At 38.4% G+C, this 144,179-nt stretch overlaps 10 protein-coding genes and 3 non-coding genes across 14 annotated transcripts; 6 read left to right on the forward strand and 7 right to left on the reverse strand.

Moving 5' to 3' along the window:
* Positions 1-9,964: 9,964 nt before the first annotated feature.
* On the reverse strand, positions 9,965-11,204 carry LOC125576088. Its single transcript, XM_048735437.1, has 2 exons — positions 10,805-11,204; positions 9,965-10,509 (listed from the first exon to the last, which is right to left on the reverse strand). The coding sequence occupies exons 1-2, from the start codon at positions 11,202-11,204 to the stop codon at positions 9,965-9,967; spliced, it is 945 nt and encodes a 314-aa protein (XP_048591394.1).
* Positions 11,205-17,804: 6,600 nt separating this feature from the next.
* LOC106449279 lies at positions 17,805-19,295 on the forward strand. Its single transcript, XM_013891057.3, has 3 exons — positions 17,805-18,043; positions 18,211-18,345; positions 18,986-19,295. Exons 1-2 carry the CDS (start codon positions 17,889-17,891, stop codon positions 18,341-18,343), a joined length of 288 nt encoding a protein of 95 aa, XP_013746511.1. The 5' UTR covers positions 17,805-17,888; the 3' UTR covers positions 18,344-18,345; positions 18,986-19,295.
* Positions 19,296-30,387: 11,092 nt separating this feature from the next.
* On the forward strand, positions 30,388-30,844 carry LOC106408576 (uncharacterized protein At4g04775-like). Its single transcript, XM_013849318.2, has 2 exons — positions 30,388-30,555; positions 30,626-30,844. Exons 1-2 carry the CDS (start codon positions 30,388-30,390, stop codon positions 30,842-30,844), a joined length of 387 nt encoding a protein of 128 aa, XP_013704772.2.
* Positions 30,845-31,343: 499 nt separating this feature from the next.
* On the reverse strand, positions 31,344-43,211 carry LOC106408574 (B3 domain-containing protein REM7-like). 2 transcript variants are annotated; one of them, XM_048736513.1, is made up of 4 exons: positions 32,348-43,211; positions 32,200-32,262; positions 31,757-32,119; positions 31,344-31,604 (listed from the first exon to the last, which is right to left on the reverse strand). In XM_048736513.1, exons 1-4 carry the CDS (start codon positions 32,480-32,482, stop codon positions 31,347-31,349), a joined length of 819 nt encoding a protein of 272 aa, XP_048592470.1. In that variant the 5' UTR covers positions 32,483-43,211; the 3' UTR covers positions 31,344-31,346. The 2 variants fall into 2 exon arrangements, 1 of the variants encoding a protein (XP_048592470.1); XR_007314784.1 differs by lacking the exon at positions 31,344-31,604 and having other exon boundaries at positions 32,049-32,119; positions 32,348-43,064.
* Positions 35,109-36,471, reverse strand: LOC125576089. Its single transcript, XM_048735438.1, has 2 exons — positions 35,599-36,471; positions 35,109-35,474 (listed from the first exon to the last, which is right to left on the reverse strand). Exons 1-2 carry the CDS (start codon positions 36,469-36,471, stop codon positions 35,109-35,111), a joined length of 1,239 nt encoding a protein of 412 aa, XP_048591395.1.
* Positions 43,212-43,419: 208 nt separating the features above from the next.
* Positions 43,420-44,573, reverse strand: LOC106360939 (multiple organellar RNA editing factor 6, mitochondrial). Its single transcript, XM_013800619.3, has 4 exons — positions 44,083-44,573; positions 43,919-44,016; positions 43,787-43,852; positions 43,420-43,689 (listed from the first exon to the last, which is right to left on the reverse strand). Exons 1-4 carry the CDS (start codon positions 44,436-44,438, stop codon positions 43,538-43,540), a joined length of 672 nt encoding a protein of 223 aa, XP_013656073.1. The 5' UTR covers positions 44,439-44,573; the 3' UTR covers positions 43,420-43,537.
* Positions 44,574-52,402: 7,829 nt separating this feature from the next.
* Positions 52,403-52,508, forward strand: LOC125576764. The gene has a single exon (XR_007315190.1). It is a non-coding gene; the product is annotated as a small nucleolar RNA R71 (small nucleolar RNA).
* A 16,615-nt stretch (positions 52,509-69,123) lies between these two features.
* Positions 69,124-69,230, forward strand: LOC125576741. Its single transcript, XR_007315167.1, has one exon. It is a non-coding gene; the product is annotated as a small nucleolar RNA R71 (small nucleolar RNA).
* A 5,582-nt stretch (positions 69,231-74,812) lies between these two features.
* LOC106360938 (classical arabinogalactan protein 9) lies at positions 74,813-77,517 on the reverse strand. The gene is made up of 2 exons (XM_013800618.3): positions 76,953-77,517; positions 74,813-75,036 (listed from the first exon to the last, which is right to left on the reverse strand). Exons 1-2 carry the CDS (start codon positions 77,400-77,402, stop codon positions 74,971-74,973), a joined length of 516 nt encoding a protein of 171 aa, XP_013656072.1. The 5' UTR covers positions 77,403-77,517; the 3' UTR covers positions 74,813-74,970.
* Positions 77,518-84,984: 7,467 nt separating this feature from the next.
* On the forward strand, positions 84,985-86,037 carry LOC106358872. The gene has a single exon (XM_013798667.1). The coding sequence runs from the start codon at positions 84,985-84,987 to the stop codon at positions 86,035-86,037; it is 1,053 nt and encodes a 350-aa protein (XP_013654121.1).
* Positions 86,038-87,054: 1,017 nt separating this feature from the next.
* LOC106358871 lies at positions 87,055-90,695 on the forward strand. Its single transcript, XM_013798666.1, has 5 exons — positions 87,055-87,621; positions 87,681-88,940; positions 89,002-89,389; positions 89,491-90,303; positions 90,394-90,695. Exons 1-5 carry the CDS (start codon positions 87,055-87,057, stop codon positions 90,693-90,695), a joined length of 3,330 nt encoding a protein of 1,109 aa, XP_013654120.1.
* Positions 90,696-101,306: 10,611 nt separating this feature from the next.
* LOC125576761 lies at positions 101,307-101,412 on the reverse strand. The gene has a single exon (XR_007315187.1). It is a non-coding gene; the product is annotated as a small nucleolar RNA R71 (small nucleolar RNA).
* Positions 101,413-124,988: 23,576 nt separating this feature from the next.
* Positions 124,989-133,700, reverse strand: LOC106359687 (UDP-N-acetylglucosamine transporter UGNT1-like). The gene is made up of 12 exons (XM_013799342.2): positions 132,356-133,700; positions 132,054-132,130; positions 131,780-131,941; positions 131,566-131,699; positions 130,908-131,038; positions 130,783-130,827; positions 130,591-130,688; positions 129,592-129,699; positions 129,363-129,419; positions 126,504-129,096; positions 125,450-125,585; positions 124,989-125,344 (listed from the first exon to the last, which is right to left on the reverse strand). Exons 1-10 carry the CDS (start codon positions 132,477-132,479, stop codon positions 129,022-129,024), a joined length of 1,011 nt encoding a protein of 336 aa, XP_013654796.1. The 5' UTR covers positions 132,480-133,700; the 3' UTR covers positions 124,989-125,344; positions 125,450-125,585; positions 126,504-129,021.
* Between the last annotated feature and the right edge of the window lie 10,479 nt (positions 133,701-144,179).

Below are 144,179 nucleotides of genomic sequence, written 5' to 3' on the forward strand. Positions count from 1 at the left end.
CTCATCTTCCACTCATTTAAAGGTAGATCTATAAATTTTAGATATGTATTTTTGTGTGTTCTATAAAGGTAGATTTATCATTCTTCAAAAAAGCGTAGATTTATCTCATCTTCGACTCATTTTTTCTGTTTTTAAGCCATTTGAACGTTTTTTGAATATGCAGGTTTTTTAAATTTGGATTTGATATGTAGGTTTTTCAGATCTGAATGACTTTTGGGATGACTTACATGTTAGTTGTCTAAAATATAATGCACTAGACGACTTTCAGGAAGTTTTCCAGATGACTTCCAGGAAGTCTTCCAGGAAGTCTTCCAGACGACTTCCATTTCAGTTGTCTGAAACTTCCTGGAAGTCATCTAAGTCGTCTGGAAGTCGTCTGGACTTCCTGGAAGTCTTCTGACGAAGTCTTCTTCCATATCAAGTGGAGTCCAAGCTTGTCTTTGTTGAGGAATGATCTATAATAGTTTTGTTTGTGGTCTGTTTTGTGATTTGCATATCTACTCTTTTAGTCGTGAATTTTTTGTAAAATCAGTAATAATGTTTCCCAAGATGTAATACATGTGCTAACAATGTGTTTGCACATTTACAAATCAGTGAAATAATAGACTTCAATAGCTTTTTTCTTATTTTTGGATCTCTCATATGCAATAATAAACTCCAGTGGCATTTTTCTCATCTTGATAAACAAGAATGTTGGTAGCTTCATATTGATACAACATTTTAAGAAGCATTTTAACCCTTCTTCCAACTCATAACAATAATCATCATTAGTGTCTATAACAATAATACTTAAGAGATGGAAACAAACAATAGTAACTAGTCAAAGCATATCATATTTTTTATAAGTTTGTGTTGAAAAACTTAGTCAAATTTAGTAAAACTAAAGGAGAAAACATATTTTGAAAATATTAGTTTTACATATCTTGAAGTTACTTTTCACTCTTAAAAATACAAGTTATTCAAAAACTAGTGTAGAAGACTTAAAAACTAGCATAGAAGACTTCCACGTAAGTCTTCTCGGATCAGTTATAAACTTTAATTAACGTGAATGTTGGTAACCTCATGAATATCACCAATTAAGTTATTAATTTTTTTTCAGTAGCCCACATATTCATTAATAAACATGAATTAACAAGAAAATGTTAAAAAGTCTTTATAGTTTTAGAGAAAATGCAAGTTTATTAAACATTAACGTAGACGTCATCCACGGAGGTCGTCTAGTAGACTTCCAGAGAAGTCGTCCATTTAGGTTGACGCGGACGACTTCAATCTAAGTCTTCCAGACGACTAAAATATAAGTCGTCTGGTCAACGCAGAGGTTATTTTTGCAATTGACTTTGAAATCTGTTATCTAAGACGATTGAAAAATAAGTCGTCTACTTTTGTTTGGTTAAAAAAAATCCAAAAAGCTAGACGACTTACATTTAAGTCGTCATAGTTTAGTTTTGCATTTGACTGGATTATTTTACAAGTTTGACTTTCATGGACGGCTTACATTTCAGTCATCTGGTCAAGAATTGAAATATCAATAATTTAAAAAAAACTCGATGACTTACAATTAAGTCGTCATAGGTTAGTTTTGCAATTGAAAAATAAAACTTCAATATTTAATTATATATAGACAACTCACAATTCAGTCATCCGCCCGACGAATTACATGTAAGTCCTCCAGGATTTACGAGGTTTGACCAGAATCTCGGAATAAAATCCTGGACCACTTAGATGTAAGTCGTCGGGCGGACGACTGAATTGTAAGTTGTCTGGACATAATTAAATATTGAAGTTTTTTTTTCAATTGCAAAACTAACCTACGACGACTTATATGTAAGTCGTCGGGTTTTAATAAAATATTGATATTTCAATTTTCCACCAGATAACTGAAATGTAAGTCGTCTAGGAAAGTCAAACTTTTGAAATAATCCAGTCAAATGCAAAACTAACCTATGACGACTTACATGTAAATCGTCTAGGTTCTTTGGAGATTTTTTTGTAACCAAACAAAAGCAGACGACTTATATTTCAGTCGTCTCAGAAAACAGATTTCAATGTCAATTGCAAAATTAACCTCTGCATTGACCAGACGACTTCCACGTAAGTCGTCTTCCACGTAAGTCGTCTACAGCCAGACGACTGTAAGTCGTCTGGACGAACAGATCTAGAAAAAACTCGATTTTATACCTTAAATTGGTGAGATAACTTCCTTAGCACACATAAAGCTTTCTCCAAGAACGCAAAATCTCAAACGAAAGTGACCCACCCAGAATCGTTAGCTTTTATGACTCTATGAATCATAAAAAATGTAGAATCAAAATCTTGAGTTTTTTAGCTTAATGTGGAGAGAAAGTGAGAGAGATGTTGTGTTTAGTTCATAAGAATGGAGAAAGAAGAAGGGTAAATCGATTTTGAGAGCATTAAGAGTTTCAAATTGGTTGTTCATGGTGGTTAGGGTCTTGATGACAATGGCAATCTTGTAATTGTTTGAAGATGATGAGGGTGAGAGAGTAAAAATGTCATTTTCGAAATATTGATGGCATTTTCGTGAATTATATGAACTTGTAGGATGAATAGAGCAAAACTAATTTCAAAAAAAAAAGTTAGTTTTGTGTTTGACTTTGAGTTGTAGGTCAATTTTACAAAAAAATCGAAAAAAATTAATGTCCTGAAAGTCACGTATTACTCAATTTATTCATCCAAAAGCGTTTAGATTTCCTAAAAGGCTAAAACACTCAGTCTTTTTTCATCATTTTGTTAATTAATCGATGAAATATTTTTAAAGCCTACAAAACCTGATTTTTTTACAGCTATTAAAATTTCTACAATATTAAAATTCTGAAGCCAAAAGTTATTATCAAGCACCAGGAGAGTTAGGTAAGAGATGAATGGTCCTAGAGATAAGTTATTCAATGCTATCAACCACGGACTCAAGTAGACCCTATATAGTTTCTTTTAAAAAAAAACCTAGATCATATATCACTTCTTTGTGGGTTTTGAAGAACTTCAATGCCGGTGAAGGTTTCAATAGATTAGAAAGTATTAAAATTCACGTACTTTCGTTCTTGGTGTGTACTACTAGTATCTGAAGAGCACAAATGTTGGGTCCCGAGCTGCGGGGGGCTTAGATTTACATCTCGGTTGTGTAGTTGGGTATTTTGGATCACCACATTTTGTCCAATTTATCTGTTGTAAACCAATACGATTCCCGTTTGGGTTGATTAATAAAGTAATACTAGATTTTGACCCGCGCAGGCGCGCGGGTGTATATTTTGAAAAATATGTTGATATTTGTTTTTCATGTAATTATTAGGATTTGGAAAAATGAATCCGAGGAACATAACCGATACCGATCCAAAGATATAGTACCAAACCCAAACATAAATTGATTAAATATTCTAATTATTCAAAATTTTGTTATTTAGAGAACCGAATATGATCCGAACCGAAGTATTTGGGTATCCGAATTTATCTAAAAATAGATTTATATACTTATATATATTAATTATTTTTAGATTTAACGTATATAAAACATCAAAAATGATACTTTTAAATTGGTTTAAATACTTGAAAATATATATAGATAGTCAAAAGTAAATATCTGAAATAGTTAAAGTATACTCAAATCACCAAAAATACTTAAAATAATTATTGATTTCGTATCCAAAATTTTAAATCAAGCCAATTGATATGTTAAGCTTAAGTATTATGACATATGTTATTCAAATTTATACGTAATATATTATTTTATTTATACATTTTGAGAAATTTAAAATATATAATGATTTAAGACTTTAAAAATAATTTAAATTAGTTATCCAAACCCAAACCAAACCCGCAAAGATCCAAATCGAACTCAAACCAAAATTTAGAAACATTCTAATAAGGCTGAAATCTTTGACCCCGAAAACTCAAAATACAAACCGATCAGAACTAAACCCGTATGGGTATCCAAAAGCCCATCCCTAGTCATTATTATATATCGTATTTTATCATCATATAATTAATCGTATTTTATATGTACCATCATATAAGTAATCATATAATTAATAGTATTTTATACATACCATCATATAAATAATTACATATATTATATTTTTAAAACTTAATATGAAATATGAAAACCATAATTTGAGTTGGTATTTCAAATTGGGCTTTGTATTATATTTTTCTTATATATATTGACAATATTTTTGTATAATGGTTATTGAAAAATAGTTTAGTAAAATCCATTTTTGAATATATGTATATTTTTGAATCAATTTTTGATATAAATCAAATTTGAATTATTATTTTGATTTGAAATATGTATATAAAGTTTAAATTTTGTTTTATGGTTAGTTTAGAAAAAAAAATTTTAGGGAATTAGATTGACCCATTTTGGTATATTTTAAAAGTGGCCTAGATAACTTTCAATTTTTTAAAAAAACATAAGCCCATTACTTTTTTTCTTAATACTACTATCCTTGTTTTCAAACAAAAATATTTTTTTTTAAAAGACTGCAATCCATGTTTCCAAACACTCCAAATTTTTAAAAGTCCTATTCAAGTCTCCAAACACTCCAATTTTGTACTTGAGTTTTAAAAAGATAGACTAGATTTTGACCCGCGCTTTCAAAGCGCGGGATCATTTTCGAAACATTCCAAATTTATTTGATATAAATTTGTATTTTAATTGTATCTACATTTAGATATTACAAATGGAACATTATATTCAATGTTTTGAAACCCGACCCGACCCGCAGTAAAATTGGAAATTTTGGTGGCTCATATGTAATCCGTTTTAGTTTTTTTTAAAAAACTGTTATTTAAAAATTCTATAAAACCCGTAACAACCGCTAAAACCCAAGATCTGGTTATCGGTTGAGCTGGTAGATGATCCAATATGTAATTCGGTTTGATTTATTTTTATATTTAGAGTACTGTAATATATATTCATGAATGTTCAGATGGATAGTGAATATATTATGAAAGTGATATTCTAATTTAAATACAATTTTAGTCCAACTAAAATTCCATCTTGTGAATGGACCAATATTTGAGAGGATGCATACTAAAAATGAAATAGATTTGAACATCAATAATGTGTATACGTCTATTACAAATTAATGATTTACGTTTGAAAAAGAAAATTGTTTATTTATTTAGTTAGTTTACTTTTGTTATTCACATGTTATTAGATACTTTTTGATGTTTTGTCTATGGCTTATTTTAAATTTAAAAGTTAATTTTATTATTCGCATTAGAAATGTAAATATTTATTATTTTATTTTGATATATATTTTTAGTATATTTAGTTCTTAATTTTTATAATTTATATATATATAATTATATTTTTAAATAATTAAAATATTAACCCTTACTCTTTGGCATCGATTCATGTTAATGTAATTTTTATGATATATTTTTGTTAATATATTTGTTCAATTAGTTTATATTTGATATATATGTTACATGTCTCTTTGAGTAACCCGTAAAAAATATATTCATAAAGCTATCAACAGTAACAGGTTTTATCGTATAATTACTATTAATATTTATTTTATCATATATATATATATATATATATATATATTTAATACTCTAACTATAAAAATTATGTTTTTATGTATTTGGTGAGGGTTTTGAACCATTTTTTTTTTTGCATTTGGATTAATATATAGTTGTATATATACAAATGAATATATATATATATATATAAGTATTTATTACATTAATAACTAAAATATAATTGATTAGTTATTTAAATTTCGAATTAATATAAATTAAATTCATTAGTTTAAAAATAACAGATTAGTTAGTTAGTTCCTTAATTTTAGGTATGATGTATATTTAATAATTAAATTAGATATGAATAGATGTCAAAAAAAAAACAATTAGATATGAATAGAAATAATAGGAAATACAATTAAATATAATGGTCCAACCTAGACTATTTATAGCGTTCCAAGAAAATCGATGAGATGGGTGGGCGCTCGCCGCTTGGGACTGTTCAGATCACGTTACCCATACGGAGTAATATGGTTGAGGGAGAAGTAGTTGCTTTTAAGGAAAATTATATAATCTTAATATTGTCGCAAATCAGTATAGAAGACACCTTGTTTTTGTTTGGTTGTTTGTTTTAGGTGATACGAGGTGTTTGCCGGCAAGTTTGCAGGTAATTATATTATATGAACAAATATATATATTATGTTTACATTGTTATATTTTTTGAACAATAATTAAGATTTTAATTTTTAATTTTAAATAGTTGGATAATCAAAATTTCAGTATATATTTTTAGAAGATCAGTGAGATTTAAAATAGTTCAACAACATTAACCTTAATCATTACAAATATTTCTCTTACAGAAAATCAATATTATAATTAATTCAGATACTTGGTTGCAGATTTACTTTATATTTTATTTTAACACATAAAAAAGACCGGGAATACTGAGGCTTTCAAGAAATAAAAAAGAGAATTTTTTGTGTAGGACCAATACAATGATCAGATGTTTTTATCATGAAGATATTTTGTAAATGTTTTTGTGTGGACTTTAGAAAACATAAAAAATTCTAATATTTTATTACCTATAATTCTTTTATATAAGAATATATAACCATTATTTTTTTTCAATAAAAAATTAAAGTATTTTATTTAGAGTATTTACACTCCCTATACAGACATTACACCATAATTAGTAAACTACCTAAATATACTGTTGGACACTGTTCTTTTTTTGTTAATACCGACTTGCCCATATATTCTTGGGTACAAAACCTAAACCTATTTAGTATTTACATTCATGTGTTCTTCTTCTGCCTTATGTCTTCTCTTTCCTAGAAATTATATTTTTTTTTGCTTACTTTCTTTTTTCATCATCTGGGTTCTTTTTCTCTTTCTTTAGTTAGATTTTGTTCTTTAAAATATGTTACACAAGATTAGTGGATTAATCATGTTGCTGGAAATTGGTCATGATTTAGAAATCAAGCTACTTTTCTTGTTATTTTAGGTCATGATTTGATAAACTGCAAGCTTAATCTAAGATTTGAGTTTTTCATGATTTTTGTTTTGTACATATGATGGATTTAAGCTTAATATAACTAAAATATATCCCTATTGTTTCAAAAAGAAAAAACCTAAAACCTATCCCTAAGAAAAAAAATAGAAACAAACTAGCTTATGTGGCTAAGCACGTAATTTTGCTTATCCTTGAGTTGCGTCACTGTGTTGTCCATCTATATATTGTTTTAGGCAATTGCCTAATTTCCACATTCTTTTAGTATTCTGAGCCAATAGACTATTTTATTTAATTATATATAAATAATTGATAAAGAAAAAGAAGTTGATAAAACATATATATATATATATATATATATATATATATATTATTTCTCCAATTCTACAATTAGTTACCATAAATTATTATTTGTAATATTACATGTGTTATTTGGTAATTTATATTAATTAGTTGTATAGTTACCTTTTATTTTTAGATCTGATTAAAATAAATAACTAATAAACACAACCAATCAAATTATAACATGTATTAGAAAAATGGTAGTCTAATTAATTTTCTCTCAAAATTTTGTCAAATCACAACTCACACTTTCTCACTCATTTTTTATTTAGCGTTTAACATAAAACTTAAATGGGTTAAACAAACATACATATTGTTGTTATATATGTAATTAAATCTAATTAAAAATAATTTTTAAATAACGAAATGTTGTTATTTTAGGCATATATACTTAATATTAATGTGAGCTCCAATATTATATCAAAATAAAATATTTTTATTTGTATAAAATTTGTTAAAATTTTATTATTGTACATTTTAAAAGTTTATTATACCGCAAAATATACATCTCATTATTTTTAAGTAATTTATCATACTTGCAATTTATATTATATTTTCTATCTTTGACTTTAATAATTGTAGAACATGTTATTTTTATTGATCTTTCTTACTCAATTTATCACAATGTTTTAAAAACATATAAAACTAATTAGTTCAGATTTATAGTAAGTTAGTAACACAAAAAAATACACGCATCTCGACAGACAAATAAAGTTAAATACATAAGAACATAAAAGAACCAAGAATGCAACAAACATATTTATTATTCATCCCTCATGTTTTTTATTTATGTCTCTTTTATATTTTTACTAAAGCATGCTAATTTTATTATAATCAAAGCTATATGAATTATTTTAATAGAGTATTAACTCTAGGAAAAGCATGTGAAAAATACTTTGATTAATTTAATTTTAACTGACTTACTATATAATAATTTTATATGAATTACCATATAATATAATTTAAGTGACTTACCATATAATAATTTTAATTCATCTGTTTATATTAATAGATGAATTAAATAATATTTATTGATTAATATAATTTTAAATGACTTACCATATAATTTTTATGTTTTAAAATATAAAAATATTTTAATCATTTCTAAAAGTGATAACTTATATATGATATCACATTGTTATTTGAAAATGATGAGAGTTTTTTATAATTATATATTTGACTGTTTTGCATTCATTTAAAACATTTTAGAATTTTAGAAAATTCATTTTTAGATCAAATAAAAATCTAAAAATGTGTCTTGTGTGAAAATAAATTTTATATCATTTGATCAATACAACCATCTTTATCTATTCTTTTTTGGATAAAACCATTTTTGTTTATTCAATAATTTTATTTCTTTTAATAGTCTTGTATCGCTTATCATTCTCTATTTTCTTGTTTTCCCCTTTTTATTGTTGTTAAAGTCAAAGTTCCTTCATTGTTTTTGTTATTATTAATTGAATCCACAATATACAAATAGTCATGAAAAAGTTTCTTTCTCTTAACCACCCAGATTTTTTTTGGTAAAATTAACCACGCAGATTTGGTCGAGTGATAAGCATTTTAGATTCGAAATCTATCCATCTGCATGGTCAGACAATATAGATCTCTAATTCCACGTAAAATAATCGATTTTGCTTGTTGCCGGTGAGCCAGCCTCCAAAATATTAGTAGGCTTTTCGAATTTGGATACCCCATGTTATAAAAAAAAACTCATTTGTTTTCAAACCGTTTCAATTTTTTTTTTATCCTTTTCACGCAATGAGTATTTTAATGTGTTAATAATTTAATTCACACCAGGAAAATAATTTAAGTTATTTTCTTCCAATAATGCTCATTTATGTTGATAAAGATATTAGGTATGGGTCAATAAAAATAAAGTATTACAGAAAATAGTACAAGGTTTATCCAGATAAATAGGGGCAACTCTCCTGAAAGCTCTCCAGAGAAAATGGTGTGCCCTCCTAGATGCATGCGACTCGGCACAGCTTTCAATAGCAATTACTGAATGAAATTAAATCTCACTCACCTGTTAGGTTAATGTTGATCGGTTTTTGTACTGCTTTGCTTTTTTGATGTCATTAGAAAGTTACTACAGTCTATCCTTTTGTTCAAAATTAAAACATACTATATCCCTAAAATATTTGTAATGCAAGGAGTATTAAATTGGAAACAGCAACAGCTACAACTGCAAGTCTCGTTTGCTGTGTGAACAAAATGTATTGTTTAGTTCGATTTGGTTGGCGAAGCAAGAAGTTTGGTTGTTTGGTGTAGAATAATTCTCACTGAATTATTTCAAGTAAAGTTTCGTTAGGTTCCGAGTTTGTTTGGGTTAAAAAATTATTACCGAATAGGAAAAAAAATCGGATTAATCTAAGAGCATCCACAATGGTGGATTAGATGTAGGAGTCCTTAGGATTAGTTTAATATTTTTTTTGAATAGTTAAGGACTCTGATCAAAATAGTGTGTCCAATGGTGTTCCCCAATTAGGAGTTCATAGGAATAAAAAATATTTTTTTTAAGTGAAATTAAAATTTTATTTATTGCATGAATAAAAATAAAAATACAATAATTAAACTTAAAGATACAATAATTATTAATACTCATCACCAAATTTATTTCAAATATGCTCAATTAAATCTTTTTTTCAATTGTTCATGTATACGCCTATCCCGAAGATCTTTCTGATTCTGATTGACAAACATGTTATTGAGATTTGTAGGCCTGTCGGTTTCGGTTTCCACCTGTGAACTTCTGGTGACGCTTCCTTCTTCCAATTCCGATATGTCGATACAAGTGTATCCATTGCGTTCATTTTCGACAATCATATTATGTATTATGATACATGCTCGCATAATCTTTCCTATCTTTTCTTTGTCCCATGTAAGAGCCGGGTTTTTGACAATCGCAAATCGAGCTTGCAATACTCCAAAAGCCCGCTCCACAACTTTTCGGGCTGCTTCTTGAGTTTTAGCAAATAACTCTGCTTTAGGATCTTGAGGAAGTGAGATAGATTGGATAAATGTTGACCATTTTGGATATATACCGTCTGTGAGGTAGTAAGCGAACTTATACTTGTGTCTGTTGACCATGTATTCTAACCTTGGTGCTCGACCTTCTATAATGTCCTCAAAAACAGGAGACCGATCAAGGACATTAATATCGTTTAACGTACCTGGAGGACCAAAAAAGCGTGCCATATCCAAAGATCTTGTGAAGCTACAGCCTCTAAAACAATTGTCGGTTTTCTTGATCCACGTGCGTACTGTCCTTTCCAAGTGGTTGGGCAATTTTCCACTCCCAACGCATACAGTCAATGCTCCCTACCATCCCAGGAAACCCGCGTTTCTCTCCAATATCGAGTAGTCGTTGAAGATCTTCTGGTGTGGGTCTTCGTAGATACTCATCTCAAAATAACTGTATTATTCCGTCAGTGAAATTATGTAAACATGAAAGTGCTGTGCTCTCACCAAGTCGGAGATATTCGTCCACCGCGTCAGCCGCAGAACCATAAGCAAGCATACGAATTGCTGCCGTATATTTTTGTAGTGGAGAAAGACCAGACCTCCCGGTAGCATCTCTTCTTTGTTGAAAGAATGGAACGTTCACTGAGAGGATATGGACAATATGCATGAATAATTCCTTGTTCATACGGAAACGGCGTCTGAATAAATGTGGTTCAAATGCGGGATTTTCGCTGAAGTAGTCATTCCATAGACGGTTGTGTCCTGCTTCACGGTTTCGTTCTATATAAGCACGTTTCCGTTGCTTATTGGTTTGGGCCTCGATGTTGTTGAAAGTATCTTCGCAGATTTCGTCGAAAATTTCGTCCAATATTTCTTCCAAATCATCGGATGAAGATGAAGACATCCTGCTTTAGAAAAATATGTATAAGTTTTTTTTTTTAATCTCAATACACATGTATAAGTTATTCTGTTTTTTTATGTATAATGTATAAGTTAATTTTTTAAACCCTAATACACATGCATAAATTATTATGTTTTTTTTTTATGTATAATGTATAAGTTTATTTTCTTTAATCTCGCAACACATGTATAAATATTGTATATTGTATAAGTTTATTTTCTTTAATCTCGCAACACATGTATAAATATTGTATAATGTATAAGTTGAATTGAGAATAAAAAGAGAAGAACTTGAGAAACACAACAACTTAAGATAGACAAAGTGATAGTTGTATAAGTTAATTTTGTTTATCTATATGCATACGACTTGTGATAGTTGAATTACCTAAACAGAAGAGGAGAACTTGAGAAACACAACAACTTGAGATAGACAAAGTGATAGTCGAGAAAGAGAAGAACCACGTTTGATGAAGAACACAAAGTGATAGTTGAGAATATTACAACCTCTCCGAGAAACAGAGGAGGAAACAAGAGGAAACAAGTTTGATGAAGGAGCTACAAACACTACAACTACTTATAGTACATAAGCTAAACCCGTGACAGTCTTCACATGCGGCAAAGACCAAAACCCGTGACTTGGTTAGTCAACAACTCCATAAGCATCCGTGACTTGGTTAGTACAACTACTGCTGCACCTGCAAGAAAGATGAAACAAAGACCCGTGACTTGGTTAGTACAACTCAACATCTCAATACAAACAAGATAGCTAACTACAAACAAGATAGCTAACTACACAACATCTCAATACAAACGACACCACTAACTACGCAACATCTCAATACATACGACACCACTAACTACGCAACATCTCAATACAAACGAGACCACTAACTACGCAAATATGCCAATACCTAAACTCATATCATCTCAGACATAAGTTTGAGTTTAAGAGATGTTTCCATCTCAGTGAGTGGCTCTTTTTTGGCCAGTAGACGTTCAAGCAGTTTCTGTTTAGAGACTGTTTTTTTTTACTTCCATGATGGCGTGTATCGCTGCCAATGACTCTTCTTTACCACTCTTTTTCTTCTTCATAGCAGCTTTAGCAGCCTTAACCCCTATAGGTCTACCCTGTGGTTCTCCCACTTCATCTTCTGTATCAACCTCCGAGACTTTGTGCTTTTCCTTCCCACCGTCCTTAGCCACATAGGTGGACGACCATTTCTGGTCATGCCTCAGCTCCCTCCAGGCATGTTTCATGCTAAACTTGACCGAGTAATGATTGTAGAAAAGGTCCAGTGCAGCTTTCATCACATCATCATCATTTTGACCACTTCTCTGCTCCCTCAAAGCCGCGTCGTAGCATCCTACGAACTTGCACACTTGCTCGTTAATCCTAGCCCACCTCTGCTTGCACTGACCAAGCTCTCTAGGTGTTGTTCCCACCAGGTGAGGGCTTTCATTGTAGTACTCGACGATCCTCTTCCAGAACGCACCGGCTTTCTGCTCATTGCTAACCACCGCATCCTTACTGGTGTTAAGCCAAGCACCAATAAGGATCTTGTCCTCTTTCGGAGACCACTTCCTCCTCTCTTTGACCGCGGATTCTACAACAGATTCTTCAGGACCTTGGCTACCGAAACAAAATGGTTCGGATGATTCAAGGTCAACAGAACTTTGACTGTTCAAAAGGTTAACATAACTACTTGTGTTCTCCATGGATAGAGAATGGTCTGTGTCGCTCTATTTGCAACACAGAGGGTTAAGTAAAGGAGCTTTAACTACCAAACATTCAAAGGCAATAAAATCAGAGTAGATAAGAAGGTAGAAAGCACACAAATAGCATTTAACACCTATCAAATCAGACTAACACCGTATTCTACATAGCTAAAACATTTAAAACTATCAAATCTAAGGGGTTAGGAAGGTAGAAAGCAACAACTAGCATTTAACACAAATTTAGCTATTTTTAATTTTAAATACGCTATAGAGTTACCAAACAACACAATCGGTTTCTAAGAAAAGAGAGTACGCACCTTTATACATACACTCTGAAGGTAAGAGACGGTCCTTGTAATCCTTTCAAGCTCTGCCTGAAAAAATAAGATATGAAAAAGTCAAAAGTTTTTAACTCTAACATAAGATTCAATGAAAAGCTCAAGAGAGAAACTAACCATGAAGATACATGACCGCCAAACCTATTAGAACTATACCATAGACCATTACATAAACTTCCAATGCGAAGCCATGTATAACCTCTACTTCCTTCTTAGATAACTCCCCAACGGTCCTCTCTAGCTTATCCAGCTTCGACGCATTGACATGACCTTCATCCTTAAGCTCTCTAAGTTGTCTCTGAAAGTCACTCATCTCTGATGTTGCGACAACAGGATCACCACCACCACCACCGCAAGGCGTCGGGATTCCATCATCAGCTACTCTCGGCTCCGGAGGTGAGTACTTAAACGGCTCTGCCGCATTGTAGCTACTCTCGCCTTCATCCGCATACATTGCAGCTTCTGCTTCAAGCAGGGAAGTTATGTCAAACTCGTCAGATGAAGAAGGCTGGCTGTACGAATAATCTTGTCCCATGCTTGGTTAACCTGAACAAACAAGAACAAAACGAGAACAAATGAGAACAAAACATCAACGAGAACAAACGATCGAGTTACCAAAGATTAAGAACAAACCACAAGCTCCCCAAATCGTTTCAGTCGATTGTAACTCGGTTCAATAAACCCTAACTACACACTAAAAGATCCCCAAATCAATTTGAAACCCAAAACTTTTGAAATCCTAACTTCATCCGAAAAATCCCCAAATCGATTGAAAACACAAATGTTTTGAAACCCTAACCGAGAACCCAACCCTAAATCGAGAGAAAAACAATATCGAACCTAATCTAAATCCCAAAAACTCGAAAAGAGGGCTTCGATTTACCTTCGTTCTGAAACCGATCGAATCGCCTTCGTTGAGAGCTCTATTTTTTCTTGTGCGTCTTCCGTCGAAAATGTTTTTTTTTTGACAAAACCAAACACAAAAACTCGAGCAACGAATCACACCACGCCACGTCTCTAAGGATCAACCACGATAAATCCTTATTTACGTATTGACCCTTATAGCTTATTTATCCTAAATAATATTATTCTACTCTAATTCCTCTAGGTTTCACCGCTAAGGACTTGCAACGTATTCCCGTTGCAGATGCTCTAAGCACGGAAGACTTCCGTCCAACACGATCTTTAAAATATTTTGAACTACGCTCTGTATTGTTATCACTTATTTATAACACTAGTTTGCATAAAACTTTCATTGTTATAACCTGAAATAACACAAAATTCAACATAAGACGCATCAGACCAATTTAAGATGTCTAAATGCAACTAAAATTTCAGTTGCATTGACTATTGATGTGCTCTCTCTCTCTCTAAGAATAGTTTTGTCCTACAAAATTTGTCACAAAATTGGAGCATGGTTCGCTTATAGCATTCATTAATTGGAGCATGGTTGATACTTGGTTTGGTGACTATGTAAAAACCAGAATCGAAATTGGTTTTAGGCTTTTAGCTTATTTTTTCAATTTTGGTTTGACTACTAGTCGAATCGATCAGCAACATTTTAAAATCTATATGATTACCCCGTTTGCTTTGACCAAACCAGTCAATCAACAAAATTTTCAATTTTTCTGAAATCAAATTATACCAAATTTGACCAAACTATCCCAAATTTGATCAAATATATTAAACCATTGAATCGGAAAAGCCAAACTAGTTGAATTGATTGAATTCATCCAAAGTATTCTAATTTATATTAATTTAATTGATTTTGACCAAATTTAAACAAAAAGAAAACTAAAAAGATGGTTCATTTTAGTAAAAGAATAAGAACAGTGGAACTAACCGAATTGAACCGGGCTGAATTAACCGAGGTTGCATTTATTTACTAGGGGAAGTCGAACTCCAGAGTTTATGAGAGTAAAATTATCGGTTGCAACTCCTAAGAAGTTTTAAAACAAAATATACTATTATAATAATTTAACTAGGATAAGACCCGCGCCTTGCGCGGGATTAAGTTATTATTTTTATTATATTTTGGAGAATGAAACAACAGTTTGGCTTCATTTGGATTACGGATGTTCAACTCGGATATCGGGTTGGTTTCGGCTCGGTTCGGTTTTTTTCGGTATTTGGTTAGTAAAATATAACTACTATTCTAAATCCATATTTACTTTGACTTTAGTCTTTCACATACTTTTGAAAGATTTCAACTGGACGACTAAATTGATCAGCCAATCTTGTTGCTTTAAATCATTAGTGTTTTTATATATATATATATATATATATTATTTAGTTTGAATATTTATTAAATAAAAATTCATATGCGTTATATTTTATGATCATTTGTAACTTATTATAACAAAAAAATAATCTATTGATCACAAAATTTTCAGAGTGGGAATATTCAAATTTCTAATAATATATAGACGTTTTGAAAAATTCAAATATAACATATAAGAAAAAATATAAATGTTTTTATTATATATTTAATGTGATTTTTTAATATCTTTCAATAATATAAAATTAAAAAAAAAAGAACTAAGATACCATAATTGTTATCAAATATTTATTATTCATAATAATTAATTTTCATATATACGTTAATCATATTAGGTAATTTCGTAGCTTCTAATTAAGGAAAGTGCAAAAAAATTTTTGGTAGATTATTTATCAATTCGATAGTTAGTTTAATAAAAAATATAATGTAACTCAAGATGGACCAACCTATTTTTCTAAGAATAGTATATCTTATATAGTCATTTATTAAATGAGAATTTATAATCATACAGTTCTATGATCATTCATATCATTTTATAACTGAATATTTAAATCATCGATAACAAAATTTTCAATGTGAAATCTTTAATAAGTTTATAATTTATAATTCATTGAAAGTTTTAATATTAAAATATTTATGTAATCTTATGGTATATAGTATAATCTATATATATATATATATAAATATATATGTTTTATTATTAAATGCTATTTTTTACTCATATGGTTTTAAAATAATGTGTATCTTCTTATAATATTAAATAAAAGTTCATATTAATACAATTTTATGATCATTTGTAACTTATTATGACAAAAAAATAATATATTGATCACAAAATTTTCAGAGTGGGGATCTTTAAATTTCTAATAATTTATAGACGTTTTGAAAAATTCAAAATATAACATATAAGAAAAATTATAAATATTTTTATTATATATTTAATGTGATTTTTAAATATATTTTAATAATATAAAATTAAAAAAAGAACTAAGATACAAAAATTGTTATCAAATATTTATTATTCATTATAATTAATTTTCACATATACGTTAATCATATTAGGTAATTTCGTAGCTTTTATTTAAGGAAAGTGCAAAACATTTTTTGGTACGTTATTTATCAATTCGATAGTTAGTTTAATAAAAAGTGTAATATAAGTTAAGATGGACCAACCTATTTTTCTAAGAATAGTATATTTTGTATAGTTATTTATTAAATAAGAATTTATAATCATACGGTTCTATGATCGCTCATATCGTTTTATAAAAAAATATTTAAATCATCGATAACAAAATTTTCAATCTGAAATCTTTAATAAGTTTATAATTTATAAATGTTCTTGAAAATTCATTGAAAGTTTTAATATTAAAATATTTATGTAATCTTATGGTATATAGTGTTTAATATATATATATATATTTATTTATTTATTTATTTTATTATTAAATGATATTTTTTACTCATATGGTTTTAAAATCATGTGTATCTTCTTATAATAAAAATGTTAAACCATTGATCATTAATTTTTAACATAATAATTTTAATAGTTTTAGTCATTTATTGTCGTTTTTAAAAATTCAAAATATAACATATACGAAAAAATCTAAATTTTATTTTTATAGCTAATTTGATTGTTTAATTTATTTTAATAATATAAAATTAAACAAAAAATGATGGAGGAGATATACATTGTTATCAAATCTTTATCATTAAACTCATTAATTGTCATATATATATTAGTCATTTATGGTAATTCCGTAGGTTTTATTTAAGGAAAGAAAATATCATATCATATCATTATATCATATAGTTTGACCAACTTATGTATCTAACAACATATAAAAATCGAATGTGGACCTACTTATTTTTCAATTGAATGTAATTGACTACCTAATTGAGTGCCACCTATGCATTGGGGTCTCTTTTAATTAATACAAAATTGAGGTTACATCTTTTCAAATGTTCCTCAATTAATATATAAGGGATTATGCTTTAATTCTGTAAAACCAATTGAAACCTTAATCAAGTAACATCTGTCATTTAGAGTTAAGAACCAGTTCTTAAAATCTTTATGTTTAAAATTTTTCTTCATTTTCTCTTCAATTTTAATTATTTTTCATTTTTCTTAAATGGTTAGAATTTCCTCTAGAGTTGGCCGATGGAGCTGTTATGAGTTTTTTTAGTCCCTCTCAAAAATAAAAATAAAAATAATACACATGACGATCTCTTTTGGGCTGTCTCTCTTATGTATGTCGGGCCTAGAACATGGGCTACCTATTATCATTGCGAATTCGAGTTTCCTGTAAACCCTAGCAAAACCTTGTGAACTCTCTCTATTCACATACGGTGAGCAAAAATGGCTTGGCGCAATGCAGGATCTACCGCTCGTTCTTTTGTATCCGCCGCCGCAAGAGCACCGTCACTCCGTTCTCCTACGGCGGCGCTTCCTCGCCTCCGTCCTTCCCCATCCTCCTTACCTGGCCGTCGCTCCTCCTTTTCATTGCCCTCTAGGTTTGACCTAGCTTCGTCAAATTAGCTCAATCACTTTGAAACTTTATAGTTTAGTACTTCTTGATATCTGATGTTCTACTGTGATTTGAGATCCGTTGTCACCTGAGATCTCAAACACTTGTTTTTTTTTTTTTTGGTAAAATGTTAAATATTATACCAATCTTCAGGAACATAGGAGCACTTGGTTGCACACAATCTTTCTTGCCGCTGTACAGTGTTGTGGCTGCTTCTCAACTTACCTCCCACCTTAATGTTAACTTGCGGGCTTTCTGCGAGCTGTCTAATGCCATTAAGCGCTAATAGTTGAGTGTTACTTTTCTTAGGATTTCGTCAGATAATATGAGAATTAAGCGGGAATTTTTCTTTGTTTGAACATGCTAAAACTACGGATCTTCTTGCGCATTTGATGTCCTTTCTTTTGGTGGTTCTGTCTGTTTGTGTGAATTTTCAATTAAAGAGTTGATTGGGATTGATAAAGAATTGAAATGGTGGGTGATGCAAGTGGATGAGAGCGAGTTCTTATTCATTTTCTTTCTTTTTTTTTTGAAAATACTCCGTTTTATTTTTAGGTGTTGTCACAATGGAAAAACTAAAGCGTATTTTTTGTACCAGATAACATCTTATTCACTATTTCACTTAAGCAGCCAGTGTTGTACTTCAGTCATTACTCAAGCTTAAGATAAGGGTTGTGAATAGACTGAATTGAGCTGTCTTTGACTTGACTTAAAGTTACATAGTTCTTGATTTTGATCCTGATAAAATTTGGGTTATACAACAATTTCGTGTGTTTAGTTTCATGGTGTTCTGAGTTGTGTTGTTATTTTTAAGCAAGTAGTCTTGTTTATCATACAAAAATGATGAAATCAGTGTCGAATATACTTCGTACATGATATGTGATGCGGGCAATGAAGAATTGATGCTTGGAATGTATACGTGTGACAGGTACTTGAAGAGGCTGAGAGTGTATAATGCATCAGTGCATGCATCAGTTACTTTGAAGTGTGTAAGAGATCCAAAGAAAAAATCTTAATCGTTATGTTACTTTCGTTTTAGAAATTTAACTTCCGTGGAATCTCGTTAATTATTAATAGCTGTAGAGCTTTTCGTTTGCTCGGCACAATGGGTTATATCCTCTGAGGGTTTTTTTTTTTTTTTTTGTATTGGAAAGATGCATAAAATACTTAGCATTATCAATAGAGAAAATTACTAGAATGTTACACATTTTATGATTTATTACTAGAATGTTGTACATCTTTGTTTTATTACTAGAATGTTTTCTCTTTCCTAGTAATTTACAATAAGGGGCTTTTGTTATGTTTTATTTTCTGAAACTAATTTTAAAGATCAAAGCCACATCAGTTATTAAAAATCCACATCACATTAGTTATTTTCTGAAACCAAACCGTCTCTATCACTATCACTATCATACATACGGTTTTGTCAAAAAAAGAAGAAGAAAAGAACACGAAGAACTGTGTTGTGTCGAAGAAGGAACCGCAAACCGAAATCCTCTCACCCTTCGAAACCCTCGTCGACATTGTTCTTTACTTCTTCGAACTCTCTCTAACTCTCTGTCGTTGAACTCTCTATAACTCTCTGTCGTTGAACTCTGTCTCGTCGGAGTTTTTAGAAACCGTCGTCTGTACGAAATCGCCTTCACCGCATTCTCATCAACGAGTTCATCTTTTCCGGTAAGATGTCGCGACGTTATATATTTTATTTTGGTTGAGTTTGTGGGTCAGTTATATATTGAGGCTGTGACATGTGATGTGCCATGGGGTAGCGCACCGGGCAAAACAGACATGCATGGTTTGATCATTGGAAGCAGTAATGATATATGTTCATTGTTTGACTCATATCTGCTAAACCACGAGGCTTCTACACATGAAATCACTTGGAGAATGTTCTCAACTCAATTACGGATCTCCTCAAAGAAGAATCAGATCAAACGGAGTTCATATGTGATAGTTATGCTATTTACAAATCAGGTGATCTTCAGTTCTCGCGAATTCAGACCACCCGAGAAGCTCGAAATGGCTAACCTTCTTTCTGATGAACCAACGGTCAATTCAATCATGCCAAAGGTGATTATTCATGTTATAAATGTCCAAAAAAGCATTGGGCTTGATGGTTTTCAAAAAGATTCAAAAACGAGCTTGTTTAGCCCAAATGGAGAAACCGATAAAATATTGGCTAAGAGAAAAGATGGATTTCGACCAGGCCTCAAAGGGACATGTCTTGGCCCATATCAGGAGTATATTCTTCACCTTTCAAAGTCCTGGTCGTGGCTATATGAAGAGGTAGTCCAAGTTTCAGTTAAAGACTTTATTTAGTCAAGTCTTTGTTTCTATTTCCAATGTCTTGTTTTTAGTACATTCTTCTTTGGATCTCTACAACTTGTAATCCTATAAATAAGGCCTTAGAGCCACGAAATAAAGCAGATTGTTTTCCCCTTTTGTTGAGTTAAAACTCTTTGTTCTTTGTTAGAACATTTCTTAGTTTCTTGGTGAGGTTATCTCCAAGTTTCGATCCTTCTTTTGTTGGACCGGTGCGTCACATCCGGCAACGATCGAAGTCTGGTAGTATCTTTGGGCTATTCCGCAACCCTTAGTGTCACCGTTCATACCATCAGTTCTCAATCCTCTCGGATCTGAGTTCATATCAACCTTACCGAAAGAGTGATCCTTATTTTGGTTCTATCAAGTGGTATCAGAGCCACTCTTCCGGTATTGTGTATTTCATTCATCTTTCTCATCTTCCATTTTCTTATAAACACTTCTTCTTCTACCTTTCTTAAATCCGGGCCCCTCATTACCATCCACCATATTAAAAAAAAAAGAAAAAAGAAAGATCTATATATATTAAAAAAAAAAAAAAGAAATCGAAATTTTCATTTGGGGATCGGTGGTGGAAGAGAAAGCCTGCTGGCTGAGGAGAAATCCAGCCTTTGAGGTGGTTAAAACGGATTTCAAAAATCAAAATCTCTTATCTTTCTATCTTGAGAAAATTCCTTTGTTTGCTTGGATTTGCCCATTGGGATTCTTTGATTTGTTCTCTTAGAACATTGAGTAAAAACTTGTGTGTGATCACCTAAATCTGAGAGAAACACTTGTGTGGGTGAGGATCAAACACTTGAGAGTGTGAGGTTTTTATCTACTAACTTTTGTGTTGAGATTTTTCAGGTTTATGATGTTTGGTTTGCAAAGGAAAAGTAACAAGGAGAAGCCTCAACGAAATTCTAACTCTCAAACTCCTTTTAAATATCCTTTGAATTATTTTGATGAGTTTGTTAGTGTGCAGGAACAGCCAGCTATAAGGAGAAAAACAACCAAAGATGTGGCTGATCCAAAAAGGCAACCCTTTCAAATTGATGTCCAACAAATTTGTGATAACCTTGTGAAGGGAGTGGACAAAGCCCTTAAGGACTTCAACAAGAGCCAAAAGAAGAGCACATCCACACGTGCCCCAGTAGCTGAGCCATCCTTGTTCATCAGTAAGAAAGCCCAAGGTGAATCTGAAAACCATTTTGAAGAACTTAAAGATTTTTCAGATTCTCTACCCATTTTTGATGAATCTGATGAAGAGCTAATTGAAAGCTTGATGTTTTGTGAAAAACATTATGATCTTCCTTCTCTTGAAACTGAGTTTAATCTTGATAATGAACAAGCTATTGTAGAACTAACTGTTTTGCAACCGGAGCTTCCGAGTAGTCTTGTTTTGTCTCCACAGGTTTTTGAGGAAGAGCCACTGGATTTTCCACATCAGTGCCCATGTCTTGACACTAGGATATGTTTGGATGATGAACTAGGTCCTATCTTTGATGAGGAGGACGAACTTGGTCCAGTCTTTGATGAAGAAGCAACAAGCATCATATCCACCTTTATGGAGAGCCATCTTTGCTTTGATTCCGGCACAACTACTGCTCCTTCATCTCCTGCCCCTTTGCTTCATGATCTTCAAGAGCACTGTGAGGAACCTTCTTCTCTTAATTCTCTGCCTGACATGTTTGTGAAAGTCAGTACTGAGGATGTAATTCGTTTTGGTCTTGACAAGATGAAAGATTTTTGTGTTTCAAAATCTGTTTTTTATAACATGATTAATTCCTTAAAAATCTTTGAACCTGATAAATGTCTTGATCAATCACGTTTTCAAAATGTCAATGGCATTATTTCTGGAATTATTTTGAGCTCTGATCAGTTCTTGGAACATAACAAAGGTTTTCATCTTCTTGGAAGGCCATTTGATCTTGATTTGCAACAAACTGATTTTTGTGCTGAAAAATCTCTTGATTCGTTAGTTTGCAAAAGAAATAGCTTTGATCTGAGTTCTTCTAGACATGTACTGATCACTGATGAATTGTTTGCATCCTCTTATGCCTTGGACGAAATTTTGATTCAGAAGTTGCTGGAACAGAAATCACTTGAAACTGAAAATGATTTTCGTGATCTTGAATTTTGTGGTTCTGTTTTGCGGCCTGATCTCTTGAGTTTTGAAACTGATAATACTTGGCATTTTCTGAGATCATTTCGTGATAATGGTGTTGTCTTGAGTTCTGATGATATTTTGGTTTACAACACATTCTTTGAGAAATGCCTTGAACTTTTGATAAATGATTCTCAAACTGAACTTAAGCTTGTGTGTTCAGATGTTGGGAAGGATATGCCCATTTTGAAAATGAATACTGTTGTTGCATATCTTGATAAAAAATTTGTCTGTAATATTTACTTTGATGAGCACCTTGAAAGGCTGAAAAATGTGCAATTTGTTCTTGGAAAAGATATCTTGATTTGTGATTTGAACAAATATTTATCTTGCACGTTTGATCCTGGTCTTTTAGTGTTTGTTTTGAGTATCCAGGAAAGACAGGTTCAGCCTCTGAATGAAAGCATTGGCCGAGCCCAACAACCTCAGATTTGGAGAAGCTTTGTTGTTCAAACCGGCTACCTTGGTGCCAGCGACAGAGGTTCAGTCCAAGAAGGATATCTCAACAGTACTAAGGTCTTTTGTCTTGAATCCAATTTTACAAGAACGCCAACTCATCAAGGATTCACTGAGGCTTGGAATGGCATGAAAAGCTTCACGGATGAAGAAGTTATGAATTTTCCAAACCGGAGGTTCTTCAGTCCAACTATCCGCGAGTACCAGATTTCTAAAAGAGATTCATGCCCCAGAAAGAATCGACCTGAGCCAAAACCGATCCTCAATGAACCAAAGGTGTTTCCTCAGTCAACCTCCTGGCCAAACCAAAAGCACTGTAAGGATCATGGGTTGATTATCTCTGCTCATCATGAAAATGTTTTAAAACCGAGAATTTCTAAACGAAATCACATCTTTACTTGGTTGAAAAACGTTTTGTTTAAACCTTTCCATGAATTGTGTTCATTGAGCTGTGCTTTGAAAGAGATTTGGTTTAGGAAAAGGCATGAACCAAAATTTCTTAGGCCAAAGAATCAATTTGATTTCATTCATGATAAGAATTTTTCAGATTTGGCATTGACTCTTTGTTTTCCTGACCGTTTCTCAGCTTGACCTAATTTTAAAATTGATAAACCAATTTTTGGCGATCAGCTTACTTGTTTGAGTCTTGCCCACGTTCTTGATGATTATCCTAAGGGCTTGGATCCTGATCTTGATGTCCTAAAGATAGAGAAACCCTTTGATTATTTCTTTCGCAGATTTGATGTGGTTTCTCTAGTTGTTTTGAATGAACAGGATAAGCATGATCAGTTTCCAAGGAGAGCAAGCGCTGGAGAATGCCTAAGGACTTATGTTCTTCGAACATGGAACTGGAAATACTTGAGGGAAGCAAGTTCAAAACTCCAAGGAAGTTTTTGTCCAAAATTTTCCTTCTCTGAATTTTACATGATTTTAAAATTCTTTTTGTCTGATTCATTTTCTTTTGATTCAGGTAAAATTGATTTGAGGTCAAATCCTTTTGAAGAGGGAGGGAATGATGTGCCATGGGGTAGCGCACCGGGCAAAACAGACATGCATGGTTTGATCATTGGAAGCAGTAATGATATATGTTCATTGTTTGACTCATATCTGCTAAACCACGAGGCTTCTACACATGAAATCACTTGGAGAATGTTCTCAACTCAATTACGGATCTCCTCAAAGAAGAATCAGATCAAACGGAGTTCATATGTGATAGTTATGCTATTTACAAATCAGGTGATCTTCAGTTCTCGCGAATTCAGACCACCCGAGAAGCTCGAAATGGCTAACCTTCTTTCTGATGAACCAACGGTCAATTCAATCATGCCAAAGGTGATTATTCATGTTCTAAATGTCCAAAAAAGCATTGGGCTTGATGGTTTTCAAAAAGATTCAAAAACGAGCTTGTTTAGCCCAAATGGAGAAACCGATAAAATATTGGCTAAGAGAAAAGATGGATTTCGACCAGGCCTCAAAGGGACATGTCTTGGCCCATATCAGGAGTATATTCTTCACCTTTCAAAGTCCTGGTCGTGGCTATATGAAGAGGTAGTCCAAGTTTCAGTTAAAGACTTTATTTAGTCAAGTCTTTGTTTCTATTTCCAATGTCTTGTTTTTAGTACATTCTTCTTTGGATCTCTACAACTTGTAATCCTATAAATAAGGCCTTAGAGCCACGAAATAAAGCAGATTGTTTTCCCCTTTTGTTGAGTTAAAACTCTTTGTTCTTTGTTAGAACATTTCTTAGTTTCTTGGTGAGGTTATCTCCAAGTTTCGATCCTTCTTTTGTTGGACCGGTGCGTCACATCCAGCAACGATCGAAGTCTGGTAGTATCTTTGGGCTATTCCGCAACCCTTAGTGTCACCGTTCATACCATCAGTTCTCAATCCTCTCGGATCTGAGTTCATATCAACCTTACCGAAAGAGTGATCCTTATTTTGGTTCTATCAACATGGGTGTGTCGAGGTTTTTGTTGCGACTGAGTTAAGGTTATGTTGACTGTGCTATGGATTTGTCGAGGATTTTGTTGTGTGTGAGTTAGGGTTATGTTGCGGCTGAGATATGTGATTGTCTAGACTTTTGTTGTGTCTGAATTAGGGCTTTTTGTTGTGGCTGAGTTATGGTTATGTTATAACTGAGTAATTATTATGTTATGGCTGAGTTATGGTTATGTTATAACTGAGTAATTATTATGTTATGGCTGAGTTATATATATGACCTAATATATTTTAATATTATGATATGGCTGTGTTATTTTTATGTTGTGGCTGATTTATTGTTGTGTTATATGATCAGATGGATGTTAGTCAAGTCGAACCACGTGATTACCCTCCAAGACTTTACCCTTCTAACCTAGAAGGTAAAGATATCAATCATAATTTCCGTGCATGATATTTCCCCCACATTAAAGAAACAATAGGACTCGATGTGTGGGAAGAACTGGTGAACTCTCCCATTGGAGTAGTTGCTAGGCTACTTTCACGCGAAAGCATTTGGTCTGGTAGGACCATACACTATCTGCTATGTAGACAGCTGCGAGTGCATAAAAAGGAGATATGGTCTGTTGTGGTTGATGATGTTATCAGGTTTAGTTTACTCGAGTTTGGTGAGATCACTGGGTTAAACACAGGTCCATTGCCAACAGAAAGTTTTGAACCTGATCAATACAAAGAGTTTTGGGAGGAGTTGAAGGTGCCGCTTGGGATGGGACCCAAGTATGATGAGCTGAAGGCAGCATTAGAGTTCTGTCCTGGTTGGAGTTTTGAAAAGCGTAAGTGGTTGGGGATGTTATTTCTTCAAGCCATGGGACTGTACTGTTTGCATCACAATTCAAGGATACCCTTTCAAAGTGCAATAAGGGTATTCGACGATGAAGCCATGAGGTCGTATCCATGGGGTCGGACTGCATACGAAGTTCTTGTTGACTCTCTGAAAACACTGTCTCCAGATGGAAAGTCATACACAGTAAGCAGCATGAAGGACGTTTTATTGGTTTGAGCGTATGAGTCCATCGTCTGTTTCGGTGAGAAGTTTGGGAGAGTGGTCAACAATGAAGACGTTCCTCTTTTGCGATGGGGTGGAAGACGTACACGTTCAAGTTTTGATACTGTCTTGTCTGACGAAATCAAAGATCATGGCGAGGTAATGTTTAACTGGTACTTATACGACTGAGTTAACATCTACTTAATGGTTGAGTTTATTTTATATTGTTGCCGAATTAGTCTATTTGATGGCTGAGTTTATTTTATATTGTGACCGAATTAATTTATTTGATGGCTTGGTTTTGTGTTATTTGATGGCTGAGTTTATTTTATATTGTGACTGAATTAATTTATTTGATGGCTTGGTTTTGTGTTATTTGATGGCTGAGTTTATGATAAACTGCTGTTGCAGGTCCGTTTGAGGAGAATGGTTATGAAGGAGTCAATTGAAGAGATGTTTCCTGTATGGTCGGATGAACCTGACGATCCACAACTCGTTAGGTTGGTAGAAGACATACACGCAGGTAGATACGTGAAAGGTTTCTGGGAAGTACAGAGGGATGAGCAGGGGAAGGGGAATGAGAAGAAGAAGAAGAAGAAAACGAAGGGAGTTTCATCAGAAGCTGAGCCATCAACAAAGAAATAGAAGAAAGAAGCTGCTGAAACGAGAAAGGGTTCTAGCGAGGAGGAAGCTGTATTGGACAAAGCGACTCTGACGAATCTTGTGAGTGCTCTGCAGAATATTTCAGCAAAATTTGACGCTTACGATTTTGACCAGAACCGGCCAGTGATGGACGAGAAGACCCTAGATAATGTGGTGAAAGCTGTAGTGCAGCAGAGTCTGAAAGTTTTGGGGGAAAGGAAAATTCCCGACAACGATGCTAAACTCTCCTCCGCCGGCGTAGAAAAATCTTTATCGGTGACATCATCACCTCGTAGGAGGTCGCCACCGGAAAAGTCGGACAAAAGTCCAGTGGTAGAACCGCAGGCCCAGGAGGAGAAGTCTGTAAAAACTCCAGTGACAGAACCGCAGCAGCAGAAAAAGCCTGTCAAAAGTCCAGAGCCGCCGCAGCAGAAAGAGAAGGCTGTCAAAAGTCCGGTGCCGCCGCAGCGGAAGGAGAAGGCTGTCAAAAGTCCGGTGCCGGCGCAGCAAAAACAGCAGAAGTCAGTCAAAAGTCCAGCGTTAGCTGAGACCCCTGCAAAGAAGAATTCGGAGCTTGAGAAGGATACAGTGGTGAGAAGGATTTTGGGTGATGATTTTAATGAAATTGATTTCATCAGTGTTTCTCCTGCAAAGATTACTAAGGATGCTAAGGATGGTAAGGATGCCAACGTTCCAGCCTATGGACGCGGCTTACGGGGCAAGGCCAAGCGTACTGTTACTGTAAAGGATGAGGCTATCGAGGATAAGAAAAAAGCACAGCGGGCAGAGGCTGCGTTGAAGAGGAAGGAGAAGCAAGAGGCTAAGAAAAAAGAGAACGAGGAGAAGAAACAGAAGAGAAAAGCGGCTGAGTTACAAAAGAAACAAGAGGCTGGGTTACAGAAGAAAAAGAAGGAAGACGAGGCTGAGTTACCGAAAAAAAGAAGGAAAAAGAGGCTGAGTTACCGAAGAAGAAGAAAGAAGAAGAGGCTGAGTTACAGCGGTCTGAGGAATGTGTTGTGACCAACGACGAAGTTCTTGCGGAAGATAACGCATTGGCGGCGGAGTCTGATGTCGAGCCAGCTGAATTGATTAGATCTTCCGTGATAAAGGAACTTCGGGAGAAATCAGTTAAGTTATCTCCACAACGGTTTTCATTGACGAACCTTGATTCAACACCAGATTTTCCGTACATTGGAGACAATGGACAGACGACTTGCATGAGGAAGAACATTACGCCTTCATCAGTAATATACGACCCTTGCGCACCTGTTGATCCGGCGCGACTGGAAAAACTGAAGCAACACATTAAGGCGTTTCACGTGGATCTGATCAAGGAGAAGATAGATTGCTACGATCCAATCTATGGAGAGTCAACACCCGAAAGTGAGCAAAAAATGCTAAATGCTTTTAGACCTCTACTGGAGATGCTTCCCTGGATGTTGAATGAGCTTATTCCTGCCGATCTCCGAAAGCATTCTAGGAAGAGGTTCGCATTCAGACGGAGGAGCAAAAGATACTTTCCACAAAACAACATGTCAGGTGATTGTGGGGTTTATTCGTTGAAGTTTGTGGAATGTCTAGCGCTTGGTGTAACTTTTGATGGCATAAACGATAGTAATATTCAAGGGTTACGGGTGAAGATGGCAGCATATATCCTCGAGGAAGGAGGAAATGTTGGAATGAACAATTTGTTTTCATAATGAAACTGTGTTTGTTTGTGAACCTGTGTTTGTTGTTATGTTAACTATTTGACTTTGGATAACTGCTGTAATAACTCAGTCGTATCGATTAGTAATACTCAGCCAGTACTCATTGATAACTCAGTCATACCTCAAACATACCCTAGAATCAAAATAATTAATAATTTTTCATTTGAATGTTATATATAAAGTCCAATTATCAAAATAATTAATAATAACTCAATGTGTGAGCATGATCTTTGTTGACTATACGAGTTTGGAATCGATTATAATCTTGAGGTATATGTTGTCTCTTACGAGTACCTAAAACTCTAGGCAGTGATATGAGGTGTGAGCATGATTCAAAACACGTAAACTGTTATTGTGTTATTTATTATGAATTTGTGATATTTATCATATCTTGTGGTTCGTACATCATAAATCATAACCCTAAACAATCTTATTCGGAACCCAAACCCTAAATAACTAAACCCTATACCCTAAACGGCAAACAACAAATCAGCCGTAAAGGTCTTAATAACTCAGCCTGTTAGTGTAAGTTAATATTTACATATGGCGCGAAAATTTTAGATATTTTATCTCGCGACCTTTAATGTTCTATACTTGCCCTATAGATAGCCCCCTTCTCTTGCACCTTCTCGCCTTATCTCACTAGAAAACCTAAACAATATCTCTATATCGCCTTACAAAGTTATGATTGTTCCTGGTTATTCAGAAAGGTTAGAGAACAGAGTCAATGAGATACTAAACTCTGAAAATCGTGAAAACCTTCCCGTTCTATACCCTGGTCCGGGTGTCTTGCTTGACAGCGTAATCTGGTTTAAATTTCTAAGCGATCTCTCCGTGGCCATCCCGTCGATTTTAGCAGAAGGATGGGTTCATGATTGGCCGACATGGCGCGCCATTCCCGATCATTTTAAGGAACGCTGGTTTCTTCAACTCGCTGTAACGACAACATCTTTGAATTGTTTTTGATATTAGACATAATAACAGCACTTACATTTGGAAATTGGTTTTTTGTTGTAGCGCAAACGCACGTGGGCACGAAGATATAATTTTCAAGTTTGGACAAATTTTAATCTGGTGGCCAGAACGGTGTTTCGTTGTCAGATGCGCCTCTTGAAGAGGAGGTGGGCACATGGGGGTGAGAAGCCTGCGTGGATGCTAACTAGAGTTTGGCGTGATCTTGTCCACATGTTTGAAGAATTTGGTCCTGATAATTTTGGTTTTAGAAATTGATTTGTTGTTTTTGTTTGTATTCAGCCGTCAAGTTCTTGTAAAGTTGTTTAACTCAGCCGTTAAGTTTCTATAAAGTTGTTTAACTCAGCCATTAAGTTTCTATTAAGTTGTTTAACTCAGCCGTTTAGTTTCTATAAAGTTGTTTAACTCAGCCGTTAAGGTTTTATAAAGTTGTTTAACTCAGCCGGAATTGTTTGCGTCAAACGTCAGTGTTTCAGTTAAGTAACTCAGCCGTAATACGAATTAAGATACTAATAACTCAGCCTTATATTGTAAAAATACAAAGCCATAGTTAACGCTATTTTCAGCCTTACATTATCGAGACTACTATTATTAGAGATATGAATTAAGATACTAATAACTCAGCCTTACATTATCGAGACTACTATTATTAGAGACCTTTATTCTCTTATTATTATGTGCATGAGAAATTTCGTTTGCATTGAGAATATCGAGACTCATTATTATACGGCTGGCACGCATGTATCGGATTATTTACATAATCGAGGTATTGTTATTTTTAATGTAACTCAGTCAATACGTCTACGTTAACTCAGCCAAAATATAGACGCTAACACAGCCGTAATACGAATTCAACTTAAGTGTTTGATAAAATAATAAAGAACCTTTCGTATTTCTTGATTTGATTGAGTATTCGTCATAATTAAAGTGCATCACGTGTGTGGAAAAATACGGCTCAAACCTAATATCGATGCATTTAATAGTTTATTAATTTAAATTATTCCTCTTTATTTGAATTTTTTAAAAAAAATGATTTTATATTACTACCACTATTGTTTTAACTTTGTCTTTCACACCAATTTCTCTTTCATTCAAAGAAAATGTCTTCTTCATCATCTGTGTCTGGTAACACTTACTTTCACCGCCGGCATGTGGAAAGAGGAACGCCGAAACAGTGTTGGTGTGGTAAACCCGCTGAATTATGTACATCTGCATCACGGGCTAATCCAGGAAGACTGTACTATTGCTGTCGCAAAGGATATATTAAGGTTTGATTTTTAATTTTATTCATTATACTGTCAATGTGATACTAAGAGCTGGGCATGTTGGTGAAATCAGAGACATTTATTCAAATGGGCGGACGAGTGCTTGGTGGAAGAGGTAGAAGATATGAAATCGGTGATGAGTGACATGACCAAAGGCATATCAGATCTGAGAGTAGACGTTGGTCGGTTGGAGAAAGAACTCGGTAAAGCGGAAAAGATGAAGTGTTTGATGTTTCCAGTGGTGGTTTGTGGGTTTGGTATGGCCATATTTTGGCACTATTTCTTTGCGTAGTCATGTGTTGTAATCATAATTTAGACGCAATGTTTTTAGTAACTCAGCTATTACGTTCAATGCAACTCAGCCAGTACGTTAATTAATTCATAATCAAACAATAACCCAGCCATAATACGAGTATTCGTCAGTCATAACGTTTTAATAACTCAGTTATAACGTTCACTGCAATTCAGCCGTTACGTTAATTAAGTCACTATCAAACAATAACCCAGCCATAATATGAGTATTCGTCAGTCATAATGTTTTAATAACTCAGTTATAACGTTCACTGCATCTCAGCCGTTACGTTAATTAAGTCATAATCAAACAATAACCCAGCCATTATATGAGTATTCGTCAGTCATAATAAGATAGTAACTCAGCTATAACGTTCAGTGGAAGTCAGTCATAATCAAACAATAACATAAACAATAACTCAACCATAATATGAATATTAGTCAGCCATAAAAAGAGACATACATAAATTTCTGGTTCGACATACATAAGTTTAGGTTCAAAATCACTCTTCCCTTTCCGGACATACACACATTAGTGGAGTAGTTTTCCCATCTCCAACCACATTGAACACAAATAAGTCTCCTATGGCGCATCTGTTAGCACGACAGAACTTTCTCCAGCCTCTTCTGATGTAATACATGCCGTCTGCTTCGCTAAATCGCAAACTCACAGTCCATGAATTTCCCTCTTTGTTGACAAGTATTATCTCTTGGCATTGTTTGTTCAAAGCAGTACAAGTCGTAGCTCCCTCAGGAAGATACTGCAAACACAGAACGTAAAGACACAGAACAGATCAAACCATATGTTAATAACTAACTAAATACTGCAAACACAGAACGTAAAGACACTGAACAGATCAAACCATATGTTAATAACTAACTAAATATGGTCTATAACTGAAAATCGACTCACAAGTTTGTCTTCTTTTAGATTCGAAGCAGTGACCTCAGCCTGAAAACAATAGTCAAATGAGAAAGAAGGAGCATCATCCGCATCGGCTTCTTCCTTGATGATGTGAGGATGTGTATACTGAATCTCACAACAGCTAGGACCAAATGGTGTGACATGAAACACCATATCTCCTTCGTGTTTGAAGATGACAATGTCACCGATTTGAAGGTCATGTGCTGTGGTGAAATCTTTCCAACCTCCGGTGAGTCTCCTGCCTTCTTGTATCACTTCCCAAGTTTGATCTGTAGCGTCCGATCTTAGTTTCCATGTTTTCCGGTTTGTCTTCCCTTCTATGTGCTGTGAGAAGAAGCCAAGTGGTATTGTCTGCAGGTCAGAAAAGCCAAAGTTAAGCAAACTCTAAAATAGGAACATATACACATGAGAAATAGAGAGTGTGTGTCTACCACGCCACTGTGGAAATCGGGAAGCAGAGGCTTCAAGAAATGAGGTTTGTGCGAATTAGGCATCTGCAAACAAGAAAAGAATGGGAAGAAAACATCATCGAACCTAAGCTGAATCCACAAATCTGCAAAAGAGAGGCTTCGGTTTTACCTTCGTATCGAGACGCTTCGAAATCGCCTGTCGTCGAGAGCTTTTCTTTTTTTTCGCGTTGGGACGAAAATGATTTCTTTTTTTTTTCCTTGTGTAAAGTAAATAATGCCGGAAAATATAACTCAGCCGTAACATTGTTAATAATTAATAATGCCGAAGAATAAAACTCAGCCGTAACATTGTTAATAATTAATAATACCGAAAACTAAACCTCAGTCGTAAAATTGTTAATATTTAATGATGTCGAAAAATAAAAGTTGGCCAAAAGAGTCATACATAATTTAACTCAGTGTCGAGTTATGTCCTGACACGCATGTCCGAGTAATTTACGATATCGAGGTCATTATATGTTTATTTTATTTAGACACGCGTGATCTTTATATTTAATATGATTTCCCTATTATATTTCCAATATTTACAAGTAAAGATAAAGGAAAACCAGAGTCGACTTCTAAAACCTAAAGTAAGTCTCTTTCGTCCAAAATCGATTTTGAATTATTTTTTGTATTTTGGCCTTGTTCGATTTTGCATTATTTTTTGTGTGCTATGATGTATAAATTAGATGGATCTACAGCGTGGAATTCCAAGGACGTGCGACTGTGGAGCTGCTACCATTGTGTTAACGTCAGGTACAATAAAAAATTCGGGTAGAAGATTTTATCGATGTGGAGCAAATTCGGGTCAAAACCATGTTTTCAAATGGCTTGATGAAGCACATGATGAAGAGTTTGTAGTTGTGGCAAACAAACTCGCGACGATAGAGCAGAATTTGGCCGCTATAAAAGCAGAATTAGATGATATGAAGAAAGACATAACTGAGATCATAAAAATTATTGAATGTCTTAGGATGAAGTCTTAAATGTATTAGTTGCTACTACTACTTCTTTGTTTACTCAGATTCTGTACTCATAAGTCAGTCTATGTTTATGTAACTCGGATTTAACTCAGCCGTTGTTAATTTCTTCCGAAACAACAACTCAGTCTTAACGTTTAGGTGAACAATCAAAAAACAGTCATAAGATGAATAAATGAGAATAACTCAGCCGTAAGATGAAAATAACTCAGCCGTAAGATGAAAATAAGTCAGCCATAAGATGAAAATAACTCAGCCATAAGATGAAAATAAGTCAGCCATAAGATGAAAATAACTCAGCCATAAGAAAATAAGTCAACCATAAAAACAGAATATATAACTTTTTGTTCGACATACATAATGGCATAGCAAAAAACATAAAAAAGATAAGATTCTGATGCAGAGACATCTTCACCACTTACTTGTGTCCCTAAACAGGCTTATCGGTTCAAAATCACGAAAGAACAAGGAAATCTCTTTGATCCAGAAACAGCGCTCACACATGTTGTCGTCCTTAGTCACATCAATGTGCCATAGGCAGAGACATTGTCGGTCCACAACATTTGCACATTGGCAAAGGTAGAAGGACGGAACATAAGTAGAAGTGAACATGGCCTTAATTTGACGGAACTCGTCAGTATGCCACAAACCCCATCCCCATTTCGCATCTCGAACAAGTTTCCCGACCCTGTCAACAGTTGCTCTTGGAATTCTCCGAAAATACTGCGCATCACCGTAAAAGATTGCTTGAGTCATAGCGTGTGTATACACTGCACGCTCATATCCTGCATCTGCTGCACGCTTGAGGAGAGAAAGGCCATAATCTTGCTCATCGTATGAGTAGAAAAACTGTACACCCTTTACATAAATTGTGCTTGGATTGTTCTCAGCGTAGCAAGTTTTCAACAACTGAGATGGCATAATGAGACCCCAGGGAAAGGATAACACATCGAAATAATGGTATACCCTACGCATCTCTGCTAACGCCTTCATCGACCTGGACGATGCTCTGAGGCGGTAGAGATCTTGGAAGGAGTTACGGGCCACACGTTCAACCACCATTGCCTGAAGATCTTCAGGCAATTCAAGCAGAGGGAAATATTCCATTTTCTCTGAGAGGACAGTTGTGTAAAAGATAGAGAGTTGAAGATGTGTAATTGTTTGAGAAGTACCTTATTTATCTGCAGTTAACGGTTGTAGTTTCGTATCGCGGCGTTTCTTATTTCTTATTTTGAGCGGGAATTTAATCCATAACTCAGCCGTGTATTACAATAACTCAGCCTTAGTTGACTTCGCGACGTTTCGTGTTTCTAGCGGGGAAGTTTTTTTCAACTGCGTTTGAATAAAAGAGCTGACATTAGAAATCACGACAATTATTAGGCGTGTGAGTAACATTATCTCAGCCAATGAAGATTAATTTCTCTTAATTTAATTCGCTACTTTCGTATTCCACTTTATAATCAATAATTACGTAGGGGCTATTACGTAACGTAGGGCAATTAAGTACGGACATTTCGTTTTTCGATGTCTGTGTCTCTCTTGAGTAATGGGAAGCGGGCAAATCAATGAAAATAAAAACCCAACCACAATACAAAATTTGAAAAACATTAACGCAGCCGTCATAGAACATTAAAACAAAAAAACCCAGCCGTATTACAACACAAAACCCAGCCGTATTACAATTAATAATCCAGCCGTTGTGCAAATCAATGAAAATAAAACCCAGCCGTATTACAACACAAAACCCAGCCGTATTACAACACAAAACCCAGCCGTATTACAAAACAACATGAAAAGCAATTGCTTATATCGGACAAGTTCTCGCATTATGTCCACTTTGACTGCAACGAGAACATATGTGCTCTTTCCTAGGACGTTTGTTTGCAAGTGCAACTTCTAAAGCAGATTTCATCCTATTTTTTTAGGTCTTCCCGGTTGTTGACGAATAAACGGTGGAAAGCACTGTACGTTAGCCACGTTATCTGGAACAGGTAGCGCTGAGTCAACCGGCATGACCGATTCAGCGTATGCGCTAGCTAAATAAGTGCTTTTATAGTAAGGACTGCACAGTGATATACGAGAAACATTTCTTTCCTCTGCAGCTGCGATTGCGTGTACACATGGTATTTTCTCGACATCGAAACGCCGACATGTGCACTTTCGCTCAACCAAATTAACAACATTCAAAGACTCGCCAGCAGCGCCATATTTAACTTCAGTGTGATGGTCATCAATCCTTTGAACCGTCCAATCCCGGGAGGCACTTACACGTCCCTATTAACAAAACCCAATATTCGTGAAACGGCTTACTTATTATTTATAAAGCTGGCTTATGCAATATAACGACTGACTTATTAGATTTAAAGACTGACTTATTTTACTGTTACGACTGACTTACTTGTAATAGTTTCTCCACACCGCGCGTGAGTGTGGTTGACTGCGATCTGGCATCCACTCTTCGTTCAGCAAACCATCTGGTCATCATAACCCGTATCGATTCCAATATTCGAACAATGTTAAGACCTCTAGCATGCGATAATGCTCTGTTCATTGATTCCGCTATGTTCGTAGTCATCAAATTGTACCTCTCGCCCGGGAAATAAACACGTGTCCACAGTCTGACATCAGCTCTTTCGAGGTAGCCGTGGAGATCAGGATTAAGTGCTTCAATCTCCTCGAAAATCATATCAAAGTCAGACATTCTAAAACATCTCGCCGCTTTCTTCACCAGCCGAAATACATCTTTTCCTTTGTACCGTCCCAATATGTTTTTATACAAATGATAGGTGCATATTCCACGAGCAGCTAACGGATACACATTTGTAATTGCTTTCCCTATCGAGTTATGCCTATCTGATATTATCGCAAGACCCTCCTGGTCAGGAATCAACACTTTTAGTTGCGTAAAAAACCAATTCCACGAATCATCATTTTCAGTGTCAACCACTGCGAAGGCTATTGGAAAAATCTGAAAGTTACCATCCTGAGCTAGTGCTGTGAGTAGCGTCCCTTTATATTTACCATTAAGAAACGTACCGTCGACGACAACAACTTTGCGCATGAAAGGAAACCCATTAACGCTCGCACCAAACGCAAGAAACACATACATGAATCTTCCAAGCTCATCGATTTGAAGACGCGTAACTGTATTCGGATTTGCCCTTCTTATCATGTATAAGTAAGAAGGCAAGAGTTCAAAACCACACTCAGGTGTGCCCTCATCGATTTCCCTTGCACATTTAAGCGTCCGGTGTGATTTCCAATATTCCATCTGCTCACATGAAAAAACAATTTACATAACTCAGCCACATCATATCATTAAGACGGTCACAACGTAAACATAACTCAACCATAGTTTTGTAACTCAGCCATTTCTAACATAAAATAACCCAGCCTATACTCTACCATAACTCAGCCGTTGTAACATAATTACCTTTACACCAAACTGCTTAGTGATAGCTATTCCGACACTCTCAGGGCGAACGGCCGGACCAACGTCGCCGAGAAAGTTCTTGTACAACTCTCCTAAAATATCCGGTGTTGCATTTCGAGATCGATTAGAACGCTCAGTTACAGAACATGCATGATCCGAGTCGTAAATACGAATATAAAACTGCGGGGACAATCCTTCGGTAGATGCACGAACTCTCCATGTACATCCATCAACCCAACACTTAACAACGTATGTTGTCAGGTTTGATATTTCTACATCAAAATCAAATTGATGCCTCACTGTAAAAAGTTTCAGTCGTCTCTTCAAATGCTTTTTAGTCAAGTATCGTTGTCCTACCGCAAGGTCTAACGACGACATCTCCAACTTCAAAACCTCCAGATTCCCTTTAGATTCGCTCATCAAGAAGTTCTGATATCTCTTCTTGGAAGGTAGCGTTGGTGAATCTTCGTCTTCTTCGATAGGAGACTCACCGTATGTGCTGAAGTTATCATCTTCAGATGACGCACCGTCCGAGTCATCGAACATATCAAATCGACTTTCAAATTCATCATCTTCTTCGTTTTCTTTGCCTATTTCATCTTCTCCGGCTACGTCGTGTATTTCAACGTTACTAAAGCAGTCATTCTCAATTTCATCTTGTTCATCCTCCAAACTGCAACCATCGTAACTCCCATTCTCTATAGACTCAACTTCTAAAGCTTCTTCTTCTAAAGCTTCTTCTTCTGAAGCGTCTTCTTCTGAAGCTTCTTCTTCTGAAGCTTCTTCTTCTGAAGCTTCTACGTCTGAGCTGTCATCCTTTTTCTCTGTAATCTCCACACAGAGACGTAGTTGTTCGCTTTTCTTTAAGCTTAGAAAACATTGCAATTGTCGAGTGTTGGACACGTAAACTGGTGGAGTGTTGTGCGCCATTGTTTTCAATGTTTTATTCGAAAACATGTAGCTAAGCAGAATATGAACCTTCAAATCATTCAAACCGTAATCGTCGATGACAGACTTTGTGAAATCTTCAAGTTTAGTTTTCTCACCTAAATGAAGAACTCTACACCCTCTACTGTCGACGTTGAATACATATCGTTTTTTCATAATCCATTTACCGGAAACAATAATAACGGGATCCATTACCATATGAGAAAGATGAAGAGGATAGATAACTGAGATGATGAAGAAGAAAAGAAAGGCTGTGTAATCATTCAAAAATAAGATGAAGAAGACAACTGAAAGGTCTCGTAACTCAGTTGTAAATTGGGCGACCGTTAGTGATGACATGTCAAATCCGAGTTGATGACATGGCAGATGACATGGAACATCGATTAATCAGCCGACAAACAAATCAGTAACTCAGCCAAAATAAGTCAGCCATCATGTTTACACTTTGTCAGCCGATACATGGAAACATTCTAGTAATTAATCTTTTGACGGTAAGTCAGCCGCAATAAGGATGAACAACCATATGTCAGCCGTATCGTTACGTAAATCAGCCATCAAACGAGAACATTCTAGTAATTAATCTTTCGCTCATACGTCAGCCGCAAAGCAGCTGAGTTTACTGTTTATCCATGCTTTAACGGCTGACTAATACAAACCCAGTCGTAACAGCATCCCATAACTCAGCCGTGGCTTCAATAACCCAGCCCATCCATGTTCCTTTACTCAGCTGAAAAAAAGTTTCTCAGCCGTTTCTTAACCACGACTCAGCCAAATTTTCCAGAAATCAAACCGCCGATGTATAAGTCAGCCGTCATTTGTATCATTAAGTCAGCCGTGATCACATAACTCAGCCGGATTTCTGTAAATCAGTTGTATCGGCAAGCTGACTTATAGTTCTAAGTCAGCCACTTTCACTTAAGTCAGTCGTATGTATTAAGTCAGCCGTAACGTAAAGATAAATCGGCCGTAACTACGTATCTATCGCTTAACAGCTGACTTAATGAAAATACGGACGCGAATTCCTCCGTGGCGCCGGTTTTTTGCCTACGTGGCAGCGAAAAGTAATGGCATTCTCGTAAATACGTTTTTTCTCATAACGTAAAAAAAGGGTACGCTTGGTATCGAAAATATTCTAGTAATAAAAAAAAGATCTGTATATTTTTGTTATAGTGGTTATTTTCCAACAATTGTATCGGAATTATAAGAAATTAATTTACTTGTTTTTAACGCTTGTATTAATTCAGTAAAAATATAAAACTTAATATATGTATATTATAAATATAAATATATATATTATTAAAGAAAACTAATTATATATTGTAGTTTTTATATATAAATCATTTACTGATTTACCAATTACTTTATTAAATACATTTATGAAAGCATATTGATACTTTTTTGTCATTGTCTCTACCAATCAATACATCCTCATGTGTATCAATAACACATGATGGAGAAGGCTGACACCCACGAGTGACAAAGGTCTAACAGAGGGGATAACTTCTAGAAGGAAGATGGGTGTTTTAGAAGGCGATTGAGATTAAGTACAAGGAATAATCACTATCTATTCCTGAAAGACAGATATGTATTCCTAACGGCTTGATGAGGAGAGGGTGCTGATGTGTCCTTCACGTCTGAGTGTTTATATTATCTTTTGCTTTCATAATGTGAGGATGTAGAGTGAATGATCAACAAATTGTATGGGAGTGAGAGGGATCCATTGAAACTCTCTCATAACTATCTAATTTACTTTATCATTTGATATTAATACAAGTAATTCTCTTAAAAGTGAGCATTTTACATTTTACACGTAACAAACATGTAATCAGAGCCTCATACGATCAATTTCATGGCACCTTAGGAAAAAAAATCTGATATGGTGGCGACGGTGGAAGAGTTGCAGAAGAAGGTGAGTAAGATCGCACCATTGAGCATGGTCTAGAGGAGATAAAAGCTAAAAATGGGGAAGCTGAGTGTTCTCTTGGAACAGCTTATGACTGATGATGATGAGGCAAATGTTGGGGGTGGATTTACATCCTCCCTCAAGGCCCATTAGACAATAAACTAGACTCATTTTACTATGAAGTCCTAGCTTCTTCTTTGTATAAATAGAGATACAACTCTCTTTATCAAGGATATCTTCTTCCCCATTTTAGACCTAGAACACTTCTTACAAAGGGTTTATGGATTCTTAGACTTATTTACACTTGTAATCATACATGTAAAACAATCTTTGATCTATAAATTCTTTTAGATGTTCATTTCTTATTTGATTCTTTGAGATTTCTCCTAAAACCTCAAGAATCTAATCTTTTATCTTTAGATTCTTTTATTGTATTGATTCAACAAACACTACCAGCAAAAACACCATTTTTGGATCAAACAATTGGCGCTAGAAGGAGGGGGTTCAAGGAAAAATATCTTGAAATCTATCAAACTTGAGAGAAAAAGAAAAAAAAAAAAAATCTACAACGTCGTCTTGTTTCTTAGAAGTGACGAGTTTGACCAATCTGAAAGTTTCGAACTTTGGAGGATCTTTGGTAACATCAACAGCCGAGCTTTATGAGAAAGCTTCTCAGACCACTCGCTGGATGTTTGGTGAAAGCTGGAGATGGAGATCTCAGACCGCTTCTCCCTCGTGCTCTCCTTGTCGGCGTCGAAGTCAGATGCGTGGAGACGGCGAAGCGAGGAGATGATCAGTTCATCGTCACTGCTTTTGGACCGTGGTCGTCGAGATCTTCTAGACTTCTGTGACAGCGTCCACACCATAAGAAACAAGACGAACGGACAGAGGATCGGGAACATGAACCTTCGTTGTTGCTTCATAGCTTCTTGCCAACACACGGGTTTGGTTCTACGGAGCAAGAGATATGGGTCAAGGTTCGGAGCTTTCTTCAACCAACGAAAAAGCTTTGCTTTTGATGTACACACCAAAGAGCCAAAGACCCTGACAGAGCTTGTCGTCTCGATCCTCATAGACGGCGCCGGTGAAGCTCGCCGTCTCAATCCACCGGTGAAGCTTCCGTCTCAATCCGCCGGTGAAGCTTTCGTCTCGATCCGCCGGTGAAGCTCGCCGTCTCGTACTTCCACTCTTCAAGATCGTAACAAACCTGTAAATTGATCTTAAGAAACTCACGGCCACGATGAAAGGAGATGAGTCTCATAAAGCTTACTACTTTGATTGAAGTATCTGCTAAAGACAACAGATTTTGTAATTACCTCAACACAAGCTTGCCATCTTTACGACAATTGTTCTGTTCCTCCTCTCCTTTTGACATTAAGCTGGGGGACTTGATCAGCGAGAATGGCGACAAGATTCGAGGAGAACAAGAAGAAGCGCGGTCACTTTAGTGCTGGACACGGTCGCATCGGGAAGCATCGATCTCAGCAACTCCCTCTCGGATGGTTCATGCCGGCGCGGAAACCTCTACGGAAGACAAGCTTGGCTTCGCTAGGATCCTGGTAGAGAGTGTTCATGTCTCTTGAACTCTCCGTTCCTGTCTCTCTCTCTCTATGCTGCCAGATCGCGGTTTTAGAGATTTGGCTCCGTTCATTACCGGTTCTCTGTTTCCTTTGCTCTGCTAGAGCTGCTAGTGAGAGCACTAGGTCTAGTTATTACAGCCTTCACATGGTTCAGGAAAGCTAGAGCTGAGATGGGAGAGTAACATCACTTTCTGGAAAAGCTTGGGACTTTATCTTGGCAAAACTCAAGTCTCTAGCTCGCCGTCTCGTGCTCGCCATCTCGTGCTCGTACCATAACTCCACCATCTTATCCAAGAAGGAAACAGCTTCAGCATCTCCCAAAGAAGAAAACAGAGGAACTTTGGATAGACCACGACAAGTTCGGTCTCTCTTTATGCTCATCTCATGATCATCAACACCATCAACGCGCATCCCCGAGCTTGACGTTGTCAAGATCACGTCTTAGCCTCTTCGTTGGATTCAGATCACGTTATCTTGGCATTGATTGGAGCTCCAGACTTGTTCTCAACAAAGTTCAATACTTTATCTCAGCAACAAAGGCTGTCTCGTTACAAGCTTCTCGTCTCATCCTTTCACTTATTACAATGAAGCTCAAGGCTTGTTCCCCGCAAAGATCAAAACGATCCATTGAGGCAGAGCTCACCACCAGAAGGCTGCTTGCGAGATGTTGGATCATGCAGAGATGAGGACGTGACATTGGCTTGTCGACTAGAAGGCTCAATCTTTCACACTCCATCTGTGGAAAGAGCTCATCATGAGATCATCCTTCTTCAGCGACTAGCAGCAACTACTTGTCCTCAAAGATAAGTATTCTATAATCTTGATTACTTTATTGGTTGCAACCTGTGCATGCTGTTTAGTTATAAATAAATTACTAACATCGTATGCAAGAGCTGAGCAATTATCTGATCATCATCATTGCTTGCTTATCAATTACACAAAACTTTGATTATCTCTTTTGAATAAACTTGATCGGATGATAATCATCATATTTTTCTTTGTGTGCCAGGATCAATTGCAAGGCAGACATATGACGAGCTCAGACTCCGGTACAAGCTCTAGCTGACGTGATCAAGGTCCGCACAACTCCTGCTGACTTCATCGTCGCCAATCACGAGCTCACCACTGCCCTCGCAACTCCACAGCGCGTTCATCAACGTTATCATAGCCTGACAAGCATACACGCCAATAACTTGCTCGGCACACACGATCTCAACACGAGACTTCGGGTCGGCAATAGTTCGGTAAACATGTATTTTAGGCACGAGTTTAAATTGAACTTGCTGTTTATTAGGCACGAGTTTGTGGTCGACTCGCTTATTGTTAGACACGAGTTTACAGAAACTCATCTTTGGCTAGGCATGAGTTTACAGAAGCTCTCCTTCTACACGAGCTCTCAGTAAACTCGCCTCTGTCTTAGCATGAGTCAAGTAAACTCGTCTTTCGCTAAGCACGAGTTTAAAGCAAACTCGCTTATTACTAAGCACAAGTTCGAAATAAACTCGCCTAAACCGTCATAGGCATGAATATGTCTAGTTCATTGTCTAATAAACCCTATTCATAAAGTTCGCAGAGAACGACTTCGTCTCTCTCAACGAACTTTGGGGGGCTTATTGTTGGGGGTGGATTTACATCCTCCATCAAGGCCCATTAGACAATAAACTAGACCCATTTTACTATGAAGTCCTAGCTTCTTCTTTGTATAAATAGAGATACAACTCTCTTTATCAAGGATATCTTCTTCCCCATTTTAGACCTAGAACACTTCTTACAAAGGGTTTATGGATTCTTAGACTTATTTACACTTGTAATCATACATGTAAAACAATCTTTGATCTATAAATTCTTTTAGATGTTCATTTCTTATTTGATTCTTTGAGATTTCTCCTAAAACCTCAAGAATCTAATCTTTTATCTTTAGATTCTTTTATTGTATTGATTCAACAAACACTACCAGCAAAAACACCATTTTTGGATCAAACAGCAAAGAAACGAGAAAAGGAACACATCTCTGCCCGTGTGCTATCCAGTCAAACGGGTACTCCTAAGGCATGTACATACGTCAGGAAAAGGTCTGGAGAGTTAAACGACACGAATGATAGTAGAAAATTGGGTACTCTTTTCTTTATGGTGTCTGTTTGTTTTCTGCTTCAGTGTTTCAAGCCATCCCTTTAATTATGTTGTTTCTGTCTTTGGATGAATTTGAGATCCATTTTAAATAAAAGGAAATTTGTTCCAATTATTTTTTGACTGGACAAAACTGATTATAGTCACATGGGTTTAAACTTTAAAGTACGTCATATACGGCTGGGAAAGCTTTTTAGATATATGCTAGCAACTAAGATTAAACGCGCCTTAAAAAAAAGCAACAACATCCATAATACCACCATCATCATCATGATTATTATTCGCACAGGAGGCAACTAGATACGAGGAGTTCAAGGGGAAAGATGTTTAGCATAGACTTTGAAAATTAGAGTGAACGCATGTTTTCTCTTCGTCGGACATATCTAGTTTTGTCATGGTACTTTGGTTTATCCGAGCTTCTGTGAGTGGTTAGCTCCATCATCCTCCTATGTCTCTCTGGTGGACGCGGAACCACTTCCCCGTTCACAAACAACTCAGCTGCAACATTTCACCAAAAACACATTAACCAATGAGTTGACGAGGTAATTAATAAGTTATGATTGTTTTTTCTATGCGATCAATGACGCACTAGTACCTCCGTAATCTTTGTACTCTGGATCAACATAAGAGTCCGGAAGAACGAAGAGAACACCAGGAATTCCTGAAACTCACAAGAATCAATCACAATCAATACATCATCTTGTGTGTTCAAGCAGAGAGAGATTACCTTCGAGTTTGTTTGATGTCTCCTCATCGATCTCACAGCCAAAACCGAAATACCTCTCGCAAGAGACATTGTAGATCTTCCTCTTGGCTTCTTCCTCACTGATAAACAATAGTTTACAATGACTACGAGCTTGTAGAAGAAGAAGAAGAGAAAACGAATCTTACCTGCCGACAATTTTGGCTAGGGTTTGAACATAGCAATCGATCATTTGCTGTGGACTAGCGTTTTCGCCGCCGGGTTTGTCCATCACGATAAGCCAATGCTCGTAGTCGCAACCGGGGAATAGCGGCGCCATTTCGGTAGGTTGTCGGTCGCTGAAGTTGGATCCACCACCGGATCTATCCATCCGGGTTCGGATCGTAGTTAGGCGGGTCGAAGTGGGGATGAATCCGAAAAGCTTTGGTGAGGATCGACGGGAGATGAGGTGAGAAGGGAGAGGAGAGGGAGAGGCGGCCCGGGAGGTGGGAAAGATACGAGTGGCGACTCGGGAGACGGTGGAGCGTGATAGCGATTTCGCCATTGAGACTTGACTGGTCCGCTTACCGGCAATGACGAAACTAGGGTTTAAGGATCCGAGTTTCCCTTTTTATTTTGGACTTGTAAGTTTGTCATTAATGGGCCTTGCCTACAGCCATTTTCCACACGTACTCATGGAGCAGAGCACCTGGACAAAAAACAATGATACAACATAAAGATGGGTTCCAATTGTTGGACTGATGCAGTAATGTATGTAATTTACTAAATGAGTTTATGATATATTGAATAAGATTGAATGAGATTACATGAGAATTGTATGAATTAATTTTTTCTACCAAATTAGGAGTAAGTAAATAAACTGAATCCGAAAACCCAAACCGAACCTATCTAATAAAAATGAATTCAAACTAAGTCAAATCCGACATAAAATACTGAATGAGACTTGTTTTACAGTATTCCGTATTATGAGTTTTATCTGAACCAAACCTTAATCTGAATGGATATCTGACAACCCTGAAATATTAAAAATTCAAAAAATTTATTCATACCCGAACTCAATCCCAAATAAATCCCTAAAATACTCTACAATTTCAGTGAGTACTTAAAATAAGTATTTATTACATGAATAATTAAATCAAAAACACAATTTAATATATTTTGGTATTTTGTGCTTTGCCTTTGATACCACTCAAATTACCCTAATGAGTGTTACTCTCATCAAAAGAGGTTCAGATATAGTACTTAGGGATCAAATCCACAAGGAGTTAGGGAACAATTAAATCTAGTGTTTATTAATTCTAAAGGTTGTAAATATTCAAATGAAATAGCAATAGTAACAAGCGAGTAAATAATAAATGTAACTTGGTTGGAAATGATATTAGATGCAGGGCCACTATTCAGGTGTTGGAGATTATAATACCTATATATGCCTAACTGTTGCATGCACGATATATTAGAGCTCAATCGCTTAACTCAGTGATCAGCTGTCACATGTTTCACTGGTTAACAGACTAGATCTCGTGTCTCAACGGTTAGTATGTCGACGATGAGAGAGTGTCGATCGATGGTCTATTAAGACGTTGACCAATACACCTTTGCCAACGTCGATCGATAGTCAGTTGAGGACATCGATCGACGGGTTCTAGCCAGGCCTATGCGCGAGTATGATATGCCCTATTAAGATACTAAATTGGCGGTTAGCCCTCTTTAGCAGTCCTAATATGATAGATAGATGTCAGGATGGGATAATAAGGGTGATTGAGTATGCAATCCTATGATCAAGTTTTAGTTAGCAAGGCTAAAACAAGCAATGAATACAAATCTATCATGAATATCACAACAAGGCAGATCTATAGTTTGGGGCTAATCCCACAAACCTATATGAACCCTGGATCTAATAATTGAACTACTCAAACATAGCAAATCAATTCATAACAATAAAGGAATAGAAACTCATAGTATAGATGAAAAGAAATGAAAACAAGGAGTTCCAATCACAAGGGATCTTCTCTCCCAAATGAAACTTGTAACAAAACTAGGTCTAGAAAAGCTCACTGCCGTCAAAACACTTAGGCAATATATATTCTACTAGGTTAAAAACTCGTCAGGGCATTTTGGTAATTTGGCTTGGCCTTGGGTTTTATGTCTGCTGAGTCCAAAATGTCGCGTGTCTGGTGTCTCGACATCGATCGATGGTACTTGTGTACATCGATCGATATAAATCTTCATTTGTCGAGGCATCTCCTGGTATCGATCGTCAGCACTGATGCACATCGATCGATTATTCTTCCTCTCGTCGACCTCTACGTGGTCAGCTCGGGTGAAATGTCCTTTAAGCTCCAAAATGCTCCAAAGTCATAGATTTACTCCGAAATGCACCTGAACCTGAAAACATACCTACAAGAGTAGAAAACATAGATATATATATAGAGTAAAATACCTATATACCATGGATAAAAATGGGTCAAATCCAAGGTATATCAACTCCCCCAGACTTACCCTTTTGCTTGTCCTCAAGCAAAACATACAGGCAGTCTCTCTGAAAGAGGTTTGAAAATATTGGGGACTTAAGATTTTAAAGCCTAGAAATCTTTCCTCAACAATTTTGCAACCACATTTAAAAAGTCCTAATCACAAAAGCACACTATGCAATATCCTAGCTTAGCAACCATTTCTAACATAACACAACTCATCAATTCACGTCTGACATACCCTCTACTGATTTCATTTCTTAGCATAAATATAAAGTGAATGCTTTACCTTGGGAATATCGATCACATGATGCAAGGATTTCAGACAGGTATCTGGAGCTGCAGGTAAAAGTTAGTTCCTAGTTTCTCTCTCTCTAATTTTCTCTCTTGAGTCAAAGTCTGCTTCCATTACAGGATCAGTGACCAAGATTGGATAGGCTTACATGAATCAAAACTTAATGGTGGTTGCCACCAAGTTCTGTTCACTTCTTCTTGACCTATATCCAAGAGTTCTTTGCGAAAGCGAGCTTTGAAGATTGCCGCCTCCAAGTCCCGTTTCAAACTCTTTTATTGGAGTCTTTTTGAATCAAGCCTTAATGGGTTTAGCCACCAAGTCCTGTTCAGACTCATCCTAATTAAACAATAGATCTTATTTTTTTAATTTTTTATTTTATTATTATTATTATTTTTTTTATAACTTACTAACTAATCTAGGGTCGAAATTTAGAGAGAGAAAATGTGATAAATAATCTGAACCAGGCGTTACCTTCCAGACATGTCTGAAGAATCCGATCCCATGTATACCAAGCCCCAAGACAAGCGGTTATGTTAGGTTTAGTGTTCGAAATGAGCTTTGGTTACTTCATACGGTTCAAGACAAGTGTGTAGTTGATAGGTTGATCAGCTTTACCATCTTTAGTGCTATCTGCAATCAGTAAATCTAAAATGGTGCTAAAGATTGGTTAGATATTCAAGTTTAAATCAATATAAGATTGTAGTCCTTATTTTCAATAGCTAAGCATAATTTATTAAAATTCCTTTTTATATAAGAATAAAATAAAATATATCAGTAAATCTCCCCCCAGACTTAAATTACACTGTCCCATTGTAACTCAGCCGGAGTTATGATGAATAGTTATGATGTACGAAATGTAACAAGTAAGGAAGATACATCTGACCGGATTAGATATCGATCGATGTGTAAGTACTACATCGATCGTCATGTGGTTGTCTATGTCGAACGATTTCGACATCTCGTCGTCGGTCGATATTCAGGTCCTCCTACTTGGGTCTCCTAAATCTGAAAGAAATAAAACGAAAGTAATTAAATGCTAGCTAATAAAACCAAAATAAAATACCTAATAGTGGGTTGCCTCCCACTCAGCGCTTGGTTATAGTCATTTAGCTTGACTGTGGTAATGATTGGCTATTGGGTGGAGAAACAGCTGCTTGTTGGAAAGCAAGCATCCACGTCATCTCTGCACATTCTGGACCAGGATGCAATGAAACTTCTTGTGGCCTCATCATTTCTTGTCCATTTGTCATCCATCTTCTCAAGTACATTGGAGATGTTCTGTAGCCTTTCTTGAACGTTGTCAATGCTGACCTGGTGCCATCCTATGTTGTCATAGGCGTATGCTGAAAAATCTGTCAGTTCCTTTTGCATTGACTCTATCGTCTTGTGTATCAGTTGCTCGCTGATTGGTGTAGACTCAGCGTCGATCGATTCGATTATGTGTTCGTTGGTCGATCTCGGCGAGTGGCCATCGATCGATTTCGCTTGTGTCCTGTCGATCGATGCTGATATCTGGTGTTGGGCTGCGAGTTGCCTCTGAATGGCTTTGACTTCTTTTTGTAGCCATTCTGCGTGGCTGTCTAGTCCACTGATTTTGTTGTCTAATGGAAAATAGATATCATCGCAGCGTTTGTCAAGTCGTTCCTCCATGGTGTCTAGAGCAGTGTAGATCTTGGATGTGATCTTTTCAACCTCTGCTGCTGTGTAAGGAAGTAACTCCACAGGTTTCTTGCCATCGATCCAAGGCCCTCGTAGCCTGTCGATCGATGCTGATTTTGCCTGCAAAATTTTTTGATTAGTAATGTTCTCAATATCCTTTTGGGCATGAAGTAATTGACTAGACAATTTGTTTAAATATATAATGACTGGTGATATAAAGCGGTCATGCATGTCCTCGTAAGTTCTCAGCCTCTCATTCATGGCTGAGACTTTAGCGTCGAGCGATGTGAAAGTACACATGTCGATCGATGTGGCTGGTTGTTGGTCCTTCTGGCGAATGGTGTCCAGATCTTGCTGTAGTAGCTCGATTTTAGTGCTTAGCCAGTCCACGTTGTTGTTGAGAGGGCAGTAAACGTCGTTTATCCTCGTGTCGATGTAAGAGACTTCCCATTCATTCCTGTGTTGTGTTGAACATTGCGGTTCTGCAGGGATCTGGGCTGTAGAAAGACTGACGTCGATCGATGTTGCATGTGTTGCGTCGATCGATGCTGAGGTCATAGATTCCTTCTCAAGTTGCTGACGTAGAGTCAATTTCTGTCCTCATTTCTGCCATACTTCTGAAAAGCTCATTGTAGCCTCTATCCAAAGGCTGATGTGTATCTTCTACCAATGTTTTGAGCTCCTCTCCCAGTTTCTCCTGAGCTCCACAAATGCCAAACACCATCTCATCGATTTCATCTTTGGTGTAGAGTTCTGGTGCCAGTCTTGTGAGTGTGAAGGAAGTGGCATGTTCTGGAAGACAGATGTGGCTCTCTTCAAAAAGAGATGCTCTTTCCAATAATTTCCTGATGTCGTCCTTTGTGACAGGTATCATCTCACCAGCTACGCCTCGTGCGTGTCCACACTCATCTCTGTAGACTCCATACTCATCCCTTTGTTCCCAAGTGAACTTTTTGGCTCCGTACATGTCAAAAGCGCGGTTCCCAAATTCATACCGTCTGTCGATCGACGTCGGGTCATCTCTATCGATTGACGTTGGTGTTACCCTGTCGATCTATGTCTCTGTTGTTCTGTCGATCGATGCTTGCCTTTTTGGTTGGCATGATAGATCTGGATTGATTTCTGTTGTGGCGACTCCTACGTGGTTGTTAGAATCTGTTTGAATGACGTCTGGAGTGCCACGTTGCTGTGAGAATAGGTTGTCAGGTCCATTGGCTACTTGAAGGATGTCTGCTATGTCTTCTCTGGACACTTGTAAGATCCTTCCATCCATTGCACGTGCGTTGCCATATGGGTCCCTGAAAATACAAAATTCATCAGGTGTTAGAAAATCGTAATCAATGTTTGCATAATCATTCAATTTAGAAATAGAAAGATTAGGGTTTAGAGTAGTATCGATCGATGTAGATACAATTGCATCGATCGATGGCAGAGTAATTTCTGCAGAACTTGTGTTCTTAAGATGATTGCTCTTCATGGATTTTTCTGTTGATGTATATGGAAGAGTGTTCATCTTTTTTTGCTTGTGTGTTTGCTCTGATGTGTGTAGGTGGTTTCGAGGGTGCAAAACGATTTATATAGGTATCTATAAACCTAGTTGGGGAGGGAATATTCTCCTGCTCCTGAATTTTCGCTGCGGCGCGAATATCGATCGATGTTCCTGTGTGAGTGTCGATCGATTTGAGCGGTTGTTTTGTTGGACGAGGGTGGGTATTGACCGATGTGGAGTGCACATCGTCGAACGATGTTGGAAACGTGTTGGTGAACTTATGTGTTTCATGTCTTTCATCCTGCAAAGACATTTCTATTGCACGTTCTTACTAATAATCCTCATCGTATTCCTCTGTATGTTCCTCATTAAGTGAAGTAATTACAGTGTCAACTGCAAAACTTTCATGAAAACCACTGTCTATCCAACTGCCTATGGAATAATCATCATGTCCTCTCTTGCTTGGAGGTTGGAAGGCAAAATGTTGGTAACAATGATTAGGTGGAGCGAAATGATCAACTGGGTGCATTACGTCGAGTGACGTGTTGTTGTGGTCATTGGTCACCGTTGACTCATTGGAATCGATCGATGGAAAGGTTGGGGTGTCGATCGATTCCGAGTACTCTGTTTCGTACTCCGATTCATACTCTGCTCCACAATGGCATGCGCCAATGAAGCCAAGTTCTTTCCCATAATCCACAGAATTAATGACCTTTCTCTTAGGTCGGATGGGGTCGTAGTGGATGTTTGGGTCTATGAGCGTTAGACACAATTTGTTTTTGTTCATGTCACATACAGCTCCTACTGTAGCTAGGAAAGATCTTCCAAGCAGAAGTGAAGAGTTCCAGTTAAGCTCGATGTCTAGGACATGAAAATCTACAGGGACAAGGGCATTACCAATCTGTACCTCCAGATCTCTTATGATTCCTCCTGATCGTTTCTCTGAAAGATCCACGAAGGTGAAGGATTCCGTTGAAGGTTCGATGGTCAAACCAAGCTGGTCTGCCATGATCCTAGGGAGGATACTAACTGATGCTCCTGTGTCACACATTGAATGGGGAAATTCAACACCCTTGACTACGCATGGTATTGCAAACTTCCCAGGATCACTCTTCTTCGTCAATGTGATCCTGTGTTTCATCTTCTCTCTGACTTGATGAAACATTCTCCTAATGTCCTCCTCAGTTACCTTTGTTTCTCTGAAGAACATCCACAGCCGGTGTGTGAAGTAAGCTTCATCAAAAAGTTTTCCGATTGGAATTCTGAGGATTCTTTTAGTGAAACCATCCATCTCCTTATCGTTAGCTTCCCTCTTAAGGTTTTTAGGAATCTTCTCCTTTCTTTTCCTTAACCTTCTCCCTTCAGCTTCTTGTTCTTCTTGAACTGATTCTGGTGAACTATTTAAAGGGTTGGGTTTTGGTTTGGGTGGGTTAGCTAATGGTTTAGGTGGTGGTCTGAGTGCGTTGATGTAATCATTATCGATTGAGGGTAACCGCACTTGGTATGTCAGAGGTGCCCGTCGATCGATGGGAGGTGTGTTGTGACGATCGACGTCGGACTCACTCTGTCGATCGATGGTTGGCTCAACCGATCGATCGATTCTATCATAGAAAGGGGAGGGTGGGTGAGGATGCTTAGCTGTGAATTCTTCATGAGTTAGAATTCGAACCGCATTGCATTCAGTCGATTTGGTAGACGACGTCGATCGATGACTGGAGTAATCCGTCCATCGATCTTCATCATGGTATGTCGATCGATGCGAGTTCATCGACATCGGTCGACACCATTGGGATCCGCCGAGACTCATGGAGCTTTCGATTTCGAAGTCTCCTTCCTCAAGCTTTTCATTTCTCACCACTTGCCAGAAATCATCATCGATGATGGCATTTACGTGGTGTTTCCCTTTGTCGGCTCCTGCCTCTCTAGCGAAAGCTTCTTGCCTCTTTATAGTCTCGTCCGTCTGAATTACTTGGGTTTCAAGTTCTCACCTGAGTCCCTAAGGTCTCGATTTTGGTGTTCAGATTGTTGTAGGCAGAGTCTATTTTACCGTTGAAATCCACGGTGATTTGTTGTTGTCCAACAGTACTCGATCAAGCATTTCTTCGATCTTGCATTCTTGAGTTTGAGGTGGTGGATTTTGGTAGTAAGAGTTCGAGTAGCTCTTGCTTTTGTTGAAGGGTTTTTGAAATTGTGAACTTTAGTTACTTCTTTGACCATTTCCAAGGAAGTTTCTGTTTCCGCTCTGGTTTCCGAATTTCTGGAATCCGGTACCTCCGATGTAGTTCACATTTTCTTCTCCTTTCGTATCTGCTACTTCTCCTTCAGCTGAACAGACTTGCTTCCTAAGAAGCTCGTGCACCACATCTAACTTAGCACTTACTTCGTCCATCTGTTCCTTCCCGATAGAGGCTACAGACTTTTTCCGTTCAGAGTCAGTGTTTTTGGTGCTGCTGCTGTTAGCAAGGTTTTCGATAAGTCTCACAGTTTCCAACGGATTCCGAGTAGTGAAGTTTCCTTCACTCGCCGTATCAAAAGCCATTTGATACTGTAAGGCGAGACCTCGGAAGAAAGTGCTTAGCAGCTGCACTTCGTTAAATCCGTGGTGTGGACAGTCTCGCTGGAAGAACCTAAATCTAATCCACGCATCTTTGAAGGACTCTCCAGCCTTCTGCGAGAATGTGGAAATTTTGTTCCGAAGTTCTTCAACGCGCGCCTCATCGAAGAAGTTTCGTAAGAAAGCATTCTTGATGTCGGTCCAGGATGTTAAAGATCCTCGAACCGTTCCAGATGGTTCATAGGATGCTTGTGCGGTAACCCAGAGTAGGGTATCTGCGACACGAGAGTGTAGTATTGAGGCTTCAGCTCGAAATTCTGCTTCTGGATCTCCAGAAGTCGAATAGCTGATCTGTTGGAATAGTAGTCATCTGGGCGATTGTAGTCGGCCAGTGGTTTCGATCGCGCGTCCTCATCTACAGGTTGAGCAGCTCCTGTAGCATCAGCATCAGGGATTACAGTCCCCTGAGCATCTATTTTCTGACCTGTTGCATTACGCAGATGACCGGCCTGGTCATACAGTTTTCCGTTCTCGTCCTGTGTTTACCATTTTTGACGACACGGTATCGATCGACATACGCGGTGTAGTATCGATCGTTGTCGAACGATTAGGATCGATCGACGATGATGGTCTGGTGTCGGTCGACGGTTGGTTGTGCGTATCGATCGACAACGAAGTGGTTGCGTCGAGCGATGTGGAACGTTGACCTCTACAAATTGTGCGTTCCAAATGAGCAGGATCGTCTGAGAACAGCCAGTCTTTCTCCTTGTTGCTTCTGGTACCGCTGGACATGCACCTGAAAAGACAAGAAAAGATTATTAGAAAGGGGGTAGAGAAAAGAATAAGAATCAATAAAACAAAATCTAATGGCGATCAAAGCTCCCCAGCAACGGCACCAAATTTGATACCACTCAAATTACCCTAAGGAGTGTTACTCTCATCAAAATAGGTTCAGATGTAGTACTTAGGGATCGAATCCACAAGGAGCTAGGGAACAATTAAATCTAGTGTTTATTAATTCTAAAGGTTGTAAATGTTCAAATGAAATAACAATAGTAACAAGCGAGTAAATAATAAATGTAACTTGGTTGGAAATGATATTAGATGCAGGGCCACTATTCAGGTGTTGGAGATTATAATACCTATAGATGCCTAACTGTTGCATGCATGATATATTAGAGCTCAATCGCTTAACTCAGTGATCAGCTGTCGCATGTTTCACTGGTTAACAGACTAGATCTCGTGTCTCAACGGTTAGTATGTTGACGACGAGAGAGTGTCGATCGATGGTCTATTAAGACGTCGACCGATACACTTTTGCCAACGTCGATCGATAGTCAGTTGAGGACATCGATCGACGGGTTCTAGCCAGGCCTATGCGCGAGTATGATATGCCCTATTAAGATACTAAATTGGCGGTTAGCCCTCTCTAGCAGTCCTAATATGATAGATAGATGTCAGGATGGGATAACAAGGGTGCTTGAGTATGCAATCCTATGATCAAGTTCTAGTTAGCAAGGCTAAAATAAGCAATGAATACAAATCTATCATGAATATCAGAACAAGGCAGATCTATAGTTTGGGGCTAATTCCACAAACCTATCTGAACCCTGGATCTAATAATTGAACTACTCAGACACAGCAAAGCAATTCATAACAATAAAGGAATATAAACTCATAGTATAGATGAAAAGAAATGAAAACAAGGAGTTCCAATCACAAGTAATCTTCTCTCCCAAATGAAACTTGTAACAAAACTAGATCTAGAAAAGCTCTCTGCCGTCAAAACACTTAGGCAGTATATATTCTACTAGGTTAAAAACTCGTCAGGGCATTTTGGTAATTTGGTTTGGCCTTGGGTTTTAAGTCTGCTGAGTCCAAAATGTCGCGTGTCTGGTGTCTCGACATCGATCGATGGTACTTGTGTACATCGATCGATATAAATCTTCATCTGTCGAGGCATCTCCAGGTATCGATCGTCAGCACTGATGCACATCGATCGATTATTCTTCCTCTCGTCGACCTCTACGTGGTCAGCTCGGGTGAAATGTCCTTTAAGCTCCAAAATGCTCCAAAGTCATAGCTTTACTCCGAAATGCACATGAACCTGAAAACATACCTAGAAGAGTAGAAAACATAGATATATATATATAGTAAAATACTTATATACCATGGACAAAAATGAGTCAAATCCAAGGTATATCAGCCTTCTTCTCTATATTGAATTTATTGGGTTTGATGTGTATCGTTTTGGATTTATTGGATATGATGTGTTGCACATAGTTTTTAAGTTTTCTTCTATAATTTCATTGTCTTTACTCGTCTATTTGTCTTGTCAAAAACTTACTCTAAGGGGGCGACTGGTTTTCCCGCTACCACCCGCAAACGAATCACTCAAATCGCTCTAAACCGCTTCAAACCGATCTGAATCTCATAAATTCAAAAGCTGTCTCCAGCTAGCGTTTGCGGTTGTGGGAAGGTAATTTTTTTTCTTTTTTTTAAAACAATATATATACAAAAGTAAAAATATTTAATAAAAATTTTAAAATTGAAATTATGAAAATATTAAAATATATCTATTATATTTTAATTAATATTATAAAATTTTATAATAAAAAAAATTTCAATAAATTTTAAAAAATTAAAATTATAACTTTCTAAATATAAATTTTATATTTATTATAACTTTATGATTTTTGATATTTTTATAATTATATTAAATGTAAATATTGTTAATTTATTATTTGACTGTTTCCGCATTTGGTAGTTAACCAGTCATAAGTCACCCGCAAACACACTAATTTTTAACCACAGTACCAGTCGTACAAATCTCTTAAAACCGCTAGAAACCGCAACAGCCCGCATCTAAAAACTCCCGGAACCGCAACTGCAACCGCAACCACTGCGTTTGAACCAGTCAGGCCCTAAAACCAAAATAATTGTGACATGAACATTTATCATTTTTAAGTTTTGATTTTTCGTCTTTGTTTCACTCGATCTTTATCTGATTTTTCGGTTTAACAAAGTATGAAATTGTATTTTGGAACTATTCGACAATTCGACACCTTCCCATGGATCTGTTGGTACATTTGGAAAGCAAAGAATGACAAACTCTTTAATGAGAAAGTCGTATCCCCGATGGACACCCTCCAACATGCGTCCCTCGAGGCAGAATGTTGGAGGAAGGCTAACTAACAGGAGCAAGAAGATGAGGATCAAGATGACCCTCCTACGATAGAGTTTGAGATAGTGTTCCCTAGGATATCCCAAATCCCTATATGTCAAGTCAATGCATCATGGATCGTTAATGGCAGTGTTAGTGGCTTAGGGTGGAGTCTTAAGGATCAGATGGGTTCTACGGGTATGCGGTAGGAGCCTCTCAGATTTGCATGCCGAGATAGAAGGTTTACTCTGGACAACCTCATGTATGAGAGACATGGGGACTACTTCGATATGTTTCGAGACGGACTGCTCCGATCTAGTGGACATGACTACAAATCCGATGGATTGGCCAACTTTCGCCACAGAGATCAAGATTCTCCAGAGGCTACATGAAGATTTTGAGGATGTGAGTCTTATTCATATTCCTCGAAATATGAATGGTCGAGCGGATGCGTTGGCAAAAGAGACTAGAACCAGAGGCTACATTTTTTCCCATATAGATCAGATACGAACAGACGGAGGTGCTCCCTGGAGAATCGAATCGTCTGACCACTACTTGATCTAACTAAAAATGGGTAGTTGATAAAAAAGAAAGAAAGAAAAATGTATTTTGGAACCGAAAACCTAATTAAGATATGAACCCCAGAACTATATTGGGTTCAACAGTTTTTGGAAATGTTACTAGACCCGAACCAAAACCGACTAATTCCAAAAACTGACGTCTAAGTCTAACGTCAGTTTCTTTGTTGCTGATCACAACAAACGAACTCTAACGTCCTAAACAGGCTTAGCCATCGCCATAAAGATAGGCTCTCGTACATAAGGCAAGGATAACATAGCGCGCTATACAAGAAATCCAAAATTTTGGTCAGCACGTCCAAAAGGCCTTTGGAAATAGCTCGATTCTTACCAAGAAAAGTCATACAAGCCGATAACACTTCGGGGACTTCAAAACGGTACTAATCAGGATGAAATCGCAAACTGCCAAAACGAAAGCCGATAAGTCATCGTAAAGCCTTAAGCCGAAAATAAACCTAGGTCTTGCTTTAAACCCAACATCCCTGGTTTCTTACATCTCAAAGGAATAGTATCAAAACACCGATACGAGATCCCAAAACTTGTTTCTTCATTTTTATCGGTACATTTATGAGTCTCCATAAAAAAATTCGAGTGTTTACATCTTGCGCAACGGCTGGTATGATGATCGTCTGAGCGACATGAATGAGATGACAACTCAAACCCTGTCCTTCTAACTCCTAAAAACGGTAGTTCTCTCGATTTATAAAACCGTAATCATATAGATTCGAGCAAAATATTTTTAAAACACCCTAAAACGGGCAGGGATTCGAAGCCACCAATGGCCAGTCCCGCAAACACAAATACGGCCGCCCTTGGCCAAAGAAAATAGCCTCCAAGGCTAGTCTCGAGGCCGACAAAAGTCCAATATAAAATACCATCGATATCAACACGCTCGATAATCACTGCACGATAGATAACTAAACCGTAAAGGTCTCATTGGAAAACAAGGTCAAAAGAACTTTAACTCCAAGACGAACTACGAAAAACTTGATCCCTTTTAAAAAGGGTACGTAGGCAACCTTCAAAAGGCGCAGCTCCAATCTTACCGCGTTCCACTCTTTTTAGAGTGAACATACCACTTTCAACGGACCTTTTCAACCATTAATTCCGCCCAACTTACCTAACCTGTCTTACCGCTTGCAAAACATCATAAAAGTTCTAACGAGCTGTGGGGCTAACTATTGGGGTCAAAATTGGTCACGACGAAATCAACGCCTGAAAGTCCCTGGAAAATATTTCTCGGAACAAAAAATATCGTATAATTTTAAAAGAAGTTATACGACAAGTTATCGAATTAGAAGATCCAATCTCTTCGACAAACAACTCTTGGGAAACAAACGACAAAATGGGAAAAGGGCTTACACACACTTTCCAACTGTCCGAATCAACCAAAGGAAATCACTTCAAGCCGGGACAGCCACGACCCGCTCGCCATATGGCGAGCTGGGCCAACAAAGACCCACTCGCCACATGGCTATCTGGTATGTCTAAGACCTGCTCACCATATGGCGAGCTGGTCCGTCCAGGGCCCGCTCATCATATGGCGAGATTGTCCGTCCAGGGCCCCGCTCGTCATATGGCGAGCTGGGCCAACCAAGACCCGCTCGCCATATGGCGAGCCGATATTTATAATCCCGCTCATCATATGGCGAGCCGTGACTGCACCTTATCAATTTCATGCACTATCATCTCGTCTTTGTCGCTTGCTCCTTCGAGCCTCGGCTACATTGTCTCTTGTTTCATCTCGATTGGAGTTACCGTTGAAACTTTACGATAAAACCCGTAAAGGCTTGTTTTCTCAATTAACGATAACGGTTAACTTAACACCATAGTTGTCTTGACTATACGATTGGTTTTCGCTATTTCGTAAAACCAACATCGTACGGAAGGTGATTTCTATGAAAGAAATTGTAAAAACGTTTTAGTCGAAAACGACCCTAAGGGTCTAAAACGCGGTAGAAGCCCACTTACGATTTTTATGAGAATCGGCCCAAAGTCACCATGACGGTTTATCGAATATTTGTGAAAGAAGATAAACGACAAACAACTCTTGGGAAACAAACGACAAAACGGGAAAAGGGCTTACACACACTTTCCAACCGTCCGAATCAACCAAAGGAAATCACTTCAAGCCGGGACAGCCACGACCCGCTCGCCATATGGCGAGCTGGGCCAACAAAGACCCACTCGCCACATGGCTATCTGGTATGTCTAAGACCTGCTCACCATATGGCAAGCTGGTCCGTCCAGGGCCCGCTCATCATATGGCGAGATGGTCCGTCCAGGGCCCCGCTCGTCATATGGCGAGCTGGGCCAACCAAGACCCGCTCGCCATATGGCGAGCCGATATTTATAATCCCACTCATCATATGGCAAACCGTGACTGCACCTTATCAATTTCATGCACTCTCATCTCGTCTTTGTTGCTTCCTCCTTCGAGCCTCGGCTACATTGTCTCTTGTTTCATCTCGATTGGAGTTACCGTTGAAACTTTACGATAAAACCCGTAAAGGCTTGTTTTCTCAATTAACGATAACGGTTAACTTAACACCATAGTTGTCTTGACTATACGATTGGTTTTCGCTATTTCGTAAAACCACAATCGTACGGAAGGCGATTTCTATGAAAGAAATTGTAAAAATGTTTTAGTCGAAAACGGCCCTAAGGGTCTAAAACGCGGTAGAAGCCCACTTACGATTTTTATGAGAATCGGCCCAAAGTCACCATGACGGTTTATCGAATATTTGTGAAAGAAGATAAATTTCAATTTTGAGGATAAATGTCAAGTTCGAATATATATGTCAAGTTTCAAAGATATAATCATGAAGATCGAGAAAAATGGAACATTTCTGCGAGAAGATAAACTCGACTCGGGGGGGGGGGAAAGGAAAGCCAAAACTGACCTAGGAGGAGCAAATAAGGGATGCCAAGGTGAGAGGCGCAAAATAGAATTCTTTTGAGACTCTAGAACTCTCTGCACTTAGAAACCTTAGGTTTTATTCTCGACAAGTTCGGTTTCTATGACTTGCAGTCATACTAGATGAACTCGCCCTGGCAGTTCAATCTCTTGTTCAAATCTTTTTAATTGAACTACGTTCGACTTGATCCTTGAAAGGGGTATGTAGGCAGCCTTTCACAAGGTCCAGTCCCAAATCTTAACAAAAACTTTTCGTATTTTTCATCAATTGCTAAGCGAGTTGCGGCCACTTAGGTTTTTCTCGGCATAGGTGGTAGTGCTAGCAAACCTAGTCTCGTTTTACTGCTTGTGTTATACGATTTCCTTTGTAAATTCATTCCTAGCCAAATCTCCTTTACGCAAATTCAAAATAAAGATCTATTGTTCGTTTTGTCATCGTTCCATTTTTCCGAATTTATTTGGTCACTTGTCGTTGGCTCTCGCAGATATTCTGGACCTCAAGGAAGGTAGGGTTTTCTTTGCTTTCCTCCATCCATTAAAATCTACGGTGTGAATTTCGGTTCCCACAGTCGTAGTACAAAGTGTCTTTGAAAAAGGAGCCAATCAAGAAGGATAAAAAATTTCCCTGTAAGATATGAACTTCTGCCCCCGTTTGCATCCCGAGGAGTCGGTACGGGTGAGGGTGGGTTTATGTTACCAAGGCGAGCTTTTGTACAGCTTGTTCTGAGATCACATTCGCTGAACATCCAGAGTCGACCACAAGACGAAAGACTTTGCTTTTCATTGTGCAAGTGGAGCTGAATAGTGACGTTTGTTGTACAGCTTCACTTGTCTTCGGAGCTAGACAGTTGCGTTGAAGCATAAGGACTCTGCCGGTGTCACATTCACCTGTTCTTCGTCGCCATCATCAAATTTTCTGTTTTATGTGTCATATATCGGGTCTCCAACCATATCTTTATCACTAGCTAGTAGCCCGCATCGACCATAGGTTAGCGAGGCTGCCAGTTGATGTCCACTTTCTTCACATGTAAAACATCATAAGGTGTTAGGGCGATGATAGACCATGGATTTGACCCACTTTCACCCATGGTTTATCGGTGTTTTTACTACTAATTACTCCCTCTGTTCCTTAATATTACATATTCTAGGAAAAAAATTTGTTTTAAAAAGATCTATGTTTTACATTTTCAAGACATGTTTTATTAACTAATTACAAATTTCAAAAAACTTAATTGTTCTTACTGAATTTTTATTGGCTTAAAATTATGGAACAAAGATAGACACAAAAAATTATGCAAATTTAATGTGTTTTATTAAAATGTGTGAAAAAGGTAGAATGTGCAACATTAAGAAACAGAGGGAGTATTATATTATAGAGTCTATTTATTATATTTATAGGATCAGGAGTGATTGGGAGATATGATGATTTTGGAGCATTTTGGAGATATTTGGAGCAAGCACCCGAGATGACCATCGAGCTCGACCATCGGTCGATATTGAGGAACAAATAGCGATCGATGTTAACATCAGAACATCGATCGACAGCGAAGCGCGCAGAAAGCCCGTTTGATCACAGCCGACTTGAAGCCCAAGTCTTCACCAATTTACAAGATTACCCCTGACGAGTTTTAACCTAATTATATAAGCTTTGCCACCATGTTAGAGGCAAAGTGTGTTTTCTTGTGTTTCTTGTTTTACTATTATCAGCAAAAAGTTTTTAGGATTTTGATAGATTGGAGAGAAGATCCAAAGTTATATTTGTGATTGGAACTCCATTGATATCTTTTACTATTCTAATGAAGTTTTCTTAACTAATTGCTGTTATGAATTGCTTTGCCATGTGTGAGTAGTTTCATTGTTAGATTATAGGGTTTATGAGGGATTAGCCCCAACTATAGATTGTTAAGTTGTGATAATATTCATTAGGATTGTCATTAATGTCTGATTCTAGATTAGCTACCTAGAACTTGGCCTAGGATTGTTAAATAAAAGCGATAGCTTCATTCTCATCCTTAAACCATTCTAATTGAGCTAAGATTCTTGATAGAGTAAGGCGAGAGTTGATCTAGTGAGCTTAGTGGGCATCATTCAATCCGCGCATAAAACTTAATTATAAGCGCGTAGATCGATATCCATACTGGATAATCAATCGACGGAGTGAAAGGTGTATCGATCGATATCCCTATATGATAATCGATCGACACTTGCTATTGATCGAACATTCTTGTTTGGGTCATTAGATATAGTTAATAGACAAGTCCAGAAACGCGAGAGCTGATTAACTTGTTGTTTAGTAGTTGATCTCTACATTATAATGCATGCAACTCATTATGCATCTGTAGGATTATAATTCCAAGTTTCCTGAATAAAAACCCTAACTCTAGCTATTTACTTATAAGCACCAAAACCTCAACCAATCAATCGAGCAATTACTTGCTCAATAAAAACTGCAAATTTACATTTTAATCATTAAACCATCCAACTTAACAAATCCCATTAGATTTATTAGGTTCCCTATCTCCTTGTGGGTTCGATCCCTAAGTATTGTAATTGAACCTCTTATTTGATAGAGTAAATTAATTTAAGTGATATCAGGCGAGATAGTCGTGGTTCTATTGTGGTTGCGACGGTTTATGTTGGTTGAGGGTGTGTATTGCGTGCGTAGTGTCGCGTCCAGTCGTATCCTCCGTGGTGGTCATTGAGTTGCATTGTCTGGAGTTGTTGGTCCATTGATTTGTGCAGAATCGAGTTTGTTGTTCAACGAATGCACGAGCTTTAGCCACCGAACAAGGATCAATTTGGCGAAGCATGGTTTGAAGCTGAGGATGAAGACCGGCGAGGAACCTCTCCACGAGTTTATCTTTAAAATCATGAATATCCACCCAAGTAAGCATCTGATAGATTTCATTCTCGTAGTCTTCAACAGAGTGAGAACCTTACGAATGCTATGAAACTTCTGGAACAAAAGAAGCTCGAAATTATTATACATAAAAAAAATTTCAGCATATGTTTCTTAAGCTTGTCCCATGAGGAGATCTTTTCTTTTCCTCGTCAATTGCAGGAACGATTGAGTTGATTCCACCAAGAGGCGGCATGACCGCATAATCGAGTAGTAACAGGAGAAACTTGTATGTTGTCAAAGACGTCTTTGAATTCAAGAAATTCATCAACTATTACGAGCCGATCTAGGAGGTCCTCAGGTTGTGCTCCACCATGAAACTCGGGAATGTCGAGTTTGATGCCTGAAGCCCATCGAGCGTCATCCCTATTTCTGTTCTAATGACCACAATATTGTTGCTGGTGCCGGTTGTTGACGTCGTCGCCAAACGGATTATCAGCATCGGATTCGTGATCTTGTTCTTCAAAATCAGCATCGATCGACAGGCTACGAGGGCCTTGGATCGATGACAAGAAACCTGTGGAGTTACTTCCTTACACAGCAGCAGAAGTTGACAAGATCACTTCCAAGATCTACACTTCTCTAGACACCATGGAGGAACGACTTGACAAACACTGCGATGACATCTACTTTCCATTCGATAACAAAATCAGTGGACTAGACAACCACGCATAATGGCTACAGAAAGAAGTCAAAGCCATTCAGAGGCAACTCGCAGCTCAACATCAGATATCAGCATCGATCGACAGGACACTAGCGAAATCGATCGATGGCAACTCGCCGAGATCGACCAACGAACACATAATAGCATCGATCGACGCCGAGTCTACACCAATCGGCGAGCAGCTGATACATAAGACAGTAGAGTCAATGCAAAAGGAACTGACAGATCTTTCAGCATACGCCTATGACAACATAGGTTGGCACCAGGTCAGCATTGACAATGTTCAAGAAAGGCTACAAAACATCTCCAATGTACTTGAGAAGATGGATGACAAATGGACAAGAATTAATGAGGCCACAAGAAGTTTCATTCCATCTTGGTCCAGAATGTGTAGAGATGACGTGGATGCTTGCTTTCCAACAAGCAGCTGTTTCTCCACACAATAGCCAATCACCACCACAGTCAAGCTAAGGGTCTGACTGGTTCAAACCCAGCGGTTGCGGTTGCGGGAGTTTGTAAATGCGGGCGGTTGCGGTTTCTAGCGGTTTTAAGAGATTTGTACGAGTGGTACTGCGGTTAAAAAATGGTGCGTTTGCGGGTGACTTATGACTGGTTAACTACCAAAAGCGGTAACAGTCAAATAATAAATTAACAATATTTACATTTAATATAATTATAAAAATATCAAAAATCATAAAATTATAATAAATATAAAATTTATATTTAGAAAGTTATAATTTTAATTTTTGAAAATTTATTGAAATTGTTTTTATCATAAAATTTTATAATATTAATTAAAATATAATAAATATATTTAAATATTTTCATAATTTCAATTTTAAATTTTTTATTAAATATTTTTACTTTTGTATATATATTGATTTTAAAAAAGAAAAAAAATTTACCCTCCTGCAACCGCCTGCAACCGCCCGCAACCGCAAACGCTAGCTGAAGCCAGCTTTTGAATTTATGAGATTCAGAGCGATTTGAAGCGGTTTAGAACGATTTGAGTGATTGTTGCAAACCATCGACAACCGCTACCAACCGCAAAAGCTGCGTTTGCGGGTGGTAGCGGGAAAACCAGTCGCCCCCTAAATGACTATAACCAAGCGCTGAGTGGGAGGCAACCCACTATTAGGTATTTTATTTAGGTTGTATTAGCTACCATTTATTTACTTTCGTTTTATTTCTTTCAGATTTAGGAGACCCAAGTAGGAGGACCTGAATATCGGCCGACGACGAGACGTAGACATCGTTCGACATAGACAACCACACGACGATCGATGTAGCACTTACACATCGATCGATATCTAATCCGGCCAGATGTATCTTTCTTACTTGTTACATTTCGTACATCATAAACTATTCATCATAAGTCCGGCTAAGTTACACTGGAACAGTGTAATTTAGGTCTGGGGGAAATTTACTGATATAATTTATTTTATTCTTATGTAAAAAGGAATTTTAATAAATTATGCTTAGCTATTGAAAATATGGACTATAATCTTATATTGATTTAAACATGAACATCTAACCAATCTTTAGCACCATTTTAGATTTACTAATTGCAGATAGCACTAAAAATGCTAAAGCGGATCAACCTATCAACTACACACTTGCCTTGAACCGTATGAAGTAACCAAAGCTGATTTCCAACACTAAACCTGACATAACCGCTTGTCTTGGGGGTTGGTATACATGGGATCGAATTCTTCAGACAGGTCTGGAAGGTAACGCCTGGTTTAGATTATTTATCACATTCCCTCTCTCTAAATTTCGACCCTAGATTAGTTAGTGAGTATTAAAATATATATATATATATATATATATATATAAGATCTATTGTTTAAATATGATGAGTAATATTACGTGTATACGCAGACCAAATAACCTAATGTGCACACTACCACAATCGAATGGTATGTCGATGTAACACTTTAGGATCGAATCCACAGAGACCAACTATTACACTTTATCTTTATGGGATCAATATCAAGCTAAAACAATATGGAGGTTTTAAAGTTGATTTCGTAACAAGCAAGTAAGAAGATTAATTAAAGATTTCAGATGATTAAAATGCTAGCCTAGGGTGGTTTGGTCGGGTGTTAAGCAAGTGTGAGCCAAACAATTATTCAAGTTTAATTAAGAGCAAGTCTAGAACTCGGATCACTCAAGTAGAACAGCCCACTGTCGTGGAACTGCCCCCTATGCTGATCGATCTTGATACCTAAACTCTCGTTTGGATCAAGATGCGACAGCAAGCAATAGAGATCAAGTCCGATAGGTTCACCAAACACCCTAATATCTACTTTCGCTGATTAGGGATGCTAGGCTCATTCATAACAGATCTAGAAACCTATTACACGGTTAATGAACAGGTTAGACCTAGGATCTAACATTAAGCGGCCAGATTAATGCAAGCATTAAGAACAGTTATGAATGAAGACAATCAATGGTTTCACTTATCTATGTTTAACTCACGGATCTAACACCCGAACACCCTAGACTAAGCAAGTTGACTACTCAGCCATGAACAGAGAAAACACAGAGATCAATTCTGAATAAGACTTCATGTAAATAAAAGAGATAGAAAGAGGGTTCAGGATAATCTTCTCTATGGTGAGAGAGATGGAGCCTTCTCCCTTTACAATCCAAAAGCACAAAAGTCTCCAATGGTTTTCTTCTGTCTAGAATTAGCCTCGTATGATAAAGAGAAACAGAAAATATGATATATCAAAGCCACAGGCGGCTGGGAGAGAAAATAGGGATAATTAGGGCAAATCCCGTGATGATTGTAGTTTCCTTAAAAATCTCTGCCGCTGGAACACTCACTCGGAACAGTCACTCGGGTTGCTCTGCTATCCGGAACAGTCATCAAGACTGTTCTGCGTGAAAACTACCAAATTGCATTGTTTTCTGTCTCTTTTGTTCCAGCTGGTCCATCTCCCATCCAATGCAACTCCAGACCTGTAATGACTCCAAAAGGACTAGAAAGACTCGATAAAGACTTGAAAACCAATTTAAAAGCATATATACAAGATGTATAAAACACCATATATCAATTCCCCCAGACTTAGATCCTTGTTTGTCCTCCAACAATGTCAAGTATCAAGAACAGGGAGAAAGGTTTGAAAGTGTGGGAACTCTCCTATTCTCAGCAACCATACTTTAACCACGAATCTCTGAACCATACAAGCAGTAAAACTAGGACAACACACCCTTACCGGAACCCCACTGACTGCTGTTCAAAAATCGGCTCCATACTCTTCATCTCAAACCTGAAAAAGCAACACTATCGAGACAGAACTCCCTACATTCATTTAAGAGTAGCGTGAGCTTCTCATCACATACATCATTCAGGGTAGACGGTCTAGGTGTGGAACCGTCTATTTAATGGTGGAGTTAAGAGTGTTTAGGGGCTACCATTTCATTGAAGAGGATGCAGGATATCACACAAAATGGCAAGAGAGGATAGATCCATTGATGTCCATAGCCTCTACTCGTTTTTGCTCTATTTGGTGCGACTGTTCTGATGACGGAACATGCAACTTATTGTTCTGCTTTCCACTTTCCTCTACACACTCTTCAATACTTGGTACCAACTTCTTGCTCGACCTTTCCAGTGGCTCCATGTTTCTTTTCTTTCTTCCCTTTCTCCATCACATAAATCTCGTTTTTTTTTTTTTTTTGAAGACTGATATTGTAATGTGACGAAGAAGGAGGTAATACATGATCGTTCTGAGTGCCACTGGTGGTTCTGATTTCGCGTTCATTCTGGTTCTCCACCCCTGCTCTTGCGCAGTTCATTGGTTATGGAGCGGTTGCTCCCTTAATCTGCTTGTTCTCCTTTCTGACATAATTTCTGCAGCAGTAACGAGTAGGAGGCTGCGTTGATCCTTTCCTCTCCGACCTTTTTGCACATATCTGCACATATGACACTGAAAAACAAATGCATGAAGGTGGAATAAAGGCTAAGGTGCAGGGTGGGAACTAGCTAAAGATGAGCTAGCCACTCAGGATCAGCAAGATGGATAAAAAAGATAAGAAGTCCTGAGTGTGTTCTCGTTTCCCTGATCTAATGCCCATAACAAGAAGAATTTCAGTCAAGATTAGGTTCAAGTAAGGTGGAGTTAAGTCTACCCAGTGTAACCTGATCGGCTGAGAACTTCTGGAGAATCAAGTGAGATATGTCAGGGTGTTCCAGGTCCACATGTGTGTCTTTCGCCAATGCTAAGGTCACTGAATAAGATAACTAAAGCACGAGGTGGTTAGTGATCAACACAGAATAAGGTCCTAATTCCCACAAAGTTTTGACTGACTCAATAAAAACTTACTCAAATTGACCCAAAAGAAAAACAAAAGAAAGAAACGAGTTAGTAAACGACGAAAACCCTCCCCCAGACTTACTTCACAACGTCCCTGGTGTGAAAATAAATCACACAGAAGCAGAAAACAAGAATAATTTTTTTTTTTTTTTTGGGTCGAGATACTTACCTGGCGCGGAGCAGCCTGACAGAGCAAGACGCGGTTGCTCCGGTAAAGGATGCTCTGGAATTAGAGCAGCCAGCTGCTTGCTCCAGTCAAGGGTCTCGGATTTTCTGATTTATAACCTGAGACTCAACCAATTAAAAACAAAAATAAGTAAAAAGAAAATTCTAATGTTAATGACACTTACCAGTGGGTTGCCTCCCACCAAGCGCTTGGTTTAAGTCTCTAGCTTGACTTGGTGACTGGGATCAGTCGGGTTGAGCAGGAGGGCTTGTTCCAAAACAAGCTCCACAATCAGACATGTTCAGCTCCAGAACTCTGCTCAATAACCCTTTCACAGCAACTTTTCCTTTCTCCTTCAGCTCATGTGTGATAATAGCTCTGACTTTAGAGAAAGATTTAGAGGTACCCTTGCACTTTATCTCATACTCAATGGAGTTCCCATCACACTTGAGAGGTATCAAAGTCATTGTAGGATCTCCCTTGACCCTTTTCTTCTGGACTTTCTGTTTCACCCTTGAATTCCCTCTGATTTCAGTAGGATCAGTGCTAGAATCTTCATCAGAGAACAGCCTGCTCTCACCCTTATCACCATGCTCCTTCTCTGGAACAACCTTCAGCTTTTCTACATCAAACACTGAGATGCGAGAGGCGTGTGATGAGGAAGATCTGGTGGGTACAGCCTTGTAGAAAACTTTCTTGTTGATGTTGGAGAAGCAGACTCTCTTGTTGGGCATATCGATGGTTGCTCCAACAGTAGCCATGAATGTCCTTCCAAATATCAAAGGCATCTCATGATCCTTGTTCATCTCAACAACTTGGAACTCAGCAGGAACAATGCATTCCCCTACTTGAACATGAAGGCTGCGGATGGTTCCATATGGGACTGCTCTGGAAGAGTTTGCAAAGGTCAGGGTCAGCTGAGAACGCTCAACATCAGCAATACCCAAATCGTCTACAATAGCCTTTGAGACTAGATTCACACAAGAACCAGAGTCACAAAGAGCGTCCTTGAAGGTTGTTCCTGCGATAGAACATGGGAAAACAAACTTTCCAGGATCATCAACCTTAGGCAATACCTTCAGTGCTGGTGTAGACAGTGCTTTGGTATAGAGGACCTTGATCTCCTCTTGAGTCTCTCTACAGTTTTTAAAGACTTGGAGCAATGGACGAATCTGCAGAGCATCTTCAAATGCAAGTTCTTTAGGAAGCCTTCTCACCATCTTGTTAAAACCTATCAGCTGCTCTTCACTAATGGGATCCATCAGATGTTTAGGTGGAATTGGATAGGGAACCTTGGGAACATAGACTCGAGATGGTGGAGTCTCAGCAAGTTCGCTAGGAGCAGTCACTCCAGAGCTAGCAGACTGCTCTGCTCTCTCTTCTGCGCCTGGAGCAGTCTCAGCGAACGGCTGCTCTATTGCATTACAGTGCTCAGTCCTAGGATTTTTATCAGTTCTTCCAGGGAGCGTCTCTTGTTGCCTCTTGACACTCTCAGCTGTTTGAGCAAGCTGAACATCGATCTTTTTTATGTGGATCGCAAGATTGTCATACTTGTTATTCAGCTCAGTGAACATGTTGCCCATCCTGGTGTCTATTTCCGTGGTTACCTGATTCAACGCCTTGGCCTGAACCTGCTGACCCTGCAACAATTATTGCATCATCATACCCAGACCCTTCAGCTCATCTGGTTGACTGTTCCCGTTAGCTGGAACAGCTTGCTGATTGCTCTGCGGTTGTCGCTTGTTCTGGTTCTGAATATGCCCGGCCGTAGCTTGCTCCATGTTGAAGACGTGCCCTTGGTTGTTTTTCAGTAGCTGATCAACCTTGGTAGTCAGCTCATCTATTTTCTGGGTGTCAGAACTGTTCCCTTTCTTGGAGCAATCACTCTCCTCTTTCTTATTAGCTGAGCTAGCAGCCATGTTCTCAATCAGCTTAAACGCTCCATCAGTGGTTTGAGTCATAAAGTCTCCATTGCTCACAGATTTTAGAGCACCTTGGTATTTCCAGTCCACTCCATCATAGAAAATGTCCAGGATATAATCATCATCAAATCCATGGTGAGGACATTCTCTGCGATAGTCATTGAAGCGCTCCCATGCGTCGCAGAAAAGCTCATCAGTGAGCTGTCTGAAGGAGGTGATCTTGTTCCTCAATGCAGATGTTCTCGCCTTAGAGTAGAAATGGCTGAGAAACGCTGATCGGACCTGTTCCCATGAAGTGAGAGAGCCGGTAGGGAGAGAGTTCAACCACCGTGCAGCTTTTCCATCAAGAGAGAATGGAAATAACATGCACGTGATGTAGTCTGGTGGAACACCATTCACGCGAGTGAAACTGCAGACTTTTTCGAAGCTCTCAATATGCTCCATTGGAATTTCTGTAGAGAGACCAGAGAACACCTTTCTCTGTACTAGACCGATCAAAGCAGGCTTGATCTCGAAGTCCTGCCTGGTGCAAGGTGGAGGAACAATGGCAGAGCGCGTAGTAGGGATGTTACGCGGAAGGTTTCTCTGCCCGATTGGAACAGTCTGCGCCTGTTGTTCCTGCTGCGCGAGAGCAGCCTGTTCAGCAGCATCCTGCTGAGCTTGGATGGTCTGCTGCATTTGTTGCATCTGCTGCTGCATGAGTGCCATAGCCGCAGCGAGATCATCCTGATTGGCGTGATCACCCATAGTGGTGTCGGTTTGCCTTGGCTGTTGACGATTTGTTCTTTCTAACCTTGCTAGCTCCTGGTTGGTAAATGTAACTAACTCTCCTTGTGCGTTTCTCCGAGTATGTCTACTGGTCATGCACCTGGAACATTAGCTGCAACAAAAAGGATAAGGCAAGTTAGAGGTCTTAGACTAAATAAATAACCGAAAAATAAAGGTAAAAAGATGGTCCCCGGCAACGGCGCCAATTTGATATTACGTGTATACACACACCAAATAACCTAATGTGCACACTACCACAATCGAATGGTATGTCGATGTAGCACTTTAGGATCGAATCCACAGAGACCAACTATTACACTTTATTTTTATGGGATCAATATCAAGCTAAAACAATATGGGGGTTTTAAAGTTGATTTCGTAACAAGCAAGTAAAAAGATTAATTAAAGATTTCAGATGATTAAAATGCTAGCCTAGGGTGGTTTGGTCGGGTGTTAAGCAAGTGTGAGCCAAACAATTATTCAAGTTTAATTAAGAGCAAGTCTAGAACTCGGATCACTCAAGTAGAACAGCCCACTGTCGTGGAACTGCCCCCTATGCTGATCGATCTTGATACCTAAACTCTCGTTTGGATCAAGATGCGACAGCAAGCAATAGAGATCAAGTCCGATAGATTCACCAAACACCCTAATATCTACTTTCGCTGATTAGGGATGCTAGACTCATTCATAACAGATCTAGCAACCTATTACACGGTTAATGAACAGGTTAAACCTAGGATCTAACATTAAGCGGCCAGATTAATGCAAGCATTAAGAACAGTTATGAATGAAGACAATCAATGGTTTCACTTATCTATGTTTAACTCACGGATCTAACACCCGAACACCCTAGACTAAGCAAGTTGACTACTCAGCCATGAACAGAGAAAACACAGAGATCAATTCTGAATAAGACTTCATGTAAATAAAAGAGATAGAAAGAGGGTTCAGGATAATCTTCTCTATGGTGAGAGAGATGGAGCCTTCTCCCTTTACAATCCAAAAGCACAAAAGTCTCCAATGGTTTTCTTCTGTCTAGAATTAGCCTCGTATGATAAAGAGAAACAGAAAATATGATATATCAAAGCCACAGGCGGCTGGGAGAGAAAATAGGGATAATTAGGGCAAATCCCGTAATGATTGTAGTTTCCTTAAAAATCTCTGCCGCTGGAACACTCACTCGGAACAGTCACTCGGGTTGCTCTGCTATCCGGAACAGTCATCAAGACTGTTCTGCGTGAAAACTACCAAATTGCATTGTTTTCTGCCTCTTTTGTTCCAGCTGGTCCATCTCCCATCCAATGCAACTCCAGACCTGTAATGACTCCAAAAGGACTAGAAAGACTCGATAAAGACTTGAAAACCAATTTAAAAGCATATATACAAGATGTATAAAACACCATATATCAATGAGTCTGAACATGAGTTGGTGGCTAAAACCATTAAGGCTTGATTCATAAAGACTCAAATGAAAGAGTTCGAAACGGGACTTGGAGGCGGCAATCTTCAAGGCTCGCTTTCGCAAAGAACTCTTGGATATAGGTCAAAAAGAAGTGAACAGAACTTGGTGGCAACCACCATTAAGTTTTGATTCATGGAAGCCTGTCCAATCTTGGTCACTGATCCTGCAATGGAAGCAGACTTTGACTCAAGAGAGAAAATTAGAGAGAGAGAAACTAAGAACTAACTTTTACCAGCAGCTCCAGATACCTGTCTGAAATCCTTGCATCATGTGATCGATACTCCCAAGGTAAAGCATTCACTTTATATTTATGCTAAGAAATGAAATCAGTATAGGGAATGTCATACGTGAATTGATGAGTTGTGTTATGTTAGAAATGGTTGCTAAGCTAGGATATTGCATAGTGTGCTTTTGTGATTAGGACTTTTTAAATGTGGTTGCAAAATTGTTGAGGAAAGATTTCTATGTTTTAAAATCTTAAATCCCCAAATATTTTCAAACCTCTTTCAGAGAGACTGCCTGTATGTTTTGCTTGAGGACAAACAAAAAGGTAAGTTTGGGGGAGTTGATATACCTTGGATTTGACCCATTTTTATCCATGGTATATAGGTGTTTTACTATATATATCTATGTTTTCTACTCTTCTAGGTATGTTTTCAGGTTCAGGTGCATTTCGGAGTAAAGCTATGACTTTGGAGCATTTTAGAGCTTAAAGGACATTTCACCCGAGCTGACCACTTAGAGGTCGACAAGAGGAAGAACAATCGATCGATGCGCATCAGTGCTTACGATCGATATCAGGAAATGCCTCGACAGATGAAGATTAATTTCGATCGATGTACACAAGTACCGTCGATCGATGTCGAGACACCAGACGCGATATTTTGGATTCAGCAGACTTAAAAACCAAGGCCAAGCCAAATTACCAAAATGCCCTGACGAGTTTTTAACCTAGTAGAATATATACTGCCTAAGTGTTTTGACGGCAGAGGAACAGAGCTTTTTCTAGACCTAGTTTTGTTACAAGTTTCATTTGGGAGAGAAGATCACTTGTGATTGAAACTCCTTGTTTCTATTTCTTTTCATCTATACTATGAGTTTCTATTCTTTTATTGTGATGAATTGCTTTGCTATGTCTGAGTAGTTCAACTGTTAGATCCAGGGTTCAGATAGGTTTGTGGGATTAGCCCCAAACTATAGATCTGCCTTGTTGTGATATTCATGATAGATTTGTATTCATTGCTTGTTTTAGCCTTGCTAACTAGAACTTGATCATAGGATTGCATACTCAAGCACTATCCCATCCTGACATCTATCTATCATATTAGGATTGCTAGAGAGGGCTAACCGCCAATTTAGCAGCTTAGTAGGGCATTTCATACTCGCGCATAGGTCTGGCTAGAACCCGTCGATCGATGTCCTCAACTGAAAATCGATCGACGTTGGCAAAGGTGTATCGGTCAACGTCTTACTAGACCATCGATCGACACTCTCTCGTTGTATGCATACTAACCGTTGAGACACGAGATCTAGTCTGTTAACCAGTGGTACATGCGACAGCTGATCACTGAGTTTAGCGAACGAGCTCTAATATATCATGCATGCAACAGTTAGGCATCTATAGGTATTATAATCTCCAACACCTGAATAGTGGCCCTGCATCTAATATCAATTCCAACCAAGTTACATTTATTATTACTCGCTTGTTACTATTGTTATTTCATTTAGACATTTACAACATTTAGAATTAATAAACACTAGATTTAATTGTTCCCTAGCTCCTTGTGGATTCGATCCCTAAGTACTACATCTGAACCTCTTTTGATGAGAATAAAACTCCTTCGGGTAATTTGAGTGGTATCAATTCATCTCAGTCATTTTGCAAGAAGCTCATGACCGTAAAATGGGAGGTCACTCTGGTGTGTTGAAAACAGTAAAGAGGGTGCAGTGTTCTTTCTTCTGGAAGGGAATGTACAAACAGATTCAACAATATATCGCTTTGTGTGCTGTTTGCCAAACACACAAACACTCGACACTATCACCAGCCGGTCTTCTTCAGCCATTACCAATACCAGAGTTAATTTGGGAAGATATCAACATGGATTTCATTGAGGGATTACCTACATCAAACGGGTTCAATCTGATATTGGTGGTAATTGATCGTCTCAGTAAGTTTGCTCACTTTGTGGCTCTCAAACATCCGTTCTCTGCCTTAGACGTGGCCAAGAAGTTCATTGCGGAGGTAGTAAAGTTACATGGATTTCCAAGACCGTGATCGTATCTTCTTGAGCTTTCTAGTCTGAGGTGTTTCGCTTAGCGGGAACAACATTGAAATACAACACGGCTTTCCATCCACAAACTGATGGTCAGTCAGAGGTCTTAAACCGTTGTTTAGAGACTTACCTGCGTTGTTTTGCGTCGTCTCATCCAAGAACTTGGCACTCTTACATGGTGTGGGCAGAACTCTGGTATAATACTACATACCACAAGTCTATACAAACTACTCCGTTCAGGGTTGTGTATGGTCGGGACCCTCCTCCTCTGTTATGCTTTGAATCTGGTTCCACAACGAATTTCGAACTTGACAAAGCTTTAATAGAACGAGATGAGGCGTTGGATGATTTGAAACAAAATCTGTTGAGGGCGCAAGAGATTATGAAGAACCAAGCTGATAAGACTCGAAGAGATGTGGAGTTTTCAGTCGGAGATATGGTTTATCTGAAGCTACAGCCTTATCGACAAAAGACTGGTGCTCGTCGTTTTTTGTCAAAAGCTTGCTGCAAATTCTATGGCCATTATAAGGTTATTGCTTGAGTTGGCCAGACGGCACATAAGCTTCAATTACCGAATGATGCACGCATTCACCTTGTCTTTCATGTCTCTCTGTTGAAGCTCGCGTTGGGACAGCATGTGTAATGTAGTGATCTTCCTCCAGGCTGTTTGACTGTGGCTGATGATGTGATTGAACCAGAGGAAGTACTTGATAAACGTTACAACAGTAAAGGCGAATTGGAGTTATTGCTTAAGTAGCAAGGCAAGTCTTCATTGGCAAATTCGTGGCTGGGTTATCAAGAGTTCATTACTTGTTTTCCTGATTACCAGCTTGAGGGCTAGCTGGATTTCGTTGGGGAAAGTATTGATAGGTTCAAGAAGGTATATTACAGGAAGAAGGGAGGGAAAGAAGCGAGAATGGTGGTTGAGTAAACCGTTGAGGCTTCATTCAAATAAAGGAGTTATGAAACTTCTGTCTCAGGGAGAGGCTTTGCAGTTACACAACTGAAGGCAACTCTAGAGAGTATAAATAGAGTGGTAGCTTATTGTGTGATCTTTATGCTTTGATGATGAATGTATCTTTACTTCATAGTCGCCATGAGACTGGTGATTTGTAGTTAGTTCGTTATGAGAGCTTGAGTACTTATCACAATCAAAGTTGTATCTCTTTCATTGATTCAATAAAAAGCTACAAGTATTATTCAGTTACATAGATCTAAAGTCTATCATGTTTATGTGTTTTAGAAATGGGAAAATAGAAACAGAAAAAGAGTTCTAGTACACTAACAATCAAATAGAATAAGAAGGGAAGCCATAAAAGAATTCAGTCCATCTCAACTCTCAATAATATCCTCTTCGAAAGATAATAATCCTAAAAGAATTCCGTCTCAAAAGTAATAAACTAATAACAATGGAACAAACAAACGTCGACATAAAAATTAATGCAATGAACACCGTGTGGAAGAGTCTCGCTTAAATCACAAACCAAACGAGAACAGATCCAAGTACCAAGCTTGAAACCATCTTGCTTGCTCCATTCTGCAAGGACATAAGAGTTATGGATCAGCAATTCATTTGTACTGAATAGAGAGGCATCTTTGTATTATGTATACAACGTTATTATAATTTCATCATAATTTAATTGAAAATGAGACTTTTCAGTGAATTTATTAATCCAAGTTACCTCTAGAAAGATTCTCAAATTTAGGGGTCCTAACATAAAGTGTCTTCCAGATTGTGGAGAATTCGATCACTCACGCTTTTGAACTATTTAAATGACTAGAAACTCTTTGTTTTATGACTAAAATGAACTAGATCTTACTTTTTTGTCAATAATCAAATCTTTTTTTTTGAGCAACTAAATCTTCTTTTTAAATCAAATATTATTGGTCCGGACTTATAGACACATGAAAGTTGTTTATTGCCCACGTTCATAGTGTCAAAATCACGTGACTCCTGCACCCTGACTCGCTACACCTCGAGTTCGAAGATCTCGAGATAGATGTAGCAGCTGCAGCTGTCAAATGGTCCGTTCAGACCTAAAATTTGCTCGACCAATTAGAGCATTTCAGTTTTGGGTGATACTGGGTGGTCTATATTGGAATGGTCCAAACAATTGTTCAACACTAACAGATACCAAGTTTAAATGGGCATGCTCATGGACACCCAATAGTATTTATAATTGTTTTTCAATTATTATTTGATACATTTTACTCTCTAAAATTTTAAAATTATGTTTTATCTCCAAAATGACAAAATACTTTTTTTTTTCATGTCAAAACTATATATAGAACTATCTTTTCCGCCAAATCCTATAAATTATATTTTCCCGACAAATTATGCTTTCCCACAAAAATCAAAAAAAAAATTCTGCCAAAATCGAAAATTTACGTTTTCCACCAAATCCAAAAATTATATTTTCTTCCCCAAACAAAAAATGTGTTTCCCGCCAAAATCATGATATTACATTTTCCGCAAAACCAAAATTATGTTTCTTGCCAAAACTGAGAAATCATGTTTTCCTGCCAAAATCGTAAATTATATTTTTACACCAAAGCGGAAAAATTGTGTTCTTCCACCAAAACCGGAAATTTACATTTTCCCGCCAAAATTGAAATTTACATTTTCCACCAAAATTGAAAATTATGTTTTCCCGCCAAAATCGTAAAATTGTGTGTTTTTCGCCAAAACCGTGAAATTACATTTTTTCTTTAAAACCGGAAAGTTATTTTTTTCCCGCCAAAACCAGTAATTTACGTTTTCCCGCAAAAATTGTGAAATTGCGGTTTCCTTCCAAAATCGTGAAATTGTGTGTTTTCTGCCAAACCGTGAAATAACGTTTTCTAGCTAAAACTTTAGAATTCCATGAAAATTGTGATATTATGTTTTCCTGCCAACATTATAAATTATAAATTTTCTTGTTAAAACTATAAAATTATGTTTTTCTGCCAAAATTTTGAAATTATGTTTTCCATCAAAATCGTTAAATCTTGATTTTCCAATAGAACCATTTTTGTTAAAATTGTAAAGATATATTTTTTTTTTTGTTAAACTCCATGGACATCCATTGTCTATTTGGTTTTATCCAGTTGGACCATATACCAATTGATCTTTGTCCAATTAGACATTTATTAATTGGACGCATCCATGGTCGCCCAAAATGAATTGGACTGGGTTCATGGACACACCCTGTTGACACCTCAAGCAGCAGCAATGGTCCGAAAATAGGCAAATACATAACAGCGCGCTAGCATTTCCTTGCTAAATTGCGCTACTACTGCTTAATTTAGTGTAGACTAGAGTTCCTATGCTAAATTGCGCTGATCTTTAGTTAAGACCAGATTAAATCTAGTCAGAAATTATCCAATGGTACTTAGTGAACGAGTTTAAAAGTTAAAACATCTCAGATCTGAGACGCATTGTAGAAGATCTACTCGAAAGAAGGTTTTACGGACCTGGTCATTTGAGTCGGTGGAGGGTCCTGGAGAGAGGGAAGTGGTGCTTGGTCCGGGAGCATCAGTAGCTGGGGAAGGTGGGCTAGACAACGGAGATGAAGAAGGAGCGTCTGGCTTCGTAGTTGGAGCTGCAGCCGGAACCTGAGCGGGAGGAGATGCAAGAGGAGCTGGAGGAGGAGTAGCAACGGGAGGAGGAGAAGCGACGGGAGGAGGAGTTGCTGGAGGTGGAGAAGCGACTGGGGGAGGTGTAGAGACTGGAGGAGGAGTAGCCGGAGGAGGAGAAGTTGTTACGGGTGGAGGAGCTGAGACAGGAGGAGGAGTGGCTGCTGGTGGCGGAGTTGTTGTAGTCGGTGGTGCTGGTGTGGTGGTTGGTGGTGAAGACGGAGCTTGACCTCTAACGCTGGCGATGAGGACGATACAGATCGCAACAACAGCAAATTGTCGAGCCATTTTTTTCTGAGTGATGGTTCAGTGTAGGGAAATGTAAGCGGAGGAAAGTGAAGGATTTATTTAAATAGAGGAAAGTGGAATCATATAAAACGCAGATACATAGCGTCGTATTAAAGCTGTTTTATTGTAGTACTATAATACAACCCACGGTGCCATGTGAGAGTTGGCGGTGCTAGATCTGTTGACACGTTAGCTCGAATGTTATCGAATTATGTTAATGGGATGTCTATGAGTTGTATTTATTGGCATAAAGCTTCCAAGTTACTCTAATTTCCAAGCATGTATACCCAACTTTATCATAGCTGCTTAACTAAGTAATAACAAAAATAATCTGGATCTCACCGAATACACAATTATGGAAACCACCGAACACATTATGGAAAATGTCAATAGATTGGCAAAAAAGGGTGGCAAAGTTGGCAATCGAAAAACCAAAACAGATATGAATGGTGACCAAAGAATGGAGAGGAACAATGTATTCCTTAACATTTCTAATTTTTTTTATCATTGATAAGGAATAGTTTTTCCTTTTCATTTTATATATTAAAATAGAAGTCATGACTTCTTTTATGTGTGATTTTTTTTTAATTTGGACCATCACTTAGAAATTTTATTAAATGTATTTTATTAAGACTAATAATACATAGAATTTTTAAAATACTATAAACATAATATCTTTTGATATCTTTTCATTTTAAATATAAATATATTTATTTTAAAATTCTAATAAATCTGTTTTCAAAGATTGTTACAAGATCTTCATTTTAAAAATTATATTTAAATATTTTCACTAAATTTGAAATTAGTTTAAAATATTATTATACATTAATAAATTCTGAAAATGTTTATAAACTGAAAAATAAAATAAATCTGGAATATTTTATATATTATATAATCATAGTCAATCATATTAAAAGAAAATTATTATACTGAGCTAAATATAATAAAATTGTATTAAATTTATAAATTTTATTTTTGTAAGTATAAAATATTTATGTTCAAAAATAAAATCTAATATGTTGGTAAGATGGGTAAACATTAGCAAATTATATAATACATTATACATGTATAAAAATTAACATGTATTTCTTTACAGCGTATAATATAAAATCTTTGTAACTACTTTAATCATAATATATTTTCATTTTAAATATAATATATATTTATATATTATATTTTTAAATTATAATAAATCTGTGTGAAAATATTTTAACAATAATTTAATGCATTTTAAATTATTATTTATAAAATGAAAAATAAACAAATTATATCCTATTTTATCTACTTTATAGTCATGAACTCATGATCATGTTAAAATACAATTATTATACTTAAATAAATATGATAAAAGTATATTCAATTGATAAATTTATAAATTTAATTTTTATAAATATAAATTATTTATTTTAAAAATATAATATGATGATAGAACGGCTTAAAATTAGCAAACCATATAATACATGTCTAAAAATTAACATATCTTAGACTTTTGTATATACAATAATATATTATCTAAAATGAATAAGCATAAAAAGTATTACTAAAAAGAAATCCAGCTTTGAAACACTGGTCAAAATTTGGCATAAATTAAATACTAAATAATTTTCAAATATGTTTTCTCATGAATATATTAATTTCTTAATAACTAAATGCAAATACAATAAGATAAATATATAATAAGAAATGAAAATACATACAGTTTTAAACAATTGATTAATTATAACATGTAAATTATAAAATTATTGTATTTGAAATAGTTATATAAACATTTAAGTATATATGATTAACATTAAAAATATATACCACTAATGTTTAAAAACAATAATTTATGTATAAAAAATTGAAAACAAACACCCGCGCAGTTGCGCGGATCAAAATCTAGTCTATCTTATTAAAGTAGAAGTACCTAAATGTTTTGTTTGGCAATTTTGATAGTAGTAAAAAAAAATGCTGTTTGGAAACATGAATATCTTAATAAGATAGATTTATTATTTCATGCTTAAATCTTTTAGTTTACAATAAATGGACTTTTAATTTTCTTATATCTTTGACCCGTTTTTGTGTTGGTCCACCAATAATAATCAAATAATGCTCTTTGACATACATACAAAACGTTTTATTCCGTATCAAACCAAATCATAGAAACCAAAACTGAAATATTTTTTAACAGTAATATTTTTTAACAGTACCATTCTATGGACCTCTCTGTAACATAATACAGTGAAACATACATAGTTTAAATATATAAACAAAAGTAGTCGAACTAGAACCGTTAACTTTTCGTTTTTTAAAGTTTGTATATATTGTAAAATATGTAGTCGCGCAGTCGCGCGAATCAAAATCTAGTTCCTTTTATTGTAGAGAAATATAGAACAAACTTATTCCTCACTAAATATGATAAGAAATCATTGTTCCTCGTCGTTTTTATAATTTTATTCATTTCCGTTTATTTTCTATCTGTTTCCAATGTTCTCGTGGTGGTTACCAGTTAGACCCACAATGTTTTGGTATAACGTGGAGTGTATAAAATCTTTTTTTTTTATTGATAAAGAACCAATTCTAGTGAGTCATTTTTTTTTTGCAACTTATTTACATTCATTCATGATTCGTGGCGGTTCCACATTGCTTCTCAGCTATCATATTTAAAAATTCTTTCTTGACTAGAATATTTATGGTATATGCGAGTGCATTCAACCTTCTATTGTCTTTATTCATATATTATAAATCAAGTCATTGTCTCATATATTATACATCAATATCGTTCACTTTTATTTAAAATAAATATATAACAAATACCATTTTTTCATCTAATCGCTTAGATGTATAAGTGGAATATAACATATGCGAATAAAAACAAAGCTTTCGAAAAAATAATGCAAAAAAGGCACTTATATAATTTGGAGATTTACATACTTTGTGAAACAGAGAAAAACATGATAACACCTATATAAACTAGTTCACCTACATTACTCTAAAAATTGCTATTGTTTGGTTCCTATAGAACACTTGAATCGGCCTACATTACACCTCTTCTTCCATTGTCGATTTGCACAAGAGGTTTGGCAACAAGTCCCTTGGAAATCGACCTTTGATTTTTCTCAAAGCTTCTCTTTCATCGAAGAGCTCTCTCTTTCTTGCCGAAGAAAACTCCTTCCACCTACAGGGGTCACAATCAACATATTCTCATAGGTCATGTGGTTCTTATAGATTAGTCATAGTCAAACTTAAATTTGAGAATAGGACCTTGACGCCCTCTGATACGGCAAGCAAAGCCCTCCACGCGGCATGTGAATGGGAACAAGCACAACCACCGCAAAGAAGAATCTCTGAAACCTGACCCTATCGCCTGTCTTAAACCTCCCTAATGATACGATTACTTGCAATACGGACCTTCGAAACCTGACCCTATCAACAAGTAGCTGTCTTTCCACCAACTAGCCACATACCTCCATAGTCAAGCTAAATGACTATAACAAAGCATTGAGTGGGAGGCAACTCACTATTAGGTAATTTTAATTGGTTTTCTTAGTTACTAGTATTTACTTTCGTTTTCATTCTTTCAGATTTATTGCAAGACATATCAACCGTGGACGAGACGTCGACATCGATCGACCTACAATCACATACGACGATCGATGCATGCCGATGCACATCGATCGATTCCCACTGCGGTCAGGTTTATGTTCGTAACTTGTTACATTTGTACTTATGATTTATTTCTACCATAACTCCGACTATGTTACACTGGGACATGTAATTTAAGTCTGGGGGGAGGTTTACTGATATAATTTATTCTGATTCTTATAAAAGGATTTTAATAAAATTATGCTTAGCTATGTGAAAGAGACTATGACCTTATTTATACTTGAATGTCTAACCACTCTTTAGCACAATTCTAGATTTACTGATTGCAGATAGTACTAAAGATCCTAAAGTGGATCAACCTGTCAACTATACACACTTGCCTTGATTGTTTGAAGGAACCAAAGCTGACCTCCAACACTAAACTTGACATAATCGCTAGTCTTGGGGCTTGGTATACATGGGATCGGATTCTTCAGACAAGTCTGGAAGGTAACGCCTTATGTAGATTTATTTATCATAATTTTCTCTCTCTATTTCGACCATAGAGTAGTTAGTTAGTTATATGAAACAAAAATCAAAATTTATTGTGTGGGAACCGAAATTCGCACTGTCAATTTCCGTTTAAATAAGGAAACTAGGAAAACCCTAATTTCCCAGAGGACCCGGATATTTGCTAATTACCACACGTCAAGCAATCAGAACACGAGAATAACAACGATAAAGTATAAGAAATCGAAAAAGAGAGCAAAGAAGATCTTATTCTGAATTTGCGTATGAGCGTTTACAACAAGGTATAAGCCTGGGCTCGAGAGCTGTCGGCGAGATTCCTAGTTCTAGCAACCCTAAGACGGCTAAAACTAATTGAGTCGCAGCTCGAAATAACAAAAACGGAAAAATGCCTAAATTGCTCTAAGTGCTAAGTTTGCTCTGAAAAGTTTTTTTTTCTTTTGCTCCTCGCCTAGGAGTCCTTATATACTAGCTCCAAGGTCGGTTTACGCTTTTACTCTTCTGCCCTTAAGCCGTCATAGCATAAAAATGGAGATATTCTATTTTCCCGATCTTCACAATTATCTTCGAAACTTCCGTATTTATCCGCGGAAACTTGACATTTATCCTTCCTTGTGGACCAAGCGTAAACCGTGCTGTAGTTTTACGGGCTTTTGGTAAGAAATCGTAGGATGGGCCCCGAGTCGTGTTTTAGGTCCCTTTGGGCCGTCTTCCGACTCGACACGTTTACTACGAGTTCTTCCGATAAAGAACAAACTTTCCGCGGTTTTTAATTCGCAAAGTTTGATCGATGATTTAGAATAGCAGAAACATAGACTGAGCTTGCTACGGTCTTCGGGAGATAGCATTTGATGGTTTGACGAGAATGCATGGACTGGTGTTGTATCGATGTTTGGAAGAGCCCGGTCGCTACGCAACGACCGAACTTTGGCTCAAGCCCGGTCGCTACGTAGCGACCGAGCTTTGGCTCGAGCTCGGTCGCTACGTAGCGACCGAGCTTTGGCTCGAGCTCGATCGCTACGTAGCGACCGAGCGGGATGAGCGCTCGGTCGCTATGTAGCGACCGAGCTTGGCCGAGCTTGGTCGCTACGTAGCGACCGAGCTTTCCACCAACTAGCCACATACCTCGATAGTCAAGCTAAATGACTATAACAAAGCGTTGAGTGGGAGGCAACCCACTATTAGGTAATTTTAATTGGTTTTCTTAGTTACTAGTACTTACTTTCGTTTTCATTCTTTCAGATTTATTGCAAGACCCAATTAGGATGATTACCAACATATCGACCGTGGACGAGACGTCGACATCGATCGACCTACAATCACATACGACGATCGATGCATGCCGATGCACATCGATCGATTCCCACTGCGGTCAGGTTTATGTTGTAACTTGTTACATTTGTACTTATGATTTATTTCCACCATAACTCCGACTATGTTACACTAGGACATGTAATTTAATTCTGGGGGGAGGTTTACTGATATAATTTATTCTGATTCTTATAAAAGGATTTTAATAAAATTATGCTTAGCTATGTGAAAGGGACTATGACCTTATTTATACTTGAATGTCTAACCACTCTTTAGCACCATTCTAGATTTACTGATTGCAGATAGTACTAAAGATGCTAAAGTGGATCAACCTGTCAACTATACACACTTGCCTTGTTGTTTGAAGGAACCAAAGCTGACCTCCAACACTAAACTTGACATAATCGCTAGTCTTGGGGCTTGGTATACATGAGATCGGATTCTTCAGACAAGTCTGGAAGGTAACGCCTTATGTAGATTTATTTATCACAATTTTCTCTCTCTATTTCGACCATAGAGTAGTTAGTTAGTTATATGAAACAAAAATCAAAATTTATTGCTTTATTAGGACTTAGGATCTAGTTAGGAGGAATCTGAACAGGACTTGGTGGCTAAAACCATTAAGGCTTGCTTCATAAATATTCCAATAAAAGAATTCGAACGGACTTGGAGGCGGCAATCTTCAAGGCTCGCTTCACAAAGAATTCTTGGATATATGTCAAAAAGAAGTGAACATGACTTGGTGGCAACCACCATTAAGTCTTGATTCATGGAAGCCTGTCCATTCTTGGTCACTGATCCTGCAATGAAAATTTTGACTCAAGAGAGAAATTAGAGAGAGAGAAATTAGGAACTACTTTTACCTGCAGTTCCAGATACTTGTCTGAAAATCCTAGCATCTTGTGATCGATACTCCCAAGGTAAAGCATACACTTTTATATTTATGCAAAGAAATGAGGTTAGTAGAGGGGAATGTAAAAAAGATTTGCTGAGTTGTAGACTAGTTGAATTTGGTTGCTAAGTTAGGATATTGCATAATGTGTGTTTGTGATTAGGACATTTTAGATGTGGTTTGCGAAATTGTAGAGGTGATGATTTCTATGTTTTAAATCTGTAAGTCCTTGCTGTTTTCAAACCTCTTTCAGAGAGACGCCTGTTTGTTTTGCTTGAGGACAAGCAAAAGGGTAAGTTTAGGGGAGTTGATATACCATGGATTTAACCCATTTTCACCCATGGTATATAAGTGTTTTACTATCTATATACTATATATTATATCCTATTAGGTATGTTTTCAGGTTCAGAAGTATCTTGGAGTAAAGTGATGATTATGGAGCATTTAGGAGCTTAAAAGAGATTTCATCCGAGCTGACCATCAGAGGTCGATACGAAGAAGAAGAAATCGATCGATGTACATTCTGTACCATCGATTGATGTCGAGATGCGGAGTGCGCGACTTGGTTCCAGCTGACTTTAAACCCAAGACTTCACCAAACTAAAAGATTACCCCTGACGAGTTTTTAACCTAATAGTTATATACTTGCCTAAGTGTTAGGAGGCAAGAGAGACACAAAGTTTTTACCAGAGTTTTAAAGCTTTAGCCACCATTGTATTCTTAGGAGATGTTGGGTATGGGCCAAGCCCTCCCAAAAGGCCCGCAAGACAATTACCCAGATATATGATTACAACAAAGAGGATCGGCTCGTCGACTTGTAAGCTGGCGATCAGCTAGGCTCCAGACTACTTTTAGTCGACGAGATGATTGACTGAACAACATCGGCTCACCGACCTGACACAACGGCCCGATAAGTCGGCCCAATTACTCGAGGAGGCCCATCGAGACAAGACACATTAGGTTAACAAGTGCTCACCTATAAAAGGAGGAGACAAGGCAACAAGGAGGGGATCCGCAAATTACTACACTCACTTTCGGCTAGAATTAGGGTTTTACATCTTACATCTCGCCGACTTGTACGGTCCGACGAACTTGTCTTCGCCGGACTTTTTCCTCTGTTCTCTCCCCTTTTGTAACTCGGTTTCGACTCACTGATCTAATAAAACACGTCTTTGTCTTGACCCACTGACGAGAACTCGTCTCTTCTCTTTACTAGTTTATTGACAGTCTCAGTTTAAACAGTTGGCGCCCACCGTGGGGCAGACAGAGTAGCGTCAGCAAAAGATCATGACTCGACCCGACTCGCCGTCCGACGACGAGTCGCCTGTGACCGAAGGCGCTCCAACAGCAGCGGCCTTCGCAGAAACCATACTCGAGAGGATGGCGCAGCAAGACGCCGCCCAAAAGGCGACGACCGAGCAACTTGCCGCCATCGCTGCCATTCTAGCTCCGTTGGCCGGAGGCTCGGGAGATCCGGCTACAACGGTCCGAAAGCAACTGTTCGACACTTACCGAACAGCCAGTGCCGGAAACCCCGCAAGTACGAGTGCCGTACAGGTCCAAACTCCTGGCGGCGTCGACCTCGTTACCGTCCGGGAACTCGCTGAGCTTAAGCAATCAGTCCTGGACTTGAAAGACCGGATGCTCGAAGGACCTACGTCAGCGCCGCTGATCGAACGTGTCCTCGCCGAAACCCTAAAAACCCCATTTTCCCGGAAGATCACCGACGTACGTTACCGGCCGACCGAGAAAATTCACCTTCCGACTTACGCCGGAAAGGCGGACCCAACCGACCACATCACTGCTTTCAACATCACGATGGGTCGAACCAACTTCTCTGAGGAAGAAAGAGACGCTGGCTACTGTCGTCTCTTCGTGGAAAGTCTTCAAGGACCAGCTCTCGGATGGTTCACTGGATTGGAGCGCGACTCCATCAACGATTTCCACGATCTGACGACTGCTTTCCTCAAACACTACATCATGTTTACAAGACAAGGAGCAACTCTGTCCGATTTATGGAATCTGTCTCAAGGATCGAGCCAAAGCCTCCGCGACTTCATGGAAAAATTCAAAGCAGTCGCTTCGAAAGTCCAAGTCCCCGACAGCGTTGCCGTCGACGCACTGATGAATACTCTCTACTTCAAGTCCTTGTTTCGCGAGGACCTGTACAGAAATCCAACCACGTCGCTCCAGGACGCAATCGCCAGGTCGAACAACTTCATCCGAATGGAAGAAGATACAGCAGCGATACTTAAGAAACTAAACACGGCAACCAAACCGGCAACTGTCCCCAAAGCTCCCGAGGCACGCCAGGACCCGTCAGCACGCCTCAGGCAGTAAACCTAACCAGCCAAAAAGTTTCGTTTACGTGGTCGAAGACAAAAACGCGTCCCAACAGCCCACTGTCGTTGTACGCGAAAAAGGTTGGAATGTTTGGGAAAACGACGAAAAGCCGCAAACCTCTTCGACACCTCCGGTGTCGAGTCCTGGACCTGCAGAGCCAAACATGTGGTGTAGCTTCCACAAGTCTAAGGCGCACGATACGAAAAACTGCAGGCATTTGTTAGACGCTCTCTTCTCGTCGTACGAAAAAGGAACGTCGAACGTCGAACTCCCCAAGCCTAGGCCAAACGGCGCCAAGAGCTGGAGCAAAAACAAAGAAAAGAAAACTCACAAGAGTCAGGATAAGTCTAGAACTCGGCCGAGGCATACTGAGGATGACAAGCCAGAAGAGCACGGCGAAGATGACAGCGATGCACAAGTCGACGAGGAGCAACCACGTAATCGTCGACGTGTACAAGTTATCCTCGCGCGACCCAGTTCGTCCTCAGATGAAGAAGAGGATAAACAAGTCCACGACTCACGCGAGTATTCAAGCAATCGAACTAACGAGAGCATAGGATCTGAAGGGTCAAACGACTTAAGGAACAAGCTCAGGCGAAAGTCGCAGACATCTGATCGTACATGCGACTCACACAGAGATCTCCGCGCAACCATCGAAAAATCCAAGGCTAGGAAAATCGAGGACTCGAGTGTTCGACCCCGTCTCAGACCACGAGTCATCGATCTTCGTGAAAAGCTCAACTCAAAGTTGGAAGACCTCAGGATCAAGCTCAACTCAAAGTCGGAAGACCTTAGGATCAAGCTCAACCGACCAAACATTCAGACTTACGAAGAAGAATCGAGGAGGTGAGGCCCAAGAATAAGGATGGACGCATATCTGTTGTCGAGGACTCACACGTTGTCGAGGACTCGCCCAACGTCAAAAATTCGCCCGTCGTCGAAGACTCGCCTAGCGACTTGAGGACTCGACTGAGAAATAAACGAGTCGTCGAGTCTAACTTCCTAAACGTAATTATGGGTGGCTTACCTCCGTGCGGCGACCCTGTCCTGTCAGTAAAGGACCATCGACGACAGGCAGTAACCTCGAAGAAATGGCCATCGAAACCTGAGAATGATTCCTCAATCACTTTCTCACCAAACGATGCCATCGGCGTCCATTTACCTCACAACGACCCACTGCTAGTCGAGGTAGGAATAGCGAAGTGTGACGTCGCTAAAGTGTTGATCGATACAGGCAGTTCAGTCGACTTAATCTTTCGAGATACGCTCGATAAGATGGGAGTCGACCTGCGCGACATGAAACCATCATCTCGCTCCCTCACAGGATTCAACGGTGCTTCTGAGACAATGATTGGTACGATCAAACTCCCCGTCTACGCTTACGGAGTTATACGCACAGTTAAATTCTCAGTCATCCGAACGAAAGCTACTTACAACGCGATCCTCGGAACCCCCTGGTTACATTCTGTTAAGGCAGTATCCTCGACATATCATCAATGCGTGAAATTTCCTGGACCAAACGGAGAAGTGCAGACGCTTCGCGGAGATCAACAAGCCGCTCGAGAACTACTCATCGCAACGGTAAGATGCAACAATCAACTCCTCGCATCAACGCGATAGCGAAGCAAATTCAACCGCAGAAAGATGAGATTTTAGAAGTCACCATCGACGACTCTGATAAGAGCAAAGTAGTCCGAGTCGGAGCGTTCCTCAACGATGAGATGCAACGCGCAATCATCGATTTCCTCAAGGAGAACGTCTCAACGTTTGCTTGGGAAACATCGGATATGAAAGGAATAAACCCCGCCATCACGTCCCACGAGTTGAATGTCGATCCAACCATCAAACCCATTCGCCCAAAGAGACGAAAGCTCGGTCACGACCGAAGCAAAGCTGTCAACGAAGAAGTGGAGCGACTCCTCGCAGCTGGCTCAATCACCGAGGTGAGATACCCCGAGTGGCTAGCTAACCCGGTCGTCGTAAAGAAGAAGAACGGAAAGTGGCGCATTTGCGTCGATTTTACCGATTTGAACAGAGCTTGCCCAAAAGACAGTTATCCGCTTCCGCATATCGACAGACTCGTCGAGTCGACTGCCGGGAATGAACTCCTGACTTTCATGGACGCATTTTCTGGTTATAATCAGATCATGATGCATCCAGACGATCAAGAGAAGACAGCGTTCATCACCGATAGAGGGACGTACTGTTACAAAGTAATGCCGTTCGGTCTCAAAAACGCGGGTGCAACTTATCAAAGACTCGTCAATCGAATGTTCGCCGACAAATTAGGGAACACGATGGAAGTCTACATCGACGACATGCTGGTAAAATCACTCCGCGCAACGGACCATCTGGATCATCTTAAAGAATGCTTCAAGACTTTGAACGAATACGGTATGAAACTCAACCCAGCCAAGTGTACCTTCGGCGTCACTTCAGGAGAGTTTTTAGGGTACATCGTCACCAGGCGAGGAATTGAGGCAAATCCTAGGCAGATCTCTGCCATACTTGATCTTCCCAGCCCAAAAACCAGCAGAGAAGTCCAGCGACTCACAGGAAGGATCGCGGCCCTGAATCGTTTCATTTCCAGATCTACGGACAAATGCCTTCCTTTCTACGAGTTGTTGCGAGGAAACAAACGCTTCATCTGGGACGAGAAATGCGAAGAGGCGTTCAAACAACTCAAGGAGTATCTTACAACTCCTCCCGTATTGTCCAAGCCCGAAACTGGCGACACACTCTCACTCTATATCGCCGTATCCTCAACCGCGGTCAACAGCCTCCTCATCCGAGAGGATCGAGGAGAACAGAAGCCTATCTTCTACACGAGCAAGCGCATGACTGATCCAGAGACTCGATATCCCACCCTTGAGAAGATGGCTCTTGTCGTTGTAACATCGGCAAGAAAACTGCGTCCCTACTTTCAGTCGCACACAATCGAAGTGTTGACAAATCAATCAGTCGCAGAATACAAATCAATCCGGACGGTTATCGAAGTGGGCTATCGAACTCAGCGAGCACGACATTGTCTTCAAGAATCGAACAGCTGCAAAATATCAAGTCCTCGCAGACTTTCTCATTGAACTCGCACCAGAGCTCGAGCAAGATCTAATCCTCCCGAGTCAAAATTGGATACTCCACGTCGACGGGTCGTCGACAAACAAAGGATCAGGAGCAGGAGTACAGCTGCAATCCCCGACAGGAGAACTGATCAGACAGTCGTTCAGCTTCGGCTTCGCCGCTTCAAACAACGAAGCAGAGTATGAGTCGTTGATCGCAGGACTCCGACTCGCCAAGGCAGTCAAGGCAAAACGCCTCAGCGCATACTGCGATTCGCAACTCGTAACTAGTCAGTTTAGTGGTGACTACGACGCCCGCAACGAACGGATGGACGCATACCTTAATTTCCCAGAGGAGAGAACGTATGCGCTGATGCTCTCGCTGCCTTAGGAAGCAGGTTGCGCGATCAGGTGAAACGTACCATCCCTATCCACAAGATCGACAAGCCAAGCATCGATCTGACTCCCATCGAGACCGCCATCGTAGCACCGATAACCGAAGCCGTACCCACGAACCAAGTCCTCGAAGAGGTGTCAAACGACACCAATGATTGGAGAACAGAATTTATCGACTATTTGGTCGATGGAAAGCTACCTCCCGAGAAATGGATTGCAAGGCGACTCAAGACGCGGAGTGCTCATTATGTCGTCCTCGACGGAGAGCTCCACCGATGGACCGCAACCAAGGTACTTCTGAAGTGCATCAATGGCGAGGAGACGCATTTAGTCATGGCTGAAACGCACGAAGGCGCTGCAGGAAATCATTCTGGAGGTCGAGCACTTGCTTTAAAAGTAAAGAGTCTCGGTTTCTACTGGCCAACGATGAACGCAGACTGCGAAGCTTACGCCCAGCGATGTGACCAGTGCCAGCGACACGCCTCGACGATCCACTCCCCGATACAGTTGCTGCGAACAATGACAGCTCCTTACCCTTTCATGCGATGGGGAATGGACATAATCGGCCCGATGCCGAGCTCTCGACAGAAACGCTTCGTCCTAGTCTTGACAGATTACTTCACGAAGTGGATTGAGGCAGAAGCTTTCGCGAGCATTACAGAGAAGGAAGTCCAACGATTTGTGTGGAAGAACATCATCTGTCGCCATGGCCTACCTTACGAGATAGTGACTGACAACGGCTCTCAATTCATATCAAATAAATTTCGAGAGTTCTGCGAGAGATGGAGAATCCGATTCAACACGTCAAGTCCGTGATACCCCCAGAGCAACGGCCAAGCCGAGGCGACCAACAAAATCATAATTGACGGTTTGAAAAAACGCCTCAATCTCAAAAAAGGATGTTGGGCAGACGAGCTCGACGGTGTCCTCTGGTCACATAGAACGACTCCTCGAGGAGCAACGAAATCAACTCCTTTCTCGATGGCACACGGAGTCGAAGCCATGGCTCCCGCCGAAGTCAACGTAACCAGTCTTCGAAGGTCGAGGATGCCACCAAACGTCGAGCTCAACAGCAGTATGCTCTTCGATGCCTTGGACGCTATAGAAGAACGCCGCGACCAAGCACTACTCCGCATCCAGAACTATCAGCATCAGATCGAAGGTTACTACAACAAGAAGGTCAAGTCTCGACCTCTCTAACTGGGCGACATAGTACTACGCAAAGTGTTCGAAAACACCAAGGAGCTAAACGCAGGCAAGCTCGGAACTAATTGGGAAGGGCCGTACAAAATTTCTCAAGTCATTAAACCAGGAGTCTACCGACTCGAGACGTCGATCGGCGAACCCGTTCCCAGAGCATGGAACTCAATGCACCTCCGACGATACTACTCTTAGGCACAAGCCAGAAGATCGAACACTCAAGGAGTCCTGTCTCAACAAACGAGTGAATGACACCCTTGTCACTTTCACTCAAAAAAAATAAAAAATAAAAAAAAACAAAACAAAACAAGTGAATGCGCATCCACTGCCACTTTCACTAACCAAAACGAACTACGAATGGCTTGATCCTCTCCTAGAGGTACGTAGGCAGCCCTTTACCGGGTCCAGCTATAACAAAAACAATCTCCCAACAAGTAGGAGCGCGAATTGTTTAAAGCGATGCTTACGCACGAGCACGACCTTGTCTCTCGGACAAACGTACTAGCACTCGCACCCACTAACGGGCATGTCCTGATCAGACACGTGCTCGAGGGATTCTTCGGTCGTATCGCGGTCCCGACCCGTGCGATCGAGACGACAACTTTCAGTCATCTTATAATCCTCTAAAGCCGGGATTTGCCAACCTAATATTTCTTTTTTGGATTACTTAAAGATCGATTAGAAAACCGTTGTTGCTCGAAAATATAAACGATTGTCTTCGAAACTCGAAAACTTGTGTTGATTATCGAGGACTCGAACTGACGGCATGATGTGTAAAAATTTGATAAAACCAAGTCATCGACTTTCCGGTTTAATTCAAGGCATCGACCAGATTGCCAAACCAAATCGTTTAAATCCAACATTTAAAATAGATTTCAGTGACTCGTCGAAGGCTAACTCGCATCCTCGAGTCCACGAAACTATATCTCTATGACTAAGGCAAATTCTGTTTCAGAAATAACTTCTAAGGAGAGCAAACTTACTGAAAGTCTGAAACAACAGATAGCCGCAAAAGCAAATAAATCCAGATATTACATCAACAAAAGCCTCCAAGGGCCAAAAACCAAAAGTCTAAAAGAAACAACAACAACATATTAAGCTAGTCTTCGGCACGGTTGGAGCCCCCCTCGACGACCTGAGCAGTCACATCCGCTGGAAGAACTGGCAGATCATCAGTTCTGTCGACTGCTCCCTCTTCATTTTGCGGGTTACCAACTAAACCGGGTTCAGTCTCCTCCAGGTGTTCGCCACCCTCTTCTTCAGTCGAAGAGTCTGAGAGTTCGAGAAGATTAACGGGCTCTGTCCTCGTCTCGGCACCAGTCCCAAGAGCCGGGACCAACGGATCTTCATTCACAACGAGGTCGGTGGAGAGCGCAGTCGGATCCAAAGCAGATGCAACGGTTGTATCCTCGAGCCTTGCAACCTCACCAACGGACCTACCTTCTTGAAAGGACGGCTCCCCGAGCTCTCTTCCAGATGGTTCTACAGATTCTTCATTCACATGATCTCCTTGAGAACTACTAGGAGTTTGAAGGAAAGCAGCGGTCCCAGCATCAATCAAGCCCGCGTTCGATCCATATGGGTCGATCGCCGCCCATACATTCTCGTTTAGGAAAGGGGATCGAAGATGAAGTGGAGAAAGACAAAGAAGCTCCTCGGGGATCCCTCCGACGGCTAGGAGTTCAGCCGCAGCCTCATGCTCCTTCTCTTGTTCAGCGAACAAGTCAATCATCTCTTGCGGAATGTCGGTCCCGCTCTCCTTGAGCGCTTCGAGGCATTTCTTTGTCCCGAAAGCTTGGCTCTGCAAGGATCTGACCACTTCGTACTCACTACGACGCTTCTCGAGATCTCGAATTTGGGAGAAACGCTTGTTGCTCTTAGCAATCATGGCCGTTTGTACACGGAACCGCTCTTGAGTAACCTCATAACCTCGAGTGTCCCTCAACCTGTTGACCTCTTTCAAGTGTCTCAGAGCGGTGGACACCATCTTCTCTTCCATGGCTGCCTTCTCTCTTAACCAAGCCTTCTTCTCTTCTTCGAGTCCTCGTACCTTTGTACCTGCAGCTTCAAATTTGTCCTTCAACTCCCCGAGTTTCTCCAGGAAATGAGCCTTCTGAGCCTTCTTCCTCTCAATCAATTGAGCTCGTTCCTCTGCGACCTTATTAATTGTCGCCTTAAACTCCTTCGCCTTGCGGTCATGAGCTACATCCTTCGCTCGAGCGAGCTTGTCGGCTTGCTTTAACTTGGACGTGACCTCCTTGAGGGCTGAGTCGTACAACTCGACGATGTAGTTCATGCTCCCGTCGCTCTGCATGAACGAAAGAGAAGATCAGAACCAGGAACATAAAAGAGAGAAAACGAGGAGAATAATTCTTACCAGAATTTTAGTCCTCGCTGCGTCGACATACGCATCCTTGAAGATAAGATCCTTGACAGCGGGCAGGTCCTTGCGACCACCCTTAATTTGTCGAACAAGCTCAGCGCAATCGGTCGGGACGAAGGAAAGAGGAGTTTCACCGACGTACTTGAATTCCACGCGGTCATGAAATTTGACCCGACGATCCTCAGAGGCCGAACCGCCCTCGACAAGAGTCTGAGGTGCAGATGGAGGAATCTTCGCAGCAGAAGCAGACGTGACCGGAGTAGACGATTCGTGACTGCGGCCAGTCTTCTTCCTCTTCAGAGAGACGGACGGGGAGTTATCCGAATCAACGACTCCCCGAGCTGCAGCATCAGGAGAAGAACCTTTTTCGATAACGACCTCACGATTCTCGGTGCCTTCAGCAGGCTCCGACTGTTCCTCAACAGATCTCTTCTTCTTCCTCTCATTTTTCTTCTTCTTCTTCGGAGGACCATCAGATTCGGTCCTCGCTTGAGAAGCAGCCGATGCAGAGGAGCCAGGAGCAGACCTCTTCTTTTTGCCACCAGTCACTGATGGTTCGGCAGTCTCTCGTTCAGATATCAACGCGAGATCCTCCCTCGAAGAGTCGACGTTGGCCGGGCCTGTAGACGGTCCCGGGGAAACCACGAGAGGAATTGGAGTGAGAGGAACTGCTCCACGAGGAGTCTTTTCGCGAGGAGTCTCTTCGCGAGGAGTCGTCTCACTAGGAGTTGTCTCGCTAGGAGTCGCAGAAGATGCCTTTTTCGCCCCGCTCAGCTTTTTCTTGATTAGCGCACTCAAGTCTGGAAGTTCTTTCATTTCCCTCGCTGCGTTGATGATCTTTTGCTCAGCGCTACTGAATATCGAAAACCGCCGCTTGTTACCGGTAATCAAAGGTAACAGATCAGACCTCCAATCCTCTGAAAAAGATCAACAAGTCGGAATTAGCACGAATTGGAAGAAATATGTGATCACAAGAGGAAACTTACTCCTCGAGATTCTGTCAAGCACTCGTCGAATCCTCTCGATGGTGATATCCTTCCAGCTTACTTGGACGCGCGAAACTACTGCACGAGCATCAGAGACGAAATCTTCCGGATAAGAGGCCATGTCTGGGTGATCAACTGCGAACAAACAAAAACTCATCAGAAAACAAGAAAAAAGACAGTCGATGAGCTGACAACAGCGTTCTACCAAGTTCACGATTCCACAAAAAACGAAAGGAATCGTCGGGCGGCTCCTCGAAAGCAAAACCATCAGACTTGATGTAAAAGTAGAAATGCTGCCAGTGCGCCGTCCTACTCGGATGGTCGACGATCACGTTGTAGTTGGGCCTCATCTGGATCGAGAATAAACCACCGCCCATAGACTTCGTATAGGTCAACTCCTCGAGTGTCCGAACACTCATCGAAACGTCGATCTCCGCCGCAGTCACCATCAACGCCACTGAGGTACGGAACGCGCCGTTAAAAAATTGACTTATTGATGCGTCACGACGTCTCACATAAGACGTAACGAGTCGACCGAGTCTCCCACTGAGGTACGGAACGCGCCGTTAAAAAATTGACTTATTGACTTATTGGTCTCGTCCTGAAAGAACGACTCATTGACGCATTGAAATCCCATGGGAGGGGACCACGGCCTCTGAGATTTAGTTGGGATCAAAAAGGTCACCCCGGTTCCCCCACATTCTCTCAATAAAGCTTTCACGCTGCTAGGAGTCGACCGAGTCTCCTCGATATTCTCCCAGGATTGTCCCTCTACGACAGAGGGACGCATCTGCTCCGCCGCCAAAGCTGGAAGGTCCTCGAAGATTCCCCCCGGATGGTAACAACACGGAACGAAATCGGGGAGGGAAGTCTCTCCGACATCAGCTCCACCCTGACCGTCTCTCGAAACTAATGTTACGTTTTCTCTCTCCTCGTGGAGCTGTCGCGCCGAATCAGCAACGAGGACTCGCTGGGGCGTGTCCATATTCTCCGTGTCCATCATGGCTTCACGATGAATCGTCTCAAAATCGGGCGAGGAATTCGACTCGACGACACGTGCAGGACTCGATTCGGTCGCATTCACCGCGGCCTTCCCTTTCTGGGCCCTAGAAAGTTTACCTCTACCGCCCGACGACATTCTCAGATCTAAGACTACAAAGTTAGAGAGAGAAGCGGAGAGTTAGAGAGAGAAAGTACCTGAGCCGGATGAAGAGTGGAGAAAATGAGAAGGAATAGGGGTATTTATAGAGAGAGGAGCGCATCACACCCCGAGGCGTCATTATTAGACCTAGATGGGCCTAGAGTCGGCCAATTAAGGCGCGTGGAGCTCACCAAACGTCGCGACTTTTCAGCTTCTCGAGGAGAACCAAAATCGGTTCAAATCAAAACCGGAACTAACCACCGGTTTAAATAAAAAAAAATCATCATCATCGTCATCGTCATCAAAATCAAATCAGTCGGATCCTCGAGCGCGAGCATACGAAGTCCACTGCACAGTCAAGGAGTCGAGTGGACAGTCGAGGAGTCGATTGAAATCACAGATTTGGGATAATTGTCTCACAAACCCTACTATCAAATTCGCTGAGTCGGCTACGCTACTCATCAGCGAACTGGGGGGACTTACTGTTGGGTATGGGCCAAGCCCTCCCAAAAGGCCCGCAAGACAATTACCCAGATATATGATTACAACAAAGAGGATCGGCTCGTCGACTTGTAAGCTGGCGATCAGCTCGGCTCCAGACTACTTTTAGTCGACGAGATGATTGACTGAACAACATCGGCTCGCCGACCTGACACAACGGCCCGATAAGTCGGCCCAATTACTCGAGGACGCCCATCGAGACAAGACACATTAGGTTAACAAGTGCTCACCTATAAAAGGAGGAGACAAGGCAACAAGGAGGGGATCCGCAAATTACTACACTCACTTTCGGCTAGAATTAGGGTTTTACATCTTACATCTCGCCGACTTGTACGGTCCGACGAACTTGTCTTCGCCGGACTTTTTCCTCTGTTCTCTCCCCTTTTGTAACTCGGTTTCGACTCACTGATCTAATAAAACACGTCTTTGTCTTGACCCACCGACGAGAACTCGTCTCTTCTCTTTACTAGTTTATTGACAGTCTCAGTTTAAACAGGAGAGAAAATCATAGAGAGATTTATGATTGGAACTCCATTGATTCATCTGTTCTATTCTATGCAGTTTTTATCTATATTTTGTGTTATGAATTGCTTAGCTATGTCTAAGTAGTTTACTTGTTAGATTCAAGGTTCCAATAGGTTAGAGGGATTAGCCCCAACGATAGATTTGCTAAGTTTTGGTATTCATTGATAGATTGTTCTTATTGCTTGTTTTAGCCTTGCTAACTAGAACATGAACCTAGGAATTTGCATGAGTCAAGCATCCTTGACCATCATGTCCTGAATCTAGTCTATCACACTAGGACTGCTAGAAAAAGGCTAACCGCTGATCTAGGAACCCAGTGAGAATTATCAACCTGCGCCTAGAGCTTAGCTAGAAGCATCGATCGATATTGTCTTTTGACAATCGATCGACATTGCGAAAGGTGTATCGATCGATATCCCTATAGGATCATCGATCGACACTTTCTTGTGATCAAAAGACTAACCGTTGAGATCCAAGATCTAGTTAGTTAACCAGTGAAAAATTGCCATTGTTGATCACTGTGATTAAGGAGTTGAGCTCTAATATATCATGCATGCAACTGTTAGGCATCTATAGGATTATAATCTCCAACGTCTGAATAGAAACCATGCGTCTAATACCTTTCCAATAACTTACACCCCCAATCATCTTGTTAGTCGAGCAATAGACTTGCTCAATTAGGATTGCTATTGACTTTTAAACCCATAAAACAACAAACACTTAGAATTAATAATCTTACTAGATTTAATATTTTCCCTAGCTCCTTGTGGATTTGATCCCTAAGTACTACAATTGAACGTCTTATTTGAGAGAGTAATTCACTCCTTAGGGTAATTTGAGTGGTACCAGCAGCCACGAAGGGAAGCACCTGGAACGCCAAGCACAGCCTAGAGGCAGCCAAGCCAAAACGTCTGCTCCTAGGAACAGACGAGATAAGCTTCACAGCCAAGGAGCAGGAGAAAGTCCTCACTCCGCATCACGACGCCCTGGTTATCTCGCTCACTGTAGCGAACTGCCTGGTAAAAAGGTTACTGGTAGATAATGGAAGCTCAGGCAACATCATCTTCCATGCTGCATATATGGATCTGGGGCTAGAGTAAGGCGCTCTAACTCGGAGGATAACCCCCCTTATAGAGTTCAGCGGGGAAGTCAAACAAACCGCTTGGGAGGTAACCATCCCCGTATATGCCGAAGGAGTCAGCATGTCAACCAATTTCCTCGTGGTTGATTGCGATTCATCCAACAACATGATCTTAGGATGGCCCTGGATCCACGGAATGGGGGCCCTCCCCTCGACTCTTCACCAAATGGTGAAATTTCCTACACCCTGGGGCATAAAGGTGATCAGAGGGGATCATGAATATTCTAGTTCCTGCTATCAGACCACTATGAAGGAAAAGACCAAGGTCCTAAAGCAATTACAGAGTAAACCTACGGCTCGTCACACCGAGGAACTAGAGGTAGAGGAAATGGATGAGGTGTCATTAACCGAAGGAGATCAGACCCGACATCTCAAGATCGGCTCCAAGCTAACCGAAGGACTGAGAAGAAGACTGGTAGACTTCCTCAGGTCTAACTCCGACTTCTTCGCTTGGTCCCACGCAGATATGCCTGGGATCGATCCGGAAATCATGATGCACAAGCTGAAGGTGGACCCCCTACATCAACCTGTCAGACAAAAGAGACGGAAGTTTGCCCCCGAGAGAGACGCGATCATCAACGACGATGTCAAGAGCCTCCTCGGCGCGGGGTTCATTCGCGAGGTGCAGTATCCAGAGTGGCTAGCCAACGTCGTCGTGGTCAAGAAAAAGAACGGGAAGTGGAAAGTCTGCATCGATTTCATTGACCTCAACAAGTCCTGTCCAAAGTACCCCTTCCCGTTACCTCATATCGATATGCTGGTGGACGCCACCGCGGGGCACCAGCTGATGAGCTTTATTGACGCGTTCTCCGGCTACAATCAGATACTTATGCAACCGGAAGACGAGGAGAAAACATCCTTCATGACGTCCAGAGGGATCTACTGCTACAAGGTCATGCCATTCGGCTTAAAAAACGCAAGCTCGACCTATCAAAGAATGGTCAACATGATGTTCGCGGACCAAATCGGGAGAACCATGGAGGTCTACATCGACGACATGCTGGTCAAATCCCTGCAAGCAGAAGATCACATATCTCACCTGCAACATCAATCGACAGAGTCTACTCATCATAAGTCGATACCCACCCTCATCTAGCAAAACGATCTTGTGCATCGATCGATACGAAACCTGTAACATCGATCGATATTACAGCCGCCGCCTTCGAAAAGGAAAAGGGAATATTCCAATTCCAAGTAGGTTTACCAATACTAAGGAGTTTTGCACCCCAGATTACTTCTCACAACACAGAAGCAGAAAAGATAAATGCTCCTACAAATCGATCAGAAGAAACATCCAGAAAGAACATTCAATCCAGAAACCCTAATTCTCTATTTACTAAAAAGAATATGAGCATTGATTATGATTTTATAACTCCTGATGAATTTGGTATTTTCAAGGACTCAAATGACCATGCAAGAGCTATGGATGGAAGGATTCTACAAGTATCCAGAGAGGACATAACAGATATTCTTCAAGTGGCAAATGGACCAGACAACCTGTTTATGCAGCAACGCTGCATTCCAAACAACAATCTAGCTGTTCCAGACGAATATCCAAGGGCCAACACAACAGAAATTGGTTCACACCAATCCTGCAGACCTGTTGGCTAAGCATCGATCGACAAGGTTGCTTCTACATCGTTCGACAGGGTAACACCAACGTCGCTCGATACGGCACCTTCACCATCGATCGACAGACGTTACGAATTTGGACATCGCGCTTATGATATACCTTGGATTTGACCCATTTTTATCCATGGTATATTAGTATTTTACTATATATATATATATATATATATATATCTATGTTTTCTACTCTTCTAGGTATGTTTTCAGGTTCAGGTGCATTTTGGAGTAAAGCTATGACTTTGGAGCATTTTGGAGCTTAAAAGACATTTCACCCGAGCTGACCACTTAGAGGTCGACGAGAGGAAGAATAATCGATCGATGCGCATTAGTGCTGACGATCGATATCAGGAAATGCCTCGACAGATGAAGATTAATATCGATCGATGTACACAAGTACCATCGATCGATGTCGAAACACCAGACGCGACATTTTGGATTCAGCAGACTTATAAACCAAAGCCAAGCCAAATTACCAAAATGCCCTGACGAGTTCTTAACCTAGTAGAATAAATACTGCAAGTGTCTTAACGGCAGAGAGATCCTTTTCTTTCTAGACCTAATTTTGTTACAAGTTTCATTTGGAGAGAAGAGCACTTGTGATTGGAACTCCTTGTTTCATTTTTTTATCATCTATTCTATGAGTTTCTATTTATCTATTGATATGAATTGCTTTGCTATGTTTGAGTAGTTCAACTGTTAGATCCAGGGTTCAGATAGGTTTGTTGGATTAGCCCCAAACTATAGATCTGCCTTGTTGTGATATTCATGATAGATTTGTATTCATTGCTTGTTTTAACCTAGCTAACTAGAACTTGATCATATGATTGCATATTCAAGCACCCTTGTTATCTCATCCTGACATCTATCTATCATATTAGGATTGCTATAGAGGGCTAACCGCCAATTTAGAATCTTAGTAGAGCATTTTCATACTCGCGCATAGGCCTGGATAGAACCCGTCGATCGATGTCCTCAACTGACAATCGATCGATGTTGGCAAAGGTGTATCGGTCGACGTCTTAATAGAATATCGATCGACACTCTCTTGTGTCTGCATCTAACCGGTGAGACACAAGATCTAGTCTGTTAACCAGTGGTACATGCGACAGCTGATCACTGAGTTAAGCGAATGAGCTCTAATATATCATGCATGCAACAGTTAGGCATCTATAGGAATTATAATCTCCAACACCTGAATAATGGCCCTGCATATAATATCATTTCCAACCTAAGTTACATTTATCATTTACTCGCTTGTTACTATTGCTATTTCATTAAAACATTACAACCTTTAGAATTAATAAACACTAGATTTAACTGTTTCCTAGCTCCTTGTGGATTCGATCCCTAAGTACTACATCTGAACCTCTTTTGATGAGAGTAACACTCCTTAGGGTAATTTGAGTGGTATCAAATTTGGCGCCATTGCTAGGGAGCTTAGATCGCCATTAGATTTAGTTTTATTAATTCTTTTTCTTTTCTTTACCCCTTTTTTCTAATAATCTTTCTTTTTCTTGTCTTTTCAGGTGCATGCCCAGCGGTATCAAAAGCAACAAGGAGAAAGACTTGCTGTTCTCAGACAATCCTGCTCAATTGGAACGCACTATCCGTAGAGGTCAACGTTCTGCATCGCTCGACGCAACAACTTCGTCGTCGATCGATACGCACAATCAACCATCGACTGACACCCGACCGTCAACGTCGATCGATCCCAATCGTTCGACAACGATCGATACTACACCGCGTACGTCGATCGATACCGTGTCGTCAAAAATGGTAAACATTATTATTCTAACTCAGGATGAGAACGGAAACCTGTATGACCAGGCCGGTCATCTGCGTAATGCAACAGGTCAGAAAATAGATGCTCAGGGAACTGTAATCCCTGATGCTAATGCTACAGGAGCTGCTCAACCTGTAGATGAGGACGCTCGATCGAAACCACTGGCCGACTACAATCGCCCAGATGAGTACTATTCCAACAGATCAGCTATTCGACTTTCGGAGATCCAGAAACAGAATTTCGAGCTGAAGCCTCAATACTACATTCTCGTGTCGCAGATACCCTACTCTGGGTTACCGCACGAGCATCCTATGGACCATTTGGAACGGTTTGAGGATCTAATTGCTGCCATTCGGATGGAAGGAGTCCCCGAAGATTACCTGATGTGCAATCTCTTCAGATACACGCTGAATGGAGAAGCAATGCACTGGCTTAGGCAGCAACCCACAGGATCTTTAACATCCTCAAGCGACATCAAGAATGCTTTCTTACGAAACTTCTTTTATGAGGCGCGCACTGAAGAACTTCGGAACAAAATTTCTACATTCTCGCAGAAGGCTGGAGAGTCTTTCAAAGATGCATGGATTAGATTTAGGTTCTTCCAGCGAGACTGTCCACACCACGGATTTAATGAAGTGCAGCTGCTAAGCACTTTCTTCCGAGGTCTCGCCTTACAGTATCAAATGGCTCTTGATATGGCGAGTGAAGGAAACTTCACTACTCGGAATCCGTTGGAAGCTGTGAGACTTATCGAAAACCTTGCTATCAACAGCAGCACCAAAAACACTGACTCTGAACGGAAGAAGTCTGTAGCCTCTATCGGGAAGGAACAGATGGAAGAAGTAAGAGCTAAGTTAGATGTGGTGCACGAGCTTCTAAGGAAGAAAGTCTGTTCAGCTGAAGGAGAAGTAGCAAGATACAGAAGGAGAAGAAGATGTGAACTACATCGGAGGTACTGGATTCCAGAAATTTGGAAACCAAAGCGGAAACATAAACTTCTTTGGAAATGGCCAAAGAAGTAACCAAAGTTCACAATTTCAAAAACCCTTCAACAACAGCAAGAGCTACTCGAACTCTTACTACCAAAATCCACCACCCCAGACTAAGGAAAGCAAGATCGAAGAGATGCTTGATCGAGTACTGTTGGGACAACAACAAATCACTATGGATTTCAACGGTAAGATATACTCTACCTACAACAATCTGAACACCAAAATCGAGACCTTAGGGACTCAGGTGAGAAAACTTGAAACCCAAGTAATTCAGACGGGCGAGACTATAAAGAGGCAAGAAGCTTTCGCTAGAGAGGCAGGAGCCGACAAAGGAAAACACCACGTAAATGCCATCATAGATGATGATTTCTGGCAAGTGGTGAGAAATGAAAAGCTTGAGGAAGGAGGATTCGAAATCGAAAGCTCCATGAGTCTCGGCGGATCCCAATGGTGTCGACCGATGTCGATGAACTCGCATCGATCGATAGACCATGATGAAGATCGATGGATAGATTGCTCCAGTCATCGATCGACGTCGTCTGCCAATTCGACTGAATGCAATGCGGTCTGAATTCTAACTCATGAAGAATTCGCAGCTAAGCATCCTCACCCACCCTCCCCTTTCTATGATAAAATCGATCGATCGGTTGAGCCAACCATCGATCGACAGAGTGAGCCCGACGTCGATCGTCACAACATACCTCCCATCGATCGACAGGTACCTCTGACATACCGAGTGGGGTTACCCTCAATCGATAATGATTACATCAATGCACTCAGACCATGACCTAAACCATTAGTGAAACCACCCGAACCAAAACCCAACCCTTTAAATAGTTCACCAGAATTTGATCAAGAAGAACAAGAATCTGAAGGGAGTAGATTAAGGAAAAGAAAGGAGAAGATTCCTAAAAACCTTAAGAGGGAACCTAACGATAAGGAGATGGATGGTTTCACTAAACAAATCCTCAGAATCCCAATCGAAAAACCTTTTGATGAAGCTTACTGCACACACCGGTTGTGGATGTTCTTCAGAGAAACAAAAGTAACTGAGGAGGACATTAGGAGAATGTTTTATCAAGTCAGAGGAAAGATAAAAACATGATCACATTGACGAAGAAGAGTGATCCTGGGAAGTTTGCAATACCATGCGTAGTCAAGGGTGTTGAATTTCCCCATTCAATGTGTGACACAGGAGCATCAGTTAGTATCCTCCCTAGGATCATGGCAGACCAGCTTGGTTTGACCATCGAACCCTCAACAGAATCCTTCACCTTCGTGGATCTTTCAGAGAAACGATCAGGAGGCATCATAAGAGATCTGGAGGTACAGATTGGTAATGCCCTTGTCCCTCTAGATTTTCATGTCTTAGACATCGAGCTTAACTGGAACTCTTCACTTCTGCTTGGAAGATCTTTCCTAGATACAGTAGGAGCTGTATGTGACATGAACAAGAACAAATTGTGTCTAACGCTCATAGACCCAAACATCCACTACGACCCCATCCGACCTAAGAGAACGGTCATTAATTCTGTGGATTATGGGAAAGAACTTGGCTTCATTGGCGCATGCCATTGTGGAGCAGAGTATGAATCGGAGTACAAAACAGAGTACTCAGAATCGATCGACACCCCAACATTTCCATCGATCGATTCCAATGTGTCAATGGTGACCGATGACCACAACAATACGTCACTCGACGTAATACACCCACTTGACCATTTCGCTTCACCAAATCATTGTTACCAACATTTTGCCTTCCAACCTCCAACCAGGAGAGGACATGATGATTATTCTATAGGCAGTTGGGCAGACAGTGGTTTCCATGAAAGTTTTGCAGTTGACACTGTAATTACTTCACCTAATGAGGAACATACCGAGGAATACGATGAGGATTACTGGAAAGAACGTGCAATAGAAATGTCTTTCCAGGATGAAAGACTTGAAACACATAAGTTCACCAACACGTTTCCAACATCGTTCGACGCTGTGCACTCCACATCGGTCGATATCCACCCTCGTCCAGCAAAACAACCGCTCACATCGATCGACACCCACAAAGGAACATCGATCGATATTCGCGCCGCAGCGAAAATCCAGGAGCAGGAGAATATTCCCTACCCAACTAGGTTTATAGATACCAATATAAATCAATTTGCACCTCCGAAACCACCTACACACATCAGAGCAAACACACAAGCAAAAAAGATGAACACTCTTCCTTCTACATCAACAGAAAAATCCATGAAGAGCAATCATCTCAAGAACAAAAGTTCTGCAGAAATTACACTGCCATCGATCGTTGTAACTGTATCTACAACGATCGATACTACTCTAAACCCTAATCTTTCTATTTCTAAATTGAATGATTATCCAAACATTGATTACGCTTTTCTAACACCTGATGAATTTGGTATTTTCAGGGACACAGATGGCAACACACGTGCAATGGATGGAAGGATTTTACTAGTGTCCAGAGAGGACATAGCAGACATCCTTCAAGTAGCCAATGGACCTGACAACCTATTCTCACAGCAACGTGGCACTCCAGACGTCATTCAAACAGATCCTAACAACCACGCAGGAGTCGCCACAACAGAGATCAACCCAGATCTATCACGCCAACCAAAAGGGCAAGCATCGATCGACGGTACAACGGAGACATCGATCGACAGGGTAACACCAACGTCGATCGATATGGATGAACCGACGTCGATCGACAGACGGTATGAATGTGTGAACCGCGCTTTCGACATATATGGAGCCAAAAAGTTCACTTGGAAACAAAGGGACGAATATGGAGTCTACAGAGATGAGCGTGGACACGCACAAGGCGCAGCTGGTGAGATGATACCTGTCACAAAGGACAACATCAGGAAATTACTGGAAAGAGCATCTCTTTTTGAAGAGAGCCACATCTGTCTTCCAGAACATGCCACTTCCTTCACACTCACAAGACTGGCACCAGAACTCTACACCAAAGAAGAAATCGATGAAATGGTGTTTGGTATATGTGGAGCTCAGGAGAAACTGCGAGAGGAGCTCAAAACATTGGTAGAAGATACACATCAGCCTTTGGATAGAGGCTACAATGAGCTTTTCAGATGTATGGCAGAAATGAGGACAGAAATTGAGAGTTTACGTTAGCAACTTGAGAAGGAAGCTACGACCTCAGCATCGATCGACGCACCACGTGCAACATCGATCGACGTCAGTCTTCCTACAGCTCAGATCCCTGCAGAACCGCGCTGTTCAACACAACACAGGGATGAATGGGAAGTCTCATACATCGACACGAGGATAAACGACGTTTACTGCCCTCTCAACAACAATGTGGACTGGCTAAGCACTAAAATCGAGCTACTATAGCAAGATCTGGACACCATTCGCAAGAAGGACCAACATCCAGCCACATCGATCGACATGTGCACCTTCACATCGCTCGACGCCAAAGTCTCAGAAATGAATGAGAGACTGAGGACTTACGAGGATATGCATGACCGTTTTATATCACCAGTCATAACATATTTAAACAAATTGTCTAGTCATATACTTGATGCCCAAAAGGATATTGAGAACATTACTAATCAAAGTTTTCTGCAGGCAAAATCAGCATCGATCGACAGGCTAAGAGGACCCTGGATCGATGGCAAGAAACCTGTGGAGTTACTTTTTTACACAGCAGCAGAGGTTGACAAGATCACCTCCAAGATCTACACTGCTCTAGACACCATGGAGGAACGACTCGACAAACGCTGCGATGACATCTACTTTTCATTCGACAACAAAATCAGTGGACTAGACAACCACGCAGAATGGCTACAGAAAGAAGTCAAAGCCATTCAGAGGCAACTCGCAGCTCAACATCAGATATCAGCATCGCTTGACAGGACAAAAGCGAAATCGATCGATGGTAACTCGCCGAGATCGACCAACGAACACATAATCGCATCGATCGACGCCGAATCTATACCAACCGGCGAGCAGCTGATACACAAGACAGTAGAGTCAATGCAAAAGGAACTGACAGATCTTTCAGCATACGCCTATGACAACATAGGCTGGCACCAGGTCAGCATTGACAACATTCAAGAAAGGCTACAGAACATCTCCAATGTACTTGAGCAGATGGATGACAAATGGACAAGAAATGATGAGGCCACAAGAAGTTTCATTGCATCTTGGTCCAGAATGCGCAGAGAAGACGTGGATGCCTGCTTTCCAACAAGCAGCTGCTTCTCCACCCAATAGCCAATCACTACCACTATTAGGTATTTTTCTTTGGTTATATTAGCTGGCATTTAATTTCTTTCGTTTTATTTCTTTCAGATTTAGGAGACCCAAGTAGGAGAACTTGAATATCGACCGACGACGAAACGTCGACATCGTTCGACATAGGCAACCACACGACGATCGATGTAACACTTACACATCGATCGATAGTTAATCCGGTCAGATTTATCTTACGTACTTGTTACATTTCGTATATTATAAACTATTCATCATAACTCCGGCTGAGTTACACTGAGACAGTGTAATTTAAGTCTGGGGAGAGATTTGCTGATATAATTTATTTTATTCTTATGTAAAAAGGAATTTCAAATAAATTATGGTTAGCTATTGAAAATAGGGACTATAATCCTATATTGATTTAAACATGAACTAGATACTGACCCGCCATTTCAAATGGCGGGTATTTTACCTATTAAAATGTCATTTTTCAATTTTAATATTATTTCTAATTAGATGAGGATGTGTTTTAATAGTCTATTTTCTAATATGGTTTTATTTTTATAAATTGTAATTCTAATTAGTGGAAGTATGTTTTTGAATAGTTTATTATCTATTATGGTTTTATTTTTATAAATTGTATTGTAATTTATTTGTTATTAGTAAAATTGTGTTTACACATATTGGACTTCAAATCCGTTGTTTGTTTAATTCTTAAATATATCACATATATTAATTTGTTTAGTTCTTAAATGTATAATCTCAACTCTAAAAATAAAACAGGCTTTTTATAATTTTAAGTATAGATATTTTACACAAATTGGCATAACGGATTAATATATTTGTTTATCTCTTAAATGTATAATCCTTGTATAAAAAATAAAACAATATTTTTAATGATTTTCACTAAATATATTTTAAACAGAATGGGCCTAATGGATTAACAATGGTTCAATTTGGGCCTATTGAATGGGCTTTAAATTTATGTAAATCATTAAAGGTATTTAAAAAAAAACAATGGTATGTTTTGTAATTTCTTAAAAAAGTCAGGGGCATAATCATAAGAAGTATTTTGCTTTAATAGTATAGATATCTAACCAATCTTTAGCACCATTTTAGATTTACTGATTGCAGATTGCACTAAAGATGCTAAATCGGATCAACCTATCAACTACACACTTACCTTGAACCGTATGAAGTAACCAAAGCTGATTTCCAACACTAAACCTGACATAACCGCTTGTCTTGGGGCTTGGTATACATGGGATCGGATTCTCCAGACAGGTCTGGAAGGTAACGCCTGGTTTAGATTTTTTATCACATTTTCTCTCTCTAGATTTCGACCCTAGATTAGTTAGTGAATATTTTTTAAAAAATAATAATAATAATAATAATAATAAAAAAATATAAAAATAATAAAAAATAATAATAATAAATAAGATCTATTGTTTAATTAGGATGAGTCTGAACATGACTTGGTGGCTAAAACCATTAAGGCTTGATTCATAAAGACACAAATAAAAGAGTTCGAAACGGGACTTGGAGGCGGCAATCTTCAAGGCTCGCTTTCGCAAAAGAACTCTTGGATATAGGTCAAAAAGAAGTGAACAGAACTTGGTGGCAACCACCATTAAGTTTTGATTCATGGAAGCTTGTCCAATCTTGGTCACTGATCCTGCAATGGAAGCAGACTTTGACTCAAGAGAGAAATTTAGAGAGAGAAAAACTAGGAACTAACTTTTACTTGCAGCTCTAGATACCTGTCTGAAATCCTTGCATCCTGTGATCGATACTCCCAAGGTAAAGCATTCACTTTATATTTATGCTAAGAAATGAAATCAGTAGAGGGGATGTCAGACGTGAATTGATGAGTTGTGTTATGTTAGAAATGGTTGCTAAGCTAGGATATTGCATAGTGTGCTTTTGTGATTAGGACTTTTTAAATGTGGTTGCAAAATTGTGGAGGAAAGATTTCTATGTTTTTAAATCTTAAATCCCTAAATATTTTCAAACCTCTTTCAGAGAGACTGCCTGTATGTTTTGCTTGAGGACAAGCAAAAGGGTAAGTCTGGGGGAGTTGATATACCTTGGATTTGATCCATTTTTATCCATGGTATATTAGTATTTTACTATATATATCTATGTTTTCTACTCTTCTAGGTATGTTTTCAGGTTCAGGTGCATTTCGGATTAAAGCTATGACTTTGGAGCATTTTGGAGATTAAAAGACATTTCACCCGAGCTGACCACTTAGAGGTCGACGAGAGGAAGAATAATCGATCGATGTGCATCGGTGCTGACGATCGATATCAGGAAATGCCTCGACAGATGAAGATTAATATCGATCGATGTACACAAGTACCATCGATAGATGTCGAGACACCAGACGCGACATTTTGGATTCAGCAAACTTAAAAACCAAAGCCAAGCCAAATTACCAAAATGCCCTAACGAGTTTTTAACCTAGTAGAATATATACTGCAAGTGTTTTGACGGCAGAGAGAGCCTTTTCTTTCTAGACCTAGTTTTGTTACAAGTTTCATTTGGAGAGAAGATCACTTGTGATTGGAACTCCTTGTTTCATTTTCTTATCAACTATTCTATGAGTTTCTATTTATCTATTGATATGAATTGCTTTGCTATGTTTGAGTAGTTCAACTGTTAGATCCAGGGTTCAGATAGGTTTGTGGGATTAGCCCCAAACTATAGATCTGCCTTGTTGTGATATTCATGATAGATTTGTATTCATTGCTTATTTTAGCCTAGCTAACTAGAACTTGATCATAGGATTGCATATTCAAGCACCCTTGTTATCCCATCTTGACATCTATCTATCATATTAGGATTGCTAGAGAGGGCTAACCGCCAATTTAGAATCTTAGTAGAGCATTTTTATACTCGCGCATAGGCCTGGCTAGAACCCGTCGATCGATGTCCTCAACTGACAATCGATCGATGTTGGCAAAGGTGTATCGGTCGACATCTTAATAGACTATCGATCGACACACTCTTGTGTCTGCATCTAACCGGTGAGACACAAGATCTAGTCTGTTAACCAGTGGTACATGCGACAGCTGATCACTGAGTTAAGCAAATGAACTCTAATATATCATGCATGCAACAGTTAGGCATCTATAGGAATTATAATCTCCAACACCTGAATAGTGGCCCTGCATCTAATATCATTTCCAACCTAAGTTACATTTATCATTTACTCGCTTGTTACTATTGCTATTTCATTAAAACATTACAACCTTTAGAATTAATAAACACTAGATTTAATTGTTCCCTAGCTCCTTGTGGATTTGATCCCTAAGTAATACATCTGAACCTCTTTTGATGAGAGTAACACTCCTTAGGGTAATTTGAGTGGTATCAGCTTATGACACCTATGGAGCCAGAAAGTTCAAATGAGAACATAAGGACGAATATGGAGTCTACAGAGATGAGTCTGGATATGCGAGGAGCGTAGCTGGTGAGATGATCCTTGTTACCAAGGACAACATCAGAAAACTTCTGGAGAGAGCATCCCTATTTGAAGAGAGTCACATATGTCTTCCAGAACATGCCACTTCCTTCACACCTACAAGACTGGCACCAGATATCTACACCAAAGATGAGATAAATGAGATGGTGACTGGTATTTGTGGAGCTCAGGAAAAGTTAGGAAATGAACTCAAGACATTGGTAGATGACACCTACAAACCTTTGGACAAATGTTACAATGAGCTTTTCAGAAGTATGGCAGAGATGAGGACAGAGATTGAGAGTATGCAGCATAACCTTGAGAAGGAAGCTACGACATCACCATCGATCGATGCCAACAAAGCAACATACATCAAGCCACAAACATCCAGATTCCTGCAGAACCGGAAAGTTTGGCAGAGAAGAAGAATGAATGGGAGATCGCATACATCAACATGAGGATTAAGGACGTATACAACCCTCTCAACAACAACGTGGACTGGTTGAGCACGAGAATTGATCTGCTACAGCAAGAGCTGGATACCATTCGTATGAAGGATCCACAACCAGCCACATCGATCGATATCTGCAACATCACATCGATCGACACAAGGTTCGCAACCATGGAGGATAAGTTAAAATCTTATGAGGATATGCACGACCGTTTCACCTCATCTATCATGCGATACTTGGACACCATGTCTACACAGATGATGAATGTCCAGAGGGACATTGGTAAGCTTAATGATCAACATGATTTTCAGAAAGAAGGTTCAACATCGATCGATAGGTTCCGCAGGACATCGCTCGACAGCAAGAAACCTACAGAACATCTTCCCTACACAGCAGCAGAAGTTGATCAGCTCACATCAAAGCTTTACACATCTATTGACAACATGGATGAACGATTTGAGAAGCGATGTGATGACAACTACTTTCCATTCGACGTCAAACTTAGTGGACTGGATAGCCAAGCAGAATGGTTACAAAAGGAAGTCAAAGCCATTCAGAGGCAACTCGCATCTCAACACCAGATATCAGCATCGATCGATAGAACACACTACAAATCGATCGACAGTACTGCACCAGTAACGATCGATAGACACTTGGTTGCATCGATCGATACCACGTCTACACCAGACGACGAGCAGTTGAGATAGAACAAAGTGGAGTTAATGCATAGGGAACTAAATGAGCTATCACCATACGCCTACAACAAGATAGGATGGCATCAATCCAGGATGGAGGACATCCAAGAACGGCTACAGAACATCTCAAATGCAATACAGAAAATGGATGAGAGATGGACCAGAAACGATGAGGCCACAAGAAGTTTCATTGCAGCTTGGTCGAGAATGTGCACAGATGAGGTGGATGCTTGTTTCCCAACAAGTAGCTGTCTTTCCACCAACTAGCCACATACCTCCATAGTCAAGCTAAATGACTATAACAAAGCGTTGAGTGGGAGGCAACCCACTATTAGGTAATTTTAATTGGTTTTCTTAGTTACTAGTATTTACTTTCGTTTTCATTCTTTCAGATTTATTGCAAGACCCAAGTAGGATGATTACCAACATATCGACCGTGGACGAGACGTCGACATCGATCGACCTACAATCACATACGACGATCGATGCATGCCGATGCACATCGATCGGTTCCCACTGCGGTCAGGTTTATGTTCGTAACTTGTTACATTTGTACTTATGATTTATTTCCACCATAACTCCGACTATGTTACACTGGGACATGTAATTTAAGTCTGGGGGGAGGTTTACTGATATAATTTATTCTGATTCTTATAAAAGGATTTTAATAAAATTATGCTTAGCTATGTGAAAGGGACTATGACCTTATTTATACTTGAATGTCTAACCACTCTTTAGCACTATTCTAGATTTACTGATTTCAGATAGTACTAAAGATGCTAAAGTGGATCAACATGTCAACTATACACACTTGCCTTGATTGTTTGAAGGAACCAAAGCTGACCTCCAACACTAAACTTGACATAATCGCTGGTCTTGGGGCTTGGTATACATGGGATCGAATTCTTCAGACAAGTCTGGAAGGTAACGCCTTATGTAGATTTATTTATCACAATTTTATCTCTCTATTTCGACCATAGAGTAGTTAGTTAGTTATATGAAACAAAAATCAAAATTTATTGCTTTAGTTAGGAGGAATCTGAACATGACTTGGTGGCTAAAACCATTAAGGCTTGCTTCATAAAGATTCCAATAAAAGAATTCAAACGGACTTGGAGGCGGCAATCTTCAAGGCTCGCTTCACAAAGAATTCTTGGATATATGTCAAAAAGAAGTGAACATGACTTGGTGGCAACCACCATTAAGTCTTGATTCATGGAAGCCTGTCCATTCTTTGTCACTGATCCTGCAATGGAAACTTTGACTCAAGAGAGAAATTAGAGAGAGAGAAATTAGGAACTACTTTTACCTGCAGTTCCAGATACTTGTCTGAAAATCCTAGCATCCTGTGATCGATACTCACAAGGTAAAGCATACACTTTTATATTTATGCAAAGAAATGAGGTTAGTAAAGGGGAATGTCAAACAAGATTTGCTGAGTTGTAGACTAGTTGAATTTGGTTGCTAAGCTAGGATATTGCATAATGTGCGTTTGTGATTAGAACTTTTTAGATGTGGTTTGCGAAATTGTAGAGGTGATGATTTCTATGTTTTAAATCTGTAAGTCCCTGCTGTTTTCAAACCTCTTTCAGAGAGACTACCTGTTTGTTTTGCTTGAGGACAAGCAAAAGGGTAAGTCTAGGGGAGTTGATATACCATGGATTTAACCCATTTTCACCCATGGTATATAAGTGTTTTACTATCTATATACTATATATTATATCCTATTAGGTATGTTTTATGGTTCAGAAGTATCTTGGAGTAAAGTGATGATTATGGAGCATTTAGGAGCTTAAAAGAGATTTCATCCGAGCTGACCATCAGAGGTCGATACGAAGAAGAAGAAATCGATCGATGTACATTCTGTACCATCGATTGATGTCGAGATGCAGAGCGCACGACTTGGTTCCAGCTGACTTTAAACCCAAGACTTCACCAAATTACAAGCTTACCCTTGACGAGTTTTTAACATAATAGTTATATACTTGCCTAAGTGTTAGGAGGCAAGAGAGACACATTGTTTTTACCAGAGTTTTAAAGCTTTAGCCACCATTAAATTCTTAGGAGAGAAAATCATAGAGAGATTTGTGATTGGAACTCCATTGATTCTTCTATTATATTCTATGCAGTTTTTATCTATATTTTGTGTTATGAATTGCTTAGCTATGTCTGAGTAGTTTACTTGTTAGATTCAAGGTTCAAATAGGTTAGAGGGATTAGCCCCAACGATAGATTTGCTAAGTTTTGGTATTCATTGATAGATTGTTCTTACTGCTTGTTTTAGCCTTGCTAACTAGAACATGAACCTAGGAATTTGCATGAGTCAAGCATCCTTGACCATCATGTCCTGCATCTAGTCTATCACACTAGTACTGCTAGAAAAAGGCTAACCGCTGATCTAGGAACCCAGTGAGAATTATCAACCTGCGCCTAGAGCTTAGCTAGAAGCATCGATCGATATTGTCTTTTGACAATCGATCGACATTGTGAAAGGTGTATCGATCGATATCTCTATAGGATCATCGATCGACACTTTCTTGTGATAAAAAAACTAACCGTTGAGATCCAAGATCTAGTTAGTTAACCAGAGAAAAACTGCCATTGTTGATCACTGTGATTAAGTGATACCACTCAAATTACCCTAAGGAGTGTTACTCTCATCAAAAGAGGTTCAGATGTAGTACTTAGGGATCGAATCCACAAGGAGCTAGGGAACAATTAAATCTAGTGTTTATTAATTCTAAAGGTTGTAATGTTTTAAATAAAATAGCAATAGTGACTAGCGAGTAAATGATAAATGTAACTTAGGTTTGAAATGATATTAGATGCAGGGCCACTATTCAGGTGTTGGAGATTATAATTCCTATAGATGCCTAACTGTTGCATGCATGATATATTAGAGCTCATTCGTTTAACTCAGTGATCAGCTGTCGCATGTACCACTGGTTAACAGATTAGATCTTGTGTCTCACCGGTTAGATGCAGACACAAGAGAGTGTCGATCGATAGTCTATTAAGACGTCGACCGATACACTTTTGCCAACATCGATCGATTGTCAGTTGAGGACATCGATCGATGGGTTCTAGCCAGACCTATGCGCGAGTATGAAAATGCTCTACTAAGATTCTAAATTGGCGGTTAGCCCTCTCTACCAATCCTAATATGATAGATAGATGTCAGGATGGGATAACAAGGGTGCTTGAATATGCAATCCTATGATCATGTTCTAGTTAGCTAGGTTAAAACAAGCAATGAGTACAAATCTATCATGAATATCACAACAAGGCAGATCTATAGTTTGGGGCTAATCCCACAAACCTATCTGAACCCTGGATCTAACAGTTGAACTACTCAGACATAGCAAAGCAATTCATATCAATGGATAAATAGAAACTCATGGAATAGATGATAGGGAAAATGAAACAAGGAGTTCCAATCACAAGTGATCTTCTCTCCCCATTGAAACTTGTAACAAAACTAGGTCTAGAAAAGAAAAAGCTCTCCCTCTGCCGTCAAACACTTAGGCAGTATATATTCTACTAGGTTAAAAACTCGTCAGGGCATTTTGGTAATTTGGCTTGGCCTTGGTTTTTAAGTCTGCTGAATCCAAAATGTCGCGTCTGCTGTCTCGACATCGATCGACGGTATATGTGTACATCGATCGATATTAATCTTCATCTGTCGAGGCATTTCCTGATATCGATCGTCAGCACTAATGCGCATCGATCGATTATTCTTCCTCTCGTCGACCTCTAAGTGGTCAGCTCGGGTGAAATGTCTTTTAAGCTCCAAAATGCTCCAAAGTCATAGCTTTACTCCGAAATACACCTGAACCTGAAAACATACCTAGAAGAGTAGAAAACATAGATATATATATAGTAAAATAGTAATATACCATGGATAAAAATGGGTCAAATCCAGGGTATATCATTAAGGAAACCCGATCTCTGCAGAAAAAGGGAAAATACTTCCTATAAAAAGGAAAGTGCACACTTTTGGAGGAATGAAAAAAGCGTCTAGTATCATCAACCGTACGGGCCCCAGTCGCCGGTCTATCCTCTGCACATCAGTGCATGCAGCTTCTCCGCAGGTAACATCATAGCTCCAGGCTCCACTGTCTCCAAGACATCATCAGAAGCCCAGAGCTCCCCATCCTCGACAAGAATCAGCGGTCCAAATAGACGTAGGGGAAACTGATCATCTTCCGGGTTAAGAATATGGTTCCGACCTGAGTGGAACCCGGGACCACAGGATTACTGGAGCGATGTCCTACCTAAGGGAAGCCTGCTGAGAATGAGCAACTCTGATTGACTTGAGTGCACAGGTTATTCCCCGAGTTCGATGATGAAATCGAGCAATAAGGGGCAAACTGTTGAGAAAAAATACTCAGGTATTGAATTCCTCCAGATCCCAAGCAGGACACCGGCCTATGGATCCCCGTTGGAAGGAACCCTGGTTCCCAGGATCCCCGCTAGAAGGAACCCCGGTTCCCCGCTATGAAGTTTTCCGGGTCCGGTCCCAGGATCGCCCCCTTTCCTCCGGGAAATGGAAAATTTCCGATAAGGAGAACCTTTCATATTTCTGAATATGAAAGACTTACTCCAATCGACTAAGGCCCACCTTAAGAAGACTATATAAGGGGAACCCAAACCCTAAAGCAAGGGATCGACACTTAGAGACTTAGAGATTAGGGCTAGGCGGCTAGAACTAGGGTTCTTACTCAAGCTGTTGTAGTTCCAGCTCTTTGATCTAATAAAACGTCTCTTTCCACCTTCTTCTTTATAAACACTTATGAAATTAATACAAATTCCAGTCTTGTCCATCGTTCCATAGTACTCACAAAGATCCTACACAAAAATCTCTAACAGTTATGTGATTTTAAATTATACAAATTTTGGTGAGTTACATGAAAAAATAAAAAAATTAGATGCTTTTATTTTTGTTGGCAATCTTTGTAGGTTTTTTATGATAATAATTTTGTAAAAATTGTAATTAACTGATATTCCTGAAATATAGGTGAATGGGCATAAAATATGTTACATTTCAAAGTAGTTTCTCTCTAATATTTTGTTTAAATGTTTTATATATATTAGAATGCTTAATGTAAATTATCAAATAAGATATGTTAAACAGCTAATTAAATGGTCATGAGGTGTCAGCTACAAGATAATATCTAAGGTCTTATGCCAAAGATTGAAGAAAGTTCTTCCACAACGAATATCAGACACCCAGTCAACCTTCGTTGCTGGTAGACAGATTACTGATAATATCATGATAGCTCAGGAGATGTTTCACGCCCTGAGAACTAAACCGGGAGGACGTGTTAAACGAATGGCCATAAAGACTGATATGAATAAAGCATATGACAGGATGGAGTGGTCATTCATTGAGGCAATCATGAGAAAGATGGGTTTTTCAGAAATATGGATTGACTGGATTATGCGTTGTATCACCTCAGTCAAGTATAGAGTTCTCATGAATGGGGAACCAAGGGGAAACATTGTCTGTGGGAGAGGACTACGACAAGGAGATCCTTTGTCTCCATTCATAATTATTCTATGCACGGAAGCGCTCGTTACCCTTCTTAATCAAGCAGAGAATCAAGGGAAGATAACGGGGATGCGAGTCGCTCGCGCTAGCCCCTCGGTATCTCACCTTCTCTTTGCTGATGATAGCCTTTTCTTCTGTAAGGCGGAGCCCCATGAATGTGAAGAAGTTATGAAAGTAGTCAGGAAATATGAGAAAACATCAGGTCAACGTATTAATTTTGACAAATCCTCATTACTATTTGGTAAAAGGATTCCAGCGAATGGTAGACAGCAGATCAAGGATACTCTTGGTATACAAAATGAAGGCGGGATGGGATCCTACTTAGGAATCCCAGAGGATATCAGTGGATCAAAGTGTAAATTATTTGCTTTTTTTAAGGACAAGCTCCTACACAGAGTGAATGGCTGGACTAGTAGATGGTTATCTAAGGGAGGAAAAGAGGTTTTGATTAAATCGATATTGCTAGCTCTGCCGACCTATGTCATGTCCAGCTTTCTGCTTCCTTTAGAGATATGTGAGAATTTAGCAAATGCCATTGCACAATTCTGGTGGAGCTCGAATCCTTTGAAAAGAGGAATCCATTGGGCAAAATGGAAAAAAATGTGTGCACCTCGAGAGGAGGGAGGAATTGGTTTCCGTATGATCCATGAATTTAATCTAGCGCTTCTAGCTAAACAGCTTTGGCGTCTCGTTCAATTTCTGGATTCACTAGTAGCAAGAGTTCTTCGGGGAAGATATTACCGTCTGAGTTCGCCGCTGCGAGTTGGTACAGCAGATACCCCATCGTATGTATGGACGAGTATTACTACCGCGAGGAAGCTTTTACTTCTGGGCATCAGAAGAAAAGTACATTCAGGGTATGAAATTAATGTGTGGGAGGGATCCTTGGATCCCTTTGCCCCTGCTAGACCGGCTCATGCCAGGGCCCCAGCAGTAAACCCAAAGATGACTGTAAGCACTCTTATCAATCCTATTTCAAAGGAGTGGGATGTCATTTTGCTGGCACAATATGTAGCTCAAGAGGATATTCCGATGATTCTGAGTTTGGCCATAAGCCCTACCCATCGACGAGATACTGTTTGCTGGATTCACACAAAGAATGGACAATATAATGTTAAGTCAGGATATTGGGTTGCTACAAACTTGATGAGAGAAGAAGAGGAAATAGAAGTTCTACAACCCAGCATTACAAAACTTCAAGCCTTTGCTTGGAAGGTGAATGCGCCACAAAAGATGTGTCATCTTATATGGCAACTAATATCAGGACATGTAGCAGTAACAAGGAATCTGGTACGACGTAACATGCGCTGTGATAACTATTGCCCAAGATGTGGAACACCAGAAGAGACCATTACCCATGCTATCTTTGAGTGTCCACCTGCCTTACAAGCATGGGAGCTATCAGCAACACCGTCGAGCTCTCAAATCTTCCATGTATCAAGTATTTATGCTAACATGGACTATCTTTTTTGGAGAAAAAATAGTATTCTGGAGCCAGAAGATGATAGAGATCCCTATCCTTAGATAATTTGGTACATCTGGAAAGCTAGGAATGATAAGTTGTTTAGAGGCATAGACAGAGACCTTTTGGAACTAGTCAGGTATGCAGAGAGTGAGTGCCAAGCTTGGTACAATGCGAGAGACTCTGTGTCGGTTCCAACATAGGTACAGACTACTGAAGAAACACAAGCCTTAAGCTTGGGTAATATTTGTATGGTGGATGGTTCATGGATCTACAGCTCAGTTTAGTGGAATGGGATGGGTTTGGAAGGATACCATGGGTAAGATTCAACTCATGGGGTCAAGAAACCTGAGAAGGAGGGAAACAGCTTTACATTCAGAACTGGAAGAGCTACAGTGGGCAATGGAGAGCATGCTACAACACTTGACCTGTCAAAGGTTTGGAACGGACTGCAAGGATCTGATTGCGATGACAGAACAGCCACAAGCTTGGCCCAATTTCTCAACTGAGTTGTAAACAATTCAAACTCTTCGGTTGGGTTTTTAAGACTTCAAGATCAGCTACTTTCCAAAGACGCAGAATGAAATTGCAGATTCGTTAGCTAGGAATGCACGTTCATTTTATAGACCCTTATGTTTTATTGGTTGTTCTATTTCGGTCTGGCTTCTCAGACCACCTCAAGCTTGAGTAATAGAATAGTCGTTTGCTGCAAAAAAAAAAAAAAAAAAAAAAAAAAAACAGTAGATAAAAATATGACACTAAATTAGTAGATTATATATTATAGCTAGAGTATCTGATTCTTATTGGAAATATTGATCAGAATAAAGATTATTACAATATTAAAGGGTAAAACATCATTGAAAATATGGTGCAAAACATAAATTATATACTTATGTTAAATATTATATATATATATGTAGTATTAAACAATCATATTCCTAACCTAAAATAAATTAATTTGTATTTGTACATGAATAACATTAAAATTACAACTAAATTTATGCTAATAATGAATATATCAGTAAAATCACAAATGTTATCAAAAAAATAAATTTAAAATCAAAACATCAAATATTATATAAACGATAAAATGAAATTTAACTAAATAATTTTTTTAAAATATGGAAGCATGAAAAACTAGGATTAAAACATTAAAGAACACTAAAACTTTGACAAATAATAAACATAATATAAATAATATAAGAAAATGCAGAGATAATGTTTTTTAATTTATTATTTTGTGTTTTTGTCTCACTATTTTTAAAATTTAAATTATGGAGAATATGTAAGGTTGATGTTTTATGGGTTGTGAATCTTGTGATTATCTATAATCTTTTTGGTGCCACTCGATTTTTTTTCAGTCAACAAATACAATAAGTGTATAATTGCAAATCCAGATTTCCTAATTTGGTTAATACTATAAAAAAAATTGATCAAAATCTGCATCCCATAAATAAAACTATTAAACAGAAGAACATAATTTAATACATCAATTACTAATATGAATATTGAATTTTTATAATTTTTAATATGAATTTAAAATTTGTATCTTATTTAATAATTTTTAAAAATAAAAATAAAATTTAGAACTAAAAGTTATTAAGTATATTTTTATTATTCCGCATAAGATGCCGGACATCAACTAGTGAATAACTATTTTTCAAAATTTTAAAGAATAAGATTAGTTGTCAAATTTATGTTTTTTTGCATTTTCTGCAAATGATAAGAATTTCAATTTAACAAACAGCAAAGTAATGTGGAGATCAATGATAAAAAAAAAAAAAAAAAAACAAATTCCACTATCTACGTAACTTTGGTGTGGTTATTTTATTTTTATTTTTCTCTCTTAACATCAACTTTCATTAATCAAAGAGGTGAGTACAAGATTTTAACCACATAAGTTTAAATCAAACATACAAACAACAAGATCCAGTATCACCTAAGATCACTATGATGGATCTTACATTACCTAATCGAACTGTCAATGTAGTTTCTACTACAATGAGTTGAGATCACCTCACTACCGAGATAACCCGACTCTTAGACCCTAAAAACGTACCCACATAAACAAAGATAGAGATACAAGCACCAGAGAACAATAAATGCTTAATCAATACTAATTTAATCACTCTGTTAGTCCCATAATGATCAAAAGTTCCAAACATGAACCAACATGGGCCATCACCAACCAGCACATCTCGCTCAAGCTCCATTCCCTCCGGCCAGGACCGGTCCTGGGCTAAAGTCCACAAAACAAAGGCTTTAGCGCCAGAGATTATAAGATTTTAAGGGCAAAACATACAGAACATTTCACCTTAGTGTAGTGGATGCCAACTTAACAACTTGCCCTTCAGATCATAAGTTCGACTCTCACCTCTGCGTTTTACCTTCTTTGACAATAATAACAGCTTTTCCTTTTCTGATACCTAATAACAATTAAATTTAATTCATTCATTGGTTGCATGTTCTAACAATCTAGTTTCTTTTATCATACATGTATTAAATGTAGTTATGTTATTAGATAAGTTATTTAAGTTAATGTAACTTAATTATTTCTTTTGCTTTATAAACGCGAACATTTATTTTCTAGACGTCTCTTATTTTATCAGCTTATAATACATGTGTGAACAAGTGAAGTTATAACAATTAACTCAAATATCAATTATTCATATTACACTTACACGTTTCATTTTTGACTACTCTTCATATGAATATCAACATTTTTTATTGATCTTCATATGAATAGTTATTGTCAAAAAAAAAATCTTCACATGAATAGCTGCATTTCTTTATACGTCTTTTGTTCTAAAATTGTCTAGTTTTTTTTAAAGAAAAATTGAAATGTTAAGAAACAAAGAAGTAATATAAATTAATATTCAAATTGTATATTGATTTTTAAAAACATTTATTTTCACGATTACCTTTTAATATTTTGTCTTTTATTTTTAAAAATAAACTAAATTTTACAGTATTTTAGTAATCTCTTAAAAAAGACTTCAAATATAGTAAAAAATTAATATGTTCAAGGGGCATAATTTTTTTGTACGCTTTAGGCGTCATATGTAGCCGGACTGACACTGCCTCCAGCTAACACCATCCCACTCCATAGCCTGAAACCGAACATCATGTATATAATGAAACTTGGGTCTCGGCGACTACAATGGGACTAGAACACCGAACGGTGACGTCAAGAGTTGCAAGTTCAATCACCAGCACGACCTTCGTCACCATCGGCGCTAGAAAATCAAACTTCTTGCTGCGCATCATCTCCGAGAACTGGAGCTTGAAACTCTCTCTTCCGCACATCACACCACACCTCCAACCGTCTCACCGCCGCCAGGGAAGGTAGATCCGGAGTTGCCATCTTTTCGCATCATGCACGGTTACTGTGGACAGGGGCGTCCCTGAACCAAGCAAACTGAAACATAGGCCTTGGGCTCCCACTTCCATAGGGCCCCCAATTTTAAAAAAATTTCAGTGCAGTTGTTTAATTTTTTATAGCTTTTTCATAAACAGAAAAAAGTTGCCGAGAAAAGCAAAAGAAAAAGAATCTATAGAAGATATTTAGGTAAACTGAGACCCACAACTAATTAAAAGAATAAAAAATGTTAATTTTTCACTGCAACATTTCTTCTTCCTTCTCTTGCCGTTTCACACTACATTGCTTTTGAACTACTAAAATCGTTTTGAACAAGAATGTGTTATTATATTTCTATAATGTTAAGTATAAACAGGGCCCCGTTTATCTTGTTGTTTATGACCCCGAGTAATTCAGGACCGCCCCTGACTGTGGAGCAGGGGTGGATCTACATACACTATATTGGGGTCAGCTGGCCCCACAAAAATCACAAAATCTGGTTATATATGTTTATAAAGTTAGTGACTGCACCCGGTAAAAATTTACTCATTAACCCACTCATTTCGGTCTAAGTCTCTTATACGTTCTTTATTTACTTTTTTTTCTTGCTCTATCTTATTAAATACTTGAGTTATTAACACAAATAGTCACTTTTTGTGTTTTTATTACATATTAAGACACTTTCCACTACTAAGGTAGTTTTTTAGTAGTTATTTACTTTGATACCCCCTAACTAAAGTTCAACTTGATGTTTGTGTTTGGTTGCTGTTTTTCAGTTTAATATTTTCAAATTTTAAAATAATTGAAATGGTGGAACCCAAAAAATGAGTAAACTGAATTTAATATTTACCTTATCATTTTCTTAACTTTTTAGGATACAAAAATTAAAACTTTTCTGAAAAAAGGTGAAATAGTTCACTCCCAGAGACATGTTTGAGAAGACAACGGAAACGGTTATCTAATATGGCTTCACGGAAAAAACAAACGGGCAAAGAGAGAATAGACGGTGAGGAACCTTTGCTCATTCTGTAACGGCCCGGTTCCTGGCCCAAAAATTTCTTAAGGAGAGCCCGTTAAGACTGCAGCCCATTAGGGTAAATGATCTAGGGTTCCCTCTTTTTCCTATAAATGAAGCTGCCTCCTCTCACTTTTCTCTCATTTATGAAACTTGAGCGAAGCTCTGCAGAGATTTAGAGAGACTAGGAAACCCTAGCTGTCAAGCTTCTCTTTTCCTTTTCTCTCTTCTTCTCTCACGCCTCTCTCTCTCTTTCCCTCTCCTTTCTCTTTCCGTTGGATCTGTTCCTCTCTCCTTGCCGCGAGTCCCCCCGAGAGCAAGCCGAGCCACCGGTGGTGGAGTTGGTGGTGATTGTCCGAGTGTGGTGATGGTGGTGGCTGTGTAGTGTTGTGGTGGTGACCAGATCTCGTCTCTCTCTCTTGTTTACTTGTTCCAGATCTGTTCAGATCTCATCCTCCTTGTCTCTTGTCTCCAGATCCAGATCCGGATCTAGGCTAAGGTGGAGTGTCTCGATCCCAACCTTCTTTCATGATTCTGTATACTCCTATATGTTGGAGTTAGGTTTGATTGGACCCTGATTGGGAGTTAGGTTGATAGGACATGGTATTGCTAGGATGATAGATGAATGGATCATGATGCATAAGAACCCTCATACTGATAAATGGGACTTGATGAACGGAATTGAATTGTTGTGGTGATGATTGATTGGTAGTTGATTCTTGTATGTTTGGATGTGTTGTCCCATGTGTTGTTGTGATTGAAGTTAGGATGCTAGAGAGAAATAAATGCTAGGACGTTAGATGAGTAATGATTATAAATGTTATTGAAATAGGACTTGAATGCGATGTGTATTGTGTGTGACACCGATAACGGGTGACGTCTAGTGATTGAGTCCCAAGTACAAGTATGAATGAAAAAAGAAAGTAAATGAGAATGGGAAGGGATAAGTGAAAATGATAAGGAAGTGAAAGGATAAGTAAAAGTATGAGAGAATGATGTTAAGGTTAAGCATGGGTGGAAAAGCATATAGAGAGTCGAAGGAAAGTAGGTGGGGTAGTAGTCCACGCTAGGTATCCATAGGAGATGTGGCCAATCCACAAGAATATGGAAGCACCCATAGGAGATGTGGCCAATCCACAAGAATATGGGGTAGAAGCCTAGTTGGGGCTACCCACTGATGAAAAGGATGAAAAGATGAAAAGGATGAAAAGATGAAAAGGATGTGCATTGTAGGGTCTCTAGCTCATGGTCGGGTGACGGGGAGTTAAAGGTGTCATAGGATCGAGTCGGAATGGTAAGATGAGTCGGTTAAGTCTAGGGTTTGACGTGTGTGGCAATGAGTGAGATCATTGTATTGATTGATCACTAGGTTGTTAGAAATGAATGGAAGTGAATGTGGAAAATTATAGATGACGTTAGGAAATGATAAAATGCATTAACTGATTGTAGTGGCTAGTCAGTCCTAGTTCCCGCATAGAGTAGTATAGAGTGTCATGCGGGCAGGCTGGTCTAGAACCACTTCACTGAGTAACTTGTTGCTCACCCCTCCATTTCCATTTTTTTCCCTGTGCGCAGGACTGTAAGTAGAAGTATATGGATGTGGGTGTGACGGTATTTCAAAGAAGGTTATGCGCTCGTCTCTCGGGACCAGTAACGGGACACGTAGGGTTGTCTAAATGAGTAGACACATGTCCATAACGCCCCTTCGATAACCCCGGTCGGACGCCGGGGGATCGGGCTGTTACACATTCCCTACACTCTCAACCAGGAGATGGAATCCTCTGTGCCGGAGTATCTCCACCGCCGTGTCTCGCCGCCAGGTTAAGGATGCCAAGGCTACGACTTCAGATTCTGATTACTCTCCGACACGAAGCAGAAGCAACGAGCAGAGGGAGCGATTATGCTTCTTGGATGCGACTACTGTCACTAACTGATTTAATGGAGTTTTCCAAAAAGGGAGAAGATGATTGATACTTACCTAAACCCTTGCTACTGTTCTTGGAAGGTCATTTCTCTTCTCAATAGTTCTTTTCCCTTGTTGTTTTATACATATATTAGAACTTATTGATTCGACTATAATGTTGGTATTTTTGGTTGACTTGACTTGCTTTTCAGAGGCTGCATCTTTAGTTTTTCTTCTTTTAACTCCTAATGAAGAAAGTTATAATTGCTAGTTCTGTCCAGTCCTCATCTTTTCTACCAAGCTTGGTAGTTTCATCTTTGTTTACAAATCTGTTATGAATTTGAATGTTTAACATGTGTGAATAAAAATAGCATCCACATGTATGTATGTTTCACCAAATATAGTTCACAAAAATAGGCACTTGTGCACAAAAATAGCCACTTGTGTATAGTTTTATTTTTAAAATAATACAATATATATTTGTATTATTTTTGTGTACACGAATACATTGGGTGATGTGTACACAATGTCAGCTTCATTGTATTTACAAAATTTTCTTATACATGAGGAGAAAGAAAGATGGACAAAAGAACTCTAATATTTGATGTATGAAACAGAAGATGGGCAATAAAGATAGTAGTTTAACATTGTCTATATGTACATGTGTTTGTCAACTGTACACATGTACACTGGTTTGCAAATGTCGTGTGTATATTTGTTTACAAATGTCCACATGTACATTGGTACATATGTGTATATTGTAGGCTTAAATTTGGCATGAACACATTTATCTGAAACAGAAAAACCAACGAAGCTTTATACGGCAGCAATGGCAGAGAACTTCGATGCCTCAATATACACTTGGAGATGAAGCTTATGCTCTTTGGGGAGATGCATAGAAGTTCGATGCCACAAAGCATGAAACACAGATGAAGCAGTTTGAGAAAGATCAAGAAGCTACTCATCTTTCTATTGTTATGTATAGGTTAAAACTTGGTAATTGCGTGTAACTTAGGATTTTTCTCTCTAATGAATATATTTTCTTTTATATTTACAAATTTTCTGGTACATGCGGAAGAAGGTGAGCAAAGGATCTCAAAAACTTGATGAATGTACATTTGTTAGTATATTTACAAGTTTGGTCATTGTCCTTATGTACATTGGTTTACATGCGTACACATGTACACCTTACCAATAAGCACATGTATGTTTCATTATGTACAGCAAAACATCTACACATGTACATCATATTTCTCAGTATTCTTTAATAAATTAAAAAAGTTTGTATCAATGTTACACTACAGGAAAGAGAGATTACGCCCTTTAACTCGCAATGGGAGACGAGTAGAAACAAAATGTATTGATTACCTTGCTTTTCTGCTGCAATTCTTGCAGATTTAATTATATTGTGCCATGGAAGTGTGTATTTCAATGAGCTACAACCAAAAACGAAATGAACCAAGTCAAACTAAAGAACTTGAAGGGCTCTCTGAACGTTAAAGCCGAGGATTCCAAACAAAATAATTATTTGAGAATCAGACCTCATCTTCACCATCTTCATCCTCGCCATCGGCGGCTCTGTCTCATCGCTGCTGTCGTCGTCTTCGTCCTCATCGCCGTCTTGCCGTCTCCTTCTTCATTTTTTTCTACTGGCTGTTAACGGAGTCCAGCTAAAAACTGCAAAACATGAATCTTATCGTCATTACCTTTTTCATCGTTATCTTGTTCTAAAAGAAAACAATTTAGATAAAGAAAGACAAAGAAGAAAAATAAAGGAAATAAAAGAAGTGTTGTCACAGAAAAAAAAAGAAAGAGAAAAAAAATGATTTGTGTCCGCATGATTTAATATTTTGTACTTTAGTTAGTATACTTTAGCTAGTATATTTAGTTAGCTAGTAGTTAGTTAGATTTCAGTTAGAAATAATAAAAGGAGGGGTAGCATTGGTTTTTTGCATGTTCGGAAAAAGAGAAACTAGTGTTAGAAAAAGAAAAAAAGTATCATAATAGTAAGAACTGTGTTATAATGTAATAATAAACACAAAAAGTGACTTAGAATGTAAATGTTTCTAAATATTTTTTCCATGTCATTAAATACCACAGAAGGTTCCATAATTTCTTGTGAAAAATGCATGTGCATTTTAAAACACATGTACAATTTTATAGTTACATTTTATATATTCTAATATACACAACTATAATATTCATATATGATACAATTGTCAGTTTAGTAGTTTAACTATTTCATCAATAGACAAACGAACACAATTAATTAGCTTAGACAAAATATTTAATTTTAAAAACATAGATATTATTTTATCAAGAATTTTTTATTCTACTTATCTAATTACAATATGTGAATTTTCTGTTTTGTTTTTGATTTTTAAATTGTTTTGCACATTTTAAGTGCAAAATTTTAATACTATAATATCTGATATATATAATTTAATATAATTTAATATTTTATTAATATTATTTTTAATTTTACTGTAATCAATATAATTTAAATATATTTATATGATAAATGGCCCCAGTAAAATAATTTTCTGGATGCACCACTGCTGTGGAGTTATAGTTGTAGATTGGGAAAAGGCAAACCTGGATCTAACAAGACTGGCCTTAAAGTACGACTCTTGCCACTGCTGTCCCTTCTATGGTCTCGCCGTCTCTCCATAGGACGCTGGAAGCTGTCTCCGTTGAACATCACCAACGATCTTCAAGAGGTTCACTACAATAAAGAAAGGCGAAGCAAATCGACCGAGTCGAGATCCAGAGGGTGATAACAAATGAGAAAACAAAAAGAGGGAAGAGGTGTTGTCTCCAGCGCTGTAGACACGACGACCAGAGTTAGGGTTGGCTAAAGCAGCGTCTACATAAACCATAACTTTGAGTTTTTATTTTTATTTTAGTTTGGTGTGGTTATTAATTGTAGAGAAATTTTTTAGGATGCTCATTTTAGTTTCTTTTTACCAAAAGAGCCTCAAAAAAAGAAAATGATTTAAAAGAAGTTTCATTAACGGACATATGTACACTAATACGTCTAGAACTAACTAATATAGACTTAGGGTTAGAGTTTTGTGGTGAGGTTTAAAATTTTTTAAAATAAATAAATATATATTAAAAGTATTAAAATAAAAATTCTAAAATAATTTCAAAAAGCATTTTCAAAATTCAAAAAGAAAATTTGAACTTAACAAATTCGGAAAAAAATTATAAAAAGTTTGAATTTGAAAACATATAATCTGAAACTATTAAAAAAATACTTTTTTTTTTTATTTACGTATATTTATATATCTATAATGCAAGGAGTAGATGTCCTTTGTCTATTTAATAAAACCTCTTTTGGTCATTTTTTTCCCTAGGCATGGGTGCTAGGGTTTTCGGATCTGGTTCGGGTCAGTTCTTTTCGGATCCGGGTCCTTCTGGTCCTAGAGATTTGGACCCAACTAGGTACTTGAATATATTTTTGGTTCACGTTCAGGCTGATTCGGATCAATAGTTAAAATACATGTAAAATACATGTAATGTTAGGGTCCATAGCGGGTCTGAGTCGGGTTCGGATATTTACGATACAAAATATCCAAACTACCCGAATTTCATCAAAATTTAGCCAAAATTTCTCATATTTATCTAAAATTTTACAAAATAACCAAAAATTTAAAATTAAACATTTTTCATATTAGTTGAAAATGTTATATAAATAATAATAAAGATTGCTAACAAAAAAACATTTCAATTAAATCATAAAAAATCCTTGGAATCTCTTGTGGTGATAAAAACTTAAAAAAAAGACTATTTGAAATAATTTCCCTTAATTGTACCATTTAAATACAAATATATCAAACTATCTATATCCTTCGAACTTATCTGACTTGCGTGTGAAACCTTACATCAAGATATTAATAAAGTAATTTCATATAGATAGTTATGTAAATTGGATTACAAGTGTGTTAAAGAAAAGAAAAGATTTCCTTAGAAACAAAGTTTGTTACAAAAAAAAAAAAGTTTGTTACTTCATTTGAATATTAGTTAAATGTTCGTTCCTTACGAAATGAGTAAAGAGTATAGTGGTTGGGCTGCCTGTGCATTTCGATGGATGCTTTTGAGCAGAATTCTAATTTCAATTGTTTGATGATTTTTGTTTGTATTTCAATTTTATCATAAATTTGATATTATTTTCAAATTTATTTTTTAAAGGATAACTATTTTAAAAAATAATTTAAATTTGTGATTACAAATATTAAATTAATTCTTCTAAATCATTTTTAAATGCTTAAAAAATTTATAAAACATTTATTGAAGTATTTAAACCCAACTCCACCTTCTAAATATTAAACCTTGAAAAATAATTAAAAACTAAATCTAAAATGTTAAGGTATTTTGATTAAGCGTATTTTTAAATAATGATAGATAATTTTTAATATTTTAAACAATTTCCGGTGGTGAATCTCATAAGAAAAATAGTTTGCCGATCCAATAAAATGTTTGAAAAGAGTTGTTTGTGTGTGTGGTTGCGGTGGATATGTTATGAACAAACGAAGATAAATTTTGAAATTAATATAAAACAAAACAAAATTCGATCAAGGAGAATACTCATTTTAGAGTTTGCAAATGGGATGTTACATCTAATATCTACACACGTATATGTTCGTCACCCCTGAAACGTTGATTGATGGCTTCAAACATGAGTTCGTCAATTTTTGTTTTGATGACTAGAGTATGCAGACACCATATAGGACCTTACTAGCTGTAAATGACATTTCGGCAGAAATGCGATTCTGGAAAATTGGTGATTCTCTCATGTTAATCCACCAATGTCCACATGGAAGACTAATAATTTCGCACTAGAGGAGAGTCGACACATGGCATGAACTAACATAGCAACTCTTTTTTTTAGTGGGGACCATTAAACCACCATGATGTGATTGAGTTCGTCAAATTCCACATAGTTGTTTAATAAAAACATGGTTTTTTAAAATTTCATTAACAAAATAATACTCATATATATGAAAAAAGTTTTTAGTAAAATTATCAAATCAAACACAGTCTTAGGTTTTCTAAATTGACATAATAGCTTCTGATTTAACATTCTATTTGGTTTTAAAAACTTGTAACTTTACATGCCTTTATATTTTAAAAATGCATAAAGCATAGATCCAGCAAAACCGAGAGATTGACCCACCACATTAATCTGTATTACATATAAAACTGCAAATTAGTCCTATTGGAAGTTAACATTTGTAATAAATAAAATAAATGCAACAATTGCAAATAATTTTCCACGAAAAAAAAATTAGAACAGAAGGAACGACAAAAAAATTAGATTGATATAATTGGTTACAATCTTTAACTTTGTGATTCTTATTAAATTAAGAAAGAAAATATGAATAGCTAGATGATAAAAAATAAAGATGAAGACGAAGAAGAAAAGTGAAGAACGGAATGATGCAAACTTACCCAATCAAAGGGAAGTCCAACAAATATAAGCCAACCTAGTAAGATTGTAAACAGATCCTGCCATCCATATTATATACCATTATTAGTAAACATTAAGGGTGTTCGAATATTACGTAACAGTTCTAGCTCTATTTAAACTGAGAAAATTATGTTTACTGAAATTGGACATAATGAATTTTCTAGTAACTCGTAATATTGTGAAACATAAAAAGTACAAGCTTCAATATACCTTCATATTACCACATATTGAATGTGTTAGTGCTGAATTAACTGTTGTATTGAGGAACACAAAGTAATTTATCAAGAAAGCCAACAAACATGAAAAACATATCACCACCTGCAAAAATATTCAAAACTTGTTAAATAAATCATTTATTATATTCTTACCATTCTAAGTTTTATGAACGATTAATTTCAGTTAATAATATCATTTTTATTCTCCAAGGAAACTCTATCCTGATATAATATATTGAACATATTCTTGTAAATATCTGTATGATTTGTTTTATAGAAGTTTAAAAACCATAAGGTTATATGTATATATACATTATATTTTAGCAAAAATATGTATATATACATTGTCATATCTACTAATAAATTACTTTATACATGACATCCGTAGTTATGAATTTAATTTTGATGTGTTATATATTGATGGAGCGGAAGCAACGATAAACAGTTCAACCAAGGGGTTATGGAACCACACTTGGGACCTGCCAGCTCAACCAAGGGATTCTAGGGAATTCTCACTTGGGACCTGCTTCTTGATTGATGAATCTAATCAAATCAATACAAGGGATAGAAAATACAATTCTCCCAAAAGCCAAAGCTCTTTTATTAATCAAATCAAACTGAATACAACTTTAAGCTTGAATACCTATTTATAATAAATCCTTAAATCTATGAAAACCCTAATCTTAGTTAAAATAGGAAACTACTAAAATATAGAAAATACAATAAAAAGTAATTATCTATGTAAACTAGTGAATAATAAAGATATTTAAAATATTTTCAAATATCTTGCTGCATCATATATGAATCATTTTCTGTAACAAGTTGAGTAAATAACTTATGCCATACAATGGAATGGGGTTAATCATTGATTTGCAAGTACATTTGCTAGAATATTGATTGAAATTATATTACATGAGAAATGTACAAGTGTTAAAGATATTGTCTAATGAACAAAAGCTTTCATATAAAAACGATAAAAATAATAGAAAAGTACCTGAAAGTTAAGGGAATAGAGATGAGGAAAGGATAACATGGCTTTAAGTTCACCCTTTATATTTGTCCAGAACAACAAAAAGGGAATGCAAATTATTCCTGTATATTACAAATATTTGAAAAGAGAGTTTTAGTTTGATTAAATTATAAAAAAATAGATTGATAGAATTATTCCGAAAGTAAATTTTCTAACCATTACACCACATTAGCCCAAAGGTGTTAAGGCCAGTAGATTTTCCTATAAACACAACAAAAAAACTAATAAATTAAGCAATTGAAATTACTTTAATGAACATCGTAAAACGAGAGGCATATTACCGGTACGTGCAATCAACGCTAGATAAGTCGCGGTACATATATTCGCTGTGAACACCAATCCATACCCATAAGCATCAAATGATAAGTCCCGGATTCCAGCGATAATAGCACCTAATAGAATTATTCCTACACTGGTAGGAATAACTGTATCATTAGTTTTTTTTTTTTTGAAACACTACTGTATCATTAGTTATATATTCTATTTAGCCAGTCGTATTCCTTTAATGCTAGTGGTATAAAAATCTCAAATCCATTCTTTTAGTTAAAATATGTTTCACGAATCATCGATCTTTCTAGAATACTAGAATTTACATTCTGTAACGTACATATACAACTAGAAGTTCAAATATGATATACATTCAAATACATATTTGTGTCAAAAATCTATATCTAAATAAGAATGTATTGATCATTTTAAAGTAACTGTTTTGAGAAATATATATATATATATATATCTGTGTCTGTGATCTTTAGAAAGTAGCACAGTCGAATATTTTATTTATGTATATACAGTACAGATTGTTATGAAGACTGATGCTTATAGTCTATAATGTCTTATAATAATTTTAAATATCTCATACGTACAAGACTGGAGAAATATATTTTTAACTAAATGGTGTAATAGCATTTCTATTTCGATTGTGTAATATTATAGTACCTGGAGATGACTGAAGCTGAATGCTTTTGACCAGAAAGAAAATATTCCATGATCATTGTAAAAAGTATAGTTGTGCGTCGAAGAGTAGTGTACATTGGTACATTGATATTGCGTACAGATTCCATCGTAACTAGCTGTTATAAAACCAGTAATGTAAAATGTATTTTTTATGATAATTTCATGATCAAAGAGTAAACTAAAAATCTACGCATACCATATAAAGTAGATACGTGAATGCAAGAGGGATAGTCTGAACCAAGCGTCTCGGAGAAACAAAAGTTAACAAACTGTCGTGCTCGCTCTTAGACTTATCAGTACAGAAGGATATGATCTTAAAATATTTCATTACATACAAAATAAAACAAGAAGAAAGCATCTGCAGTACAAAAAGATGTATGGAAATCTTTTAATCATTAGTTGTTAGAGTTTTACGAAATTGAGCATTTAGACATTTTAACAAAAATAAAATTTAAAAGTTAGAGGGATACCTGAAGCAAAGTTATGACATTTGCACTTGGAAAACTAAATGAAGAAAGTGCTGCTTTATTGAAAATTACTAGAAGAACTGCATGAATTGAATTTAGAGCTTATTAGCTGTGAAACATTTGAAAAGTCTTTGAAGAATTAAGACTTGAGTGTGCTAAATAGGATATGAAAACAAATATAAGATATATATACATATTCTCTTTATCTTATTATATGAATCCGAATCCGAGTGGTACATAAACGTATCGTAGTATCTGAGTTTGAATTCGGATCTAGTAGTATTAAAAATACAATTATGACATACCAGCGGATGCCATGTAGGAGACTGCGGCAAACACCCCTTTAAAAGACATGCCTGATGATGAAAATCTCGCTCTTTTTGGTTCTTCAGTTAAAATTGAAAGCGTCTTTTTCTCTGGTGACCCCATTCTTTCTCACCTTGTATACTAATTTGAGTCTATAAAGATACATCTAACCTATAAAATATATATAAAGTCTGTCTACATATTAAAAGTGGATACGTAACAAAAGGACCAATTAAAATGTTTCATCTGTAAATTTTTTATTTGCCAGTTCAAGATTTTGCAATAAGCACACATATATTATTTAGCTCTTGTTTCTGTTTTCTATCATATATAGAAGGAAAACAATACAAAACAATTAAATGCTAATCAATTTAAGAATATAATTTTCTTAAACACAAAGATATCTGCCACAATATTAAAAATACTAAATTTATTTATTTATTTTGTTGCTATATTATTTTCTAAGAAGGTGTATTGATGTAATATCAGAACCAGTTATCCATTTGTCTTCAATACATGATTTATTACCAGAATCTCATCCTTATCATTTGAAAAAATTAAATAATTCTCAATGAATGTTAAATACTAAATTCAAAATTGATAGTAAGAAAATATTATTTGATTTAATACAAAATTAAGCTTTACATAATTTATTTTGATATAAATTTGTTATAAATATACATTTATAAGAGTTGTAAAATAGATCAATTGTCCTCATTGTATACAAATAAATTTATAGTAAAAACATATAGCTTTTCTATTAATTTTTTTTACTTTTATGTCTTGATCAAATGAGTCATTAGGTGGATTTCTTTAGTTTCTTTTTTGGGTTCATTTCTTGGTATTTCTAGTTTTTATCTATTTATTTTAGAAAGTGAACTCAAAAAATTATCTATTTTAGAATACAAGTGTGGATCTAGTATAATATGTGAATTAGCAAAGACTTGATTCATGATCTTATCAAAATATAGTTCCACAGTCTTTTGTGGCGATCCTCAGTCCACCTTTAAGCTAGTCAACTTTAACACAACCAATAAGATTTGGTGAATTCCAATCTTATATCATGTATTCAATCTATGGATTTAGCATTTTTAACGTTATTTTGCTAATAGTATAAACCCTTGCTCAAAACTTTGCTAGGCGCTATGCGTATGCTTGATCGATCCGGGCCTAGCGAGTTAATAGAAACTCGGAAAAAATCAGGGAGTAATCGAAGATTTATTTTAGCGTTATTTTTGAAAATATTAGTTATACATATTATGTTTCATCTAGAATTATTAAAATGATGAGTTAGTTCAGTGCTAAGCCGCTTTATTGCCTGCTATGGACGCGGGGTCAAACTATAGAGTATGTGTTTTAGTGATTTTAATTTTTTTCTTTTAAAGAAGGTTGAAATTGTCATTAACTTTTCTTCTTCTTCTTCATTAGATATTTTTTTTTGTTTCTAAATTTTATAGAGGCAGCTGCACAAACAGAAAAAAAAATTTCTTTCTTAATTTTTGTTCTTTTAATGTCAATTTTTACTTTCATTAAATGAAAAAAATTAAAATCACTTTTTCTTTGTTCTTTCCATAATTTTCTCCATTTCTCTCGCTGTTTGTGATGAAAGTCACAGATCTATTGTAGTATAGTTGATTTTTATGTTAAAAGAAGCAATGTTTTGAGATTTTTTTGAAGATCCGATTTTCTTCACCGAGGATAGCCAATCGCCACGGCTTCTTGCCGCCGAACGCTTTTTCTCCGCTTAATCGGTCAACACGGGCCCGTTTTAAAAAAGGGGTATAAACCTAAAATAATTTAGATAACTTCATAATCAACATAGACAAGATATAATGGCTGAAACGAAACACTCCGTGCTAATTTGTCTATATGTGTTTTTTGCGTGATTAATATGTGAAATTTCAAAAGTGTTGAAGACCTCGTATCTCTAAAGTTTCTCAAGATTAAATGAGAAAGCATGACATTATAATGGTTTCAACACCATATTCAACATTTTCAAACAATATGCGGTGAAACTTACTTCTGTTTGATGAGATGCTCTTATGAATTATTATATACCATGTTTTTACTATTTTTGATCATGATATAAATCTTTTAAAGAATCTTTATTTTATGTTTCAAATCTGTTTTGAAGTCTATTCAGGCCTAGGTACATTTTGGAGAAATATGGAGATCATGAGCCATTTGGAGATTAAAGAGAAGAAAACTCGTTAGCTGTGAAAAAACAAAATACATAAGTTAGAGTCGATATTTGGAGAGTTTTGATCGACACCAAGGAGGTGTCGGGCAACACCAATGTTGTTTGACATAGCTGACTTAAGTTTCCAGAATTACACTTTTGGCCCATAAATTTTTCAATTTGAAAGAAGACCTTTGGACGTGATTTAAGCTATATAATCTATTTTTCTAGCCACAGTTTAGGCTAACATTATTTTACTCAGAGAATGACTAGAACTCCAGTATACTCTTATATTTTTATGCAATTCATTCAGTTTATCGCTATGTTACATGATTATGTATGAATAGTCTACTTGTTAGGTTTAAGGATTTTCTATGGTTTTGATAAACTTATAATTTATAGAACTGCTAGGGTAATCATTTTGTATCCTTGACTAGAATTATTCTTATTGCTCGTTTCTAGAGTAATTAATCAAAAATAGAGAAATTGAAATTGAAACCTAGAAGAACAGAGAATCTGAATTAATCCTAAAAAACATAAATCAAAATGAAAAGAGATGATGAAATAAAAACCCCAAACATAAATTGATAAAACCCTAGGAAAGGTCACTCTGTTTTCGGTTGGATAAATTGTGAAAGGGATCGGACTGGATCGATTTTGGTAATGAAATGGATTTGTGGATAGATGTCGAAATGGATAATGAACTTGGGTGATGATCTATGAACTGATCGATCAGTTGCTTAGAAGTGTCTAAGATCGTGTAGGTCACCATTCAGACTTGATCAAAGACGAGTTTGACTTCAGAGATTCCCCTCCTAGCAGTGAATACGGTGTTCAAATAAGAACAAATGATTCACAAATTTAAAAGAGATTTTTTTAATAAAAAGGTGAATGATTTTAATCATGGCTACTTAGGATTTTTTATAGGATTACATTACGTAGAAATCAAAAAATGAAAATTCTAAAAACAAGACTTAGAAAATAGAAAATAAAGACTTGAATTTTTGTGGAAAACCAAAATGTGGACTGAGACTTTTGACTGGAGTTTGAATGCCTCTTTCCCATGCACGACTTTGACTCATTTTGTTGATACTTCTTGGTGAAAATGGGCTTGTTAAGCACTAATAAAAAGGCTAGTCGAATTTAATGGTTGGATGATGGGTTGAGACAGTTTCTGTTTCATTTGGACCGGTTTCTTCATTTTTCTTCTCATCCCTTTGTCTTGACCTAAATATAAATCCAAAAGTCCTCATATAACAGCACAACTAGTCTAGCATGTAAGCTCAAGTCTTCTCACGGTCCAAAACTTCATGGATCATACTGATAAGACTCATAAACAGCCCACTGAGCCAAGCTATGTCAGTTGTTTAGATGGTTCCTACCTTGCTCTTTTTTCCTTGACATAGATGCTGGTCATGGTTACATCACACGAAAGTCATATGCTATCTCTAAACTAAGATGAATCTTATGTTATGTTGTAAGAAATTGTCTCTTTCTTTTAATGTTGATTTTAATACAATCAGTCGTTGCAGAAATCATCTTTTGTATATTTTGAAACAAGAAGATAAAGCCGTTCAAAGAGGTTGATACATATAAGCCTTATTTTTTCATAGTTATGATATAATTAGATTAAATGTTCATAAAAAAAAATCATTTCTCACTAAGATCAATATGAATCAATCCAAGCAACAATGAGGAACCATGGGAGATTTTCCCAGAAAGTCGCAAAGAAACCGAGAAGAAAAGAGAAGAAGAAATAAACTTGACAATTTTCTGATTAATGAATCTAATCTCCACGACTGTTACTTGTAGACACGCACTTGAATTCATCTTTTTGATGACATGGCTTTGTCGACGACGCCTTATTGCCATAATTCTTTTTCTTATATCAAATGAGAACCTTGTGCATTTTTTTTTCCTCATTCGCAGTTCGTAACCAACCGTTCTGCATCTCTTAAGGTTTTATCAACAGTAGCAGCACCAAAGACAATGATGAGCTTATATCTCCAACGGTGCCATATAGAATAGGACTGGTTTTTATACTTTGTCTGAACTTTCATTTGTACCTAATCAATTCCCCAAACACACATAGCTGCGAAATATACAATTTGGTTGCATAGCCACTCTTCTCATTTCTGCTCTTCAACCAAATCAGAAACATATGATGATAGATCTTGCTTATGTGCTAAGTCGGCTTCATTCACGGAGACATGAACCTCCTCAAAACAATGAGCAATGTGTCGCTTCCTTTACACCCACTCATAGTATTGCTGGGAAATCTTCAGAGAAGACTGAGACATGATTGCCTTGAAAACAACAGGAAGAGAAAACTGACATCACATGAACAATGCTCTACATTTTGTGACCAACGTGTCTCCATCGTATTACACAAGTACCAATGCTTCTCCACACTATGACAGCCACGACTCATTAAATCTGAACCATTTTATTGTTTCTGAAATTTGTACTCGTTCTTTTTTCATAGAGAACTGAATCATAACATAGAAAACTTGTTTTTCCTCAGGAGATATCTGCGTTCTTCAGTTTGGACAACAATGATTGCTTCATTAGTCATAATTGCTTAAACGCTTCTGTTTACACTTAAATTTCCAGTTTTTCACATACTTTGCTTCCTTCCTCTATTATCAATCTGTGATAGAACTTGATCAAACAAGTGGTTTGCAACAAGCTCAACATCAGGATCATGTGATTTCTGAATCGATTATTTCACCAAATCAACATCTAGAACATATACTTGTTCAACAGGTGTAAAATGGCCGAGAGAGTAAAAGTCATAATCTGGAGCCAAGCTTCTGGGAGTCTACGTATTTCGAAGTATGGTAAGTTTGGATCACGAAAAACTTGACATGATTCAAAAAAAAATGGAAGATTGGTCGAGCATCTACTTGGTGGTAGATTCGCGGGCGATAAGGATCGATCAAGAAGTTTTGAAGTACGGGGTGATCGAAGAATTGATCGTGAGTGAACCATGGGTCGAATAAACCGCTCGATCATGGTTAGGACAATGTGATAGATTGATCAGAAGAGCGTTTTGGAAACATCACGTTTTTGGAATCACGACGTTCTAAAAGCTCGACCTTTAGAAGAACGACGTTTCTTCAACACGAAGTTTTCTGCAAAACTTCGTATCAGTAAAATATTATGTTGGAAACATAATATGTATTAAGCAGGACGGAAATTAAGCAGGACGGAAAGCAAGCACGATGGGAAAACTCTGTTGGGGTTAAAAACAATTATCTCGAAATCAACGTCTAAAAATTGTGTTTCCGTACGAAACACTTTCTCAACACACTCTCGACAAAAGTTCTAAAGCAGAAGACTCAAGAGAAACGGATCACGGAACCAAACGAGCAGTCCAACTCGCCCATTCGGCGAGTTGAACCGAACACAACGTCCAACTCGCCCATTCGGCGAGTTGGTCTAGACCTTATGCCTTTCACTGGACCTCGGCGGATTAGTCCCTCGTTTCGTATCGATTGGAGTTACCGTTGGAACTTTACAATAAGAACCGCGAAGACTCGTTTTCCCGAATAAAGTCCATGGTTATATTATAAACGGTTAACTTAACACCATAGTTGTCTAAACTATACGAGAAGTGTGGACTTTCCTCGTTAAGACGACGTTGTATCAAGAAGCGTTGTTTCTAAGAAATCGTAAAAACGTCTAAAGTCGAAAAATGGTCCAAAGAGGCCTAGAACACGGCTAGAGGCCCACTTACAATTTCGTATGAAATTGAGCCCATCAATTCGATGACGGTGTATCTTTACTTGCAGAAGTAGATAAATCTCGCGAAATCGAAAGGTAAATGTCAAGTTTCCAAGATAATGATGAAGATCGAGAAGAAAATGAATATTTCCGCAAAATGATAAACTTGACTGAGGGGCAAAAAAAGGGAAACGAGAATCGACCCAAAAGGCATATATAAGGGGAGCTAAAGCAAAAGGCGCAGGGGAGAGACCTAAACCTACAAACACTCTGCTAGCTTAGGAAAACTTAGAATTTAGGCGACTCGATTTTACTTATACTCTTTTCGTTCTTGTTTTGAGATCAGATTGGCTAGCGGAACTCTGTCCGTCTTGTCTCTCAGAAATCCTGTAACCTTGTTCTTTTATCAATCAATAATACGCCTCTAAGCAACTTACTTTCAATATTCTGTTATCTTTGTCCTTTTCGTTCTTTGCGTGTTTACGCAGATAATCTGGGACTTCAGAGAAATTTAAGGTTTCCTATCTTTCTTTATTTTACGAAAATCGACAGTGCGAATTTCGGTTCCCACAACGCCTCCAAAGCGAAACAAAAGAAAAGGGAGAATGGGCCCTACATGTAGATGGGTCCAACAACGTTAGAGGAGCTTTAGTAGGAATAATACTTACCTCGCCGATATGAAATACAACCTCAAGAGCCGTAGGGTGAAACTTCAAGGCAACAAACAATGAGAGCGAGTACGAGGCCTTAATCGCATGGCTGAAACTCACCCATCAAATGGGTGCAGAGAACATCCAGGTCTTCAGCGACTCCAAGCTGATAATTAACCAGGTGCATGGAGAATATCAAGCAAAGCACGACATCATGATCCAATACATGGCGGTCGCCCAGCGCCTCATCAAGAAATTCAAGAGGTGCAAGCTCAAGAAAATTCCTATGGAGCAGAACTCGCAAGCCGATGCTCTAGCCAATCTAGAATCCTCTCTCAAAACGAATAGCCAGATGAGTATCCCCTTGCTTGTGCTTCAAGGGCTAGCCACCCTGGAGGACTCATAGTCCGAAGGGATCTCCGCTATCGCAGAGGACGAAACCTGGATGACCCCCTTAATCCGATACATAGAGAATGACATTTTCCCGGAAGACCGCAACGAGAGCAGAAAGATCAAGAAGCAAACCGCAAGGTATTACATCTCCCAGGAGAAATAATATCGAAGGTCCTTCTCTGCCCCGTACCTGAGATGCGTCACGCCTCGAGAAGCCGCTAGAATCCTCGTAGAACTACATGAGGGAGACTGTGGATCCCACTTTAGCGGCAGAAGCCTGGTGCTCAGGGCCAGAAAGACATACTACTATTGGCCCACGATGGCTGCAGACGCCAACAAGCAAGCTAAACACTGCGATCAGTGTCAAAGACATGCTCCGGTTTCCAAACTCCCTCCAGAAAACCTCAAATCCATAAGCTCAATGTGGCCCTTCAGAAAGTAGGGCATGGATATAATGGGAAAATTACCTACGGCGCCGGGGCAGAAGGTCTTCCTTCTGGTAGTAACTGACTACTTCTCGAAATGGGATAATGCAGAAGCACTCAGCCGAATAACAGAACTTCAGATCCAAAAGTTCTTGTGGATAAACATGATCACCCGCTTCTGGTTCCACAAGAGATTGTCACCGATAACGGACCCCAGTTCACAAGCCACAACTTCAAGGAGTTCTGCAAGGACTAGGGCATAAAGCTCACCTTCGCCACACCCCAACACCCCCAGTCCAACTGACAAGCCGAAACCACGAACAAGACCGTGGTTAATATGCTGAAGAAGCAATTGGAGGGTTCTCACGGGAAATGGGCAGAATAACTACACGGAGTCCCAAGACAGCGACGCAGGAAAATCCCAACTCGCTGGTCTATGGTACTGAGGCCATAATACCCACGGAAATGCACATGAGAACAACGGCCTCATGGTCTACCTCTCAAGAAGAGACTGACGAACTGATGTCATTGAGCCTCGACCTACTCGACGAAAGGAGAGAGGCTGCTTGACAAAAAAACTGGTCCTACCGTCAAGATGTCACCAAGAAATACAACAAGAATGTCAGAAACAGGACCTTCCAGCAAGGGGATTGGGTTCTGCGGCGAGTAGGCTGCAACACCAAAGAGAAAGCAGCATGGAAACTCGCCCCCGGGTGGGAAGGACCCTATAAGATAATTGAGGTGCGGGGAGCAGAAGCCTACAGGCTGCAAGATCGTAAGGTAAAATACAACCCAACTGCTAGAACGCCCTGCACCTCAAAGCTTATCATTTCTAAAAACGATATTCGGATCATGATTTCTATTGCTTCACTATATACTATTTAAGCACTATGGTTTCCTACTCCTATGTATACTAAACGTCTATGGACAAAGCTTATATAATAAAATAGTTCCGACTATAAGAGTAGTAGGAAAACCATTATACTTAAAGGGGCATACGAGCTGGATAAGGTCTCAAGAGACCTATGATCCTGGCCAACCCTTACCAAAAAAGTAGCACGTCCTCGGAAAAACAAGTGGGTATGAGGCATAAAGCAGGAATGGGTCTGCGCAACCCTGAGTATGCTGTCAAAATTACCTAGACCCCCGATGCAGCCTAAGGCGCATCGAGGTCCCTAGAGTACCACATGTGAAAAGTACATGTATTAAAACGCTATGTGCTACACAATACAGGGAACACATGGTATAATTGCAAAAGTACTGTGAAATACATGGAGTAAAAGTGTAAAAGTCCAGGAGCACATTACAATCAATGCTTCTCCAGACGTCGAAAGCAGTAAAGTCTAGCACTTGGGTCACTACCCCAGGTACACCCACACCAATACCCCCCTAAGTCTGATAGTGGCTTCCTGCAGAAGCAGCATGCAGCATAGGAACTTGATAGTGGACAGCTTCCGATCGGCAGAATGCAAGATCCGAACAGGTACCGGTAGTAGTCTTGCCTAGGAAGGCGGAGTACGATCCCTGCAAAACCAAACATTCCGGTTCCCACGGGAACTCCAGGCCCAAATATGATCCCATGATCTAAGAAGAAACTCCGAGTTCCAAACACGATCTCAGGATCCAAAAGGTAAACCCCCGGGTTCCCATATAGCCTTCGGGTTCTTGATGAGATCTCAGGATCTAAAGGAGAACTTCTGGGTTCCCATATAACCTCCGGGTTCTTGATAAGATCCCAGGATCTAAAGGAGATCTTCCGGGTTCCCATATAACCTTCGGGTTCTTTATGAGATCTCAGGATCTAAAGGAGAACTTTTGGGTTCCCATGTAACCTTCGGGTTCTAAATGCGATGTCAGGATCTAGAGAAGAACCCCCGGGTTCCCAAAAACAACCTCCGGATCCTCATGGGACCTTCCCGGATTATAACCTCCGGGTTCCAAGTCCGGGTTCTTAAAGCTTAAACCTTCGGGTTCAAAGCTAACCTTACAGGTTCCAACTAAAATCTATGGGTCCGGGTCCAACTCGTAAACATGAGAGTAACCTGCGGGTCCTGAAGAGAGGGCCTATCATCTTTTCTAAACAAAATCACGAGTAACCTGTCTACAGAGGGTAGAATGTGACTCATCCCTGCAGCAAAGGAATCCAGACGCAAGGGCTCATCTTAGCAAACAACTAAGAGGTCTAATATGTTAGAAGATAATCCGAGAAACATTCTCTTATAAAGAGAAAAAAGCCACAGCAGGGCCATTTTCGAAAAGATATATATGCCACGACAGACTGAGGTTCAAACAAAAAATTGTCATTCAGAAAAAAGGGAAAATCAGAAGAAACAGAGATATAAATTCAAGCTAAAGACCCTCCTAGCTTGGCAGACGAATCCACTTCCATCTTGGAAACCGGCGGAATGGCGGGTTCATCCTCGAAAGTAGGAGGGGGAACACCTTTGTTCCTGGCCTCTTCTCGGATTACAGCCTTGTATTGCTCCAGCGCCTTGGCTAAGTCCCACTGATCACTTTGTTTCTTCAACGACTCTCTCATTAACTCCCAGTGGGAAACGACCCTCGTTCCGTTCACAGCCATCACCATCTCAAGCTTGAAGGTCTCCGCCGCCGTTTAAGGACGTCAATCCCTTCTTTCAGCTCTTGATTCTTCTGACTTGTAGCCAGCGTATCAGCTGAAGACGCCTCGGCCACCTTCTCCAGATCCTTCACCTTATCCTTAAGATCGCGGATCTCCAGTTTTCGAGCCATGCGCTGATCTTTCTCTTCTGACACCTGGTGCTTCAAATCCTTGATTTCCTCTCGAAGGACCATCGAACCTTCATTAGATAGTCGCTCCCCGAGGTGATAAAGCGGAGAGACAGTCTGCACGAAATATAGATCCCCATCAAAATACACAGGAGTAAAAGGGAACGCGAGCATGTGGTAACTTACCCGAAGTAGCCCTCCTTGGAGAACTTGAATCACCTCCGAAGGATCCCTACAGGAAGGACAATACCATCCTGAGGGAACACCTTCAGGTTCAAATTAGACAAATCCGTAGCCAAATTCCCTGCAGAGCGAGCAATATCAGCTGATTGTTGCCCTAATCGAGTTGTCACACCACCGCTTTTGGGCTTCTTTCCCTGACGAGATGAAGACGGTTCCAGCTTCACCACCGTTGCACGACGGCTACCGGTGATCATCACTTCATCCCCAGATATGGTTCTACTGCTGGATCTTTTCTTCGCGGACATCACCTTCGCCGCGCCCTGGTAGGCCACGAAAGGATCATCGGCGACATTCCCTGTCATGTTTTCTGAATAAAAGTAATCATCAGGCGTCTGAGAGAAAGTAAAAGCAGATAGGCTAAATAGGTACTTACTACAAAGGCTGCTGCGTCGCAGTACAATCTCGCTGACCAAGAAGTTCACCTGGCGACGATCAAAAGGAAGTTGTCGTGCCCGAAGAACGGTGCTTTCTCCTTCCGAAGGGGCAGGATGAGTTCCAACTGCAAAAAGATGTATGGTTGAGAAAAATAACCAACCAGCGAGAGAGTCGACCGCGTCCAACGCCTACCTACAAAATTCCACCGATAAGAGGATCCGGGGAAGCTTAAACACATATTAAGCAATTCATAGTAACAACAAGGTATATAAACTGCACAGATATAAAATAGATAATAATGGAGTTCCAATCACAAATCTCTCTATATCTTTTCTCCAACTCTACTAAATCCTCGAAAACCTTTTGCTATGAAAACTAGAGAACAAGAAAGCACACTTTGCCTAAAACACATTGGCAAGCTATAAATATTATGTCAAAAACTTGTCAGGGGCAATCTTGTAAATTGGTGAAATCTTGGGCTCTAAGTTGGCTGGAACAAAATGGCGCTTCGCTGTCGATTGATGTCACAAGGCGTGCATCAATCGATTATTTCCTCTGAATGTCGACCTCTGGTCTTGCTCGATGGTCAGCTCGGATGTTCTCTCCTTTTATCTCTAAAATGCTCCAAAATCACCACTTTCTTCCATATCACTCATGAACCTATAAATATACTAAATAGACTCTAAAACATAGTAATTAGTTATTAAAACACTTATAAACCATTGCTAAAAGTGGGTAGAATCCATGGCTTATCAACCTTTCAGGAAGGGGATTGGGTTCTACGACGAGTCTTCGACAACACGAAAGAGAAATCAGCAGGAAAGCTCGCCTCCGGATAGGAGGGCCCATATAAGGTAATCGAGGTGAGGGGAGCAGGAGCCTATAAACTGCAGGACAGTAACGGCAAGGTCTAACCTAACTGCTGGAACGCTCTGCATCTCAAACTTTATCATTTTTAATATGATCTCCGGATCATGCTTTCTATTGATTTAATATCAATATATTTATACTTAAGTATAATTGTTTCCTACTCCTATGTATGCTAAAACGTCTCTAGACTGAGCTTATATAATATAACTAGTTC

Source organism: Brassica napus, chromosome A7 (genome assembly GCF_020379485.1).
Source record: "Brassica napus cultivar Da-Ae chromosome A7, Da-Ae, whole genome shotgun sequence".
NCBI lineage: Eukaryota > Viridiplantae > Streptophyta > Magnoliopsida > Brassicales > Brassicaceae > Brassica > Brassica napus.

Excerpts from the sequence above, each read along its gene's own strand:
- LOC125576088 (XM_048735437.1), bottom strand. The coding sequence starts at position 11,204 with ATGTCTTCATCTTCATCCGATGATTTGGAAGAAATATTGGACGAAATT. Across the intron at positions 10,510-10,804 it reads GGACGAATATCTCCGACTTG|GTACGTTAAACGATATTAAT; the intron begins GTGAGAGCACAG and ends TTGGTCCTCCAG.
- LOC106449279 (XM_013891057.3), top strand. The coding sequence starts at position 17,889 with ATGGCTTGGCGCAATGCAGGATCTACCGCTCGTTCTTTTGTATCCGCC. Across the intron at positions 18,044-18,210 it reads TCCTTTTCATTGCCCTCTAG|GAACATAGGAGCACTTGGTT; the intron begins GTTTGACCTAGC and ends ACCAATCTTCAG.
- LOC106408576 (XM_013849318.2), top strand. The coding sequence starts at position 30,388 with ATGTCTTCTTCATCATCTGTGTCTGGTAACACTTACTTTCACCGCCGG. Across the intron at positions 30,556-30,625 it reads GTCGCAAAGGATATATTAAG|AGACATTTATTCAAATGGGC; the intron begins GTTTGATTTTTA and ends TGGTGAAATCAG.
- LOC106408574 (XM_048736513.1), bottom strand. The coding sequence starts at position 32,482 with ATGTTACGGCTGAGTTATATTTTCCGGCATTATTTACTTTACACAAGG. Across the intron at positions 32,263-32,347 it reads CGAAGCGTCTCGATACGAAG|ATGCCTAATTCGCACAAACC; the intron begins GTAAAACCGAAG and ends TCTTGTTTGCAG. Across the intron at positions 31,605-31,756 it reads ATCTAAAAGAAGACAAACTT|TATCTTCCTGAGGGAGCTAC; the intron begins GTGAGTCGATTT and ends CTGTGTTTGCAG.
- LOC125576089 (XM_048735438.1), bottom strand. The coding sequence starts at position 36,471 with ATGGAATATTGGAAATCACACCGGACGCTTAAATGTGCAAGGGAAATC. Across the intron at positions 35,475-35,598 it reads GTGTGGAGAAACTATTACAA|GGACGTGTAAGTGCCTCCCG; the intron begins GTAAGTCAGTCG and ends TTTTGTTAATAG.
- LOC106360939 (XM_013800619.3), bottom strand. The coding sequence starts at position 44,438 with ATGGCGAAATCGCTATCACGCTCCACCGTCTCCCGAGTCGCCACTCGT. Across the intron at positions 44,017-44,082 it reads CTAGCCAAAATTGTCGGCAG|TGAGGAAGAAGCCAAGAGGA; the intron begins GTAAGATTCGTT and ends ATTGTTTATCAG. Across the intron at positions 43,690-43,786 it reads AGAGTACAAAGATTACGGAG|CTGAGTTGTTTGTGAACGGG; the intron begins GTACTAGTGCGT and ends GAAATGTTGCAG.
- LOC106360938 (XM_013800618.3), bottom strand. The coding sequence starts at position 77,402 with ATGGCTCGACAATTTGCTGTTGTTGCGATCTGTATCGTCCTCATCGCC. Across the intron at positions 75,037-76,952 it reads CCACCGACTCAAATGACCAG|AATGGAGCAAGCAAGATGGT; the intron begins GTCCGTAAAACC and ends ATGTCCTTGCAG.
- LOC106358872 (XM_013798667.1), top strand. The coding sequence starts at position 84,985 with ATGACTCGACCCGACTCGCCGTCCGACGACGAGTCGCCTGTGACCGAA.
- LOC106358871 (XM_013798666.1), top strand. The coding sequence starts at position 87,055 with ATGGGTGGCTTACCTCCGTGCGGCGACCCTGTCCTGTCAGTAAAGGAC. Across the intron at positions 87,622-87,680 it reads GAGAACTACTCATCGCAACG|AAAGATGAGATTTTAGAAGT; the intron begins GTAAGATGCAAC and ends ATTCAACCGCAG. Across the intron at positions 90,304-90,393 it reads AATCCGATTCAACACGTCAA|GATGTTGGGCAGACGAGCTC; the intron begins GTCCGTGATACC and ends ATCTCAAAAAAG.
- LOC106359687 (XM_013799342.2), bottom strand. The coding sequence starts at position 132,479 with ATGGGGTCACCAGAGAAAAAGACGCTTTCAATTTTAACTGAAGAACCA. Across the intron at positions 132,131-132,355 it reads CTCCTACATGGCATCCGCTG|TTCTTCTAGTAATTTTCAAT; the intron begins GTATGTCATAAT and ends CAATTCATGCAG. Across the intron at positions 129,700-130,590 it reads TCTATTCCCTTAACTTTCAG|GTGGTGATATGTTTTTCATG; the intron begins GTACTTTTCTAT and ends ATATTTTTGCAG.